This window comes from Salvelinus fontinalis, chromosome 11 (assembly GCF_029448725.1).
Source record: "Salvelinus fontinalis isolate EN_2023a chromosome 11, ASM2944872v1, whole genome shotgun sequence".
Taxonomy (NCBI): Eukaryota; Metazoa; Chordata; class Actinopteri; order Salmoniformes; family Salmonidae; genus Salvelinus; species Salvelinus fontinalis.
The window spans coordinates 13,753,740-13,896,546 of NC_074675.1; the positions used below are offsets into that span (position 1 = coordinate 13,753,740).

At 43.8% G+C, this 142,807-nt stretch overlaps 7 protein-coding genes and 1 pseudogene across 15 annotated transcripts; 5 read left to right on the forward strand and 3 right to left on the reverse strand.

The window, feature by feature from the left end:
* The first annotated feature begins 32,728 nt into the window (after positions 1-32,728).
* On the forward strand, positions 32,729-35,289 carry LOC129865081 (E3 ubiquitin-protein ligase TRIM39-like). The gene is made up of 6 exons (XM_055937552.1): positions 32,729-33,191; positions 33,342-33,437; positions 33,514-33,741; positions 34,015-34,037; positions 34,126-34,253; positions 34,444-35,289. Exons 1-6 carry the CDS (start codon positions 32,793-32,795, stop codon positions 35,004-35,006), a joined length of 1,437 nt encoding a protein of 478 aa, XP_055793527.1. The 5' UTR covers positions 32,729-32,792; the 3' UTR covers positions 35,007-35,289.
* A 502-nt stretch (positions 35,290-35,791) lies between these two features.
* Positions 35,792-38,430, forward strand: LOC129865082 (E3 ubiquitin-protein ligase TRIM35-like; annotated as a pseudogene).
* Positions 38,431-43,316: 4,886 nt separating this feature from the next.
* LOC129865084 (tubby-related protein 3-like) lies at positions 43,317-81,281 on the reverse strand. Of its 4 annotated transcripts, none has more exons than XM_055937554.1 (12): positions 81,145-81,281; positions 65,689-65,730; positions 61,021-61,072; positions 54,822-54,984; positions 53,613-53,819; positions 50,116-50,249; positions 49,649-49,840; positions 49,289-49,401; positions 48,985-49,102; positions 48,787-48,885; positions 47,179-47,350; positions 43,317-47,011 (listed from the first exon to the last, which is right to left on the reverse strand). In XM_055937554.1, exons 1-12 carry the CDS (start codon positions 81,162-81,164, stop codon positions 46,878-46,880), a joined length of 1,446 nt encoding a protein of 481 aa, XP_055793529.1. In that variant the 5' UTR covers positions 81,165-81,281; the 3' UTR covers positions 43,317-46,877. The 4 variants fall into 4 exon arrangements, with proteins under 4 accessions (XP_055793529.1, XP_055793528.1, XP_055793531.1 ...); XM_055937553.1 differs by lacking the exon at positions 81,145-81,281 and adding an exon at positions 80,221-81,022; XM_055937556.1 differs by lacking the exons at positions 65,689-65,730; positions 81,145-81,281 and adding an exon at positions 59,361-59,534.
* Positions 81,282-81,476: 195 nt separating this feature from the next.
* rhno1 (RAD9-HUS1-RAD1 interacting nuclear orphan 1) lies at positions 81,477-84,268 on the reverse strand. Of its 2 annotated transcripts, none has more exons than XM_055937561.1 (3): positions 84,168-84,268; positions 82,691-82,890; positions 81,477-82,531 (listed from the first exon to the last, which is right to left on the reverse strand). In XM_055937561.1, the coding sequence occupies exons 2-3, from the start codon at positions 82,868-82,870 to the stop codon at positions 81,764-81,766; spliced, it is 948 nt and encodes a 315-aa protein (XP_055793536.1). In that variant the 5' UTR covers positions 82,871-82,890; positions 84,168-84,268; the 3' UTR covers positions 81,477-81,763. The 2 variants fall into 2 exon arrangements, with proteins under 2 accessions (XP_055793536.1, XP_055793535.1); XM_055937560.1 differs by lacking the exon at positions 84,168-84,268 and adding an exon at positions 83,101-83,244.
* Positions 83,302-88,218, forward strand: LOC129865085 (forkhead box protein M1-like). Of its 2 annotated transcripts, none has more exons than XM_055937558.1 (9): positions 83,302-83,464; positions 84,183-84,685; positions 84,797-84,945; positions 85,179-85,373; positions 85,561-85,689; positions 85,867-85,923; positions 86,177-86,228; positions 86,342-86,511; positions 86,609-88,218. In XM_055937558.1, exons 2-9 carry the CDS (start codon positions 84,226-84,228, stop codon positions 87,413-87,415), a joined length of 2,019 nt encoding a protein of 672 aa, XP_055793533.1. In that variant the 5' UTR covers positions 83,302-83,464; positions 84,183-84,225; the 3' UTR covers positions 87,416-88,218. The 2 variants fall into 2 exon arrangements, with proteins under 2 accessions (XP_055793533.1, XP_055793534.1); XM_055937559.1 differs by having other exon boundaries at positions 85,867-85,908.
* A 20,623-nt stretch (positions 88,219-108,841) lies between these two features.
* On the reverse strand, positions 108,842-118,486 carry LOC129865087 (cystine/glutamate transporter-like). Of its 3 annotated transcripts, none has more exons than XM_055937563.1 (13): positions 117,882-117,973; positions 114,224-115,145; positions 112,689-112,815; positions 112,458-112,573; positions 112,237-112,362; positions 112,029-112,128; positions 111,884-111,928; positions 111,662-111,785; positions 111,456-111,559; positions 111,261-111,357; positions 110,973-111,122; positions 109,358-109,535; positions 108,842-109,212 (listed from the first exon to the last, which is right to left on the reverse strand). In XM_055937563.1, the coding sequence occupies exons 2-13, from the start codon at positions 114,249-114,251 to the stop codon at positions 109,148-109,150; spliced, it is 1,260 nt and encodes a 419-aa protein (XP_055793538.1). In that variant the 5' UTR covers positions 114,252-115,145; positions 117,882-117,973; the 3' UTR covers positions 108,842-109,147. The 3 variants fall into 3 exon arrangements, with proteins under 3 accessions (XP_055793538.1, XP_055793539.1, XP_055793537.1); XM_055937564.1 differs by having other exon boundaries at positions 114,224-115,142; positions 117,882-117,971; XM_055937562.1 differs by lacking the exon at positions 114,224-115,145 and having other exon boundaries at positions 117,882-118,486.
* A 1,619-nt stretch (positions 118,487-120,105) lies between these two features.
* pex26 (peroxisomal biogenesis factor 26) lies at positions 120,106-123,614 on the forward strand. The gene is made up of 5 exons (XM_055937565.1): positions 120,106-120,535; positions 120,630-120,770; positions 120,940-121,268; positions 121,357-121,497; positions 121,727-123,614. Exons 1-5 carry the CDS (start codon positions 120,324-120,326, stop codon positions 121,828-121,830), a joined length of 927 nt encoding a protein of 308 aa, XP_055793540.1. The 5' UTR covers positions 120,106-120,323; the 3' UTR covers positions 121,831-123,614.
* Positions 123,615-131,384: 7,770 nt separating this feature from the next.
* On the forward strand, positions 131,385-142,662 carry LOC129865090 (protein mono-ADP-ribosyltransferase PARP12-like). Of its 2 annotated transcripts, XR_008761314.1 has the most exons (4): positions 131,385-131,780; positions 133,029-133,164; positions 133,561-137,764; positions 137,816-142,662. XR_008761314.1 is itself a non-coding variant. In XM_055937566.1 (3 exons), the coding sequence occupies exons 1-3, from the start codon at positions 131,509-131,511 to the stop codon at positions 134,497-134,499; spliced, it is 1,347 nt and encodes a 448-aa protein (XP_055793541.1). In that variant the 5' UTR covers positions 131,385-131,508; the 3' UTR covers positions 134,500-142,662. The 2 variants fall into 2 exon arrangements, 1 of the variants encoding a protein (XP_055793541.1); XM_055937566.1 differs by having other exon boundaries at positions 133,561-142,662.
* Positions 142,663-142,807: the final 145 nt, after the last annotated feature.

A 142,807-nucleotide genomic window follows, 5' to 3' on the forward strand; every position in this document is an offset into this window, starting at 1 on the left:
TTAGGTTAGCCCCATCCCATCCCTGTTTCTACCATTAGGTTAGCCCCATCCCATCCCTGTTTCTAACATTAGGTTAGCCCCACCCCATCCCTGTTTCTACCATTAGGTTAGCCCCATCCCATCCCTGTTTCTACCATTAGGTTAGCCCCATCCCATCCCTGTTTCTACCATTAGGTTAGCCCCACCCCATCCCTGTTTCTACCATTAGGTTAGCCCCATCCCATCCCTGTTTCTACCATTAGGTTAGCCCCATCCCATCCCTGTTTCTACCATTAGGTTAGCCCCATCCCATCCCTGTTTCTACCATTAGGTTAGCCCCACCCCATCCCTGTTTCTACCATTAGGTTAGCCCCATCCCATCCCTGTTTCTACCATTAGGTTAGCCCCATCCCATCCCTGTTTCTACCATTAGGTTAGCCCCATCCCATCCCTGTTTCTACCGTTAGGTTAGCCCCATCCCACCCCGTCCCTGTTTCTACCATTAAGTTAGCCCCAACCCACCCCATCCCTGTTTCTACCATTAGGTTAGCCCCACCCCATCCCTGTTTCTACCATTAGGTTAGCCCCATCCCATCCCTGTTTCTACCATTAGGTTAGCCCCATCCCATCCCTGTTTCTACCATTAGGTTAGCCCCACCCCATCCCTGTTTCTACCATTAGGTTAGCACCATCCCATCCCTGTTTCTACCATTAGGTTAGCCCCATCCCATCCCTGTTTGTACCATTAGGTTAGCCCCATCCCATCCCTGTTTGTACCATTAGGTTAGCCCCATCCCATCCCTGTTTCTACCATTAGGTTAGCCCCATCCCATCCCTGTTTCTACCATTAGGTTAGCCCCACCCCATCCCTGTTTCTACCATTAGGTTAGCCCCATCCCATCCCTGTTTCTACCATTAGGTTAGCCCCATCCCATCCCTGTTTCTACCATTAGGTTAGCCCCATCCCATCCCTGTTTCTACCATTAGGTTAGCCCCACCCCATCCCTGTTTCTACCATTAGGTTAGCCCCATCCCATCCCTGTTTCTACCATTAGGTTAGCCCCATCCCATCCCTGTTTGTACCATTAGGTTAGCCCCATCCCATCCCTGTTTCTACCATTAGGTTAGCCCCACCCCATCCCTGTTTCTACCATTAGGTTAGCCCCATCCAATCCCTGTTTCTACCATTAGGTTAGCCCCATCCCATCCCTGTTTGTACCATTAGGTTAGCCTCATCCCATCCCTGTTTGTACCATTAGGTTAGCCCCATCCCATCCCTGTTTCTACCATTAGGTTAGCCCCACCCCATCCCTGTTTCTACCATTAGGTTAGCCCCATCCCATCCCTGTTTCTACCATTAGGTTAGCCCCATCCCATCCCTGTTTCTACCATTAGGTTAGCCCCATCCCATCCCTGTTTCTACCATTAGGTTAGCCCCACCCCATCCCTGTTTCTACCATTAGGTTAGCCCCATCCCATCCCTGTTTCTACCATTAGGTTAGCCCCATCCCATCCCTGTTTCTACCATTAGGTTAGCCCCATCCCACCCCATCCCTGTTTGTACCATTAGGTTAGCCCCATCCCATCCCTGTTTCTACCATTAGGTTAGCCCCATCCCATCCCTGTTTCTACCATTAGGTTAGCCCCATCCCATCCCTGTTTCTACCATTAGGTTAGCCCCATCCCATCCCTGTTTGTACCATTAGGTTAGCCCCACCCCATCCCTGTTTCTACCATTAGGTTAGCCCCACCCCATCCCTGTTTCTACCATTAGGTTAGCCCCATCCCATCCCTGTTTCTACCATTAGGTTAGCCCCATCCCATCCCTGTTTCTACCATTAGGTTAGCCCCATCCCATCCCTGTTTCTACCATTAGGTTAGCCCCATCCCATCCCTGTTTCTACCATTAGGTTAGCCCCATCCCATCCCTGTTTCTACCATTAGGTTAGCCCCATCCCATCCCTGTTTCTACCATTAGGTTAGCCCCATCCCATCCCTGTTTCTACCATTAGGTTAGCCCCATCCCATCCCTGTTTGTACCATTAGGTTAGCCCCATCCCATCCCTGTTTCTACCATTAGGTTAGCCCCACCCCATCCCTGTTTCTACCATTAGGTTAGCCCCACCCCATCCCTGTTTGTACCATTAGGTTAGCCCCATCCCATCCCTGTTTCTACAATTAGGTTAGCCCCATCCCATCCCTGTTTCTACCATTAGATTAGCCAAACCCCATCCCTGTTTCTACCATTAGGTTAGCCCCATCCCATCCCTGTTTCTACCATTAGGTTAGCCCCATCCCATCCCTGTTTCTACCATTAGGTTAGCCCTATCCCATCCCTGTTTCTACCATTAGGTTAGCCCCAACCCACCCCATCCCTGTTTGTACCATTAGGTTAGCCCCATCCCACCCCATCCCTGTTTCTACCTATAGGTTAGCCCCATCCCACCCCATCCCTGTTTCTACCATTAGGGTACTCCAATCCCATCCCTGTTTCTACCATTAGGTTAACCCCATCCCATTCCATCCCTGTTTCTACCATTAGGTTAGCCCCATCCCACCCCATCCCTGTTTGTAGCATTAGGTTAGCCCAATCCCACCCCATCCCTGTTTCTACCATTAGGTTAGCCCCACCCCATCCCTGTTTCTACCATTAGGTTAGCCCCACCCCATCCCTGTTTCTACCATTAGGTTAGCCCCACACCATCCCTGTTTCTACCATTAGGTTAGCCCCACCCCATCCCTGTTTGTACCATTAGGTTAGCCCCATCCCACCCCATCCCTGTTTGTACCATTTGGTTAGCCCCATCCCAATCCATCCATGTTTGTACCATTAGGTTAGCCCCATCCCACCCCATCCCTGTTTCTACCATTAGGTTAGCCCCATCCCATCCCTGTTTGTACCATTAGGTTAGCCCCACCCCATCCCTGTTTCTACCATTAGGTTAGCCCCACCCCATCCCTGTTTGTACCATTAGGTTAGCCCCATCCCATCCCGGTTTCTACCATTAGGTTAGCCCCATCCCATCCCTGTTTCTATCATTAGGTTAGCCCCATCCCATCCCTGTTTCTACCATTAGGTTAGCCCCACCCCATCCCTGTTTCTACCATTAGGTTAGCCCCACCCCATCCCTGTTTCTACCATTAGGTTAGCCCCATCCCATCCCTGTTTCTACCATTAGGTTAGCCCCATCCCATCCCTGTTTGTACCATTAGGTTAGCCCCATCCCATCCCTGTTTCTACCATTAGGTTAGCCCCACCCCATCCCTGTTTCTACCATTAGGTTAGCCCCATCCAATCCCTGTTTCTACCATTAGGTTAGCCCCATCCCATCCCTGTTTCTACCATTAGGTTAGCCCCATCCCATCCCTGTTTCTACCATTAGGTTAGCCCCATCCCACCCCATCCCTGTTTCTACCATTAGGTTAGCCCCAACCCACCCCATCCCTGTTTCTACCATTCGGTTAGCCCCACCCCATCCCTGCTTCTACCATTAGGTTAGCCCCATCCCATCCCTGTTTCTACCATTAGGTTAGCCCCATCCCATCCCTGTTTCTACCATTAGGTTAGCCCCATCCCATCCCTGTTTGTACCATTAGGTTAGCCCCATCCCATCCCTGTTTCAACAATTAGGTTAGCACCACCCCATCCCTGTTTCTACCATTAGGTTAGCCCTATCCCATCCCTGTTTCTACCATTAGGTTAGCCCTATCCCATCCCTGTTTCTACCATTAGGTTTGCCCCATCCCATCCCTGTTTGTACCATTAGGTTAGCCCCATCCCATCCCTGTTTCTACCATTAGGTTAGCCCCATCCCATCCCTGTTTCTACCATTAAGTTAGACCCACCCCATCCCTGTTTGTACCATTAGGTTAGCCCCATCCCATCCCTGTTTCTACCATTAGGTTAGTCCTATCCCATCCCTGTTTCTACCATTAGGTTAGCCCCATCCCATCCCTGTTTCTACCATTAGGTTAGCCCCATCCCATCCCTGTTTCTACCATTAGGTTAGCCCCATCCCATCCCTGTTTCTACCATTAGGTTAGCCCCATCCCATCCCTGTTTCTACCATTCGGTTAGCCCCATCCCATCCCTGTTTCTACCATTAGGTTAGCCCCATCCCATCCCTGTTTCTACCATTAGGTTAGCCCCATCCCATCCCTGTTTCTACCATTAGGTTAGCCCCATCCCATCCCTGTTTGTACCATTAGGTTAGCCCCACCCCATCCCTGTTTCTACCATTAGGTTAGCCCCACCCCATCCCATGTTTCTACCATTAGGTTAGCCCCATCCCATCCCTGTTTCTACCATTAGGTTAGCCCCATCCCATCCCTGTTTCTACCATTAGGTTAGCCCCATCCCATCCCTGTTTCTACCATTAGGTCAGCCCCATCCCATCCCTGTTTCTACCATTAGGTTAGCCCCATCCCATCCCTGTTTCTACCATTAGGTTAGCCCCATCCCATCCCTGTTTCTACCATTAGGTTAGCCCCATCCCACCCCATCCCTGTTTCTACCATTAGGTTAGCCCAATCCCATCCCTGTTTCTACCATTAGGTTAGCCCCAACCCACCCCATCCCTGTTTCTACCATTAGGTTAGCCCCATCCCACCCCATCCCTGTTTCTACCATTAGGTTAGCCCCATCCCATCCCTGTTTCTACCATTAGGTTAGCCCTATCCCATCCCTGTTTCTACCATTAGGTTAGCCCCATCCCACCCCATCCCTGTTTCTACCATTAGGTTAGCCCCATCCCACCCCATCCCTGTTTCTACCATTAGGTTAGCCCCATCCCATCCCTGTTTCTACCATTAGGTTAGCCCCACCCCATCCCTGTTTCTACCATTAGGTTAGCCCCACACCATCCCTGTTTCTACCATTAGGTTAGCCCCACCCCATCCCTGTTTGTACCATTAGGTTAGCCCCATCCCACCCCATCCCTGTTTGTACCATTAGGTTAGCCCCATCCCACCCCATCCCTGTTTCTACCATTAGGTTAGCCCCATCCCATCCCTGTTTCTACCATTAGGTTAGCCCCATCCCATCCCTGTTTCTACCATTAGGTTAGCCCCACCCCATCCCTGTTTCTACCATTAGGTTAGCCCCATCCCACCCCATCCCTGTTTCTACCATTAGGTTAGCCCCATCCCATCCCTGTTTCTACCATTAGGTTAGCCCCACCCCATCCCTGTTTCTACCATTAGGTTAGCCCCACACCATCCCTGTTTCTACCATTAGGTTAGCCCCACCCCATCCCTGTTTGTACCATTAGGTTAGCCCCATCCCACCCCATCCCTGTTTGTACCATTAGGTTAGCCCCATCCCACCCCATCCCTGTTTCTACCATTAGGTTAGCCCCATCCCATCCCTGTTTCTACCATTAGGTTAGCCCCATCCCATCCCTGTTTCTACCATTAGGTTAGCCCCACCCCATCCCTGTTTCTACCATTAGGTTAGCCCCATCCCATCCCTGTTTCTGCCATTAGGTTAGCCCCATCCCATCCCTGTTTCTAACATTAGGTTAGCCCCATCCCACCCCATCCCTGTTTCTACCATTAGGTTAGCCCCATCCCATCCCTGTTTGTACCATTAGGTTAGCCCCATCCCATCCCTGTTTCTACCATTAGGCTAGCCCCATCCCATCCCTGTTTCTACTATTAGGTTAGCCCCATCCCATCCCTGTTTCTACCATTAGGTTAGCCCCATCCCATCCCTGTTTGTACCATTAGGTTAGCCCCACCCCATCCCTGTTTGTACCATTAGGTTAGCCCCACCCCATCCCTGTTTCTACCATTAGGTTAGCCCCACCCCATCCCTGTTTCTACCATTAGGTTAGCCCCATCCCATCCCTGTTTCTACCATTAGGTTAGCCCCATCCCATCCCTGTTTCTACCATTAGGTTAGCCCCATCCCATCCCTGTTTCTACCATTAGGTTAGCCCCATCCCATCCCTGTTTCTACCATTAGGTTAGCCCCACCCCATCCCTGTTTCTACCATTAGGTTAGCCTCATCCCACCCCATCCCTGTTTCTACCATTAGGTTAGCCCTATCCCATCCCTGTTTCTACCATTAAGTTAGCCCCAACCCACCCCATCCCTGTTTCTACCATAAGGTTAGCCCCATCCCACCCCATCCCTGTTTCTACCATTAGGTTAGCCCCATCCCATCCCTGTTTCTACAATTAGGTTAGCCCTATCCCATCCCTGTTTCTACCATTAGGTTAGCCCCATCCCACCCCATCCCTGTTTCTACCATTAGGTTAGCCCCATCCCACCCCATCCCTGTTTCTACCATTAGGTTAGCCCCATCCCATCCCTGTTTGTACCATTAGGTTAGCCCCACCCCATCCCTGTTTCTACCATTAGGTTAGCCCCACACCATCCCTGTTTCTACCATTAGGTTAGCCCCACCCCATCCCTGTTTGTACCATTAGGTTAGCCCCATCCCACCCCATCCCTGTTTGTACCATTAGGTTAGCCCCATCCCACCCCATCCCTGTTTGTACCATTAGGTTAGCCCCATCCCACCCCATCCCTGTTTCTACCATTAGGTTAGCCCCATCCCATCCCTGTTTGTACCATTAGGTTAGCCCCACCCCATCCCTGTTTCTACCATTAGGTTAGCCCCACCCCATCCCTGTTTGTACCATTAGGTTAGCCCCATCCCATCCCTGTTTCTACCATTAGGTTAGCCCCATCCCATCCCTGTTTCTACCATTAGGTTAGCCCCACCCCATCCCTGTTTCTACCATTAGGTTAGCCCCACCCCATCCCTGTTTCTACCATTAGGTTAGCCCCACCCCATCCCTGTTTCTACCATTAGGTTAGCCCCATCCCATCCCTGTTTCTACCATTAGGTTAGCCCCATCCCATCCCTGTTTCTACCATTAGGTTAGCCCCATCCCACCCCATCCCTTTTTCTACCATTAGGTTAGCCCAATCCCATCCCTGTTTCTACCATTAGGTTAGCCCCATCCCATCCCTGTTTCTACCATTAGGTTAGCCCCATCCCACCCCATCCCTGTTTCTACCATTAAGTTAGCCCCAACCCACCCCATCCCTGTTTCTACCATTAGGTTAGCCCCACCCCATCCCTGTTTCTACCATTAGGTTAGCCCCACCCCATCCCTGTTTCTACCATTAGGTTAGCCCCATCCCATCCCTGTTTCTACCATTAGGTTAGCCCCATCCCATCCCTGTTTGTACCATTAGGTTAGCCCCATCCCATCCCTGTTTCAACAATTAGGTTAGCACCACCCCATCCCTGTTTGTACCATTAGGTTAGCCCTATCCCATCCCTGTTCTACCATTAGGTTAGCCCTATCCCATCCCTGTTTCTACCATTAGGTTAGCCCCATCCCATCCCTGTTTGTACCATTAGGTTAGCCCCATCCCATCCCTGTTTGTACCATTAGGTTAGCCCCATCCCATCCCTGTTTCTACCATTAGGTTAGCCCCACCCCATCTTTGTTTCTACCAGGTAGCCCCATCCAATCCCTGTTTCTACCATTAGGTTAGCCCCATCCCATCCCTGTTTCTACCATTAGGTTAGCCCCATCCCATCCCTGTTTCTACCATTAGGTTAGCCCCACCCCATCCCTGTTTCTACCATTAGGTTAGCCCCATCCCATCCCTGTTTCTACCATTAGGTTAGCCCCATCCCATCCCTGTTTGTACCATTAGGTTAGCCCCATCCCATCCCTGTTTCTACCATTAGGTTAGCCCCACCCCATCCCTGTTTCTACCATTAGGTTAGCCCCATCCCATCCCTGTTTCTACCATTAGGTTAGCCCCATCCCATCCCTGTTTCTACCATTAGGTTAGCCCCATCCCATCCCTGTTTCTAACATTAGGTTAGCCCCACCCCATCCCTGTTTCTACCATTAGGTTAGCCCCATCCCATCCCTGTTTCTACCATTAGGTTAGCCCCATCCCATCCCTGTTTCTACCATTAGGTTAGCCCCACCCCATCCCTGTTTCTACCATTAGGTTAGCCCCATCCCATCCCTGTTTCTACCATTAGGTTAGCCCCATCCCATCCCTGTTTCTACCATTAGGTTAGCCCCATCCCATCCCTGTTTCTAACATTAGGTTAGCCCCACCCCATCCCTGTTTCTACCATTAGGTTAGCCCCATCCCATCCCTGTTTCTACCATTAGGTTAGCCCCATCCCATCCCTGTTTCTACCATTAGGTTAGCCCCATCCCATCCCTGTTTCTACCGTTAGGTTAGCCCCATCCCACCCCGTCCCTGTTTCTACCATTAAGTTAGCCCCAACCCACCCCATCCCTGTTTCTACCATTAGGTTAGCCCCACCCCATCCCTGTTTCTACCATTAGGTTAGCCCCATCCCATCCCTGTTTCTACCATTAGGTTAGCCCTATCCCATCCCTGTTTCTACCATTAGGTTAGCCCCACCCCATCCCTGTTTCTACCATTAGGTTAGCACCATCCCATCCCTGTTTGTACCATTAGGTTAGCCCCATCCCACCCCTGTTTCTACCATTAGGTTAGGCCCATCCCATCCCTGTTTCTACCATTAGGTTAGCTCCATCCCATCCCTGTTTCTACCATTAGGTTAGCCCCATCCCATCCCTGTTTCTACCATTAGGTTAGCCCCATCCCACCCCATCCCTGTTTCTACCATTAGGTTAGCCCCATCCCATCCCTGTTTCTACCATTAGGTTAGCCCCATCCCATCCCTGTTTCTACCATTAGGTTAGCCCTATCCCATCCCTGTTTCTACCATTAGGTTAGCCCCATCCCATCCCTGTTTGTACCATTAGGTTAGCCCCATCCCATCCCTGTTTGTACCATTAGGTTAGCCCCATCCCATCCCTGTTTGTACCATTAGGTTAGCCCCATCCCATCCCTGTTTCTACCATTAGGTTAGCCCCATCCCATCCCTGTTTCTACCATTAGGTTAGCCCTATCGCATCCCTGTTTGTACCATTAGGTTAGCCCCATCCCATCCCTGTTTGTACCATTAGGTTAGCCCCATCCCATCCCTGTTTCTACCATTATTTTAGCCCCATCCCATTCCATCCCTGTTTCTACCATTAGGTTAGCCCCATCCCATCCCTGTTTGTACCATTAGGTTAGCCCCATCCCACCCCATCCCTGTTTCTACCATTAGGTTAGCCCCATCCCATCCCTGTTTCTACCATTAGGTTAGCCCCATCCCATCCCTGTTTCTACCATTAGGTTAGCCCCACCCCATCCCTGTTTCTACCATTAGGTTATCCCTATCCCATCCCTGTTTCTACCATTAGGTTAGCCCCATCCCACCCCATCCCTGTTTCTACCATTAGGTTAGCCCTACCCCATCCCTGTTTCTACCATTAGGTTAGCCCTATCCCATCCCTGTTTCTACCATTAGGTTAGCCCTATCCCATCCCATCCCTGTTTCTACCATTAGGTTAGCCCCACCCCATCCCTGTTTCTACCATTAGGTTAGCCCCATCCCATCCCTGTTTCTACCATTAGGTTAGCCCCATCCCATCCCTGTTTGTACCATTAGGTTAACCCTATCCCATCCCTGTTTCTACCATTAGGTTAGCCCCATCCCCTCCCTGTTTCTACCATTAGGTTAGCCCCATCCCATCCCTGTTTGTACCATTAGGTTAGCCCCATCCCATCCCTGTTTGTACCATTAGGTTAGCCCCATCCCATCCCTGTTTCTACCATTAGGTTAGCCCCATCCCATCCCTGTTTGTACCATTAGGTTAGCCCCATCCAATCCCTGTTTCTACCATTAGGTTAGCCCCATCCCATCCCTGTTTGTACCATTAGGTTAGCCCCATCCCATCCCTGTTTCTACCATTAGGTTAGCCCCATCCCATTCCATCCCTGTTTCTACCATTAGGTTAGCCCCATCCCATCCCTGTTTGTACCATTAGGTTAGCCCCATCCCACCCCATCCCTGTTTCTACCATTAGGTTAGCCCCATCCCATCCCTGTTTCTACCATTAGGTTAGCCCTATCCCATCCCTGTTTCTACCATTAGTTTAGCCCCATCCCACCCCATCCCTGTTTCTACCATTAGGTTAGCCCCATCCCATCCCTGTTTCTACCATTAGGTTAGCCCTATCCCATCCCTGTTTCTACCATTAGGTTAGCCCCATCCCACCCCATCCCTGTTTCTACCATTAGGTTAGCCCTACCCCATCCCTGTTTCTACCATTAGGTTAGCCCTATCCCATCCCTGTTTCTACCATTAGGTTAGCCCCATCCCACCCCATCCCTGTTTCTACCATTAGGTTAGCCCCACCCCATCCCTGTTTCTACCATTAGGTTAGCCCCATCCCATCCCTGTTTCTACCATTAGGTTAGCCCCACCCCATCCCTGTTTCTACCATTAGGTTAGCCCCATCCCATCCCTGTTTGTACCATTAGGTTAACCCTATCCCATCCCTGTTTCTACCATTAGGTTAGCCCCATCCCATCCCTGTTTCTACCATTAGGTTAGCCCCATCCCATCCCTGTTTCTACCATTAGGTTAGCCCCATCCCATCCCTGTTTGTACCATTAGGTTAGCCCCATCCCATCCCTGTTTCTACCATTAGGTTAGCCCCATCCCATCCCTGTTTGTACCATTAGGTTAGCCCCATCCAATCCCTGTTTCTACCATTAGGTTAGCCCCAACCCACCCCATCCCTGTTTCTACCATTAGGTTAGCCCCATCCCATCCCTGTTTCTACCATTAGGTTAGCCCCAACCCACCCCATCCCTGTTTCTACCATTAGGTTAGCCCCATCCCATCCCTGTTTCTACCATTAGGTTAGCCCCATCCCATCCCTGTTTCTACCATTAGGTTAGCCCCATCCCATCCCTGTTTGTACCATTAGGTTAGCCCCATCCGAGTCCCTAAGGACTGTGTGTGTGTGTGTGTGTGTGTGTGTGTGTGTGTGTGTGTGTGTGTGTGTGTGTGTGTGTGTGTGTGTGTGTGTGTGTGTGTGTGTGTGTGTGTGTGTGTGTGTGTGTGTGTGTGTGTGTGTGTGTGTCTATCTGATGAAACCAAATGAAATCCCCCGTTAACGCCGTCGTGCCGCTCCCTCTATGACATATGAAACACCTACCTACCCAAGGCCCAGAGACCCGGCTGTTGTTCGCTCTGTCATCTCCCAGACACAAATACGTTGGCTGGGAGAAAATTGCTGAGCAGAGAGCAATATTGTTGGGGAAACATCGCTAAAAGGGAGCATACGGCGGAAAGGGAGAATTACTTGTTTTTTTTTTCATTCTTGCAAATGTTCCATTTCTGCTATGTGTCTGAGTGGAAATTGAGATTGAACTTATTGCTGGGTCGAAAGGAGTCTAAACTCCTCTACCTTGATGGAAGCGAGAGTCCATTCCGAGTGGAAATTACATAAATCAGCCACGCAAACAGAGCCAGGCTGACAGCTAACACTCTGGCCATTGAGGACAGGTAACTCCATGCATCTCGATCAGAATAGCACAGAGCCAGGCTGACAGCTAACACTCTGGCCATTGAGGACAGGTAACTCCATGCATCTCGATCAGACTAGCACAGAGCCAGGCTGACAGCTAACACTGGCCATTGAGGACAGGTAACTCCATGCATCTCGATGAGAATAGCACAGAGCCAGGCTGGGCTGCCACTGTCTGGCAAGCTAGTCCTCTCCAGTGTCACACAGCACAGCAGAACAGCAACACACTGTGTTAAGATAGAACTATAACACATGCAAGACTCCATCTCTTCTGTCTGGATCCATACTACACAGTGGTCCTTTTCCAATTAACCTTATCAACTTTAGGTCCAACAGAGACAGTAAGAGAACAAAGGGAGACAATGTCTAGACCAGTCTCTGACCGTCTGTGTGATTGAAAGTTTTGACCTAAAATTTTATGGTCCAACTTCAGCATGTGGACTTCATGCCCCCCCCCCCCCCCCCCCATCTAATTTCTCTTACACACACACAAACAGGCTGACTTCATACAAACACATTTGGAGCACCTCTGGGGCGCTGGAAGAGACTGAGATCGAACAACACCAAGAGGGGGAGGGGCCTATGGAATGGAACCCATCAATACAGGTGAAAGTGATGGCAATCTGCTGACCCAATCATTGAGGAGTTCTCAGGGGGTAACTCTGTTCTTCACTGCATGTCACCGTGGAGCGTCTAAAATCTATCAGCCTGGTGATTACATGTCAGTGTCCTTCGGTACTCTTTGGATCCATTTATTTATTATCTGTTAAGACGCTCAGAATCCGATGACATCTGCTCTTCACTTCATAATTGCCTCCAGGACTCTCCAGGCTGAGATGACGGCCAAATGAGTATCTGGCTGACTACGCTAATCGCCAGCTACAGTGAGCTCCAAAAGTTTTGGGACAGTGACACATTTATGTTGTTTTGGCTCTGTACTCCAGCACTTTGGATTTGAAGTGATACAATGATTATGATGTTAAAGTGCAGACTGACAGCTTTAATTTGGGTGTATTTTCAATCATATTGAATACACCGTTTAGAAATTACAACACTTTTTGTACATAGTTCCCCCATTTTAGGGGACCAAAAGTATTGGGACAAATTCACTTATATGTAAATAGTTAAGTATTTGGTCCCATATTCACAAAATATAATGACTACATCAAGATTGTGACTCATTTGCATTTTGATTTGGTTGTGTTTCAGATTATTTTGTGCCCAATAAAAATGAATGGTGAATAATGTATTGTGTCACTTTAGAGTCACGTTTATTGTAAATAAGAATAAAATATGTTTGTAAACACTTCTACATTAATATGGATGGAACCATGATTACGAATAATCCTGAATGAAACGTAAATAATGATGAGTGAGAAAGTTAGAGGCATAAATATCATACCCCCCCAAAAAAATGCTAACCTCCCCTTTTATTGTAATGGTGAGAGGTTGTCTTGGGGTGTGCTATTTGTGGGTCTTTAACTTTAATTTGTGGGTCTCATCATTACTTTGGAGCACACTGTATGTGATTTTGAGGGTCTGTTGGCTAGCAACCAGGCTGGATGTGTCACAGGACCCACTCCAATCCTGAAAAACCTCACACAATCTGACAGGTTGGCAAACATGTCAAAGACGAGGCCACTCAGTCCCATGTTGTTGGATGTTTCACTGGCTGGAAAACAAATAGGTGCACAATACAGTCTTTTCTTATCGGGATCAAGTTCTCTCCAACGCTGTTTAAACTCCAACATTTTTTTATGGCCCTCATTTATTCAAAATGAAGTAATGAAAGAAATTCTATTATGCCGATTTAATTTCAAAAGATTCTCAGTTGCATAAAAAAATCATGAGCTCTCGGCTGAGTATTAATATTTATGTGTCTGTGCCACTGCTTATAAAAGTAAAGAGGGTTTTTTCTAACCCACCCAAGACAACCCTTACCAGCATGATGTTTCCCTATAATGAAAGCCTTCGAAATGCACTTTCTGAGGAACATTTCATTGTTCTATATTATGCAAAAGTCTTTCAGGTCGACGTGTACTCTTTCTTGAATATACTACAACTACTATCACAACTACTACTGCTGCTGCCTCATTGTATCATATGAATAGGGTGGCGCAGTGGTCTAGGGCACCCACCAGAGTCTCTGGGTTCGCGCCCAGGCTCTGTCGCAGCCGGCCGCAACCGGGATGTCCGTGGGGCGACGCACAATTGGCATAGCGTCGTCCGGGTTAGGGAGGGTTTGGCCGGTAGGGATATCCTTGTCTCAGTATGTAAAATGTGATAAAAATGTATGCACTCTACTCTAAGTCGCTCTGGATAAGAGCGTAAGAGTAGGGGTGTTAACCCCGGTGTCCTGGCTAAATTCCCAATCTGGCCCTCAAACCATCATGGTCACCTAATAATCCCCAGTTTACAATTGGCTCATTCATCCCCCTCCTCTCCCCTGTAACTATTCCCCAGGTCGTTGCTGCAAATGAGAACGTGTTCTCAGTCAACTTACCTGGTAAAATAACGGTAAAATAAATAAATAAATAAATAAAAGCCTTCTCTCTTGTACCCACTCAGACAGCAGACACCATAAATCCTAGTCTAGTGCTCCCAGTGAACTGATTCCTGATGCTTCTGTGGACTTGTGTGGGATCTGACAGCTCCTGATGTGCTGCCCTTCTCCCCTGTCTCGAGAACCCAGAGCCTCGAAAGCCAAGGCTGTTTTAGGTTGCAATTGGATGGAAGGAAAGTTAATTTAGCCCTGACAATTAATCTGCAGGAGCCAAACACCCTGTCTGGCTGTTGAAGCGTGACAGCGCTGGCGCAGCAGCAGCAACAGCCAGCCTGGACGAGTGCGATCTGTCTCTCAGCTCGACACTCTCACCCAGTCGCCATGCGCTTATCCACCTACAGACACTTCACCTCAGAAACTCATGCATTTTTAATGGCTTATTTCAATGTGCAAGGATGCCACGTGTTTGTTCTTATTCATGGCTTTTCAATCGTATGCGGCAGAACTATAATTCTAAATGTTTTATTTGAGGGTCCATTTTGTACACAAAAAGGAATTTTGCAGTCAAATAAAGCTAAACAATCGCTTCCTGCAAGAAAAGAGGTTGTATTAATTAAATCCTCCAGTTCTTCTTTGTTTTTTGGCATTTGAATACAAGTTCTACTTCAGTCTTCTGGGATCGGGAGGATGATGTACCTACACTAAAATAATGACTAGAGCTGCAAGCACCGCGGGACTGGGTGTGAGAGGGAGAGGGGAGAGAGGCAGAGAGAGAGAGAGTATGAGAGATAGACGAATAGAAAGAGGGGCAGAAAGTGAGAGAGAAAGGGGGGGCAGGTCTTGCAGTATTGTGTCACTGCTTATAATTGAAATCTATTCCCTGAGGTGACGAAAACCTCTGTTAGATATGTGATTTATATGTGTTCTATCTTCCAGACTTTTATTGATCAACCTCGAAGATTCCTCAAAAAATGTCTCAAAAGAATCTGGTGAAATATTGAACTCATGTTTTGTTTGTGTGCTCTGATTATGAATCCTGTTTAGAACAAACTTCAGACATGTTTGTGCATTATTCTCTACTGTCACAATATCACACCTTGCTCGTTCTCTCCTTTCAAAGTACATTGTAAACATGACAAATCTAGTGAAAAATAATAATTTTCCTTTTCACATGTATCTGCCTAATATGCAGTGTTGTGTTCTCGGTCTCAAACTAGGTTAAAATACATACAATTACTGTGGAAGTCTGAACTGGAGCCATGTGGTCGAAATCCATGAGAAATGCTTCTCTCTGTCATTCTAATAAGAAGATAATGGTTTCACCTCCTACAGTATGCATTGTAACTAATGTACAGTATGCACCCTACACATCCCTATGTCATCTAGGAATGCCCTTGATTGGCCCATGTGACTACACCAGCCCCTTCATAGCAACAGAGGAAGTGAGCCATTCATAAAGAATAGGGTTAAAAGTGCTCCCAGTTGTCTGCTGCACGTCACACGGACACAGACAGACAGTAGCATTAAACCATGGAGGAGGAAAACCTCTGTGTTTCTCTGAGCGAACTGTCAGTGATCTTGGCAGCAGACTGAACACTGAGATTAGTGCAAGTGGGAGTGAACACTGAACAGAGAGTTAAGGTGAATCAAGCCTGACTTGGGCTTCTACAGATGATGGAACCTTGGGCCCTCGGGAGCATTCCACAAGCTCTGTGTTTGGTTAGGTCAGTTTGCTCTTTCTTTGTCATTTTTGTCTGTTGCCACTGGGTTTGGCTGTTTGCTCTCAGGTCTAGCTTTTTATCTTTCCTGTGTAAAGCGCTGGAGAGCGAGACAGAGATGGGGCTGTGGCCAGGAAATGAACCCCTCTATTCAATACCACCTGAGGACATTGAGGAACTGTCTCTCTCCGAAACATTTATGTTGATAGCTGTTACGTGGCAGAAGATGCAGACTAGACATACGACTTACCCTCCTCACCCCACCCTTACCCTCCTCACCCCACCCTTACCCTCCTCACCCCACCCTTACCCTCCTCACCCCATCCTTTCCCCTCCATTCCTGCCACAGAGGCAGACAGAACAGTGACCTGTAAACGGTGTGATACATACCACTCCATCTGGTTGCCTCGCTGTGTTTTATAAAGAGTATCTTTCCATGCAGTTTATATAGATCGCAATACCCCCATAATAAAACACTTCTGTCTCACTCCAGCTGATCACTGGACAACAGTGATAGGAGAGAGGGGCCTGCAGTGGAAATCGATTGGAAAATAAATTACCACAGGCAGCACAGACCTCGCCAGAGGCCTGAGGAGAAACAGGTTGAATCTCCATTCCTGCTAAACTCCTTTGTGGGACAAATGTTTTTTTTTTAAACGATTGAGAAAGTACTACTAAAAAAGTTATAAGAAACCAAACCTAGTCAACCTCAATAATCAGATGGGGACGGCGTCAAGTGCTGGCGTTATTTATGGCTTTCGTTCACTACTAGGGCGTGCTGCTTCTTCAGCAGACACTGAATTGTTTTTGATTGGCACGGGGCAGCAGGCCCTCAGTTTAGTGGGCTACTGCCTCGCCGTTCACAGGTGCTCACTGACAATCCAGCCAGTACAAAAGTAAATAAAAATCCATAGCATTGACACACAGAAAGTGCCTCGTAATCTGTAATCAGTCTTCCTCAACCAGCAGTTTGGGTTAGAGTCAAGACTGGACTAGAGCAGATTCATGGTAATGGATACTGTAACATCAAACCATTACAATGCCTTCTAGGCAGATTTTCAAAGAAAAAGACATATCTCAGACTAGCCAATAAACAGAAAAGATTAAGATGGGCAAAAGAACACAGACACTGGACAGAGAAACTCTGCCTAGAAGGCCAGCATCCCGAAGTCGCCTCTTCACTGTTGAGACTGGTGTTTTGCGGGTACTATTTAATGAAGCTGCCAGTTGAGGACTTGTTTCTCAACTTGTTTCTCAAACAAGACACTCTAATGTACTTCTTCTCTTGCTCAGTTGTGCACCGGGGCCTCCCACTCCTCTTTCTATTCTAGATAGAGCCAGTTTGCGCTGTTCTATGAAGGGAGTAGAACACAGCGTTGTATGAGATCTTCAGTTTCTTGGCAATTTCAATCATGGAATAGCCTTCATTTCTCAGAACAAGAATAGACTGATGAGTTTCAGAAGAAAGTTCTTTGTTTCTGGCCATTTTGAGCCTGTAATCAAACCCACAAATGGCAATGCTCAAGATACTCAACTAGTCTAAAGGCCAGTTTTATTGCTTTTTAATCAGAACAACAGTTTTCCGCTGTGCTAACATAATTGCAAAAGGGATTTCTAATGATCAATTAGCCTTTTAAAATTATAAACTTGGTTAGCAACCTGCCATTGGAACACAGGAGTGATGGTTGCTGATAATGGGCCTCTGTACACCTATGTAGATATTCCATAAAAAATCTGCCGTTTCCGGCGACAATAGTCATTTACAACATTAACAATGTCTATACTGTATTTCTGATCAATTTGATGTTTTTTAATGGTGTCACGTTCCTGACCTGTTTTCTGTTGTTTGGTATGTGTTTAATTGGTCAGGGCGTGAGTTTGGGTGGGTAGTCTATGTTATGTGTTTTCTATGTTGGGTTAATGGGTTGCCTGGTATGGCTCTCAATTAGAGGCAGGTGTTTGGCGTTTCCTCTGATTGAGAGTCATATTAAGGTAGGTTGTTCTCACTGTTTGTTTGTGGGTGATTGTCGCTGTGTCTGTGTTTATTGCACCACACGGTACTGTCTCGTCTCGTTCGTTCTTTCCTGTTCATGCATGCTTCGTCTATATGTAAGTTCGTTTGTTTCAGGTCAGTCTACGTTGTTTGTTTGTTATTTTGTAAATATTCAAGTATAGTTCGTGTCAGTGTTCGTCATGTCTAATAAATTCATTATGTATTCAACACCCGCTGCGCCTTGGTCCGTTCATACACCACCAGACTAACGTTACAGAATCACCCACCAAACCCGGATCAAGCAGTGGGTTAACGGACAGCGCACGAAGCAGGATTTCTGGTCTTGGGAGGAAATCATGGAAGGAAAAGGACCATGGGCTAAAGTTGAAGTGAATCGCCGCCCATGGGAACAGCTGGAGGGAGAGCGGAGGAAACCGGAGAGAGGAACTGGTGTTATGAGGGGAGGTGTCTAGCACGGAAGCCCGAAAAGCCCGCAAGTACAACCCAAAGATTTCTTGGGGGGGGGGGGGGGGGGCTAAGAGGTAGTGGGTCTAGGGCAGGTGCGCCCACTTCCCAGGCTAACCGTGGAGAGCGGGAGTACGGGCAGACACCGTGTTACGCAGTAGAGCGCATGGTGTCTCCTGTACGTGTGCATAGCCCGGTGCGGGTTATTCCACCTCCCCGCACTGGTAGGGCTAGATTGAGCATTGAGCCAAGTGCCATGAAGCCGGCTCTACATATCTGGCCACCAGTACGTCTCCTTGGGCCGGCTTACATGGCACCAGCCTTACGCATGGTGTCCCCGGTTCGCCTACATAGCCCGGTGCGGGTTATTCCACCTCCCCGCACTGGTCAGGCGACGAGGAGCATACAACCAGGTAAGGTTGGGCAGGTTCAGTGCTCAAGGGAGCCAGTACGCCTACAAGGTCCGGTATATCCAGCGCCACCTTCCCGCCCCAGCTCAGTACCACCAGTGCCTACACCACGCACCAGGCTTCCAGTGCGTCTCCAGAGCCCTGTTCCTCCTCCACGCACTCTCCCTGTGGTGCGTGTCTCAACCTTCGTTCCCTGTAGATTCGGCACCACGCATCAAGCCTCCTGTGCGTCTCCAGAGCCCTGTACGCACTGTTCCTTCTCCCCGCACTCGCCCTGAGGTGCGTGCCCTCAGCCCGGTACCTCCAGTTCCGGTACCACGCACCAGGCCTATAGTGCGCATCGAGAGTCCAGTGTGCCCTGTTCCTGCTCCCCGCACTAGCCTTGAGGTACGTGTCTCCAGTCCGGTACCACCAGTTCCGGCACCACGCACCAGGCCTACTGTGGGCCTCAGCAGGTCAGAGTCGGCTGTCTGCCCAACGCCGCCTGCACTGCTCGTCTGCCCAGCACCGTCTGAGCCGTCCGTCTGTCCAGCGCCGTCTGAGCCATCCGTCTGTCCAGCGCCGTCTGAGCCATCCGTCTGTCCAGCGCCGTCTGAGCCATCAGTCTGTCCAGCGCCGTCTGAGCCATCCGTCTGTCCAGCGCCGTCTGAGCCATCCGTCTGTCCAGCGCCGTCTGAGCCATCCGTCTGCCCAGCGCCGTCTGAGCCATCCGTCTGCCACGAGCCATTAGAGCCGCCCATCTGTCCCGAGCCATTAGAGCCGTCCGTCAGTCAGGAGCCGCTAGAGCCGTCCGTCAGTCAGGAGCCGCCAGAGCCGCCAGCCAGTCAGGAGCCGCCAGAGCCGCCAGCCAGTCAGGAGCCGCCAGAGCCGCCAGCCAGTCAGGAGCCGCCAGAGCCGCCAGCCAGTCAGGAGCCGCCAGAGCCGCCAGCCAGTCAGGAGCCGCCAGAGCCGCCAGCCAGTCAGGAGCCGCCAGAGCCGCCAGCCAGTCAGGAGCCGCCAGAGCCGCCAACCAGTCAGGAGCAGCCAGAGCCGCCAGCCAGTCAGGAGCTGCCAGAGCCGCCAGCCAGTCAGGAGCTGCCAGAGCCGCCAGCCAGTCAGGAGCTGCCCTACAGTCATGAGCTGCCCTACAGTCATGAGCTGCCCTACAGTCATGAGCTGCCCTCCAGTCATGAGCTGCCCTCCAGTCATGAGCTGCCCTCCAGTCATGAGCTGCCCTCCAGTCATGAGCTGCCCTCCAGTCATGAGCTGCCACTCAGTCATGAGCTGCCACTCAGTCATGAGCTGCCACTCAGTCATGAGCTGCAACTCAGTCCGGAGCTGCCACTCAGTCCGGAGCTGCCACTAGTCCGGAGTTGTCCCTCTGTCCTAAGCTACCTCTCTGTCCTGAGCTACCTCTCTGTCCTGAGCTACCTCTTTGTCCTGAACTACCTCTTTGTCCTGAGTTGTCTCCTCTATTGCAGAGGGGCGTTGAAGGTTCCTGGACCATGGTCGGGGGCGAGGGTCGCCACTCAAGGGACGCTAAGGAGGTGGACAAAGACAGTGGTGGAGTGGTGTCCTCGTCCACCGCCGGAGCCGCCACCGCGGACAGATGCCCACCCAGACCCTCCCCTTGAGTTTTAGGGGTGCGCCCGGAGTTCGCACCTTGAGGGGGGGTTCTGTCACGTTCCTGACCTGTTTTCTGTTGTTTGGTATGTGTTTAATTGGTCAGGGCGTGAGTTTGGGTGGGTAGTCTATGTTATGGGTTTTCTATGTTGGGTTAATGGGTTGCCTGGTATGGCTCTCAATTAGAGGCAGGTGTTTGGCGTTTCCTCTGATTGAGAGTCATATTAAGGTAGGTTGTTCTCACTGTTTGTTTGAGGGTGATTGTCGCTGTGTCTGTGTTTATTGCACCACACGGTACTGTCTCGTCTCGTTCGTTCTTTCCTGTTCATGCGTGCTTCGTCTATGTAAGTTTGTTTGTTTCAGGTCAGTCTACGTTGTTTGTTTGTTGTTTTGTAAATATTCAAGTATAGTTCGTGTCAGTGTTCGTCGTGTCTAATAAATTCATTATGTATTCAACACCCGCTGCGCCTTGGTCCGCTCATACACCACCAGACGAATGTTACAAATGGACAAAAAATGTGGTTTTCTTTCAAAAACAAGGACATTTCTAAGTGACCCCAAACTTTTGGACAGTGGTGTAAATTGTCACAGCAAAATGTTGCTTCAGCAACAGGATTGTAAAGTTTAGTCAATATTGTTGCTTGATCGGTGGTTGTGCTATTAGCTGGACAAAAAAGTAGGATACACGAGAAGTACAATACTGTTAATATAACCATGTGTTAGTGTGAGTTTTCAGTGAGTTAATGGAAATCACAGAAGCTTATCTGCGTATCCAGCGGAGGAAAATTCTCAGCAACAAAAGAGTGATCAAATTAAGATCCTATGTCTGTAGTTGTGTTATCTATAGGTACATGTATGGGTGTGGATTTTAGCTATAGCATCTGGTGAGTGATGTCATCACTGAGAACACTTCTGGTAGGACGAAGAAAAACAAAGGTTATGAAACAACCTGGGACGTCAGAGCGAGTGACATAATCTCTAATCTAATGGCACTGCTTCCCAACTAATCCCACATAATCCACTGTAATTACGGACAATAAAAAGGGAACTCTTTAAACACAGATTTTAACTTTGATCACAATATTCAGAGCTCATTTCGATTATTAATGAATCTATTCACAACTTAAATGTGAATGCTTTGAAGTGCGCTGGGTGTGCATTAATTTCCATGGCAATAAGGAGCATGACATTCCAACTGATGAAGAGACATAACCTGTAAAGATCACACATTATTGTACAAGAGAACAAAATAAAGGCAGATTTAACTTTAATCCCCAGTTTGATGAGAATGAAGTACCACAGAGTTGCTTTATATAATTTCATTTGAAACTTCTCTCAGGGCTGAAATATACTGTAACTACTGTTAATAATATATCTAGTGTTATTACTAGAGTTAATATCCGTGCAGGATACTGGAACTTGACGTGTTCCCATCAAATTTCAGTGGGGTCACCCGTGGTCAAAGAGGGCGGCCATTTTGATTTCCTTAACGCCTTTCCTCATCTGGTTTTCAATCTGCAGGTGCTGTTAGAATGATACACTGTTTGTGTTCAAAAACAGCTTTATTAAGTGATTTTTGCATACTGGGGGTCAGACAGGGCAGCGTTCCAGACACATTGACATGTTTATTAGTCTGTTAGCAGACAGATGAGTTTGTCTGGTGCTGGCAGGTCTGTGCTCTTCTCTAATGAGGTTGAGAGGAGGTCTGCTCTGGGCAGGGGAGTTCCACACCGCGTTGACCTTTACACCCCACACAAAAATCCATCATAAGGGTCTGTGTCTGACTGCAAACAACCATCGCACCATCCACCCAGCAGACGCCATACATCAATCACCCTGTACTGGAAAGTGACGAGACTATCAGAGAAGGAGGTCACTATGAAGCTGTAGGGCTGAGAGTGTGTCAGAGACTAGCCTGGTGCCACATCTGTTTGTGCTGTGTAGTCTACTATGGTGGTTGTTATGCCTGCTATGCCTGGCATATCAACAACCATTGGAGTTGGCTATACAGCACAAACAGATCTGGGACCAGGGCTAGGCAGAGACAGAGAGAGCGGTTGCAGCAGTCCTCTCTCTACAGGCAATGATAACCCAAAGAGACTGCATCACTGTTGCCATGATGATCATGTCACCTCCCTCTCTGCTCCACTGTCTGAGCAGCAGTCAACTGCATCATTCAGAGCTGCCTCACAGCAATGAAACATCAGCCTCTGATGTCCATAACTACAAATGGAATGCCACTTACCTGACACCTATAGGGCCTACTACCGTTTCTGTAAACCATTGCATATGTATATTTTACTCCCCCTCAATGGCATTGCATTAGAAATATAACAGCCTCCAATTCCTCTTGGCTAATGGGCAGCTTTTTTTGTCACCTTGAATGGAGAAATTCATTTTGCATCTTTATGGGCCGCGTTGAAGGCTCGTAAAATATACGATTCCAGCGATCACTAGAATCAATAGTGCTATTATCCATAGTTTCAAGTATGGTTATGGATAAAAACACTGCCAAACACTCAATAAAGCATGACCTTCACTGGGCACCATGGACGAGGGAGCGAACACCAACAAAACAATTATCTCGCTTTGTTTCTCCCGTCTCTCTGCATCAGCTCATACATCATTGTTTATCAAAACGTAAACCCTAGCATTAATTTGAGCCGCTGCAGTGCCGGCTCCCTCTCCCCCCTTGTCCCCCAGATCAATGGTTGATTGCACTGCTACTATTTTAAACAACCCGCCTCTCCTATCTCTTCTCCTCTCAGGGCTAGTCCACTCCTCCAGTCCAGTCCTCCAGTCCACTCCTCCAGTCCAGTCCTCCAGTCCACTCCTCCAGTCCACTCTTCCAGTCCAGTCCTCCAGTCCTCTCCTCCAGTCCAGTCCTCCAGTCCACTCCTCCAGTCCAGTCCTCCAGTCCACTCCTCCAGTCCAGTCCTCCAGTCCACTCCTCCAGTCCTCCAGTCCACTCCTCCAGTCCAGTCCTCCAGTCCACTCCTCCAGTCCAGTCCTCCAGTCCACTCCTCCAGTCCACTCCTCCAGTCCCAGCCCCAGTCTCAGCCCCATTCCCAGCCCCAGACCCAGCCCCAGTCGATACAGATGGCAGTCAGATTATGGCCATCGTTAATCACGTTGCAGAGGGTAAAATAGGAGACTATCTTTAATAACCAGCTATTAGAATGATGAAAGGGGACTTTGTTGTTTTATGAACAATGCAGACACACTAATACACGCCTGATGTGTAGGTACTTCGGCATCGTCCATCTGTGACAGTCACGGACTGGAGCCGTCGCCTGCTGGATGGTCGATGGTCTGCTATGAGTAAGAGAACGAAGGACTATAAACCAGGATTTAAGACTATAGCCCCAATTCTATTTCCTTGTCATTTTCCCCAAATACAATTATTACGAAGCCTTCTAACTTCCTCAAAAAGTCACATTATTTCACTCTGAAAGGCACTGGGCGATACAAAATAGACCTTATCAGTTTCTCTCCACTCTCTGCCATCTTCTCTTTAATGGACTGGTTTCGCTCTACTTTAACGGACACATTAAAACATTTTAACGACTAAAAATCATTAGGCCTTAGAGTTGACATTTACTGTCAGCAGTTCTGCAAATCAGTCAGGGACACATCCCCGGTCCTCCTCGGTAGAAATGTCAGACGAATAAGGTACAAAACTAGTGACATCATCCACACGGTTGTTAAATGACACAATGAAGCGGAACATTCCTCTGCTGTAGCCTGGCAACGGCACTATGTCTGTCCAGCGTCCACCCACAGAGGAGGAGTAAGGGGACAGGCATCCCGTTTCATTCATCGGCTCCACTTTGGCTCCTTGCATGACAAAGAGGATGTAGGCTAATGTACACTGATGACTGAAACTCAGAATGGACTTGAGCTATGAGTAACTGTTGGTTAAACCAGGGCACCACAGTGATGTACCTGTTATGTCACCTGCATGCCTACTCCTCGTTATCTGTAGGTTAAAACTCCCTGATGACTCACTCAGACCTTCTACTTCCTCATTGTTTACTGAATGGTACTTTCTCTGCCCTCAGCAGTTCAAAGTATCCCAGGATTTCCTACACTAACACACTAGTATGACGGGTCAGTGCTTAAAGACTGGGCTGATGCACTTTGGGAAGATAATTTACTGAATGTTACTTTGTCTGCCATCTCCCCTCAGTAGGAGGCCAGCGCACCAAACCACTAAGAAATGACTAATAAAGAGCATTAGAACCCCACAATGGGTACGAGCCTGAAGCATTTGACATGGGACAACGGGTTGCTAGGACCAATGTGAGTTGTGTGAGTTGTAATGTGATGAGGGATGCAGGAGGGCGGCTGTGAGGCTGTGACCGACTGCTAAGATTAAAGGATTATTTGCATTCTCAGTCCCATGGAAACTGTCGAATTTGAGAAGGTAACAATCGCTTCCTGCAAGCAAAGAGGTTTTATTAATTAAATCCCCCCCCCCCATGATCAGGATGGGAAAACGACATTTGCAGAGGCTTCACGTCATCTCTTACTCTCAATGTAATCACACATAACAGTGATGTCTCAGACGAAGATACATGTGTTGTTACTGTACGGCACCATCTACTATCCACTGTCTCCAAGGACCCCATCATGTCATGAATCAACCCCACACAAGTCACGCTATTTCCAGCCAGCGGCAGCGGATGTGTCCCTGAACTCCACCTCCGCTCTGAGACGGATGCAGGTGGCTGGTAGAGGTCAATGGAGGATTATATAGTACCTTTTAACCATTCCCATATTTTATATGCCCCACTAGCACACAGTTAATGAGGGCAGAATCCTTTCTCCCAGGACAGCGCTTAATATCCCCTATCATGGGGACAGAGGCCCTGTTATGCCATGATGGAGCATCACAACCATCTATCTTGGCTCTAAAAAGACTCCCAGTTTCCTCTAGCTACTACCTCCTTATCTGCCTGTGGTGTGAAGCTAGTCCTCTTCTCTTCCCTGTGCGGCCCAGAGTTTAGAGCCTATCCCAGCATACCGCAGTGGATTAGGCCCCTCACCAGTGACAATGACCATTTCTGCACTGTAGGCCATGTGACCTACTTGGAGATGGTCAATCTGTCACATTGGTTTGGTACCAACCTTTTTGATCAGCCCTTATAAAATGATCGCTACCCTAAACACCGTAGTCTGGAGATGTCTACGTGATGTAGTGGCTGCGTCTGGGATCTGAATCACATTGTAACGTTTCTTATCTCTCCAGAGTGAGTGTTTCCATAATTGTCCCCAGTCACCGTTTCAGGACATTGAAGGGAAAAAAATCCATAACATGAAGCACAATTTCAGGAAGGTGATTGTGAAAACCTTCCTTACAGCAGGAGCACTTTCCTCGCTCGTACCATCATGAAGCCAGAGAAAAAACTAATAACGATTTGAGTCATCGCAGAGCACAAATTCATCTCCCAGAAACAACCTTGTAATCACTCTCTCCCTCAGCTAGAGTTTAAAGGAAAGCTTGGGAATAAAAAATAAAAGTAAGAATTAGATTGGGGAGTGGAGAGTGGGTGTGCTGTATTGACCTGTCCTGTCAGGTGTGGGTTATTGAACTGATGTTGCTCCTTTAAACTCTATTTTCAACGGTGGAGGTGGAGGTATGCAGGGCTGCACACCCAATAACAGCTGGGCTCCCAGTGAATCCTGGAGATCTGGAATGTGAGGCCCAAGGAGGATGGAGTCTGAGTCCCAGACTTCTCACCATTCTCTCCAAATAAGATTGACCTCACCTCTCATTTTGTCCCCATGCAAGCCGTGGGCAAGACGTGTGTGTGTGTGTGTGTGTGTGTGTGTGTGTGTGTGTGTGTGTGTGTGTGTGTGTGTGTGTGTGTGTGTGTGTGTGTGTGTGTGTGTGTGTGTGTGTGTGTGTGTGTGTGTGTGTTTATTCCAGTGATCAACACATATTTGGCCTCTGAGTAAGAATCCATAAATAAAATGGCTTCTGGGGAAAATTTCTGCCATTGGTTTCATGTCTGTCTGAGATTGTTGTCAAGAGTTCCTCCACCCATACAGAGAAGGGAGAAAAAAATCAATATGACCGAAAAGGTAACTGGTACTTGGTAAGCAGCCAGCCTGGCCAGTCTGGTGATATTGTGCATTTCATCCAATTTATATAGAGGCCTCAATTCATGTGTGCAAAGCAGAAATGAAATTCTCCTCTGATTAAATGGATGTGCTTGAGGTTTATTTCCTTTGACGCTGGTGGTCCTCTACTACTCAGAACGTGAAGGGAATGGAAATGATTCGTCAACACGTCACACAACTATTTTTTTCTGAATAGGAAATATTGATAAAGCATGACATACAGTCCAAGCACCATGGCCTTCTTCCATCTCTGGGCTGTAACAATTACAGTTGTGTTTCAGCTTGAGGATATTCATCTGCTAATGTCTTCCACTATTTACCCAAGGACTACTCTACAGACCTGTTCCATTGATAGTTATTCACCCTGGGATCATTTGAGGCTCTCTCTTTCTCTTTGTAATGGGTACGTGCTGGTGGCAGGGAAGACATGCGCAGGAGAGTGGACTTGGTAGAAACAGAGCAGTTTAATAAAAATTCAAAAACTCCGGAAACCAACATATACAAAATAAAATAAGCGGGTGCAAAACCCGTCGCACACCAGAACATAACTAGCACCAATGCATAGAACAAACAATCACCGATAAGAACATGAGGGGAAACAGAGGGTTAAATACACAACATGTAATTGATGGGATTGGAACCAGGTGTGATGGAAGACAAGACAAAACCAATGGAAAATGAAAAATGGATCAGTGATGGCTAGAAGGTCGGTGACGTCGACCACCGAACACCGCCCGAACAAGGAGAGGGACCGACTTCGGCGGAAGTCGTGACACTCTCTCTCTCTGTAGCACAGCAGATTAATAGCTTATTGAATCGGTTTATACGAGGCTGCAATAAATGTGACACCGTTATACTCAACTGATAATAACATTATCAATAGAGTGTGCACCAGCACCCTGTTCTCTCACAGGACACTTGGGGTCAGTGCCAGTGTTGTAGTACTCGAATCCAGGTTAGGAACTTGACTACAACGCTGGGCAGTCTCAGCACACTGTCATACTGTGCTGTCAGTTTTTTTTGGCAAGGAAAATATCAGATATCGGTATCAGCCAAAAATATCCTATCGGTGCATCACTAATAATTAATGTAGCAGGTTAGGAGACAAAAATGCTGTCCTAACTGTCATGATCCTTTTTATGTCTCTATTTTGTTTTGGTCAGGGTGTGATTTGGGTGGGCATTCTATGTTCTGTATTTCTAGGTTTTCTATTTCTTTGTTTCTGGCGGAGTGTGGTTCCCAATCAGAGGCAGCTGTCTATCATTGTCTCTGATTGGGGATCATACTTAGGCTGCCCTTTAACCCTCTTTCTGTGTGGGATCTTGTTCTTTGTTTGTGTGCAGGGAGTTTGCACATCGAAGCTGTTCGGTCGTTGTATTCGTTATTGGTTTGGCCTGTTTTAGTTTCACTTCGTAATTAAATTATGTGGAACTCTAAGAAGGCTGCGCCTTGGTCTCTTCCTTCCGACGACACCCGTTACACTAACCTGCTATAAAAATCACTTTGTGTTCGTCTGTCCCATGTACTATCAGCTCTGTAATGCCCTGATAGTGGTGTGAGACTGGTAGAGGGGTCCTGATACTCTCCAGAAGGCATCCGTCACTGAGACGAGTCCCAGGGAGGATAGTAAGAGGGAACACTGCATGTCAAACTGCCCAAGCTCATTAGAACCTAGGGGGATTGACAGCCATTCTCAGACCCAATGAGGCTCCTAGTTGCCTGGCTGCCTGGGAGAACATTGAACGGTATGAGAGAAATAATGAATCACTAAGCCTGCGTCCGTCGCACTGCCTCCCTGCCACTCTCCATCAGAGAGAGATAGAAAAAAAACTTAGTTGAGGCTGTTGGAATTGCTTGCTAATAAAAGGACAGTAACCCTTGGTCTCTGACATATTTGAAACAAATTGGATTTACTTTAGGATAATTTTTCATCTAGATTTAAAAGTATATAACATATAATAACAGCATGTCTCATTGGGTGACCATGTTTGTATACTTATACCCTATTAAGTAATACTACCATGTCTTCACCAGCAGTAAGTAACAGTCTACAATGTAGTTTTGCAATGTTTCACAGTAAAAACTGTTTCTCTTTGCATATTTACCGTATATACGGATACCAGTTGGTTTGACAAGACAATACTTATTATCTGACTGTTAGATTGTCATTATGTGGGTTGGTAGCACAGGAGGTTGGTGGCACCTTAATTGGGGAGGATGGGCTCGTGGTAATGGTTGGAGCGGAATAGGTGGAATGGTATCAAATACATCAAACACATGGTTTGATGCCATTACATCCGCTCCATTCCAGCCAATATTAAGAGCCGTCCTCCCCTCAGCAGCCTCCACTGGTTGGTAGTATTGTGCATACACCCCTGAGCCTGAGCCTTAGTTTCTGTCTGGAGCAGGCAGAGTGAAATGTGACTGTAAGTTTTGGTTTTGTTGCCTGGCAACTGTCCATAATGGGAACGACATATAGAAACTGCTGGTCATTGTGGGTGGAGTCCATTTCAACACTATCAACCTGTACTTTGATTCAGCAAGCCATCACAACTTACATCGCCTCGTTGATCAATTCTAACATCGAACCAAGAGGGCATTTAGGGACAGACACTGGGCCCCAGCACTCTGTTCTCTCACAGAACACTTGGGAGCAGTGCCAGTGTTGTAGTATTCGAGTCCAGGTTAGGAACTTGACTACAACGCTGGGCAGTGCTCAGCAAACTCTCATACAGTGCTGTCAGCTTAAGAAGAAGAGGACATTTTGGGACATGCACGGGGAACCAGCACCCTCTCCTCTCCCCAGAACCCTTGGGGAAGTGCACCGCACACTCACTTTGTACTGTGGAAAAACACTCTTTTCACCACTTCCATTAGGAAGTGACTTTTTTTGCTGCAGGTTAGGAGAACTTACTCAGCAGTTTAGGATAATAAATGTAGCAGGTTAGGAGACAAAAATGCTGCCCTAACCTGCTACGAAAATCACTTTGTTTCGAAGTTGTGTGAAAAGAGTCTGTCCCCTGTACTGTCAACTTGGAGCCCCAATGAGGCCCCAAGTTGCCTGGCTAACTGAGAGAATGTTGGACAGTATGGGAGAAATAATCACTAAGCTTGCGTCCATCGCACTGCCTACCTGCCACTCTCCATCTTAGAGAGAGAGAGAGAGAGAGACTGGAGACAATAACATTTAGTTGAGGCTGTTGGAATTGCTTGCTAATAAAATGACAGTAACCCTTCGTGTCTGACATATTTAGGACAATTTGTCATCTAGAATTAAAAGTAATAACATAATAATAATAACAGCATATCTCATTGGATGACCATGTCTGTATATTTATACCCTATTAAGTAATACTACCATGTCTTTACCAGCAGTAAGTAACAGTCTACAATATAGTTTTGCAATGTGTTTCACAGTAATAACAGTTGCTCGTTGCAATGTCTGGATACTTACTGATATCTAGTGGTAAAGTACTGTTCTCACAACACAGGTACTAGTAGGTACTTCACTAGATGGAATAGATTTTTTTGTTACTACTATTGTTGTCGTTTTATGTCACGCTAGTCTGTACCATATATTTCCTAAGAGATATTGGAAAGGTGACAGCTGCATACAGTGCATTTGGAAAGTATTCAGACCCCTTGACTTTTTCCAAATTTTGTTAACGTTACAGCCTTAAATTGTTTTCTTCCCTCATCAACCTACACACAAGACCCCACAATGACAAAGCAAAATCAGGTTTTAGAAGTGTTTGCAAATGTATTACAAATTAAAAACTGAAATATCACATTTACATAAGTATTCAGACCCTTTACTCAGTACTTTGTTGAAGCACCTTTGGCAGTGATTACAGCCTTGAGTCTTCTTGGATATGACGCTACAAGCTTGGCACACCTGCATTTTGGGGAGTTTCTCCCATTCTTCTCTGCAGATCCTCTCAAGCTCTGTCAGGGTGGATTGGAAGCGTCACTGCAAAGCTATTTTTAGGTCTCTCCAGAGATGTTCGATCAGGTTCAAGTCTGGGCTCTGGCTGGGCCACTCAAGGACATTCAGAGACTTGTCCCGAAGCCACTCCTGCATTGTCTTGACTGTGTGCTTAGGGTCGTTGTCCTGTTGGAAGGTGAACCTTCACCCCAGTCTGAGGTCCTGAGCGCTCTGGAGCAGATTTTCATCAAGGATCTCTCTATACTTTGCTCCGTTCATCTTTCCCTCAATCCTCAGTCTCCCAGTCCCTGCCGCTGAAAAACATCCCAACAGCATGATGCTGCCACCACCATGGTTCACCGTAGGGATGGTGCCAGGTTTCCTCCAGACGAGACGCTTGGCATTCAGGCCAAAGAGTTTAATCTTGGGTTCATCAGACCAGAGAATCTTGTTTCTCATAGTCTGAGAGTCATTTAGGTGCCCTTTGGGAAACTCCAAGCGGGCTGTCATGTGCCTTTTACTGAGGAGTGGCTTCCGTCTGGCCACTCTACCATAAAGGCCTGATTGGTGGAGTGCTGCAGAGATGGTTGTCATTCTGGAAGGTTCTCCCATGTCTACAGAGGAACTCTGGAGCTCTTTCCAAGTCACCATCGGGTTCTTGGTCACCTCCCTGACCAAGGCCCATTTCCCCCAATTGCTCAGTTTGGTTGGGTGGCCAGCTCTAGGAAGAGTCTTGGTGGTTCCAAACTTCTTTCATTTAAGAATGATGGAGGCCACTGTGTTCTTGGGGACCTTCAATGCTGCAGACATGTTTTGGTACCCTTCCCCAGATCTGTGCCTCAACACAATCCTGTCTCGGAGCCCTACAGACAATTCCTTCTAGCTCATGGCTTGGTTTTTGCTCTGACATGACCTGTCAACTGTGGGACCTTATACAGACAGATGTGTGCTTTTCTAAATCATGTCCAATCAATTGAATTTACCACAGGTGGACTCCAATCAAGTTGTAGAAACATCTCAAGGATGATCAATGGAAACAGGATGCACCTGAGCTCAATTTCGAGTCTCATTGGAAAGGGTCGTAATTTAATTCATTTTAGAATAAGGCTGTAACGTAACAAAATGTGGAAAAAGGTCAAGAGGTCTGAATACTTTCCGAATGCACTGTATGTGTGTGTGAGTGTATCGGGGGGGGTCTTGGAAAAAAGCAGAAGACACATTTTCATCTCACATGGACTAATAAAGTATATATTATCTTATTAAATCATTACTATAAATTATATTATAAATTGATACAGAATCATTGTTATGTCTGGTCAACAGATTCTGTATAATGCAGTTTATTATGTTAGTGTATTCAGTATGTGCATTCTTCATAATAAAAATGAATACATCCAATCCCATGTTGTGCTGTCCATATCAATTGAATATTGTTTTCCCAATGTCCTTCCAACTTGTTCAATTGAATTGAACTCTCTTAAACATGGTTGATTGACAGATGATACATTTTTTGCATTTACTGCCATTTCAAGTTCTCACAACTAGATGAGGATATCAATCTACACAGAGAATATAGTACACAGTAGTTTATACAGAAGATCTATACCGAGACAGACATTCAAACCCAAGTGGACTCTAAACTGAACACTTAAAATGCAAACTTGAAATGACATCATTTTGATCTGAAACAACAGGGTCCAGATGGAAGAATTCACTTCAACACATAATGCCTTATTGACATTTCAAAGAGGCAACACATTGTGAAATCCAACCATTACAATCATTTAAGGGATATACTGATGGATGGGGAAAATGGTCAAGATAAGAATGAAAAATACATGTGAACAACACTAAGCCTGCCTTCATCACTCTGCCTGCCTGCCACTCCATCTTAGAGAGAGAGAGACAGAGAGACAGAGAGACAGAGACAGAGAGAGACAGAGAGAGAGAGAGAGAGAGAGAGAGAGAGAGAGAGAGAGAGAGAGAGAGAGAGAGAGAGAGAGAGAGAGAGAGAGAGAGAGAGACTGCAATAGCATTTAGTCGAGGAATTGTTTGTTAGTAGGATGTGCCTTGGTGTGTTGAAGGACAGGTTCAAAGTAAATTGACTATTTTCCAACTAGATTTGAAAGTACATTACATGTAATAACAGCATAACTCATTGGGTGACCATGTCTGTATACTTATACACTATTAAGCAATACTGCCATGTCTTTACCGGCAGTCTACAATGTTGTTTTGCAATGCTTTTCACAGTAATAACTGTTACTCATTGCAATGGCTGGATACCTACTGACATCTAGTGGTAAAGTCATTACTTGTTTGATTTAACATATTTTTTATTGTTGTTTTATATCCCTCGAGTGTGTTAGATCATTCATTATTGTTGGTTGGTACACTACACACATCTGCATTCCTGCCAGGATGCAGAGGGAAATGTGATAGTTCTGGTTTTGGTTTTGGTTTCATTTCCTGGAATATGAAAACGTAACTGTGGGTGGAGTTTTAGTCTGTGTCATATCTTTATAACCAGTATAACCTGCCCCTTGAGCCACAACCCTGTTAACTTGCTTTATGTATTTTAACCTTGACCAAGACAGAATAGCACACTGAGTGATACATTATAATGGCAGCCAGCTTGTCTCTCCTGGAGAAACACCTCTCTTGTCCCGTGTGTAGTGACATATTCAGCAACCCTGTCGTCCTCAAATGCAGCCACAGCTTCTGTGAGGAGTGTCTTCAGAAATACTGGAAGGATATGGACAATCTGCTGTGTCCTGTATGCAGTAAAGAGTGTTCAATTGAGCAACCAAGCCAAAGTTTGGTCTTAAAGAGTCTCTGTGAATCGTTCCAGAGAGGGAGTGAAAACGAGAAAGGATCTCAGGATATCTGCCAGCAGCACAGAGAGAAACTCAAACTCTTCTGTTTTGATGACAAGCAGCCCATATGTGTTGTCTGTCACATATCAAAGAAACATAAAGGCCATGACTGCTGTCCCATTGAGGAGGCTCTGCCTGATTTGAAGGTCAGTTTGTGAAAGTATCTGTTCCCTTTGCTTTTATTTTAACTGGTCATTTCAATGTCATTATGCGACTGAGTAGAGAGTGACTGGCTGGATTAAAGGCTGGTTTGGTTTTTACCAGGTTTACAATAATCCCTTTTAATTTATCTTTAGAGTGAAATCCAGCGTGTGAGTTCCACTTTGAAGAAGGAATTAGAAAACATGAACACAGCTAGGATGTGCCATTCAACCTGGGAGGCGCATATACAGGTATCTGTCATTAAAAAAATGTGTTTTTAAATATGGAAACATTTGAGCGGTGTTCAAGTTTAATCTTGTCTATTAGGGTCAAGCCCAGTGTGGAGAGGAGCAGATAAGGGAGGAGTTTAAGAAACTCCACCAGTTCCTGGAAGATGAAGAGACAGCCAGGATAGCTGCCCTGAGAAAGGAGGAGCAACAGAAATGTCAAGTGATGCGAAAAAGAGCTGAGCCTTTGACCAAGCAGATTTCAACCCTAATAGAGACTATTCAGATGATCAAGGACATGGATGTTGACACTATCACATTCCTTCAGGTAAGGGTAAAGATTTTTTAAATTACAAAGATGTAAATTCCCAACATGAGCTCATGAACTCACTGCAAAAACTGATGTTCGTCCAAAAGACGCAAGCGTCACACTGCTAGGCTGCAGTCAAATGTCGTAAAACGCCTTGAAATTCTCAACCAGGTCGGAAATTGCTGGTGAATAATTTCACAACTGTAAATCATTTATTCCTCTGTGAGTTTTTTTTCAATTATCTCAGTGTCATCTGATATAACATAGTGACATATGTCCTTCTTTTTGTAGAATTACAAGGTCATACTTAATAGGTATGTTGTAAATTAAGTCCCATTTCATCCCTACTAAATACATGTTACGCTCCATTTACAACAGCACTGATGTTTATTATTCCCATAGAGCCGAATCCACAGCAACAGACACTGCAGATGCTGAGATAGTGTCAGGAGCATTCATTGACATAGCCAAGCATGTGGGATCTCTGAAATTCAAGGTCTGGAAGAAGATGCTTGGGATCGTTTACTATAGTAAGTCCAAGTTTTTCACAAATGTTGTTTTTTAATATCTTGACTATCTTACTGTAGCAAATAAGGCCACAATACTTTGGAAATACATGTATTTTTTCAATTGTTATTTGAAATGGTTTTATCTCCCAACACACCCACACACTTCAGTATTAAAGTACAATATTAAAGTACAAGGAACTTTCCCCTTAAGCTTCGGTGACCATGGATCCAAACACAGTGTCTGCAAGGCTCATACTGACTCATGACCTGACCACTGTGACATACATTGAGGAGAGGCAGAACCTTCCAGAAAATCCTGAGAGGCTAAAAATGGGAGTGTTGGGTTCTGAAGGTTACAGTAAAGGCAGACATTTTTGGGATGTAGAGGTAGGAGAAAGTGATAACTGGACCCTGGGAGTAGCCAAAGAGTCAATTGTGCGCAACAAGCCACTCAAAATGGAGCCTCAGAGCGGATTGTGGAGCATCAGATATATTAGTGGGAAATACAGAGTATGTGTAAAACCACGCATCCAGATCAAGCTGGATGAGAGCCCACGAGTGATCAGAGTACGTCTGGACTGTGACCAGGGGGAGCTGACATTCTCTGATCCCACTAAGAGCACTATTCTGTACACCTTCAATGATACATTCACTGAAAAAGTGTTCCCATACTTCTACAGTACCAATCAGTTTGTCCCACTGCGCCTTTTGTCAGTTAGCCCCAACTTTGGGCAGAATATAAACATGAGTGGAGACAGGTTGCCAGGTTTATAATATGTGGGGACAAATATCTACTAACATGTGTCAACTAGAGGGACCCCATTCTGTGAACTTTAGTTGAATCCAGCTCCATGTAAATAGATGTAAGACTTGCCTCAACACAAAGCATACTATGGTTATAAGTAGTGTCTAATTGATGCCAATGGAATGCATATATACCTTCTATATGGTAACAACTTTCTATCTCATAATGCTTGTACGAGTGTTTAAAGCAGTTGTTACATTATGTAAAATGTGTAAAGTACAGTCAATTATCTAAATAAATATTAAAAGTGTCTATTGCATTTCATGTTGTGCTTTTTTATTTAACTGAATGGACCTTCCTAATTATTTAAGTGGGTTTAGCTCATTTAATTCATTTACACATTATAAAATAAAGTTTCAATTTGCTACCATTACAAATATTCACCACTAAACGGGGATCTCCAACTACCGGTATACAGTAGAGATCACTGTTGCTCAATGCCACACTGCAAAATGGGCCTATAGACAAAGAGTGGGCATACAACTAAAATGTAAATATCAACGGAGTAAATACATCCCACGGCTATGACATTAGCATTCAAATAGTAGTTGATTTATATGATGTATTTGTAGTGCTCGTGGCATTACAACTCATTAGTGAAACATTACTTTTAATATGAATAAATAATTTGTTTAGAAAGTCAACAATGACAACAAACACATACAATGGAGTAACAGTCAAGTACCACCAAATAATGAAACCAATGTGAGCACGAAGTGGAACTGGTGGTAAAGTGTTAAAGAATGGCCTGCCTGGCTCCACCCCCATAATGATGTGTCACACCATAACAGGAAGAAGGAAGTCAAAACAGGTCTTGGCGTCGCAGATAAAACAAGGAGCTAGTTACGTGTCTTTGGTCGCTGTCCCCTGTAGACGAGTCTTGGATAGCAGGTGAGTGTCACTGTAACTTGTTCTATTAAAGCACTCCCAAACTAAACATCGACTTGACCTAGGCAGTAAGTATGGCTATTTTGAAGTTCAGACAGTATGTTGTTGAGCCCAAATAGTTAGCTAGGTAAAGTTAAAGTAAATACTGTACAGAGGCCATTAGCTAACTATAACACCAACAACGGCTGGCTCTGTGTTTGTCTAATACCTACAGCTCTGTGTGTCCCTTTGCCCTACATTCCCTTCCAGAGGAGGAGTCACTTTCGTGTGAAGAAGGCATGGCTGCCCGATTCTCTCTCCCAGAGGAGGACCTCTGTTGCTCTGTGTGCTGTGACATCTTCAGGGATCCCGTGGTCCTTAAGTGCAGCCACAGTTTCTGTGCAGCCTGCTTACAGCAGTACTGGTCTGGGAAGGGGTCGGCCCGGGACTGCCCTCTCTGTAGGAGGGAGTTTGTGGATGAGCCGGTGGCCAGCCTCACCCTAAAGAACCTGTGTGACTCCTACATCCAGGAGAGTGGAGCGCTTGGGCCTACAGGGGAGCTGTGTGAACCGGGTGAGCTGTGCTCCCTTCACGGGGAGAGGCTGAAGCTGTTCTGTCTGCAGGACAAGGAGCCCATCTGTGTGGTCTGTCACACCTCCAGGAAACATAAAAACCATGAGTGCTGCCCGGTGGGAGAGGCTATAGGCGACATGAAGGTAATCTGGTGTTGTGATAGGCAGCCCTATAAATATAAATGGAGTTCTCTAGATAGCATTTTATGAGTTCAGAGGTGAACATGAAGGTAATGGGGAAAATGCTGGGAGTTTGAGCTAATCTGTTTTATGCCTTCTGCAATTGTTTGCCTTTTGAAGAACTGATATGTTTTGTTTATTCTTAGTCCAATTGTCTTTTTAATGTTCTTTGTAGGAGGAGATGAAGTCTGTGCTTACTTGTTTGCAAGTGAAGAGGGAAGCTTTTGATAAAATGAAGCAAAACTATGAAAATACCGTGACACACATTCAGGTAATGTTGGTGGTTGGTCATAATATGAAATCAAAATCTCTCATATGTTAACACACAATCTTAACAAAGGTCTCATTTCAGATCCAGGCCCGGTTTGTGGCAAAGACGATTCATGAGGAGTTTGAGACGCTCCACCATTTCCTCCAAGCTGAAGAGGCTGCTAGGCTTGCAGCTCTGAAAGAGGAGGAGGAGAGTAAGAGTGAGATGTTGAGGCAGAGTATGAGGGAGATGGACAGAACCCTGGCCTCTCTCTCTGACACAATCAGAGCCGTGGAGGAGGAGATGGCTTTGGAGGATATGTTTTTTCTCCAGAAATGCAAGCAGACAGTGAGAAGGTGAGTACATTACAACCCCTGGTGGTTTCACTGTCTACAGACAATTACATGATGAGTACTAACTCCTACTTTTTCTGGCTGTATAGTGCTCAGTCTAGCATACTGCAGGACCCAGTTATGGTCCTGGGAGCACTCATCGATGTGGCCAAGTACCTGGGCTCACTTCAATACAAAGTGTGGGAGAAGATGCAAGGGATTGTTAAATACAGTGAGTACTAACTGCAGAGTGTGTTGAACATCACTCGGTGTCAAGACTAGTCTATTTCGTTACATGATAGACTAAAACGTTAACTTTTTAAGCAATTAAAGTGCTTCTTAATGTGTATTGACACAGCAATTAGTGGTGAGAACCACTACATCATGGTAACTGGCTGTACTTTCTCCTCAGCGCCAGTGACTCTGGACCCCAACACGGCTGCCCCCTGGCTCCTGCTGTCTGATGACCTCACCAGTGTGAGGGACAGCGATGACAAACAGAAGCTTCCAGACAACCCTGAGAGGTTTGACCCTGACACAGGCGTACTGGGCTCTGAGGGCTTCAGCTCAGGAAAGCATGTCTGGGACGTGGAGGTTGGAGAGAACAGTGCCTGGGTCCTCGGTGTAGCCAAAGAGTCCATCCAGAGGAAAGACAAGGTCTCCTCCGTACTGAAGAATGGATACCTGTCCGTGTACTTTTACCACAAGATGTACTTTGCAGGGACCTCACCCCTGACGCGACTCAATCTGAAGAAGAGCCCTCAGAGGATCAGAGTGCAGCTAGACTGGGAGAAGGGGAGAGTGTGCTTCTCTGACCCAGCTGACAACACGCAGATCTACACTTTCAAACACACCTTTTCTGAGAGGGTCTTCCCCTATTTCTGGGTTGGCTGTAAGCAGTATCCTCTGAGGATTGAGCCATTAGAGGTCTCAGTGAAAGCTGTAGATCACACCTGAGAATGTGTTATGGAATTGTCTGTCTCTAAAGTATCTTTCTTGATGTTGAGTTTATCTGTCATAAGAAAAAATCGAATAGATAAATAATATTTAAATATCTGCTACCTGTTGCCTTTAAATAAACACTGACATTTGATTTTCTAATGGACAAGTGTTGACATTTATTTGATTGTGTATGGAATAAAAGTTTAGTTTTCTGTGTGCAATAAAACTAAATAAAATGGAATATATCAGACTTGCTGTGGTGATCTTCCTTTTATTAGAAAATACAAAGATAACTTTGTGTCTGTGTGCAGTCGTTATCAATTTCAAATAGTTGGGCTAAACCATTCCTGTAATAACAGCTTCAAATGGTATCCCCTGAAATATACAAATGATCCTGTAAGAATATTGTTTGACGACTTCCAGATATGTTTTAGGCTTAACTATAAATGCCTTATTAAGTTACTCACCAATAAATACTTTTTTGAGTAAAACAAAATGTCGACAGATTCCTTAAGCCTGAAACACTGCACGTTGTCAGGTAAAAAGTAAGTTCATGTTCTGTTTTTGCATCATGCGATGCAAGTCATTTAGCTAGTAAGTTTGTGCAAATTCGAGACAAGGAGAAACACGACGAAAAGCATAGGCAAAGTCTCAAGCATTCGTATTAATTAGTACCTTTTCATTAAATGTCCACAGGATATCTCTAAGCGTTTTTAGGATTCCAGCAAATTGGATTTTGGTTGTGATGAGTGTTGCCTTAAAACTATTAGGCTTTTGTTTTGTCAGAGACTCGGGATAGGATTGGGACATTTATTTTGTCCTTCAGGTAACGTTACCATGCTATGGGCTATTTTTGTTTCATCAGACCAGAGGACATTTCTCCAAAAAGTATGATCCTTGGCCCCATGTGCAGTTGCAAACCGTAGTCTGGCATTTTTATGGCGGTTTTGGAGCAGTGGCATCTTTCTTGCTGAGCGGCCTTTCAGGTTATGTCGATATAGGACTCGTTTTACTGTGGATATAGATACTCTTGTACCTGTTTCCTCCAGCATCTTCACAAGGTCCTTTGCTGTTGTTCTGGGACTGATTTGCACTTTTCGCACCAAAGTACGTTCATCTCTAGGAGACAGAACGTGTCTCCTTCCTGAGCGGTATGACAGCTGCGTGGTCCCATGGTGTATATACTTGCGTACTATTGTTTGTACAGATGAACGTGGTACCGTTTGGAAATTGCTCCCAAGGATGAACCATACTTGTGGAGGTCTACAATTTGTCTGATTTCTTTTGATTTTCTCATGTCAAGCAAAGAGTTTGAAGGTAGGCCTTGAAATACATACACAGGTACACCTCCAATTGACTCAAATTATGTCAATATGTCTATCAGAAGGTTCTAAAGCCATGCCATAATTTTCTAGAATTTTCCAAGCTGTTTAAAGGCACAGTCAATTTAGTGTATGTAAACATATTAAAAAAATTCTTCAAGCTCTGTCAAGTTGGTTGTTGATCATTGCTTGACAGCCATTTTCAAGTCTTCCCATAGATTTCCAAGCCGATTTAAGTCAAAACTGTAACTATACCACTCAGGAACATTCAATGTCGCCTTGGTAAGCAACTCCAGTGTATATTTGTCCTTGTGTTTTAGGTTATTGTCCTGCTGAATGGTGAATTTGTTTCCCAGTGTCTGTTGGAAAGCAGACTGAAACATGTTTTCCTCTAGGATTTTGCCTGTGCATAGCTATATTCTGTTTCTTTTTATCCACAAAACTCCCTAGTCCTTGCTGATGAGAAGCATACCCATAACATGATGGAACCACCACCATGCTTGAAAATATGAAGAGTGATGTGTTGTGTTGGATTTGCCTGAAACATAACCCTTTGTATTCAGGACATAAAGTTAATTTCTTTGCCACATTTTTTGCAGTTTTACTTTAGTGCCTTATTGCAAACAGGATGCATGTTTTGGAATATTTTTATTCTGTATCAATCAATCAATCAAATGTATTTATAAAGCCCTTCTTACATCAGCTGATGTCACAAAGTGCTATACAGAAACCCAGCCTAAAACCCCAAACAGCAAGCAATGCAGGTGTAGAAGCACAGTGGCTAGGAAAAACTCCCTAGAAAGATCAGAACCTAGGAAGAAACCTAGAGAGGAACCAGACTATGAGGGGTGGCCAGTCCTCTTCTGGCTGTGCCGGGTGGAGAGTATAACAGAACATGGCCAAGATGTTCAAATGTTCATAGATGACCAGCAGGGTCAAATAATAATAATCACAGTGGTTGTCGAGGGTGCAACAGGTCTGCACCTCAGGAGTAAATGTCAGTTGGCTTTTCATAGCCGATCATTCAGAGTATCTCTACCGCTCCTACTGTCTCTAGAGATTTGAAAACAGCAGGTCTGGGACAGGTAGCACATCCGGTGAACAGGTCAGGGTTCCATAGACGCAGGCAGAACAGTTGAAACTGGAGCAGCAGCACGGCCAGGTGGACTGGGGACAGCAAGGAGTCATCAGGCCAGGTAATCCTGAGGCATGGTCCTAGGGTCCAGGTCCTCCGAGAGAGAGAGATAGAGAAAAGGAGAGAGAATTAGAGAGAGCATACTTAAATTCACACAGGACACTTGATAAAACAGGAGAAATACTCCAGATATAACAGACTAGCCCCCCAACACATAAACTACTGCAGCATAAATACTGGAGGCTGAGACAGGAGGTGTCGGGAGACACTGTTGCCCCATCTGACGATACCCCCGGACAGGGCCAAACAGGCAGGGTATAACCCCACCCACTTTGCCAAAGCACAGCCCCCACACCACTAGAGGAATATCTTCAACCACCAACTTACCATCCTGAGACATGGCCGAGGATAGCCCACAAAGATCTCCGCCACGGCACAACCCAAGGGAGGGTTGTGAAGGAAGCCTGTTGACGTTGCTTCCAGAAGCAGTTTGGAACTTGGTAGTAAGTGTTGCCACCGAGGACAGACGATTATTGCGTGCTTCAGCACCCGGTGGTCCCGTTCTGTGATCTTGTGTGGCCCACCACTTCCCTGAGCCGTTGCTGCACCTAGAAGTTTCCACTTCACAAAAGCTCTTCAGTACGGGCCATTCTACTGCTTATGTTTTTCAATGAAAACATTTTATAAACCTGTCAGCAATGGGTGTTGCTGAAATAGCAGAGTCCACTAATTTGAAAGGGTGTCCACATACTTTTGGTCATGTAGTGTTACTCATAATTGGGGCCAGGAGAACTTCTCCACTCTTTTTCAAACCAGTAGTTCTGTCCAACAGCACCAAAAGGTTGATAGTGTCATCTCAAGGCACCTGTTGGCATTTAGACCCTGAAGGGGACGCACCTGTGTTGGAGGGGCTCGAAAGATACTCCTGACCTGTAAAATGACTAACCACGACTATCCATGTGTTCATTATGTTGAAATGTGATTGAAAGAGACTGCAGTGTTACCAGTAAAATGATTGAACTGCAGGTTAATGTCATAGGTCAGGTGGTAGAGAATTATTCAGGGTCCTACTCATAATACTGGAATCACACCATATTACTACTAGTTCATCAATAATAACATCAACTAAATTCACTAAAACAACCATCTACTTGTCTTGCATAGGACAGGTATCCTGCTGGATGGTCTGGCCGGCACATCCACCGAGCCTTCCCCGGCCAACTTCAGTTTAGACCCCCTGGGGGAGTTCAGCACCTGGTACCCCCCCAGTGTGGACCCCTAGCTCCGTCCCAGACCAGGACTACAGCATGGTGGATGTGCCGGCCAGCACCCAGGCCTTCCAGAAGGTCCACAGCCTGTTCCACAAGACCCTGTCAGAGACCCGGGTGGAGATAGCCTCCGCCAGATCCAGAATGTCCTCCACTGGGACAAGTTCCAAAGGTGTGGATGGGGACACCCTCTTTGATATGTATTCTTGTGAGAATAGCCATTCATTTTCCTCATCTATTGTATATGGCCGTCATGTGGGAATGGGATAAAGGATAGGGAAAAGATGGATAACATGGTGCGATATTACATCACACAACAGATAATTGTATTGATAAGGGTTATCCAAAGGAGATGGCTTTTTATTTTCCTGCTCCATTTGACCATGAATAAATGTAATACTGATAGAAACCTATTGAATTTAAGATGAATACATACATTAGGTGGCATTGTTTCTGTTGTAGGTAGAAGGAGCACATGCGGAAGCGTGGTGACACCAAGGAAGACGGGGCTCTGGAGAGGCACCTGTTCCACGGGACCGTCGGGGACTTCATTGAGGACATCTGCCACAACAACTTTGACCCGCGCGTCTCGGGAGTCAACGGGTTCGTGTACGGCTACGGCTCTAGCTTCGCCCGCGACGCCTCCTACTCCAACACATTCGCTGCGGTGTCAACCTGACGCCGGGATGCGTCACATGTTCCTGGCCAAGGTGCTGGTAGGAAAGGTGAGCGTGGACAAGTGCAAATACCACCGGCCGCCACCCATCAGATCCACGAAGGAGGACTACAACCTATACGACACCTGTGTGGACCAGCTGGTCAACCCCACCATCTTTGTAGTTTTTGACCGGGGCCAGTGCTACCCCTACTACCTGATCAAATACAAAGAACTGCTAGTGGTGAACGTCAATGAGTAGGTTTGCCCTGGGAGAGCTAGTGTTGCTGCCTGTGATGGTAACTGTTGTTGTTCACTGGATGTTCATTCCACACCAGACCGTACTGCAACACCTTGCATTAAGGTGAAAGACAGCATTAAGAATAGATCAGTCAAAACTGTATCAAACAAAATGTTTGTGTATCCAGTCCAAAGGATAATGTTCAAAGCCTTCCAAAGACGTGGAATGTTTTTAGAATAGATATGCGTTTTATGAAGTTTTACAATTACCGTTTTTACAGTAAGTTTCTACAACGTCCCATTTTAAAATGGAATTATAAATGTAACACTAAAACAAGTTTGATATATTTTCTAAATGTTTTAATAATCAAAGCAATTGTAACACTTGGTAATGTAGAAAAAAATACATTAAAAGTTCTAGATGTTGCTTTCAAAAAGGTTCTTAATGAACTGTAAAGTCGTTATGTTATTGAAAATAAATGGGTTTACTGAATACATCAGGGGCAGTCGGTTCCGTTTATGGTTAGGGAGGATTTATTTTTAACATCGCATAGTCTTATTTCTATTACAGAATATTGGATGACTGTCATTCATATTCCATTCACCCAGTTTAATGTAACACCGATAGGTTTAGGCTACTACATGATACTAACATTTTCCCTATACCCATCATGAGGTTGCTACAACCTAGCCTATGAATGAAAGTTTATACAGTAGTGATGTGAAAAAGTTTTTGCTGCCTATCTATTTTTGATACTGAATGTTATCAGATCTTCAACCAAAACCCAATATTAGATCAAAAGCAAAAATAAATTGCTAAAAGGCAACAAATTAGAAGTTTTGGAATGGCCTAGTCAAAGTCCTGACCTAATCTCAATTGTCAGAGTTACAGCAGCTCTGCATGGAAGAGTGGGCCAAAATTCCTCCACAGTGATGTGAGAGGCTGATCAACAACTACAGGAAGCGTTTGGTTGGAGTCATTGCAGCTAACTGGCACAACCAGTAATTGAGCTTAAGGGGGCACTTACTTTTTCCCACAGGGGCATTGGGTGTTGCATAACTTTGTTTATTAAATAAATTATATAAGTATGTAATTGTGTTATTTGTTCACTCAGGTTCCATTTATCTAATATTAGGTTTTGGTTGAAGATCTGATAACATTTAGTATAAAAAAATATGCAAAAGTAGAGAATTAGAAAGGGTGCAAATAAATGTTTTTTACTGAATACTTAAACTTACAAGGGGTCTTGTTCACTTTACAATATCTTAATTTATTCTATTTACAGTCATATTTCTGAAATTCAATTCCCCAAAAAGTGTCAGAAAGTTAAGTTATGAATGGAATGCAATTCCCCTTAAGTATCTTGTAGTAAAACTGTATATTTCTCTTTTATATATTTTGTACAAACAAACCCTTTCCCTCTTTCTAACAGTACATCTTGTGAATTAACTTTGTTTCCCGACACTGTCACACATAATCAGTGTTTGTCTTGTTTGGACAGGAATCAAATGCATCCTGCAGGTTACCCAGGAATGTTCCTAATTCTCCAAGAACAAGAATCACACTACTGGACAGAATCATCTCTATAGCATATCCATCCAGCTGAAACTTTAATCAAGGGTGACTTTTTCATGGTGCAAAATAGTTCAAACCTATGCAAAAAATACTGTAAAAGTAATAATTTGGCATTGTGATGTAATTTTTAACTTTTCTTCAGCAACGAGCATTGTGAAAAAGGCCACTATTTATGCATTTTTCAGTGTACTAAAAAATCTACTTAAATAACTTTTTATGGTCACCTTTTTATATATTTTTGCACCGATTTGAACTATTTTGCACCTTAAATGTCGCCCCAAAAGTAATTTCCCACGGGGCACAGACGTCAGTTCAACATCTAGTTTTGATTTACATTTGGTTGAGTTGCGAATTCAACGTGAAATCAACCAAACATTTGACCCAGTCATTGGATTTAAAAGTTGGGTTAAAAAAAAGACGAAATTCCTTTTTGTAAATCCAATCAGTGTTCCACGTTGATTCAAAGTCATCACCTCAAATGTTGGGGTTGAAATGACGTGGAAACAACGTGGATCCAACCAGTTCTGGCCCAGTGGGTTCTCAATGACTTCATGGTACAGTACAAGTGTAGTCTGCTGAACAGAGTAGCACTTCCAGTTACAGTACATATACATTACCAGCAGCATACCACCCTGCATACCACTGCTGGCTTGCTTCTGAAGCTAAGCAGGGTTGGTCCTGGTCAGTCCCTGGATGGGAGACCAGATGCTGCTGGAAGTGGTGTTGGAGGGCCAGTAGGAGGCACTCTTTCCTCTGGTCTAAAAAATATCCCAATACCCCAGGGCAGTGATTGGGGACACTGCCCTGTGTAGGGTGCCGTCTTTCGGATGGGACGTTAAACGGGTGTCCTGACTCTCTGAGGTCATTAAAGATCCCATGGCACTTATCGTAAGAGTAGGGGTGTTAACCCCGGTGTCCTGGCTAAATTCCCAATCTGGCCCTCAAACCATCGTGGTCACCTAATAATCCCCAGTTTACAATTGGCTCATTCATCCCCCTCCTCTCCCCTGTAACTATTCCCCAGGTCGTTGCTGCAAATGAGAACGTGTTCTCAGTCAACTTACCTGGTAAAATAAATATATAATGTAGTGTTATTATCCAATCTGGTGTAATTTTAAATGGGTAGATAAGTTTGGCATATAATGTAGACTGAGTACAGGGTGACCGTTGTCACTTGGAATCCAAACGGAATATTCCTCTATTGTTTGGATTCCAGGCTAACTTTTGTATTCCACACATTGACATGACATTTAGGACTGACATTTCGTGATATTTGACAATGAGCCGTATGTCCAAACATTAAGACATATCTTATATAAAACTATAATAAAATCCTTTAATCGCGCTTGCTGGGCAACTCTATTGACTTTCCCGTGAGGTTTTAACTTGGGGCTAAGACATCACAAAATGACATGTACAAAGGAATTGCAGTAAGAAATGTTCCGTTCCAAACTCCTCCGAATGCTACTGAGATACGTTAGTAAAAGTGTGTTTTTAAAACAAGAAAACAGATGAGGACACATTGGATGGACATGCATGACTTCAAGACTTTCTGATATGCAGGCAAATAAATGTGATTACGAGAAATTCATCTTCAAGAGGAAGAAAATAAAAAAGTGTTGAAATAGTTTTAACGTTAGAATTATTGAACATCTTGAAGCTGCAAAATGGCTGGAAACCAAAGCCACGTGACCATTTGAAGACAGTGAGGTGAATTTTAGGATATAGGCCATAAAGTTTCCAGAGTTGGTCAAAAGAATCGCACAAGTGATTGTAGAAGGCAACAGAATGTAAAATGACACTTGGAATCAACATTAAAGGCAACTTTAAAAACATAAAAACAAACAAACTCATAAGTTCATCAGGCATGTTTTGAGGCCTATAAAACATTCAAATCTGATATAAAATCAAAGACACCATATCCTGTGACCTGGTCTAGTCTGTGTTAGTCCTGTCCCTAACAGGAAGTGCCCACGACAGTTTGTTCTATGATGCTTGGTGTCCTTTTTCCCTTTCAATCAATTTCAATATACATAAAATCACCAATATACAACAGCTAAAGCAACAAAAAGCAATACAAACTCAATGAAACAGAACTACAGATAAATACAAATGAAAACAAAGGCGCCTTGATGATTTGTGACCAGTTTCCCTTTGCGGACGGTAATTTCATTTTTCTGCCGATAAGGAAAATCTTATATCCTCCACCCAAATCTACTTTCTTTTGTCCTCTCTTTCACACACCCACTCTCTTCATCCGCTCTCCAAGTCAGCGTGATTCGTGTGCCATGATTGGATGTACCACGTAGGGGTGAGAGGTCATAGTTCATGATTATTTTCATAGTGGCAGACTGCTGGTGAGCTGTACAAGGAAGGCGCTGAATCCTGTGAGGGGGAGGTGGAGGGACGATGTTGTGGAGTTGGCGTTGTCCTGGAGGGGGAGGGAGTGGTTTGAAAAGGCCATGGAGGGAATGGCGAGTTAGGAGTCGTGATGGGGTTGGTCACTCGCAGGCCAGTTTGCTGTCGAAACTGGACAGGCCAATGGCGAAGGCTTGCAGGGCACACATGGGGTAGTTGTAGTCTAAGGTGAATACGTCCTCGGCCACTCTGCCAAACTGCATTACGATGTAGTCCGCTGAGGGAAGAGAGAAGAGATGACTCAATAATGTGAAATCATTATTCCATTCTACCCAAGGAGAGGGAGTGAGAGAGTGGGAAATAGAGAAAGTGAAAAAGAGCGAGAGAGAGAGAAAGAAAGAGAAGAGAGAAAGAGTCAAGAGAAGCACTGACGGATCGACTCACGATCGTTGTCGTGGACGATCTGAAAGTTCTTGACAGAGGCCTGTGTGACGCGGCCGTGGAAATTGAGCACGTAGGACTGGGTGTCGTCGTTCCACACGGGGGCCTTGTTGTGCAGCTCGATCAGGTTCTCCAGTGAATGGTTCTGCCACTTACTTAGAAGGCTGTCCTGCTCCTGGAAACACACAAACAGGGTTGTATTCATTAGGCACTAAACAGAAGAAATAGGACTGAAACGGAGTGACAACCTTGACTTATCCAATAAGAACGCTCAATTTAGTTTTCCATTGAGTGCCCTAATGAATACGAACCAGACATCCAAACCATCTGATCTGACGTCACTCCACAGTGACCACATCTCACAGCCCTTAGTGGGTTAGCCTCAGTTTCCATTACATGATGTTGACTTCAATACTCACTCCATTATTCAGATTGTGCTAAATGATTTTCTATTTCAAGATGTAAGAATGCCAGAGTCTTAAACCTATTAGGGCTATGCGTCCCGCTAGCGGGACAACTTCCGGTGAATCTGGACGGCGCGCAATTCAAATAAATAATCAGAAAAATTATGGAAATTAAACATTTAGGTACATATAAGTGTCTTATCAGTTGAAAGCTTAAATTCTTGTTAATCTAACTGCACTGTCCGATTTACAGTAGCTATTACAGCGAAAACATGCCATGCGATTGTTTGAGGATGGCGCCCCACATCAAAATATTTTTTCACCAGCACAGGTTTCATAAATTCACAAATAGCGATTAAATATTCACTTACTTTTTGAAAAATGTTCCTCTGATTTGTCATCCAAAGGGTCCCAGCTATAACATGGTGTCGTTTTGTTAGATAAAATCCTTCTTTATATCCCCAAAAAGTCTGTTTAGTTGGCGCCATTGATTTGAGTAATCCACTCGTTCAACATACAGAGAAAGGAACCCGAAAATCTACCCCTAAACTTTGTTTCAACAAATCAAAATATGTTTCTATTTACTCCTCGGATACCCTAAAATGTAATCAAACTATAATATTCTTACGGAAAGAAGTATGTTCAATAGGAAACCGATTTTAGAAGGTGCGTCCTGTCTTCATGGCGCGCGCAAACACGAATTTCAAGACTGTGCCCCTGTACTAAAACTGATATTTCTTTTTCGTTTTTGAAATTACAAGCCTTAAACCTTGAACAGACTGCTGACACCCTGTGGACGTCATAGGAATTGCATCCAGGAAGATCATTTTCAGTATGACCTTATACTTGCCATTCTAAGAGGATGGTCTCTACAAAAAAATAAAAATTACGGTTGGTTTTTCTTTGGATTTTCTCCTACCCTATCTATTGTGTTATATTCTCCTACATTATTTTAACATTTCTACAAACTTCAAAGTGTTTTATTTCCAATGGTACCAATTATATGCATATCCTGGCTTAAGGACCTGAGCAACAGGCGGTTTAGTTTGGGCACGTCATTCAGGTGGAGATTTAGAAAAAAGGTGCCTAGCCCCTCAATCATGCCCTCTGACACGCCCTTCTCCCTTACTGTGCATAACAAATACAGTGACTACAAATGTTAGGAGAAGTGATTGGAGTTGTACAGTCCCATGGGGCTGATACATACACTGTTTGGTCGGACGGGGACCCTCTCAAAGTTCATGTTCATGCCTGGGATGATGACGGTCATCTTGCGGGGACCTTTGAACCCCAGAACGTTAGTCTCCTGCAGAGAACACAGGAGATCAGAATATCACAGAATGTCACACAACCTTACAGGTTCAATAATATTAGTGTGTGTGTGTGTGTGTGTGTGTGCACTCACATAGCAGATGGCTGCGAGTTCCTGTCGTGTGTTGCTCTCCTCCAGCAGAGCTCCAGGGTTCTTACAGGGGTTGGTGCCTTGGTCATACACCGTGAACTTGGTCCCCATCAGGTTAGACCTGCAGGATGACCAGACCAATCACATTAGAGTCTACAATGACCCTCCAACACTCACAATCCCACCAAATAGAGTTATCAGATGCAGCCGAGGGCTCAAAATAATATGTCAATTGTTCATCAGCAAGGATTTAAAATTATATTTAGCAGAGTTGTGACAGAGTGAGACGAGTGAGATATGGTCCTACCTCAGTTTCCCCATGAAGCTCTCTCCCTCGCGTGACAGGTCCGTGGCGTCCACTGAGATCAGGTAGTTGGACGTCTTGCTCTTTTTCCTCTTCCTCCCAGCCAGAAGAAACAGCTGGGTGAAACAAAAAGAGTAAACTCAGGGTGAGAGGGAAACTCACAAACCATCATTTTAATCACTGCAATCAAAACAGGTGTTACTTTTACTTTATATTCTCATACCATTTCAAATGTAGCTATTGAGGAAAAGAAAATGAAACAGGCCCGTGAAATACAATTAAAAATAAATCTATCTTGACTGTAAATCTATCTCGGTCTTCTCCATGTTAATCCCCCATAACAGCATGTGAGGTCAAATGTACCTTCCTGCCGTCCTCTCTCTCCATGTGCATAAAGTAGGTGGGGTATAGGCCGCGGTCCATTCCCTTCTTGTCCCGGGATATGCGGCACTTGACGGTGACGCCGCGGAGGGCGGGGCGCACCACAAACTCCTCCAGGTTGTCCACTTCGATCAGGGCGCTCTCTGCCGTGGGCGACCCCGGTGTCATGCACTCCTGTAAGGGGGGGGGGGGGACACACAATGCTATGTCAAAAAACATACCGGCCAATCACTGTTATAAAGGAGATACGGTCCAGGAGTAGTGGGGACAACATTCATCTGCCATCTTGTTGTTTCAGTGTCTTCATGCATTTCTATACGTCTTCAAGTGACAAGTTAATTTGCCATGTGTAATGAATACATTAGAAATCTCACAAGCCATAGCCACATAGCTATGTATGTGCTCCTAATGATATGACAGGACAGAGACAACTATATGGTTGGACTCACTGTGTTGGACTTTGCGCTGGAAGCAGACGCAGGACGTGTTGACTCTGGGTTGGGGGACAGCGAGCGTGGCCGGTCTTTATCACCGTGTTCCTCATCCTCACTGGCCTCTTCGTAGTTCATACTGCCTGACAGACCTGGTCATGGGAGAAAGAATGCACTATGGGAGATGTGGCCTACAGCTTACACTCCATTGGTTGGGATCAGGAGGACCCAGGGTTCTATGCAGACAGGAGAGATCATCTCAGATGCCCAGCCAAGCTGAAAACTCCTCCATATCTCCTCAGTAATCCCATAGGTTCTTATTGCCATGACTCAAGAAGGAGAGATTTTTTTCTCCTGGGACCCATTGTGGTTAGCCTGCATGTAATGGATATGGGCAATGTATTTCTTCAAATGTATGCAGATTTTGTTTTAGATCACATAGCCTTTGATTTGTTCCAACTAAGTCATCATACTACCCCAGTTGAAAATATGAACTGATGCAATATTTCCTGTATCGGAAAAGGCCACATATTACAATATGCAGCTAAAACTGCTCCCTTAAACATTTAGTAGTCCCCCCAAAATTTGAGGAGACAACCTAACCTTAAAACAGCTGGCAGAGGATAGAAAGGAAAGAGGAGGCGAAATAGTGCTGAGTAACTGTTGAAACCCATTGAGGAAGAACTTTTCTGTATAGAACAGACGAGACTACCAAGTAACCAGGCTACGATAGAAGAGACCTGTTATGAACCTCTAGCCATCCCAGCAGCCTTCATTATCCCTAGACACCACTGTTAGTCCACTTCAGAGCCCTATACATTTCCACAATGGAAAGAATACTGTGAAATACAAGACAATAGATTCTCCATCTTCATTGTGTTTTATCCATCACTGAGAGCTGGTTTCCTGGACCCAGATTAAGCCTTGTACTAAATGCACATTAAGCATGCTTTTCAGTCCAGGATTAATCTGTGTCTGCGAAACCGGCCCTGATAGTCCAATGTAAAGGGGTTATTTAGGAACGAGGGAAAGCAGAAATCCTATTGAGAGATGCCAGCCAGAAAGACCCAGCACGGTGTGGTCAGACAGGCCTCTGTGGGAGCTGCTCTGGACAGGTGTCAGTAATGCTGCTAATTGGATTTACCAGCCATGACGCTGGCTGGTGCTGTGGAATATTTTAATGAGATTTTTTTTTTTAGATGCAATAGCAGAATTCAAAGTGAGCAGGGGAAAAATGTCCACTCTCAATGTGTTCCATTGTTGATGATACAAGAAATATTAACCTGTTTTCTTCGGTGTGTCTTGAAACCAGAGTATGATATCTAGCACTTTACGTCCAATGACTAGGTTATTACCAGTTACTATATAATTCACTTTTGTTGTAGCCTCCCTCAGTTTCACCTCTGCTCCATAGAGTTAGTGCTGCACAGAGAGGAAAGGAGGGAAGGAGAGAGAGACAGAAACCCAACAACCTTCACTCCAGCCCTGTCACCATGGGAACGGCAGGCTGCTCTCTACTACCTGACTGGAGTAGTTTCTCCCTGGCAGACAGTGGGCGCTCTGGCCCCTCCTCCGGCCCCTCCTCCACTGCACCAACCAACTGGACCACCCTGTCGTTGGCGGGGTCAATCAGAGAGGGGGAGGGGCTGAGAGAGATGTCCCACGCCTCTGCAGACAGACATATGTATTGGCCAACGTGGCTAGAAACAATATGTGCACAGTGGTGTTCACTCCATCTAGCCCCAGAGATGTGTCTAAATGTCAGAGTACTGCCAAACATGAAATACAGACCGCAAATGTCAGCTACATTCTAATAGTGACTCAAAGGCATCAATTAAAACAACAAAGTCTTGAATATTCACTTCTTTTACTAAATCAGCCAAATGGAAAAGTCAATACGTTCTGAAAATACAACTTTTCTTAAAAAGAAAGGGCTCGATGCTCAAGTTGTAAAACCAAAACTTCGGTCTAGCAGCACATGAAGAACTTTACCTTGGGAACTCGCTGACTAGTTTTGATTGAATAGCGTCCCCAAGTCAAATCCAAATGGAGGCAGTAGGCTATTACTAATCCTTTGCTGTTTCCATTTCAATTCGTTTACACTGGGAAATAAAACTGATTGGGCAGCCAGGCACTATCTAAGGCACCTGAGGACAGGCTGGATCTCAGTAGCACTAAGCATTCGTTCATTCATGATGAACATTTGCATTATTGAGAGGGGAGTGTCACCTGCCCTCTTGTTGCTGTCCAGGAGAAGATCCTTAAAAACTGAGGCTAATGCAGTAATATGCTGCCCTTAATCTGGGTCTCAGGTTTAACTAGGTAATACATCTCTCTCCCGGATATAGGGCGGCAGCGTAGCCTAGTGGTTAGAGCGTTGGACTAGTAAACGAAAGGTTGCGAGATCGAATCCCTGAGCTGACAAGGTACAAAATCTGTCGTTCTGCCCCTGAACAAGGCAGTTAACCCACTGTTCCTAGGCCGTCATTGAATATAAGAATTTGTTCTTAACTGACATGCCTAGTTAAATAAAGGTAACATAGACCTGGCTATCTTAATTTATCTTGTCATTTAGCACAGTAACAGTACAGAATGATATTGAATTAGTCTCAGGAAATGAAAGAGACTTCAACACTCTTCGTGAACCTGCCAGGAGGAGGGGAGGTGAGGTGGCATAAATAGGTACTGTTGTAGGTGGATGCTACTCTTGCCCCTTACAAAATGATCAATTTCTCACTGTCACCATCCACCTCGCCCTCCCTCTAACTGCACACTGCAGCACCACAGCCCTGGGAGAAGGTAGTATCCCAGAGCAGGGAAAAGGTTTTAGCACTGTGCAATGGCTTTTAATGAGACCAACTGAAAGGACAGCAGCAACAATAAACCACAACCTTCAAAGTTCTTGAGACTGTCCCTGAACAACGATGTTGACCAGATATGCTCCCCTTTCTCATCTGTCCTCCTTTGCTTTCTTTATCTTCTCACCCCCTACCTCTCACTCTACCCTGCATTTCTCTCTCTCTCTCCCTCTCTCTCTCAGTTCAGCCTGTCCTCTCACTAGACTACAAAGTGCCTCTACCAGCCCAGAGGTGTGAAAGAGACACTTATATTGAGTTCCCTGTCGGTGTAGCCGTGAGGCCCGCCAGAGCAGCAGACGGGATGTGATCTCTGAAGCTGCTTGGTATTCGACCCAGAGGATTTATCAGGGTAGATGATGATATAACTGACTGACTCGCATGTGTACACACTCTCCTAGGTCTTCTGTCTATAGCACTACTGCGTATGAGACATTGTCTGTGCTGTGTAGGCCATAGGGCTAGGACTATTTCCTGGTCACATGGTCTGACCATAACTAGGCCCCAGAGTATTTCCTGGTCAGGTAAGGTGTTCAAGAAACCCCGCAGCCTTACCTACTGACAGAACTCTTTATAACACTCTACTTTAACACTCCTATCTTCTGTCCAAACTGGCTGTCCTGACTCCCTAACCCCCTTCTCAAGCCCCCCCCGGCTCACCTCGTTTCTGCAGCAGCTCGTGGATGTCCGTCTTGGGCTCCAGCAGAGTCTCCGTGTCCCCGTCCCGGTCAGGCTCCTCAGCGAGGGGAGACTGGTGCAGCGGCTGGGACAGGGACAGGGGCTGGGACTTGCTCACCGACAGAATCTGGATCTTGGTACCCAGGTCTGGGGCCTCAGAGCCCATGAAGGCAGCAGGGCCGTCGATACCTGCAGGGTGGGGCGCATTCACAGACGTTTTTTGAATTATGTTAATGACTTTGCCCTGCATGTCTGTGTGTTTGAGCACCCAGCTGTTTACTTCTCCAAGAGCTGTTCTGTATTCCTGTGCTTCTATCTGTGCTTCCCTGAGGTGATTTGATTTGTACCTACTCCTTATTACTTAGCCGTCTGCTTGCAGCTGCGTTTCTCTGTAGTACCTCTCCTCTATGTTCATGTCAGAGCTTAGCCTTGTGCCATGGAGTGATATGCTGCACTGAGCAGGTGGCCCTTTTCTTGCCTGAGAGTCTGAACGCTGCTCTGCCTCTCTGAATGTGACTCTCTCCTCCCCATCTGAAGGCCCCTCTGGGCATCAGAGAGAACAGCTTCCTGGGTGTCTCCTCCACTACCTTGAACAGGCGCTTCTCCACACGTCCCAAGACTGAGGGAGGCGTTATTAGACACACGTACGCACCACACACACACACCTCAATATATTAGTTTCCTGATTGTTTGGAGGAACATTTTATAACATTGTATCACAGTATGTGAGAGACTAACATACGTTGCATGCCAATGTACAGGTGATTGGTATCAGAAGTGGGATGTACCAATGTTTATAATCCGATTCTATATAAACACTTTTCTCTAGTCTTGTATTTCCTGACTGGTTTCCTCTACCTCGATCTGGAAGGCCACTCTGCTCCTCCAGAGTGAACTCCATGACTGACCCTCTCCCTGCTTTCCTGGGCAACATGGGGCCTGGCCCCACCTTCTCCCACCACTCCCTCTCACTGTCCTCACCTGACATACTGCCCTCACTCTGGACTGGAAAGCAAATGGATCATTAAAGTATTCTTCTTCATAGCCAACAACTGTCTATATTTGACTGTGGACTGGGGTTCAATCACTTAGCACTGATCCTGCTTCCTCAGACCCATTTATTCCGATCGTGTGATCTGACCCCGGAAAAACTAGCTCGTACAGTAGCTAACCCCAAGAACCAAGGCTCACCGTCCATGATTACATCACTGGTGATGCTGAGGCGTGACTCCACCAACGGGGCCTGCTCCTCACTGCGCCGAGGCCTGGAGTGCCTGGGCCGGGCCTCTGGGTTGGGCTGCACCATCAGAGGCTCCTGCCGCTTCCGCCGCTGCTTCTGCTCCAACAGCGCCCTCTGTGGACGGGGGGGTTGCGACAGTGAGAGTATACCATGCAAATATTGTCTACCGTCCGGCCGTCCCTGCCCTAAACTGACAGCTGGACTGACAGCTGGTGATAAGGCTCTAGTGATCCTCTCTCTCTGGACCCTACCTGTATCTGTCCATGTATACCTGGCCTCTCTTCCCCACAGTCCATGAGGACACCATCCCTTTCCCTCATTAAAACACTCTTTAATCATAGAGGTCTGGCTGCTATGTAATGCATACCTGTAGACTGTGTACTTCCAGTCATTGCTCCGAACACTAGTTAGCATTGGCTCGCGAAACTACCGCTAACTTCCTTCCTACTGGATGAGGAGACATACAACTCATCTGAGTTCATCTGACTCTGGGGAAGAATTACTTTAAACCCCCCTGACTTCCTCATCCTCAAGCCAGACACTAATCTATATTCAACCTTATACAGACAGCCTTAGACCTTTTCCAGATCACTCAAAATGCTGAGAACCAGACAATCAGTAACAACTCTGTCCTTATCAGATACTTGGGACACTTTGATCGAAAAACCACCGGTGTTGGTGTTTTGAAAAACAGAGTTATCTTAAGCAATATGACAAAACAAATGAGCAAACAACGCAGTATCGTAGCTTGCCAGCTTCGTTTCAGGGATGTCAAACAAGATGCATGTTCCTATGGTAACAGTGTCAGTGTCCTTGATAGACTCCACATTCTTTGTGGTTGTCTTTTCACCACTCCCACTGTTGTTGGGGGAGAGGACAGAACATGATGGCCATTCAATGTGAATCTCAAAATGGAACCCCAGATGGCTTTGTAAACAACACACACAAGCGTCATGACCCGACCTGGCAAATCATTCAGCCACAGTAAAATGTCATGTTTTCTTCCTTCAGTGTCTTTGACACTAAATTGGAAGGCAGAATATGCAACTCGCATAGAAACAGAACAGGTGAGGTAAGGTTGGCTAGGCTATATTTATCTCATAGTAAAGGTCACAGAATAATGGACATTTGTATCCTAGCAATACCACTAGAGGAAATGGGACATAAGAGAGTTAGCTACTCAGTGAAGGAACCTTCAGCAACAAATCCATTAAAATCAATTTAGAAAAACCTGTTACATGGGTCCTGGACAAGTAAGCCTAGACTGTTGTTAAATATATTATGAGACAAAGTAACAGAGTGCTTAAAATACAGTGCAAACAATTCAAACTACTTTAGTACACCTAGAGTTGTAAATGCTGCTTCCTGTGGAACTCTATAACTCTGTGCTGTGCTGGCTGAGGCTCTGTTCAGTACGGGGACAGAGAAACTGGGGACAGGGGACAGTGACAAGGCAGTGGTATCATTAGAGCTGACATTGTCACAGCCATCACAAACGCTCTGGGAAACTAGGGACAACAGCGACGAGGGTTGGCCCCCTTTAGATTTCTGGCTAGACAATACACAGCACAATGTCTCTATGAATATAAAAAAAGCTTCACACTAGAGAAATGGTCAATTTCCATGAATTATGGTGACATTTATCAGCTGGCCCTGCAGTCCTGGTCTCTGGTCAAAGCAGGCGATGGGTTGCGTAACTGCCTCAATTAGTGGGGAGCATCAAAACAACAAGCGGTGTTTAGTGATGAACTGGGCTGGAAAGAGATGAGAGGTCCTTGTCTCTCTGAAGCCTCATTGGGCTGATTAACCACCACTACAGAAAGGTTTTATTACTCAGGGCTAACGCAACACACACATTCAGGGTCAATGCAACACAGGCGCACACACACAAAAGCACAGACACGCACGCTCGTACCTACACAAACGCACGCACGTGCACACACACACTACCATGGCCTGCTTCTATCTGACACCTGAAAAATAATATTCATTAAATACCCAGACTTTGTCTTTGATTAAAATGCAAATAAGACCAGATGAAAGGCCTCTGGGAGCTTAATGGTTTCACCTTGGAGTCTGATGGTTTACATTTCAAACAGGCTTTGTTTTAAAGGGACATTTCGGGCTTTTGGCAATTGATCCCTTTCTTTACTTCCCCAGAGTCAGATGAACTAATAAATAGCATTTTTATGTCTCTGCATCCAGTATGAAGGAAGTTAGAGGTAGTTTTGCGAGCCAATGCTAACTAGCGTTAGCCCAATGACTGGACGTCTATGGCATCTACTAGCATGCTAGCAATTACAAGAGACTTCCAGTCCTTGCGTTAACACTACTTATCAATTGCGATAACGCTAGTTAGAAACTTCCTTCAAACTGCACACAGAGACATACAAATTGTATCCACAAGTTCATCTGACTGGGGAAGTAGATACAATCCCGAAGTATCCCTTTAAGAGGGGAACAGGGCTCACCTCTTCGTTTTCTTCTAAGGCTAAAAATAGCAGACAAATGAATAAAACATCTGAATGGATTATCATAATGAAACAGACTGTTAATTTGGACACAGGATACAGATTCCATGTAAACAAGAAACAAAAGCCCCACAATGCTTCACGATGAGATCCTACTTAAAAATGAGCCAAACATCTGACACAGGATCTGATTAAACTTTGAAGCCGTTTTGTCTAGTTTTCTTTTCTTTGTCTTCCCTCTTTGCTCTGGGCAGCAGTAGTCATCCTGTGTAAACTGGCTAGCAGTAGTCTTCCTGTGTAAACTGGCTAGCAGTCGTCTTCCTGTGTAAACTGGCTAGCAGTAGTCTTCCTGTGTAAACTGGCTAGCAGTAGTCTTCCTGTGTAAACTGGCTAACAGTAGACTTCCTGTGTAAACTGGCTAGCAGTAGTCTTCCTGTGTAAACTGGCTAACAGTAGACTTCCTGTGTAAACTGGCTAGCAGTAGTCTTCCTGTGTAAACTGGCTAACAGTAGACTTCCTGTGTAAACTGGCTAACAGTAGTCTTCCTGTGTAAACTGGCTAGCAGTAGTCTTCCTGTGTAAACTGGCCAGCAGTAGTCTTCCTGTGTAAACTGGCCAGCAGTAGTCTTCCTGTGTAAACTGGCTAACAGTAGACTTCCTGTGTAAACTGGCTAGCAGTAGACTTTCTGTGTAAACTGGCTAGAGGTAGACTTCCTGTGTAAAATGGCTAGCAGTAGTCTTCCTGTGTAAACTGGCTAACAGTAGTCTTTCTGTGTAAACTGGCTAGCAGTAGTCTTCCTGTGTAAACTGTCTGGGAAATGCTAGCTATATTCGTGTAAGCTGTTTTTCTCTCACTGGTGTGATATTGATCTGTAACTAAGATGCTATTGCTGCTGGAATCTTAGCAATGGCCACTCCTGGATTTAACTCATAATAACGTTTTTACAGAACGGTTACCTCACTAGAACTGACAGCAGTAGAGCACACTGAACTGTCTCACTCGCTGACAGAACTCATCAGCGGCAACGAAACTTCACTTCACTGAATTAACCTTATCCAAACTGAACAGAACTCAAACCTAGTTCCTAGTTTGCTTGGACTACACTCTTAGCACATTTTTTTCTATCTAGAACGTTGAACAGTTATACGGCTGTCCCCATAGGAGAACCCTTTAAATAACCCTTTTAGGTTCCAGATAGAACTCCTTTGGTTCCATGTATAGAAGGAACCCTTTTGGGTTCCAGGTATAGAAGGAACCCTTCTGGGTTCCTTGTAGAACCCTTTCTACAGAGGATTCTACATGGAACCCAAAAAAGGGTTCTCCTATGGGTACAGTCGAAGAACCCTTTTGGAACCCTTTTTTCTAAGAGTGTATAACCAGAACATAGAGTATGGCTGGAAAATGAGGAATATTTAAGCTACTAATTGTTCAACTATGTGCATATTCAAACAGCAACATAAAGAGTTGATAGAATCTGTTGAATAGGCTATTAGATCCCAGTACACCACCATTACACAGATCATACCTCTAAATGATTAAATATCAGAATCTTTTTTGAAAAACTGGAGAAAAGAACGTAGGCTACTAGAAACAACACTGCCCTACAATTAAAACAATCCATTGTATTATTGTCCATTTAAACAAAAGACTTAAGAGGATAGGATATGAGAAAAGGATATGACTCAATATACTGTTTCATTCACCGTCCTAAGGCTTTGGGAGAAAGACATTGTAGAGACCTAAAACAAGACATAGGAGGCTAATGAAAATAGCATACTAGGAGATATCCCACATCCACGGAAGTGTCCCACCAGAGACAGGCTATAACAATGATATCACCAGGATGAGCTGAAATCAAATGCTCGTACACATGCACAGTACACACACGCAAGCACGTACATATGCAAACACACACACACACACTCACACACAGAAATATACACACCAAAATACACACAGATCAAAATAGTCAACCATAAATGACATAAACAGAACAGAGAATAAGAGGTGCTGACCCACCCTGTCCATTGGTGTCCGGAGTGGGACAGAGAGTAATAGTGAAGTGCAGAAGTTTCTCTGTGGAGCTCAGGGTTCCATGCTCTGTGAGACCCCGTCACGTCTAAACTCTCCCCCACCGAGCAGCACTCTTGCCGGGCATGTCTCTGTCTCCCTGCCCTCCACTACACCTGGATCCTGGATCAGGATTTCAGATCAGACAACTAACACAAGGATAACCACGCAACACCAGCTTCCCTCTCACTCTGAGTCCGTGTCTCCTCCTCAGCGTGTGTGTGAGAGAGAACTAGAGTGTATGTGCGTGTGTCTGGGTGGTCACTGTCACTAACTGAATCAGCGGTCGTAAGCACCCCGGGGCAGAGTGAGGAAGAGAGAGAGAATGAGTGAGATGGAGAAAGGGAGGGGGGAGGGGGATAGAGGTGCTGCGAGTGTCAGACAGCGATAGAGTAAGAGCTATTTGGGGGGGGGCTGTGTTAGTGTGTGTGGGTTGGTTGGTTTTTCTATCCTTGTGGGGACCTAAAATCCCCACAAGTCCCCACAAGGATAGTAAAACAAGGAAAGTTCTCCCTTGTGGGGACATTTCTCATGTCCTCATAAGGACAAAGGACATTTTAAGTTAGGGGTTAGGGTAAGAGTTAGAATTAAGGTTAGGGTAAGGGGTTAGTGGTTAGGAGTTAGGTTTAGGGTTATAAACTTTAGAAGCCTTTTTAAAACTCAAATGTACTACAAATTCTCAGCAACAAATGTGATCAAATTCAGATCCTACATCTGTAGGCATACAGCGTAGTACACATACTCTGTCTACTGAAACCTTTCTACGGTTATTCCCTACATAGTGCACTACTTTGTTAGGCTCTGGTCAGAAGTAGTGCACTATGTAGGGAACAGGGTGCCATTTGGGACGCATCCATCGAGTCAGTCTAAGTGCCTACCAATCATCTCATCCATCTTTTACTCCATTGTGTGACTGTTGCTTAAGGCTGGTTTCTTAAACCAAATCAGTCAGTTTCACTTTAAAGCAGTGTGGGTAGTGATAAGGTTACTGCAGGCAGGAGGGATTGTAAGGGACAATCATCAGACACGCAGACCGGGAAGAGCTGTTCGCTGAGAAAGGAGCAGATTGGTGCTTTATCTCTACAATGAGTGCTAAAACAATTAACTTCCGAACAAATACTTTTCTTTCTACTAATTGGACAAATTGTACTTCCTTCGAAAATAAAAGAGTTCAAAGACACCCTGTTTTCCCTCGGTTTCATGACAATCAGCCTTACTGTGCCGATGGTCGGAAATTCATAGCCTGAGTGACACCGGAGGCAGAAAACAAGGTCATTTATACACTCGCTGCCATTCAAATGTTCAAGCTTGACAGGCTCACAGCTATAAACATGGACTGAGACCTCAAAAACAATTCTGACAAAAACATGAAAAGACACCAAAAACAACCAAAACATCAAACACAAAATGCCTCTAGATATAAATAATATGGACTAGTCTGGTCATTTCTGCATCATAAATAGAATACTCATGACATATACCCTGAACAAGTCTATTGGAGCCGTAGTGTCTATATGGGAGCCGTAGTGTCTATAGGGTTGCTATGATGCTGGGCAGGTGCTGTATGTGGCGTAACTAGTTTAATGTGTTTAATAAGGGTAGTCATTACCTGCTTTTCCAGCTTCTGCTGCCTGAGGCTGGTGCTGTCATCATCAAGGGCACTGAGAAGAGACGAAAGACAAAATGGTTACTATCCACTCATAACTCATATCTGACTGAGACATAATAGAAGTGGTTCTGTGGTTAATATGAATCTGTTATCTGGGTCTCATCTGTTATCTGTTATTTTTCCAATAAGAAACTATTTGCTACAGTGGTCACTAATGAATGCACCCCCGATCGAGGTTGGTTGGTATGCAGATTTTCATACCGTTTCTGTGCCATACCAAGGTATTTGGTATTACCGGAAGTGCACACAAGGGGCCTTATTTCTTTTTAAAAAAGGTATTGAAAATCATACCATCGGTATATCTAAATACCCCGATATATGGTATATCGCCCAAGCCTACCCTGTTGTCACTTACAATGACACTAATGATTTTCAATGGAATTCCACCAGGGGGCATCGCTGCTGTGAATAATAACTGCGGACAATGCACTGAAATCTCCTGGCAGAGCTAGAATTGAACGTTACCAAGGTGTTCGCTTGAAAAAGCAGTGTCACTGCTGGACATAACTAAGACTGTCATACAGGATTAGTGTCATACCTTAGGCTAGAACTGTTTGAGCTTAGCCTGACTGCATGATCTGCACACTGTAAAGAAACATGTAGTGGTTAATAGATATCATTTTGTCCAGGAGTTCTTCATGACCACAGAGGCTAACTTGACCGAGAAAAGCTTAGGGCTCGAGCTACAAAACTCCTCACTTTCCTTGTGAGGTCAAAAATGATACTGTGTCAGGACTGTATAATGCAATAGAACAACGCATCAGGCAGCAGCACCACCGTGCTACAAAGCAACAGCAGTTACATCTAAAACACAGTTCTCCATAGAGTTCTGTCTCTGGCCGTCAGAGTGGTGCCTGTTGTTTGGGACGACTTTTCCTGGACTCCTGTGAAAAGGCCTGCTGGGTACATGTTGCTAAGCTACAGTGGAGAAGGAGAAGAAGGTGGGAGTAGCAGTGGGAGTCTATTCAGAGGCACAGAGCGAGTTAGAGGAACCCATTGCTACTCTACCCAGCCACAGACATAACCTACAAGACACTCTTACCTCATCCTCCATCTACTTGTGATGGAGGATGAGGGAGTGTGTGATGGAGGATGGGGGAGTGTGTGATGGAGGATGAGGGAGTGTGTGATGGAAGATTGAGGGAGTGTGTGATGGAGGATGGGGGAGTGTGTGATGGAGGATGGGGGAGTGTGTGATGGAGAATGAGGGAGTGTGTGATGGAGGATGGGGGAGTGTGTGATGGAGGATGAGGGAGTGTGTGATGGAGGATGAGGGAGTGTGTGATGGAGGATGGGGGAGTGTGTGATGGAGGATGGGGGAGTGTGTGACGGAGGATGAGGGAGTGTGTGATGGAGGATGGGGGAGTGTGTGATGGAGGATGGGGGAGTGTGTGACGGAGGATGAGGGAGTGTGTGATGGAGGATGGGGGAGTGTGTGATGGAGGATGAGGGAGTGTGTGATGGAGGATGGGGGGGAGTGTGTGATGGAGGGAGTGTGTGATAGAGGATGGGGGAGTGTGTGATGGGGGGAGTGTGTGATGGAGGATGGGGGGGAGTGTGTGATGGAGGGAGTGTGTGATAGAGGATGGGGGAGTGTGTGATGGAGGATGGGGGAGTGTGTGATAGAGGATGGGGGAGTGTGTGATGGGGGGAGTGTGCGATGGAGGATGGGGGGAGTGTGTGATGGAGGGAGTGTGTGATGGAGGATGGGGGAGTGTGTGATGGAGGATGGGGGAGTGTGATGGGGGGAGTGTGTGATGGAGGATGGGGGGGTGATGGAGGATGGGGGAGTGTGTGATAGAGGATGGGGGAGTGTGTGATAGAGGATGGGGGAGTGTGTGATGGAAGATGGGGGGGTGATGGAGGATGGGGGAGTGTGTGATAGAGGATGGGGGAGTGTGTGATGGAGGATGGGGGAGTGTGTGATGGAGGATGGGGGAGTGTGTGATGGAGGATGGGGGAGTGTGTGATGGAGGATGGGGGAGTGTGTGATGGAGGATGGGGGAGTGTGTGATGGAGGATGGGGGAGTGTGTGATGGAGGATGGGGGAGTGTGTGATGGAGGATGAGGGAGTGTGTGATGGAGGATGAGGGAGTGTGTGATGGAGGATGAGGGAGTGTGTGATGGAGGATGAGGGAGTGTGTGATGGAGGATGGGGGAGTGTGTGATGGAGGATGGGGGAGTGTGTGATGGAGGATGAGGGAGTGTGTGATGGAGGATGGGGGAGTGTGTGATGGAGGATGAGGGAGTGTGTGATGGAGGATGGGGGAGTGTGTGATGGAGGATGGGGGAGTGTGTGATGGAGAATGAGGGAGTGTGTGATGGAGAATGAGGGAGTGTGTGATGGAGGATGGGGGAGTGTGTGATGGAGGATGAGGGAGTGTGTGATGGAGGATGGGGGAGTGTGTGATGGAGGATGGGGGAGTGTGTGATGGAGGATGGGGGAGTGTGTGACGGAGGATGAGGGAGTGTGTGATGGAGGATGGGGGAGTGTGTGATGGAAGATGGGGGAGTGTGTGACGGAGGATGAGGGAGTGTGTGATGGAGGATGGGGGAGTGTGTGATGGAGGATGAGGGAGTGTGTGATGGAGGATGAGGGAGTGTGTGATGGAGGATGGGGGAGTGTGTGATGGAGGATGGGGGAGTGTGTGATGGAGGATGAGGGAGTGTGTGATGGAGGATGGGGGAGTGTGTGATGGAGGATGAGGGAGTGTGTGATGGAGGATGGGGGAGTGTGTGATGGAGGATGAGGGAGTGTGTGATGGAGGATGGGGGAGTGTGTGATGGAGGATGGGGGAGTGTGTGATGGAGGATGGGGGAGTGTGTGATGGAGGATGGGGGAGTGTGTGATGGAGGATGGGGGAGTGTGTGATGGAGGATGAGGGAGTGTGTGATGGAGGATGGGGGAGTGTGTGATGGAGGATGGGGGAGTGTGTGATGGAGGATGTTGAAGATTGTGAGAACAAAAAAAACAAGGTTCTGCAACAAGCTGCTGAAATCTCTCAAAACAATTTAACATCTCTGGGCTTCACTAATTTCTCTGTCAGTCTACATGCTCATAACATATGTTGCTGTCAAACAGCCTGGGCTGTACTATACCCTTTACATCTCCCATTCAGACAGAACGTGTTACAGGAGTAGGACAAGAACTTCATTAAGCACAACTATCTACAGTAAATAACAATCTCCATACCACTGATTTACTCTCGCTCTCCCTCTGAGCAGTAAATCTCATACTTCTGGTGTCTGGGATAAGGTCCGTGACACATCACTCTGCTGGAGGATATAAGGGCCTCATTACGTCATCAGCACCGCTTCTGACGGACACCAAATGCCAAGAGGAATAGAAAGCAGAACGATCATCTGCTGAGAGGCATACATCATCCGTCTATTACGTGAACTCAGATTATTACAGACAACAACACCGATGACTTGGCCACGTCCTCTGACATCCTCAGAATGATTCATTAAAATCATTAAGCTAAGTAAGTAAGTCAATTATTACAGATTGAGATTCCACATTCTGTGGCAATAAGAATTGTTGCCAATGTCATTGAACCAATGAGTTTTGGACCAGACTTTGCGAGTTGCTTGTCTATTTATTCAACAAGAACCCCTGTTTGGTTAGCTTAACATGAATGATCAGTCATCTCAGAGGCTGCAGAGCACTCCGTTTTAGTGTACTGATTTACAGCTCTCTTCAAGTCTAATGAGCCCAGTGCAGCACTATCCATACAGGCGTGCAGATCTGTCCACAGGGAATCCATTACATGGCCCTGAGGTGTTGGTGACAGTAGTGACGAGTGAAGGATGATGGGAGGTGTTAATTACACATGGTCATTACACTCGTAGAAAAAAAAGGTGCTATCTAGAACCTTAAAGGGTTCTTTGGCTGTCCCCATAGGAGAACCCTTTTTGGTTCCATGTAGAACCCTTACTACAGACGGTTCTACATGGAACCAAAAAGGGTGCTACCTAGAACCAAAACAGGTTCTACCTAGAACCACAACATTTGATCCTATGGGGACAACCGAAGAACCCTTTTAGAAGTGTTTTTCTAAGAGTGTAGGGTGGCCAGAGGAGGGCCAGGGGGAGGAGCGGAAGAGGAGCAGGGGACTCTTTCTTTTCAACAGCCGTCCAGCTTGGGACCTGGGTGGAGACGCAATGGGAATACTCTCCACTGGGGAAAGGCTGGAGACTTGGTGTGTATGGTTACTACCAAAGGGTGTTTGACCTCTTTTGGAACACTGACCTATTGGAGCTTACTATGAATACAACAATTATACTTTGACCATGAAATGACTAGTTGATGGAAGCTGTGGGTGCCTGGGTGGATGGTTAATTATAGGTATTCTAATGGATGGGTGCTAAATATGTAGGACCTTAATTTGAGCCAGTTTGCTACAGCAGGGTAATAATCTTGAAGCAACAGGAAATGTGAATTATTATGTAGATTATAATTAATGGACAAGTTTCAAAGTGGAAATTACAAACTTCAGAAGCCTTTATAAACCTCAAATACACTCCAAGTTTTACATTTCCTGCATTGCAGGAAAGTTCTCCTGCAACAGGGTGATCAAATTAAGATCCAACATCTGTGTTACTTACCTTGCTGTTAAGGTAGAGGAGAAATTGGCGGAGCCGGAGGGTCTTCAGGGCCATGGGGTTTTCGAACAGGAACACAGGACACAGAGAAGAATAGAGTTAGCAAGAGATCAGTGATACCAAAAAGAACGATGCTAAAACGGGATGCTTTGGTACTCCGTGTCAATGCTGGTGTAGTCCTTCAGTTTGATAAGCACATGATCTTTCTAGTTTACAGGGAAATGTAAAATGATCCTCAGTCCATAACACATATCAAGCAATCTATTTTTCATGTATCTAAAATAGGCCTATCTGAGCTAACAGACATAGGACAGTACAGTAGTACTACGAATGAACACCTATATGACCGTGGCGTGGTCACAGTCCCCCAGACAGTGAATGAACATTGATCAGGTGCTGTGTATTTGCTTGATCAGTCACAGGGTATCTTTCTATACTTTAATCTGGGAATATACTGAGTGTCCTCCACCTCTATCAAACTTGGAGGACACCGTTTTTCTGTTCACTTCACAGGCATCTACGCGGTAATCAATGTTTCATGCCTCTGTCCCGAAGAAAGCACCAGTTAGCCTTGAGCTAGCCTCGAGCTAGGCCCATATACCAGCTAATTCTAGGGCTACAATACCTCTTTTGCCAATTGGCCTGGAAACCTTTACTGTCGACACGGAGCCCCGCCGATCCATCACGCCTAGTCTGCCGACTTAATCGCTCCAATGTGGTCTCATCAGGCTATTCCGTTATAATGTCGCGAAGAACCATCTGCTTTCCCCGGCCCGCTAGCTTCCTGAACGCCGTGTCTCCCGCTCGCATAGCGTAGTAGTGTCTACCGAACGGCTCCCTGACTCACCTATTGCTGTTCTTTGGACCCTATGATCACTCGGCTACACAGTTGATGCCCCCTGGACTGTTTCAGTAACAAGGTACCTCCTTTTGTTTATCTGTCGGCCCCAGCCTCGAACTCCTGTCCTGTATGTACCGAACTGACCCGCTCTGCACATTCAGCGCCATTTACCCATTGGTGTCTTAGCTCTCCCAATCAACAACTGTGATTGCTTTATGCCTCTCTCTAATGTCAATATGCCTTGTCTGCTGCTGTCTTGGCTAGTTCTTATTGTTTTATTTCACAGTAGAGCTCTCAGTCCCGCTCATCATGACTTAGATAGCTCTTTTGTCCCACCCCCCACATATGCAGAGACCTCACCTGGCTTAACTGGTGCCACCAGAGACGAAACCTCTCTCATCGTCACTCAACGCCAAGGTTTACCTCCACTGTACTCACATCCTACCATACCCTTGTCTGTACATTATGCCCTGAATCTATTCTACCACGCCCAGAAATCTGCTCCTTTTATTCTCTGTTCCCAATGCACTAGACGACCAGTTCTTATAGCCTTTAGCCGTACCCTTATCCTACTCCTCCTCTGTTCCTCTGGTGATGTAGAGGTTAACCCAGGCCCTGTAGCCCCCAGTTCCACACCTATTCCCCAGGCGCTATCATTTGTTTACTTCTGTAACCGTAAAAGCTTTGGTTTCATGCATGTTAATATCAGAAGCCTCTTCCCTAAGTTTGTTTTATTCAATGCTTTAGCGCAGTCCTCCAACCCGGATGTCCTAGCCATGTCTGAATCCTGGCTTAGGAAGGCCACCAAAAATTCTGAAATTTCCATCCCCAACTACAACATTTTCCGCCAAGATAGAACTGCCAAAGTGGGCGGAGTTGCAATCTACTGCAGAGAGAGTCTGCAGAGTTCTGTCATGCTATCCAGTTCGAGCTTCTACTTTTAAAAATCCACCTTTCCAGAAATAAGTCTCTCACTGTTGCCGCCTGTTATAGAACCCCCTCAGCCCCCAGCTGTGCCCTGGACACCATATGTGAATTGACTGTTAGGTGACCTAAACTGGGATATGCTTAACACCCCGGCCGTCCTAGAATCTAAGCTAGATGCCCTCAATTTCAAACAAATTATCAAGGAACCTACCAGGTACAACCCTAAATCTGTAAATATGGCACCCTCATAGATATCATACTGACCAACCTGCCCTGTAAATACACCTCTGCTGTCTTCAACCAGGATCTCAGAGATCACTGCCTTATTGCCTGCGTCCGTAATGGATCCGCGCTCAAACGACCACTCCTCATCGCTGTCAAACGCTCCCTAAAACACTTCAGCGAGCAGGCCTTTCTAATCGACCTGGCCCAGGTATCCTGGAAGGATATTGACCGCATTCCGTCAGTAGAGGATGCCTGGTTATTCTTTAAAAGTGCATTCCTCACCATCTTAATTAAGCATGCACTATTCAAAAAACATAGAACTAAGAACAGATATAGATAGCTCTTGGTTCACTCCAGACTTGACTGCCCTTGACCAGCACAAAAACATAATGTGGCGTACTGCATTAGCATCGAATAGCCCCCGTGATATGCAACTTTTCAGGGAAATTAGGAACCAATATACACAGTCAGTTAGGAAAGCAAAGGCAGCTTTTTCAAACAGAAATTTGCATCTTATAGCACAAATTCCAAAAAGTTTTGGGACACTGTAAAGTCCATGGAGAATAAGAGCACCTCCTCCCAGCTGCCCACTGCACTGAGGCTAGGAAACACTCACCACCGATAAATCTACGATAATTTCAATAAGCATTTTTCTACGGCTGGCCATGCTTTCCACCTGGCTACCCTTAACCCGGCCAACAGCTCTGCACCCCCCACAGCAACAGCAACATGGACGCACCTCAGCCACCCTCATGTTCCTAAACGATATCATAACAGCCATCGATAAAAGACAGTACTGTGCAGACGTCTTCATCGACCTGGCCAAGGCTTTCGACTCTGTCAATCACCACATTCTTATCGGCAGACTCAACAGCATTGGTTTCTCAATTGACTGCCCCGCCTGGTTCACAAACTACTTCTCAGACAGAGTTCAGTGTGTCAAATCAGAGGGCCTGTTGTCCGGACCTCTGGCAGTCTCTATGGGGGTGCCACAGGGTTCAATTCTCGGGCCGACTCTTTTGTCTGTATATATCAATGATGTCGCTCTTGCTGCTGGTGATTCTCTGATCCACCTCTACGCAGACGACACCATTCTGTATACCTCTGGCCCTTCTTTGGACACTGTTAACAAACCTCCAGACGAGCTTCAATGCCATACAACACTCCATCCGTGGCCTCCAACTGCTCTTAAATGCTAGTAAAACTAAATGCATGCTCTTCAACAGATCGCTGCCCGCACCCGCACGCCCGACTAGCATCACTACTCTGGACGGTTCTGACTTAGAATATGTGGACAACTACAAATACCTGGGTGTCTGGTTAGACTGTAAACTCTCCTTCCAGACTCACATTAAGCATCTCCAATCCAAAATTAAATCTAGAATCGGCTTTCTATTTCGCAACAAAGCCTCCTTCACTCATGCTGCTAAACATACCCTCGTAAAACCGACTATCCTTGACTTCGGCGATGTCATTTACAAAATAGCCTCCAACACTCTACTCAGCAAATTGGATGTAGTCTATCACAGTGCCAACCGTTTTGTCACCAAAGCCCCATATACTACCCACCACTGCGACCTGTATGCTCGCGTTGGCTGGCCCTCGCTTCATATTCGTCGCCAAACCCACTGGCTCCACGTCATCTAGAAGTCTTTGCTAGGTAAAGCTCCGCCTTATCTCAGCTCACTGGTCACCATAGCAACACCAACCCGTAGCACGTGCTCCAGCAGGTATATTTCACTGGTCATCCCCAAAGCCAACACTTACTTCGGCCACCTTTCCTTCCAGTTCTCTGCTGCCAATGACTGGAACGAATTGCAAAAATCACTGACGCTGGAGTCTTATATCTCCCTCACTAACTTTAATCATCAGCTGTCAGAGCAGCTTACCGATCATTGCACCTGTACACAGCCCATCAGTAAATAGCCCACCCAACTACCTCATCTACATATTATATACTTTTTGCTCTTTTACACCCCAGTAGCTCTACTTGCACATCATCATCTGCACATCTATCACTCCAGTGTTAATGCTAAATTGTAATTATTTCGCCACTATGGCCTATTTATTGCCTTACCTCTCTAACCTTACTACATTTGCACACACTGTATATAGATTTTTCTATTGTGTTATTGACTGTACGTTTGTTTATCCCATGTGTAACTCTGTGTTGTTGATTTTGTCGCACTGCTTTGCTCTATCTTGGCCAGGACGCAGTTGTAAATGAGAACTTGTTCTCAACTGGCCTACCTGGTTAAATAAAGGTTAAATAAATAACACTGACACTGTGCTGTAAAAGACTTACTGAGACAAGCAAACAAAACGCAGCCCAATAATAGCCTGTTACGTTGTCACAAACAAGTTTTAGGATACCCTTCATGTCATCGCATTGTCCTAGGTCTGTTGGTGAAAAGGCTTGAGAATAGGATGAGACTACTGCATTCAGATGACAATATGATGCAGTTCCAAGCGTCTCTGGCATTTAGCATAAAATTAGAGACTTTATTATCAGACGAGAGACAACAGAGAAGCGTATTAACAAACTGCAATAAATGGATTCTCATTAATATACTTCACAGCTGTGTACTAATTTAAATTATGTTTTAAAGTTCATTGAATAAAGTAAACGTTTAAAAGTTCATTGAATAAAGTAAATGTAATTTCCCCCTTGGCAAATTACTTTCCGGGGTTAAAAAGAAAGACTGAACGAGACGAAGTCTAATTAAACTTCTATTTCCCCAGAGGTTGGACATAATGGCTTCAGTTCCAGTTCAGCGAGTGAAATCACAAGAGAGACGGATTATTCAAAACAGGGTGATGACATGGGTGAGATTCGGGTGATGACATGGGTGAGATTAGGCAGCTTTTGATTCCCTGGCAGTCAGATCAGCTCTGCGTCAAGTTAAAGCTAGAATATGGGATTCGGTTTTTTGTGTGAAACGGCAGCCCTGCTATATACCAAGAATTGAAATGACCATTAAAACAGATTTCCAGATCGCAGATTGTGCCTTTAACCTGTTGGGGATGGGGGCGCTGTTTAGACTATTTATGCTAATGTGGCTAATTTTTTAAACGGCTTCCCACAAAATCCTTGATCGTACAATATGCATATTATTATTATTATTGGATAGAAAACAGTCTATAGTTTCTATAGGAGTTTAAATTTTGTCTCTAAGTGGAACAGAGCCCATTCTACAGCAATTTCCCTGACATGGAGTCAGATTTGAGAAATGTTGGCCACTCTTCTGAAGTCATTTAAAAGGGCACTGTCGTTGCTATGACTATACGGACACTTCTTACGTCTTCCCCTGGATGCCTTTACGTGATGACGATTCCAACGGTGTCGATTGCGCGTTCACAGGCCCTACAAATCAAAAAACCCTGAAGCTAGTCATTCTTTGGGAGCTGCGTCATGAGCCTAGAGGACCCCGGCGCGCACCTGTTCCAAGCGTTAGTTTAGCCTGTTATATTTCTCCGGTCATCTTTTCACTCGTTATAGGAGTTAAAAACATCATAAGGTAGTTAATTTAAAGCGTTTTATAGCAATTTATATCCGTTTAGTGCGATTTTGGGACATTTATTTTTGCAACGATGTGAAAAGTTGGGCACGCTTTTCAGTTCATCCCGAACGCAGTTGACATTTCCACATGGCAAGAGGACAGCTTTCCACCAAAAGACGATTTCTCCCAAGAAAGGATCCTTTGCCCAAGATACTGATGGAAGAACAGCTCAAGGTAGGACATTTTTATTATGATAAATCGTGTTTCTGTCGAAACATTTTAGTGGCTTAGAACGCCATGTTTTATGACGTAGCTTCGCTAGGCGCAAACTGTATTGAAAAGTAAGGATAAATTAAAAAATGTAATAACGCAATTGTATTAAGAATTAAATTGTCTATCAATCCCTGTCCACCCTATATTTTTTAGTCACGTTTATGAGTATTTATGTATAAGAGTAGATCACTGTCTAAGTGGCGCAAGGACATTTTCTTTACCAGCTTGTCTACATTTCACATTGTCTAACCATGATTTTGGTGGCTAAATATAAACATTTGCGATCAAACTCTATATGGAATGTGTAATATGATGTTACAGGAGTGTCATCGGAAGAATTCTGAGAAGGTTAGTGAAAAAATTAATATCTTTTGGCGATGTTGACTTTTATCGCTCACTTTGGCTAGAATCAATGCTGGGCTGCTAATTGCTATGTGCTAAGCTAATATAACGATTTATTGTGTTTTCGCTGTAAGACACTTAGAAAATCTGAAATATTGTCTGTATTCACAGGATCTGTGTCTTTCGATTCGTGTATGCTGTGTATTTTTACGAAATGTTTGATGATTAGTAGTTAGGTAAACACGTTGCTCATTGTAATTATTCTAGTCCATTTGTGATGGTGGGTGCAATTGTAAACTATGCCATCTACCTGAAATATGCACTTTTTTCTAACAAAACCTATCCCATACCATAAATATGTTATCAGACTGTCATCTAATGAGTTTTTTTGTTGGTTAGGGGCTATAAATATCTTAGTTTAGCCGAATTGGTGATGGCTACTGGTGTTGGTGGACAAATAAAAGATGGTGGAATATGCTAATGTGTTTTTAGGTAATAGATGTACATCTTTACATATTGTGTCTTCCCTGTAAAACATTTTAAAAATCGGAAATGTTGACTGGATTCACAAGATCTGTGTCTTTCATTAGCTGTATTGGACTTTAATGTGTGAAAGTTAAATATTTTAAAAATATATATTTTTTGAATTTCGCGGCACTGGTTTTTCAGTGGGGGGGGGGGGGGGGGGTGCCGCTAGCGCCACGCTGATCCTAGACAGGTTAAGGAAGCCAGACGAAAAGACACCAGCTGTATAAATGATCAACGCATGGTGAGGTGTAGAGCATGAACAACTCTGTTTAACTAGGCCTAGGATATTATAGGACTCATACAAGCTAAACGACAGTCTTTTCAAAACAAGCAACTTCAATCAAATTCTTTCATGTCAGCTACTTGGTCAAATATTATTCTTAGCACGTCCTTAGAACAAACAGCTGTAAAACAAAACCTCACAATATAACATGTTAAAAAGAAACTAGTTACAGTACAAGTGGTGGAGCTCTGAATAAGTAACGACGATGCAGCAGACGAAACATGAGCGTGGGAGAGACACTTAGAGACCTTTTTTTTTATTAGCCCTGTTGACACTGTATTTGGCCGGTGACACTTTGCTTCTTGAAATTCCAATATCTTTCAAACTTGACTGCTGACATACAAAACATTTTGGGGCTGTATCAACAGTGGACTAATGAAAACAGTGGTTTCCCTTTAACAGCAGGTAAGCCATTCAGCCCAAGGAGAACAGAGGTGTGGGTAAGAGGTAGGAGCAGTGGGAACAAGAGGAGATGCTCAAAGCGTATCTGTCTGTCACAGGCACAACTAACACCTGACTCACAGGACTCTCAGTTCCTCTTTCATATTACAGTACACATTTATGAGAAATCAAGCACACAGTGTGTGTGTGTGTGTACACAATATGATAATGTCTACGTGCGAGCGTGTGCCTACGTAGGCCTGCTGAATACCTGTAGGACCAGCGGCTGTAGACAGGCTGGGAGACACCACTCTTTACACTGTCCATGATGCTGTATCAGCCAGTCTAGATGTGTGATAGTCAGTCCAGCAGCAGCTCCGGTAATGTATGGTACTCCCAACCTGGTCCAGAGTCAGTCTGAAGGTCTACCTGAAGCTCCAACTACAACCCTGCTACCCTGCAGCCTGGAGGGAGTCCCATCCCAGGGAGTGACAGCGCCAAGCAGCTGAGGGTGAGGTCTCTGGGTAGCAGCAGTTGCCATGACGCCACACTTGAGGCTAGCCTCTGAACACAACACAGTGAACGAACAGGGATTTGTTAGGGGAGTCTAAATGTGGCGTGAGTTCATGCCAAGACAAAATACCGGGCATAAAATCCCTAAACTTGGTCCTCTGACTTAGTTATATGTCTGTCTTTCCTCAGTTTATAAGATGTATCAGATATATAGACTGATAGGCCACGTGCTAAAGCTGGACATGACTGTATCGGAATAGATAAAAATGCTTTCTGCAGAACTCCACAGACGCCATTTCCTCTGACTCAGAGGGAGATATTTCACATACCAAAACCGCAGACCATTGACTAAAAAACTGAATTTAACACCAATTGGTTTACGCTTTGTGGGCTTTAGCCTAGGCCTAGTATCTTAAGTTAAAATATTCCAACACTTTTATTTTGACAGAAAATGCCAGAACATGGAATTTGTTTAGTCATAGCAAAATGAACCAAACTGTTTCTTGTCAATGTGAAACCACATTATTCTGGTTTTCTGCCTTTCTACATAGGCTTTCCTTATATGGTCCTTGAATCTGTGTAAGTAAAGCTGTTTCTGGATGATAATCACAGTTACTCCCAATTAACGTAAGTATAAACAAACAACCCTCTTATTCCTAAAACTTGCAAGAAGTGGGGGACCTTGATCCTGTTGCTAGGAGACCACAGGATCTTTAAGTCATATCGTCTTCTGTTTGTGTACGTGTGTTTGCGTGCGCGTGCCTGTGAAGGGAAAATGGCATTCTCCTCAGCTGAGGGCAATCTGGGGAATGATTCACCTGAGAGTAATTAAACACTGTCAAAACAAATGATGGAAACAAGAGTTAAGTGTCAACTGGTAAGCACTCGAAACACCGCCTTACGTCCATATAACAATAAAGAAAACCCAAAGACTGAAACTACAGAAGCTCGCTATCTCATGCATCCCATTGAGTCCCGGCAGGTTCTTCGGTCTACACACAGAATCTGCCCACGGAAGATTAGGTAGGCTAAAATGGAGTAGCCTACATGATTCAGTTGAGAACCAGCCTACCTATTGCAAATACCAGATGTTTTCCCTCTGTCTGTCAGTCCCTGACTCAACTGGATGGATTGTCCAAGCCACTGCGGAGGCATGTGTTCGGAATGTGCTGGAAAATAGGAAGTAAATTGCAAACCATTTTCTACCCTTCTGACCCATTTTCTCACCCACAGGTCTTGTACAGTTAGATACTTGAGGTCCAGCTGGTTTGTTATAGGTCTGCTGAGCCATTGTGAAATAGGGATACAACAACCACACCTTTATGGAAAGGGAATTCCTGCAAAAGCTGATTTAAGCTGAAGATACATTGAATTAAACCAGGACCAATTTTCCGACAGCAGACTGAATGGTAACTGATTCTGAGTGAGACTGTGAGTGCATGATTATCTTAGGTCACTGACCATGATAATCGTGTGCACTATACCTTACAGACACCCCGATTTTCATTTGTCCATCCATGCGCTTGATCAGTAGTTTCATCTGATGCATTTTCCCCTCTACTCTCAGGTTTATGGTATCAGCCTGAGATACTGCTGTGTTAAGGTCACTTTCTACCTCTCTGTTCAGCTCTTAAAACAGACACTCGCATCCTCTGCCAATTGAGTCACTCAAGCATGAAACGCACAGCAGAGAGAAGAGAGCCCTTACGGAGAAAGAGAGAAGGATAGGATACTGGAAAGGGCTTGAGAGATAGGTTAGATGTTTTACATGCCAGGATTTAAAACTCCCATGTTTCCTCTCTGAACAGACCTTGCAGCTGTGCCATCTGCATGCATGACAGCTGGACACAAACAAATAGTGTCTGGCTGGTTGGAGGGCTTGGACGTGGTGGCGAACCAGGCCTGGTGTGTTGTTTTTGCCTGCCAAACCCAGGCTCTAGGTTTCCGTTAGCCGGTAAATGACAGCGTTCGGGCCAAAATAAAATAAAAGACGCTAAATAAAATTGTGACCGAACAAATTGTCCTGAAAAAAAAAATCTAATAATCTATTGCAAAATAAAGCTTTTTATTTATTGATGAAGATACCAGTCGATGTGCTCCAACTTCATAGGCAAATACATTTCATTAGGTTAATAAATCCTCAAGCAGCTTGGAAATTAGTGTCGGTGGCGTTTCTATTTTTACTCACGCAAAAAGATGCGAGGTCCTCACAAGGGATTTCAGCTAAATGTACCCTGACTGGGCAAAATTGGCAAAGATTGTGTTGATGATCCCTGTTTCCAGTGTGCCCATCGAGAGGGGATTCTTTCTCCAAATCAGAGTAAATACGGCCTCAAGATCGCGCCTTCTTGAGGACAAAGTAACGAGGTTGATGTGCATTAAGCTGCTCCAAGGATTTGGACAGTTTTGACTTCCCAACAGCAGCAGCAGCTCACTTTGAGCAGGCCAATGTCCACCGCAAAACGCAAGTAAATTACAGGCAAATTATTATGTTTGACAGGCCCAGTCCTAGCAGTTCTGCTGCCGCCCTAGGCAAGATCACCATGTATAGTAGGCCAGGCCTATATAGATTTGGAATGGATTGATAGACCAGAGTAGAGTAATGATGTGTATCGTGCACTATTGGTGCATTTCAGTTGAGCTTATTCAGTGGCACTTAAAAACTAAACATTGAGCTTTGGAAACAAGAGCTTTTATAATAGCATGGTGCGGGCCTCGTTTCACAGGAGTATTGTAAAATAAGCTTTCTATTATTGAACCAGCTGTAACCATTTTTTCACATTTACATATGAAATTTGATTGTCCAACATCAGTTTGATAATTTCTTCATTTTGTGGACACCTGGAATGGCCTCTTTCCACTGCTGTGGTGCTGAATCGCAGCTGGAATTGGGAGCGAGGCGGGCTGGCCGTGGAGTTCATAGATAGCCATGTTTTGTTATTTATTAGGCCTAATTAAAATCTTTATGCCTAGACTAAATTAAATTAGAGAGGCCTAGATTGTATTTGAAACCAGCTGTGGTTTTTTATTTATTAATTAAAATGTTCATACAAATAGGCTATAGGACAGGTCATTTGCAAATTATATTATACAAATATTACATTTTGAAGTTGTGTTTTATTACTGTGTAGGCGACTTGTTCTTCTAGGCTAAATGTTTTTTTTTTTTTTTAAATGATATTCATTTACGATTTATTGCAGGGATGAAGACGCATTGGGCAATGTTTTGCTTTTCAACCTGTCATGTTGATATATGAACATCATTGTACTTTATTTTATTAAAACTTTACAGGATCATTTCTATTCTGTGCTTTTGAGCACCATGAGACGACACCTTATGTTACGCGTCCAATGCATATGGATGTCCGGTATATTTGTCAAACATCCGGGAAATTAAAATCTTGTCGGTCACTGTGGCTGGCGCCAAATTTTCCAAACGGAAACCCTGCCCAGGCTACATGTCTGTTCTTTACACTAATCCTCTACATATATCCTCTGAAAGACTACACAAGCAGATTACATCAAATAATCAGTCCACATTGCAGCATTAGAACAGGAACGGGTGGTAACTGCCTTCTGATTATTTTCTCCTCTCAGGGTAAAAATTGAGGAATGGATTTCACACTTTTTCTGCAGAGCTTACAGTAACCTCCTACGCATACAGCACCATGCTCTGCTCTCAGGGCACCTCTGGTCAGCACAGTCCTAATGCACTGACATCAAACAGACATCAATAGGAGTGCTGGGGGACCATAGGGGGAGTTGATTTCCCTTCTGAAACTGATTGAGAAGCTAGTGTAAGAGGAGGCAGGGAGAGGCATGCTCCAACACGTCATGTCAGTGTTTCCCCTGTAGTCATAAAACGTTTTCAGTGGAAACTTAAACCAGATATAAAAAAAAAATGCAGAAAAGATAATGAGGGCATATATTTTTAAATAAGATCATCTTTGAGAACTAGCTAACAACCACCAGAATAAAAACTGGCATGGTGTCACGTTCCTGACCTGTTTTCTGTTGTTTGGTTGTGTTTATTGGTCAGGGCGTGAGTTTTGAGTGGGCAGTCTATGTTTTCTGTTTCTATGTTGGTTTTGGGTTGCCTGGTATGGCTATTAATTAGAGGCAGGTGTTTTGCATTTTCCTCTAATTGAGAGTCATATTAAGGTAGGTTGTTCTCACTGTTTGTTTGTGGGTGATTGTCTCCTGTGTCAGTGTCTGTATGTTACGCCACACGGGACTGTTCCGGTTTTTGTTAGTTCGTTCGTTTTATGTAGTCTGTTTTCCTGGTTCATGTGTTCTTCACGTTGTATGTAAGTTCGTGTCCAGGTCTGTCTACATTCGTTTATTTGTTTTGTAATTATTCAAGTGTTTGTCGTGTTCTTCTGTTTTTGTTTATTAAATCATTATGTATTCACAACCCGCTGCATTTTGGTCAAATCCCTGCTACTCCTCTTCGGATGAGAAGAAGGAGGAAGCCCGTTACAGAATCACCCACCAAACTCGGATCAAGCAGCGGGTTAACGGACAGCGCACAAAGCAGGATTTCTGGTCTTGGGAGGAGATCATGGAAGGAAAGGGACCATGGGCTAAAGTTGAAGTTAATCACCGCCCATGGGAACAGCTGGAGGAAACCGGAGAGAGGAACAGGAGTTATGAGGGGACGCGTCTAGCACGGAAGCCCGAAAAGCCAGTGAGTACTACCCAAAAATTTCTTGGGGGGAGGCTAAGAGGTAGTTTATTAAATCATTATGTATTCACAACCCGCTGCATTTTGGTCAAATCCCTGCTACTCCTCTTCGGATGAGGAGAAGGAGGAAACCCGTTACACATGGGGCCCCTTTTGATTTTGTTATGTTCGAGTCACTCAGATAGCATAAGAACACAGCATAAGCCATGGCAAAATGTGTAGAATTGCATGACATTTGCTTAAAAGTAGCTGTCCAGTTTTTCCAGATTAATATGAAATATGACCTAGAACGAATTACAATATGAGTAAAATAGCTTTCCTTCCCAAAAAAAGCTTTTCTGTCTTGGAATGGTTTAGGCGTACCCCAACAACAGAATGGTGTGGGCGTATACCGATCATTAAAAATATTAATACGAGTAGACTGCTGATTGGCCAGCTCAACCTCTTTAGGAGTATTACGTCATACTCCATGAGGAAAAAGCAAGCATTTTTTATTAAACGGTCTGTTTGAGATGCAAGTTTGAAGTGTTTATTCTCCAATTTATGCTTTGGCCACAAATATGTGTATAGAACGAGTCTATAACATTATTTGGATAAGAGTTAACAGAATATTAACTTTTAATAGTGAGATTTTCACTGGACAGTTACTTTAAAACTGCACATTTTCTCTCAGTCCCATGGCAAAATGTGTAGAATTGTAGGAAAGGATTAGCAAGTTCCTAGAGTAACGTCAGGACAAATATGGAAAACATCAGATCATGATGTGATCCATATCCGATATAAATTTTATTTGGTGTTAACAGGTTACCCTAGCTAGCTAACGCTACTTTAATTTGCTCATCAAAAGAACCTTGGATACTTTTTTAACTGCTGTTGCATCGAAAGTCTTACTTGCTTAGTTGCAGCCCATCAACTCGGGTAGAAAGTTGCCAACACCTGATTCGTCATCAGCTCAACAGTATAGCAGTCATTTAGCCATTATAGCTAACCATCTTTTTCTGCCCCAGGTGGGAAAATGTCGATGTGGCTGTAATTTATGCGTTGGCCACAAATACAAGTATAGGACGAGTCAACAACATTATTTGGGAGTTAACAGCATATAAACTTTTTAAAGTGAGATTTTCTCTGGCCAGTTACTTTAAAACTGCTAATGCTTTCTCATCCCCATGGCAAAATGTTTAGAATAGCATGAAACTAGCTATAAAACTGTAAAATGTTCTCTCTGCCCCATGGCAAAATGTGTAGAATTGCAGGAAATTAGCTTTAAAACTGCAACATTTTGTCTCAGCGTCCAAGAGGGCCTCTAAAATGTTCGGTGGAAATCCTAGAGGAAATACTGCATTTCTTGTCAACATGTTTGCCTATTAATTTTCCGGAGCCATTTTCAACAGTGTGCATTGATGTCACAAAGGGAATAGCCAATAATATTGTTTGTTGTGGGTGCAATGGTATTGCAACATTCGTGGGTACGCTTTAAAAACCGAAGACTGTGGAATTCTTTATTGCCTCCAGATAGTCACATAACATTCAGCCATCCTACATTCCAATCCACAATCATATGGGGGTGGAGTGTCATTATTTTGACCTGGAATGCACAGCATATGGAAAACGTTTGCTAGTGAAATAAGCAGTAAGAATCCCTGAATGAAACTCAACTTCACAGGGTGAAATGAGATTGCAAAAGCAATGCAGTGGATTTCACTTGTGGGTGCTAGCTAGTATAACACCTTAAACTGCTCAAAAGAACAGTGTTTGTCATAATAGCATGGTCATAAACAGTATAAAGTCAGTTGTCATTTTAATGACAAACTGTCATGACTGTGTTTATGACAGGTGATTCTGTTATGCCGAAGGGTTCAGGAAGTGTTAAATAATAATCATACTCTTGACTGACATATCATTTGTCTATTGCCTCCATGTAGCCTATCACATCATTAACCACGAACTGAACCATCCAACACCCTAATCAACATCGGATTGTACCCATGTTGGCCACAATTCCATAATATCATCATGCCTATGACATTAGCTTGATTCACCTGCTTTTGTTGATGTTGTTCATCCTGTCACTTCTTCCGTTTCGGAGACTTCTTCGGTAGTGACCGTGCCAAGTGATGTTGCCAAGATTGCCCCCCTCATAGGCCCTAATACTGTATTTTTTAGCAAGCTACCCACATTTCTGCGGTGCCGTCTCCAATGACAATGGCGCAAGCTCCTATGACAAAGCCACAGTAACTCGAGAAATCGAGTGTAATATATTCCCTATCTGATGGCTTTTGTGACGCAATAATGTAACGTTAGCAACCCAACATATTCAAGGCTTGAGCCTTGCCAGATGTTTATAACGTCGTTATAGCTTCGTTGTCAACATACATGTTCATACAATTTTGACATTTTACGTTATAGCTAGCTAGCAAGTCAAAATAAAAAAGATTCTCTCATTTTCAAACCCATTCCTGTTACAAAAAAATATCAAAAAGTTTACGAGCAATCCATGAAGAATTGTGTGCTTTCTGCTTTACCGTTAACAAGCACGCTAGCTAACAATCGATGGAGTTTTCCAAGCTACAATTCACTGACCAACTCACGCTTCCTTTTCGTGATAAAACGATTCCCAAATGGTTAATGATAAGCGTTGAACTCTGCTTGATTCCTGTATACAATAGTTAGCTACATTTCAAGTTGTGGAAAATATGTATTTTAGTTTGTGCTTGATATCATCTTCCATGATTGATTTACCACAGCGTGCTCCGTTATCTTCAGGCAAGCAAGAAACATTAGCTAGCTAGCCTAACATTAGCCAAACTAGCATCAGTCTTCTCAAGCAACAGTGCCTTCTGAAAAAGTGACAGACTAGTCTCGCGCACCACCCACCAGACACGCTTCGCCCATGCAATTTGGACACTGCATTTCTACATAGTATCATGGGCAAAGAACTACGTATATATATTTTTTTTACTTACCTTGTGCTGTAGTAACTCATGTTTATCCACGGTTGCTATGGATCCCAGCTGGTGGTGGCCTCCCCGTGCAGCAGACAACTTTCCTTGACACGCTTGGAAAATTGTTCCCCACAGCCCTAGTTACCGCACATGACTACAACGGACTATCCTATTGGATGGCAGGTTATATAGACTTGAGTGATTGAACAGGTTTCTTTGCCTCTGCATTCCATGTTTCCACAAATGTAGCTAGTAAATAGAACCCTCTATTTTTACCAACGTTACTAGCCAGTGTTGTAACACTCAAACCACAAAAATGCATTATGCATTTATGTTAAATTGAAAAACAACCAATTTTTAAAAATATTTAATGTAGACCCAGGGTACAAAGAAAACAAGAACCTAGACAGAGCCACATCCATAATGGGCTGAACTACCAACTGCACATGGACAACATGCCAAGTTATCCCGAGCAGCAAAACAATTGAGTGGACTCAATAATATTATAGTTATCGCAACATATCACTTTCAATCAGTGGACAAATTTATTAATATGGTGTTAACTGCAATGTTAACTACAATTCATTGTTAATTGCAGAACATGATAGTAAAATGATGTCAACATTTACAGTTATGTTGATTAGATGCTAATTAGTGCCTCTGCACTTGAAAGATAACCTCGGTCCCTCAGCAACCTCATCAGCCCTTTCCTCCTCCTCCATGTAACCTTGACTCCATAGTCCCTCTCTGGGGTGTCTGTTGCTAAAATCTCTGAAGTCACAGTATGTGGCGGGGTCATCGGCTGTGACGCAGGCAACAGGAGGCGAAGAAAGGAGGAACTTCCATCATGGTGTAACGCTGGAGTCTCTACATCAAGTGGGGAGAAGACATTATCCGTGCCAGGGGTGTGGTGTGTTGCTGAGGCAGGAGTCCGAGCAGAGCATGACGCTGGGCTCTTGCCATGTCTGGCAACATTGGCAGCTGACGTTCTAAGGACCCCCACACATCTGCCGGAGGTTGATGCTGCATCTTCCGGTGTTACCTCTGACAACCGTCTCCTCTCAGCTGTCCCTTTCCTGAGAGAAGTTATCTGTGTTGGTGTCTCCGTTTCATCTTGGTTACTTAGGTACTCTGTACTTAGAGAACCAACCTTATGAACTTGCAAGCCCTGCTGCTCCTCATGGGCCCCAAGAGCAGATTCTACAGCCTTCTTTCTACATGCATGCTTTTGATGGAGAGGTTGGGCTGTTGACCTTCTCTGAAAGGATAAGGCTTGGAACTTGTAAACACTACCTTTTCTGGATAAGTGAGAACTCTTGTCAAGAATGCTTGTTGCAGAGAGGCACTTCTTCCTCCCTCGCCTTCCTCTGGGTGCAGGGGGCGGTAGCTGATCAAACTGTGGACTCACCTGAAATTGAGTGAGCGAGAGACAAGACATCTTTGAACATGTTTGTCATACATTATTTATAGTCTATGGTATGAAAGGACAACATTCAGAAGATAGTAAATAATTACATTAAAAACATGATTAGCATCATGCACATTAACAGTTATAAACTGTGATTACCCAAGAACTACAGGCTGTGCAGCTGTTCTGTCGCTGCTCATCTAGAAATGATTTGGGATTGAGTGCGCCGCTCACTTGAGGCACATTGTGGTATCTGGCGTCATCAAGTGGTGGCTCAAAAAACAACAACGACGGCTTCTGTGAGTTTGGCAAAGATTTCTTTCTTGTTTTACGGGGCATCAGAGATCATGGCTGAGGAGCTGATGGGATAAAGAGAAGGTTAAATATATGGTGACGTTTTAAAGGAATGCAGTATGAAACAGATGTGGCATATAATAAACGTTATAACGCTATAGCTTGCTTTGGGTTAAGTAGCTAGTTAGCTACAACAAAAAATAACAACAGAGTGAAGTACCCTTCCATGAACACATGGAAGAGTACATACGCCTTCGTATAATCACACGACGTACCTGGGTGTAAACTGCATGTCAGAAGTAGCTAGCTATCAATGTTTTGAAGAAATAATGTCTGAATCAGAAAATGCAAACGTTTTGCATTTGCTTCGCTGTCCTCCAAGTCTTGCCGTTAACATGATGGTTAACGCTGATTGGCTTTCACATCCACTGGGTTCAGTCCATTGGATATGCAAAGATCACATGACCGGAATCGCAAATACTGCGCCAAAATTCAAAATCCCATTCCCTTTCACACTGAATGAAAGGAGATTGAGATCTACAAACTACCTGTCAACTTTCATTTTCGATTATTGTCATTGTTTAATTAAGGAGTCAAATAACCCAGAACAAAAGCGCATTGCATCACCATAATATGAAGGTTTGTTATATGCAACTTGGTTAAAGTTGCTAGCTAGCTGGCTAATTAACTGGACTAACGTTAGCTGGCAAACTAAACGCGTTAACTATTACCGCTAGCGAACTAACTACTAGCTAGTTTGGAGAATATGTTTCTACCTTCTTTGTATGTTAGCTAGCTAGCTAACTAGAAACCCGTGGATTAGCAACTAGCTTACACCATCATATTCTAGAAGACTGCGTCATAACCATAGCTGATATTTGAAAGACTGGTATTTCTATTCTAAAATCGTTAGCTAGCTAGCTAGCTATTGTAACAATTACCTGGCTGCTTTATTTTTAATTGATACAATCAAATAGATTTTAGTATAGTTAGATTAGCAAGTTACTAGAGTAACGTCAGCGCAAATATGGAAAACATCACTTCATGATGTGATCCATAACCGATATACATTTAATTCGGCGTTGTTACCAACGCTACTTTAATTTGCCCATCAAAAGAACCTTGGATAATTTTCGAACTAACAGCTTTTGCATCGACAGCCTTGCTTACTTAGCTGCAGCATATCATCTCAGGTAGAAAGTTGTCAGCACCTGATTCGTCATCAGATCAGTTTACCTATCATTTAGCCATTATAGACAACTAGCTCAAACCTAACCAGCTTTTTCTGCCCCAGCGAAAATGTAGTTTTGGCTGTAACGTTACATTCTAACTTTAACGTTACCTGTTATCTCTTCAGACATCAAGTGAAGTCAAAGGGCCAGCTCTGTAATCTGAGCAGAATGAGACAGAGCCCAAGAAGGCCCCTGATCCTTAGGAGGAGGAAGCTTCCTTTTCAGCTAAATGAACCAGCAGTTGATGAGCCGGATGGACTACGACACAAGGAAGCATCCACATCCAAACCCTCAGGTGGCCAGTGTTTTCCTGATGGCATCCGTATCATGGACCATCCCACTATGCCTGGCACACAAGTGGTTGTCATCCCCAAAACTGCAGACCTTCAGAGTGTAATTGGGGCCCTCACTGCCAAGGGGAAGGAGTGTGGCTCTCAAGGACCAAACAAATTCATCCTTCTAAGTGGTGGTGGCTGTATCGAGGATGTTGCAGATTCTTTCTGTCAACCTAGCTATATGAGAGGTCGCAGCTCTGGTAGGAGTAGCATGGCTCTTGTCACACAGCCAGAGAAGGCAACAACAATGGACTGCCTAAAGGATACTAAGGCTTTGACTACAATTAAACCATGTATGTTTATATGCTTTCATGATTTTGGGTTAAATGACTCTACTTTTCCGGTGTTGTTTAACTGTTTGATGATGAACATTGTTGATGCGCACAGTTTTTATTATTTCACAGTGAATAGGGACCTTGATTGCAGTCCTCTAGATGACAGCCTTACTAACATCCAGTGGCTTGGGAGGATGAATACAGATGGTCTTGAACCAGATCCTGCTAAGAAAGCTGCCAATAAAGAGAATCATGATGCTTGCCAACAGATTCTCCAGGTTTGGCTCCTCTTTTAGCATCTCAGTGTGATTGTCAACGGACGTATGTAAACAGTGATGCTCAAGGAGGGTGTCACCGACACCGTGTTATATGTTTATCTAGAATGTTTCAAGTGTTGCACTCAAGTGTGATATTAGTTCTGCGTGCTTGCTGCATTTGTTGAGTCTTCAAAGAGTAGTATCTAAATAGGCCAAACGAAACCAACCTCTCTTTTGTTCTGTTTTGCACACAGTCACAAAGTGAGCGAATGGAAGCACACAGGGTTGTCAAAGACCCCTTGTCAGAGAGACCACCCTACTCGTACATGGCAATGATTCAGTTTGCCATCAACAGTAAGAAGAGCAGGAGGATGACATTGAAAGAGATCTATACTTGGATTGAGGATCACTTTCCATATTTCCGAAAGGTGGCTAAGCCAGGCTGGAAGGTAAACATCCACAATAACCCCTTGGTCACAGAAAGATTGTATTGGTGCCGCTCTAGTAGTTGAGGACAAGATCATGTTACAATAGAAGCAGAAAAATACCCCTTAAGCACCCAACAAAAACTTGTATAATTGCCAATGGCATAAGCCACATCCTCTTAGTTTGATATTGTCTATGCTCCTCTGCCAGAATTCCATCCGCCACAATCTCTCCCTGCATGACATGTTCATCCGTGAGACAACACAAGATGGCAAGATCTCCTACTGGACCATCCGCCCAGAGGCCAATCGCTGCCTTACTCTTGACCAGGTGTACAAGGTTGGCATGTTACCCACTTTTCTGTTCTTAGTCATATTTTGTCGCTGGCCAATTACAACTATGGGACTCCACAAAAGGACAAATGCCTGCAAATAACTGTCTTCACTTTGAAATCTACTTTTTGATTATTATCTCTATGATAACTCTGTCCCTTTTGACCAATTTTCCACCCCACAGACTGAGTCTGATCCGACTTCCATCTCGTCTCGGACCATGCAGGTCTGTGACCAACATGTAAGATTGTTTTACCCTTTTCATCTGTGGCAGTCAGTCAGGGAGGACAGGACCGTTGGAGAGAGGACAGGACATGCTTTCCATCTGCTCTTTTTTAGCTCATTAAGCTGACAATTCATTTCAGGGGAGATGCAAGGTGTAGGCAGAGAGAGGCAGACATCACAGGACCACTGTACATAGTCAGTAACTTCTCCTACACAGGTCTAACTCATGCCGTCTTCATATAAGTTAACATCTCAATTGTTTCCCGCAGCAACAAAAGAGAATTGCTCCTGAAATCAAGAAAACATCTGCCAGTGTTCCTGGTAAGTGCGGGGAAACAAGCAGCTGGACGATTACCAAACCTTTGAGAGTTGGAAATTATTGATGTGTAGCCGTTGCCTCAATTATTTTATTTTTTTGCCATCCATATCTTCAGAGAGGAAGATGAAGCCTCTTCTTCCTCGTGCAGACTCCTACTTGGTCCCCATCCAGCTGCCTTTCACCCAGTCACTCTTCCTGTCCTCGTCCACACGGCTCCCCCTCTCTGCCCCCCAGCAGAAATCTAGCTCCTCGGGAGGGGGCAAGAGGGTCCGTATAGCTCCCAAGGTAAAGTCTCACCATACCTTTTTTTGTTTTGTAAAGTGGCGGGGGATTACTTGATTCCCTATAATTATTAAATTAATACATGTTACTGCGTTTGCAGGTTACGTACAGTGATGCCTCCACAGTGATCCTGTATGCTCCTCCAATTGAGGAGATGAAGGAGGAGCAGGTCTGTGTGCCCCTGACCTCCGTTACCCCTAGGGCTGTTCTGACCAACACCAGGAAGGAAGTCAGCAGCTCCCGTCGCAAGCAGCGCCTCGTCCTGCCTTCCAACGAGGAGCCCGTGCTCCTCTTCCCTGACAGCACTTTCTTCGACTCGGGCCTGGCCTCCGACGGCTCCGCCTTACAGGACGCCGAGCTCGACCCCCGGCCGGAGCCTGACAGCCCCTGCAGGGAGTTCTCTTTCAAGACTCCCATCAAGAGCAGCCACCCAGCCTCCTCCACCCCCAGCAAGCCACCCACTGTGCTGTTAGAGCCCTGGAGGGTGACCCCGCTGGGCAAGGAGAGAGGCGGCATGCTGGACTTCAGCCCCATCCGCACCCCCGGCCCCAGCTTCACCCCACACCGCCATGACCACACCCCCTTCAGCTTCAGTAGCACTCCCTTTAAGGACCTGCCCTTGTTCAACTCCCCTCGCGAGCTGCTCACCTCTGCACGCTCCACATCTGCGGCTGGTCCCACCGGCACCTGCTCCCCGGGGCCAGAGCGTCTGCAGGGCTGTTCCAGAGAGCTCCAGATCGGGGGTCCCTCCACAGCCAACCGCTCCCTTACGGAGGGCTTGGTCCTGGACACCATGAACGACAGCCTGAGCAAGATCTTGGTGGATATCAGCTTCTCTGGTCTGGAGGATGATGATCTGGGTATGGGGAACATCAGCTGGTCTCAGCTCATCCCTGAACTCAAGTAGCCACTGCCTGAGCAGAGAGCGCAACCCTTTCAAAGTTCTTTGCTAGGTGAGGATGCCATAGTCTCATCATTACCCAAGCTGCTCACATCGTCTTCCAATCTGTAAATGTGGGAGTTTTCTTTCTAACTTAGATTTTTCCTTTGTCATTGGTTGCTTTTGTCACTACTAAGCAGTCTTTTTCCTCTCCTTTTTTTTCTCTCGCTTGGTTGTGTTTCATGCCACAGGCTTAAGTGACCATATTTTGATTACAATTCACTGTCTCCCACGATAGTCTTGAAGGAACTTCTAGGGAACCGAAAAGTATGCCTGAGTTGTATGTAGCCTACATGGAATATGTATGTTTAATTTGCACATTTTGTAATATGTTTTGCTTTTTAAAATGTACATTTATACATAGATAAATCATCAAACTATCCAGTGAGACCGACACTACCATGCTAGAATATAAGATGTGGTGCCTCCTCTGAAGTGAGCGAGTCTCCATTTGATTGGACCTCTGAAAGGATGTAACATGATGTACAGAGGATCAACCACCAATGAGAGAAAGTAATAAACAACCAGGGCTGTCTACACCCAAAGGAGATGCCATTTTTGATTGACCAAGTCAACACTTATTCTAGTGCACTTTTGTAACTTATTCTAGGTATGACACAATGTCCAATCTGCTTTGTGAACTTTTAAAGAGTGGTAGTAGTGAGTGAGAAACTATGTAAAAGCATAAAGTAGTATGGTGATGTCTTCTATTCCTGTCTTACTCCGTCTGTAGAAGGGAAATATATTTGAATAAAAAAATATATATATATTTAGCCTGTTGAGGATGGGGGCGCTGTTGAGACTATTTATGCTAATTGGGTAATTTTTGAAACGGCTTCCCACAAAATCCTTGATCGTACAATATGCATATTATTATTATTATTATTGGATAGAAAACAGTCTATAGTTTCTATAGGAGTTGAAATTTTGTCTCTAAGTGGAACAGAGCCCATTCTACAGCAATTTCCCTGACATGGAGTCAGATTTCAGAAATGTTGGCCACTGTTCTGAAGTCAGTTAAAAGGGCACTGTTATTGCTATGACTATACGGACACTTCTTACGTCTTCCCCTGGATGCCTTTACGTGATGACGATTCCAATGGGGTCGATTGCGCGTTCACAGGCCCTATAAATTAAAAAACCCTGTAGCTTGCAAGTCTTTTCTTGGTGCGTCACGCGCGTGGAGGACACCGACCCTCTCCTGTTCCAAGAGTTAGTTTAGCCTGTTATATTTCTCCGGTCATCTTTTCACTCGTTATAGGAGTTAAAAACATCATAAGGTAGTTAATTTAAAGCGTTTTATAGCAATTTATATCCGTTTAGTGCGATTTTGGGACATTTATTTTTGAAACGATGTGAATAGCTGGGCACGCTTTTCAGTTCATCCCGAACGAACGCAGTTGGCATTTCCACATGGCAAGAGGACAGCTTTCCACCAAAAGACGATTACTCCCAAGAAAGGATCCTTTGCCCAAGATACTGATGGAAGAACAGCTCAAAGTAGGACATTTTTATTATGATAAATCGTGTTTCTGTCGAAACATTTTAGTGGCTTAGGACGCCATGTTTTTTGACGTAGCTTCGCTTGGCGCAAACTATTGAAAAGTAAGGATAAATTAAAAAATGTAATTCCGCAATTGTATTAAGAATTAAATTGTCTATCAATCCCTGTCCACCCTATATTTTTTAGTCACGTTTATGAGTATTTATGTATAAGAGTAGATCACTGTCTAAGTGGCGCAAGGACATTTTCTGACCAGCTGAGCTACATTTCACATTGTCTAACCATGATTTTGGTGGCTAAATATAAACATTTTCGATCAAACTCTATATGGATTGTGTAATATGATGTTACAGGAGTGTCATCGGAAGAATTCTGAGAAGGTTAGTGAAAAAATTAATATCTTTTGGCGATGTTGACTTTTATCGCTCACTTTGGCTAGAATCAATGCTGGGCTGCTATGTGCTATGTGCTATGCTAATATAACGATTTATTGTGTTTTCGCTGTAAGACACTTAGAAAATCTGAAATATTGTCTGTATTCACAGGATCTGTGTCTTTCGATTCGTGTATGCTGTGTATTTTTACGAAATGTTTGATGATTAGTAAGTAGGTAAACACGTTGCTCTAAGTAGTTTTTCTATTCCATTTGTGACGGTGGGTGCAATTGTAACCTATGCCATCTACCTGAAATATGCACTTTTTTCTAACAAAACCTATCCCATACCATAAATATGTTATCAGACTGTCATCTAATGAGTTTTTTTGTTGGTTAGGGGCTATAAATATCTTAGTTTAGCCGAATTGGTGATGGCTACTGGTGTTGGTGGACAAATAAAAGATGGTGGATTATGCTAATGTGTTTTTAGGTAATAGATGTACATCTTTACATATTGTGTCTTCCCTGTAAAACATTTTAAAAATCGGACATGTTGACTGGATTCACAAGATCTGTGTCTTTCATTAGCTGTATTGGACTTTAATGTGTGAAAGTTAAATATTTTAAAAAAAGATTTTTTTTGAATTTCGCGGCACTGGTTTTTCAGTGGGGTAGGGGGGGGGGGTGCCGCTAGCGGCACGCTGATCCTAGACAGGATATATATATGTTTGAATTGTCATTGGAAGTTTTTTGGCTTGAAGATTAAACATAATGCATGAGTTTATTATGGTTTTATTTTGATCGAAGGGTCATAGTTGTTTCTTTGTTAATGGAAAGGAAGACTGCATCATTTGCTTATGACCAATTCTGAACGATGTATGGCTTTTTATAGTTATTCTTGGTTTGTTTGTTAGCTGTGCTTGTGGTGGACACATTCAGGTAAAAGTTTGAGGAGTATCCTGTCTGCTAGTGTTTAATATCATGGCATGGGATTGCTGGTGATTGACTTTTGTTAATAAAACGTTTACTGTTGACAGGAGAACAAGAGGAGACAATAGGACGAGGTGGATAATTTTATAATAAGGCCGTTTAATTACATGTAAAGATATCTTAGTAAAATCTTGCAGCAAGGCTCTTCCAGTCTGACTCCTAGTGAATCGTCCGGGAAAGAGCCAGTTTCCAGAAATGTTCAGTACTATATAGACAACAAGCAAAGTAGGTAGATCTGCGAGTCCGGCCTTCCGGTTGGTCGATCTGGGTCTTGGGTAGTCCTGATCAGGCCTGGTGTCCACGTTCCATTGGTTCCTGAGAGTTCTTTGTCCTGAGGTCCAACCATGGGTTGGGTGTGTCTGTGGTTATTATGGGGGAGGGGAATTATGTGTGTCTATAGTTGGTGTCTTAAGTCCAGCATATATCCAAGAGAAATGAGGAGTATGTGTGTTTTTGTATAATATATGGCTTATGTTGAAGTGTAGTTATTGCTAGTTTCCAGTCTCTATTTCAATTTCTTACAAATCCCTCTCTTCACGTCTCACAAGAGACGTGACATAAAAGTATAAAAAGACAAAGCTAAGGGATAAAATTTGTCAGAAGACAAATTTTTGATTCCCTCTCTTCACGTCTCACAAGAGACGTGACATAAAAGTATGGAAAGACAAAGCTAAGGGATAAAATTTGTCAGAAGACAAATTTTTGATTCCCTCTCTTCACGTCTCACAAGAGACGTGACATAAAAGTATGGAAAGACAAAGCTAAGGGATAAAATTTGTCAGAAGACAAATTTTTGATTCCCTCTCTTCACGTCTCACAAGAGACGTGACATAAAAGTATGGAAAGACAAAGCTAAGGGATAAAATTTGTCAGGAGACAAATTTTTGATTCCCTCTCTTCACGTCTCACAAGAGACGTGACATAAAAGTATGGAAAGACAAAGCTAAGGGATAAAATTTGTCAGAAGACAAATTTTTGATTCCCTCTCTTCACGTCTCACAAGAGACGTGACATAAAAGTATAAAAAGACAAAGCTAAGGGATAAAATTTGTCAGGAGACAAATTTTTAATTCCCTCTCTTCACGTCTCACAAGAGACGTGACATAGAAGTATCTTAGTCCTCAAATAGATAGACAGGTCCAGCTTCCCCATCCTCAAGCAATGGGAACATTTGGGCCCTTTCCTGATTAGGGTCTATGGCTGCAGTTATTACAAGAATGGCCGCAAAAACAGAAATTGATACTAGGATAGAGGAAACCAGCGTCTTATATTTACCAAAGGCATCCATCCATGAGTCCCACATAGTAGTGTCCACTCCAGAATGCTGTTTCATCTTACCATTAAGGGTACGAAGTCCCTCCAATGCTACAGTCAGACTCCTATCCGTAGCTGTGTTATTGGGAATGAAGGTACAACACTGTGCACCAAACATTGCACAGACCCCCCCCCCGTTCAGCCAATATCATATCAACCGCGATTCTATTTTGAAATGCCATCAGGGACGTAGCTGCCAATTGTCCATGGACCGCCTCGAAGCCTTGTTGAGTCCAATTGCCCAGTTTCTGGACATTAAAATGAATGTAGTTAATTCTGTCCACATTTTTTATTAACTGTACACCACCAACCAAATGATGATTCAAACCCAGCTGTCACTTGGTCCGCCAGTTTATATTCATCTGGCACCCCCTAGGGACACCAATAGCATCAATGTAAGTTGAGTCGTAAATGAGCAAGGACCAAAAAGGAGACCACTCCAATAACTACCCCTGGAGTGGCCAACCACACATTAGTAAACCAAAAAACGAGAATATGTTAAACCCTCAGGTCCATCCCTCTATGCAACCTGTACCAGGTGGGCTCGTCGCCACCCGGGAACTTCAAACCTTCACAACAGGTAGGACAAACATCACTTTTTATTCATTCAACATCAACTACACCAAACCAAGGGTCCTCCTCTGTCAGCCCACTCTCCTGCGGAAGCTCGTTTTCGTATCAGCCTCTCCAACTGGAGCATCAAGCAACGGCATCATACTAGAGGCTCCTTACACATCTGTAACAAACTTCTTCAAACAAGGTATGATACAGGCAACACAGAAATGAAAAACCACAACTAGTGTCAGAAATCCAGTAATCATCATTGCAGTGTACTTACCAAAACAACCACCCAGCCAGGGGAACAGTCCACTCTCCTCCACACCTGCAAGACCCTTCATCTCCACTGATAACCTTGCCAACCCACTCAGAGCCTTTGAAATGCTCCCATCCGGACTAGTATTGTTAGGAACAAACGTGCAACACTGTTACACCTCCCTTGTTGGCCAGACTTATGTCCAGTGTTAGTCTATTGTGTCTACTGGTTTGTGAGGCAGCATCCAATTGTTCAGCCATCCCTGTAAGTCCTGTGTGGGTGTGTTTATAATTGATCCAGACCTTTTGTTTTAACATCAACAATAGCTGGGCCAAGGATGGGCATCAGATGCCACAGGCCATCATTCCTGGTTAATGTCTGGAATTCGTGGGGGACCCCTATTGGGACCCCCAACAGGTTGGTGTGCATGTTATCTGTACCCTCGGACCAAGGAGCGTCACGTTTCTGCCGTCTCCTGGGTTGGTCCCAAGCCTCTGTGTCCTGTGTATCTTCCCAGAAGTTGATTAGCTATCATAATAGGCAACGGTGGTATCAGACTGGCCAAAACACATGAGCAACGACAATTTCCTTTCAAAAATGGGGTCAACCGCCTGGCAGGTCCACACATCCACCATACATCAGCAACACCTCTAGTTCCTAGTGGTATTAGTGATGCAGGTAGTAGCAGGGAGCCTTCCATAGTCCATACCGCTACCTGTGCCAGGGATACAGCTGTTACATCCCCCATATGCCTTAACTCCCCACGGTACCTTCTGGGGAGGGACCACTGGGAACACAAGACTCAGAGTTTTACACAGGGTTGAATTTGGCTCGAACTTTTCCAATATGCACATCCAACCTTCCCCATTACTTAGGACAAATGGGTGAGCAGCCAGAATAGGTCTGGCATGTCCACATACGACACAGTCCTTTCTATTAAGTGTTTTGTAGGCCAAACACATATTCTCCCTTTCCTCAAACAGTTTCAGTCCCCAAATGTTCACTATCTGAGATGTCTTTTATATTTATTATCTGTACCAGATTGGAGAGCTTAGGTGATGGCGTGGGACTTGGTCTTGAAGTGGTGGAGGAGGCCGGCTGAACCCTGGTCCGTTGGAACTGGTGGTGGTTCCGGCAGCACTGCGATGGTAACCTCCCCATCATATCCTTATCAGACAGCTCAGGACTACAAGCAGTCCTGTAAAACCCCACCCTCTCTCAGAGAACACATCATCAGCCAGAGATCAAGCAACACTTTCACTTCTATGAACGAACACAGTGAGGAAAGGTCGGGGTCAGGGAATTCTTCATTAAGGAGTTGACCCCTGAGCTTTATTAGCAACAGTTCTTCTCCTTAACTCTGTGATCATTCGGCAGTGTCGGTGTGTCTCACCCTCCAAGTGCGATATGCCCCCAGGTCGAGTGATTCACCTTCTCCCTTAATTCACCTGCAATGTATAAACTCTTGGACATACAGGTTTGGTTAGCAAACAGTTCCTCATTTGTTCTTTCTGATTATATATTTAACTTCTATGCCTAATTATTTATTTATTTTTTTAGCTATAAATGTTTAATTTTAAATAAGTTTATTATCCAATAGGCCCCATCCTTTCCTAGTCCACAATGTACCCTCCTTCGTTTGATACCTGGCTCTGGCCAGGTATCAACCTTACCTACTCTAAATAATAACTTAGTACATCATATTCTAGGAACGTCCCTTTTATTCCCCGCATTTCCAATTCTCCCTTGGGCGTACATTCATATCTATTCTTTTCCAATTCTCTGTCAAGTGACTTATCTACTTTGAAATGTATCTGTGCTGCTTATATATGTTAACCCCTTTCTCTCCTATCTTATTTCACAGCCTACCTTGCTCATTTCCTGGTCCACCCTCCCCACTCTGCTCTCAAACCTTCAAGGTCTCAACAGTGCGGGGTAGACCCATCTGTCTGCCTTTTTCTATGTGTTCCTTTACAATATTAACTAAGTGTCTCACTGTTTTGACTTTATCTGCATGGATTTAAAAATAACAACAGGTCTTATAGTGTCAATCTTTAAAGTCCTAACATAACCTTAATTAACCTATCTCTATCTTCTAATGGCCAAAACAAATGCTTACCTTATGGTCAAGAGTTATAAACTCTATTATAATCAATTTACCTCAAAACTAGTATCCCAAATGACACAATCTCATTATTCTCACTACATTTCCCCGTGAGTGATCAAGTCGCCGGAAAATGCAATGGAAACAGAAAACAGGTCAAAATGTTACACCTACATTCGTGTTCCATATCTAGACATACCAAAAGAACCCTTTATCTTCTCAAAGTCCCTTGCCTAAATAAAACTCAGAAAGTAAAACTCCTATTCCCATATGAGTGTATTCTTTTAAGATATCTTATCTCTGGGTACACGGAAACCCTTAACCTTAATGTTTACTCCAAAAAACAAAATTATGTCACCAGCATTCAACCAGTCGGCTGGGAGACCATTGGGTGCTGCAATACTGCCATCTTCTGTCCATTCTCTGCATAGCTCTCCACCCACTCTTATTCAACCTTCTCAATTTGAGCCATATTAGTTTCTTATTTTAACTATTGTTATCTAAATTTTTAATTTTTTAAATTTTTTAATCTATTATTACCTAGTTAGACTAGAGTGTCCGTGACATATATCCATGGGGATCCGGTTATAGTTATTCTATTAACCATGTGAAAGTGCCCAGGGACACCCCAAATGTCAGTAGGAATATCACAAATAAGGGGCCAGATATCCCTAGCCTTGCCCAGGGAGGGAGAAATATCCCTCTCTCTGGGCGAGGTTCCTTTATCAGGGGAGGCGGAGTTTGATTCCGCATCACCTGAGTCAGAAATGTCTTCATTTGGAATCGAATTTAAGCTGTTTAAATCAGCTCTGACTTCTGTCAGTGTTCTAGAAGGGATTGGGGCTGGAGTGCAATGTGTGAGGTGGTGCCAAGGTGCGCCTGATTTACCTTTGACCTGGACTGAGTGTGAAGTAACCTCCCTCACTTCGTACTGTCCAGTCCACCTGGGTTCTAGCCACTTTCTCTTGTGGACATTAACCCCACCCAGTCACCAATTTTTACCTTCCGTGTGCCAGATCTCCCTTCTGCTTCCCCGTTGGACCTTATGAATCTGTGTGAAGAGAGCTGCAGAAAGTTCCGTCAATTATCAAACATTACAATTTGTTGTACATCAAGGGCGGGCATATGACCTCCCTTCCTTGGTGAACCCAGAATGACTCCTCCAGCCATTGTCTCATGAGGAGAGAGATGGGTGCCTGCACCTGGAGAGGCTATCATGGCCAGCAACGCCAGGGGCAGGACTTCAACCCAAATCAACTTCAAACCTGCACATACATTTGATTGGCGCGTTCCACGAGACTTATGAGATTGTGACCTGTACACTAACCCCATCATTAAACAACATCCATTAATCAGTTGACATTTACACATCCGACCCTATTGGTACATGGAGCGTTTGTCATTACACAATACACATTAATCAGTTGACATTTACACATCCGACCCTATTGGTACATGGAGCGTTTGTCATTAAACAACACACGAGTTCGGTTTGCAGCCACTTAATGACCTATTTTGCATCCTCCCCTGCTGTTGGTATTGCCTCAACCCATTTAGAGAACCTGTCTACCATAACTAACAGGTACCTTTTTCCATTAGTCACATTGTCTTTCCCCATATCTGTGTGTGTTGGTGAGTGGTTCATTCCCCAGGTCAGGTCTCCGTTTCAGTTCCTGTGCAGCTCTTTCTGCACAGGAGTGGGGTAGACCTTCAGCATTGAGTGCGTCTGCCATGTTTTTGTCAGTGTTGACAAATGTGATGTGTGATTGTGTGCATTTATTCTGGATTTTCGTTTTCCTTTCAGCGCTGAACGTGAATTCTTTGCTCATCAGATATGCTGCAACCCCATGGTGGGTGTGGATTTCCAATGGATGGCACATTATCATGTGGGCTGTTTTTCCAATAGCTTTTGCCACTGCAGCCACATACCTGGAGCATGTGGTTTGTCCTTCTTCAATGTAGTCCAGTTTGGAGGAGTGATACCTCAACACTCTTCTCTCCCCCTCTAGGTTCTGGAAAAGGATGGATGATGTAAATCCTTCCTTTTCAGAAACATCCAGATGGAACTTGTTTTTTTTTTAGTCAGGTGCTGTTAAGGCTACTGCCACTTAGAGATCTGTTTTCAAGAGTGCAAAAGCCTTTGATGCTTCAGTAGTCCAGGTCAATGATGAGTGTAGGTTAGTGGTGAGCAGCTTCAGGGCCATGGAGCATATTCGTCAGACATGCCCTGGAAGGGGGGAGGTGATTGCTGAGTGAATGGATTTTGAAAATAGGGAGGTGGTGCTTTTTTCTCTCCCTGTGGCAGTTCTGGGTATAGATGGGTGGGGGCCGATGGGGTTGCTGTGGTGGTAGGTGGGCCATCATTAATATTGGGCCTGCCCTCTTTGGTGTCAGTTGGTGCTCCAGTGACCACTCCCATCGTATCAGGTTTCCGGTAAGGGAGAGCTTTCCTAATTTCCTCAATTGCCCATAAACCTATTCTCATCTCAGCCTGTGCCTTTTCCCTTTGCTTTGTCCCTTCTTTTTTTTAAATAAGTGACTCTTATTCTTATCCACTTCACATTCTATCCCTTGCTTCACTGCTTCCTCCAATTCTTTCTCCATAATGAGGAGTTGCCCTTTTGATGGGGCGACTCCACTAAGAAAACCTGTTTGAGTCCATCTCAGTCTCACTTCCTCCCAAATCTTTTTAACGGGTTTGTAGTGTAATTTCCCGCCTGCTCTGTCTTTCATTCTCTGATCTAAATATTCGTTGAATTTGTGTTTGGGGACGATAGTCGTGGTCATTTTGTCGTTAAGCTATGTCTGGGTCTATTATTATCTTTGTATACTTTAGCCCGTTACTGATCAAATCCAGCGATGTATTTTTCTTCCCCTCTCTTCCCCCAGTCTCGTGTCCGACTCGCGTGGACAAAGGATTTTATTGTCGTGTATTCGATGAATTATTTTCGTTTTCCAACAATATATCAGCTATATCTCTTTGAAACAATATACGAATATATTCACGCGCTCCTGTTATAATTGGAATGACAGTTTTAGGTACTTTTAATAAAAAACATTGTTGCTTTTCGCTAATTTAATTAATTAAATACTTTGGCAAAATATTTCAGAAGTTTCCTTTGGGGACAATATACTAGTAATTCAGGCGCTCCTGATATAATTGGAATGGCAATTATATGATATATAATTCGAAAGATATTATTTCTATTAACTTTTCCGATTTAATTTGAACTTTTTCCGATTAATTAAATACTTTGCCAAAACATTTCAGAAATTTCCTTTGGGGACAGTATACTAGTAATTCACGCGCTTCTATAATAATTTTCAAATTGATTCTCACCCTTAGGGATTTGCCAACAGCACAAGAGGGGAAAAGCAGGTCAACTCATCAGCCGCAAATGGCTGCTTCAACGCGGCCCACAGATTCTGACTCGGCGGTCACTATGAACTGCAGCCTGAACTTAGCATATAGCTAATTAGTAGCATTCGGTCTCGTGGAACGTTCAATCACCCAGATTGATTTGGCGTTATCGACTAGTCTCGGTTCTGCTCATGCAACTTATTTCATATTTCATCATTTAATTTCATCAATTCCTCACTGGTATATCAGACTACTTGGAATACATTTTAGACAAAATTCATTTAATTCCTCACTGTTATCAGACTACTTGGAATACATTCAGAATAACACGCATAGCCTTCTGTCTACTGGAATGCCAACTCCAGTAGACTCAGGTTCGCTATTCAATTCCTCACTGGTATATCAGACTACTTGGAATACATTTCAGACAAAATTCATTTAATTCCTCACTGTTATCAGACTACTTGGAATACATACAGAATACCACGCATAGCCTTCTGTCTACTGGAATGCCAACTCCAGTAGACTCAGGTTCGCTATTCAATTCCTCACTGGTATATCAGACTACTTGGAATACATTTCAGACAAAATTCATTTAATTCCTCACTGTTATCAGACTACTTGGAATACATACAGCATAGCCTTCTGTCTACTGGAATGCCAACTCCAGTAGACTCAGGTTCGCTATTCAATTCCTCACTGGTATATCAGACTACTTGGAATACATTTCAGACAAAATTCATTTAATTCCTCACTGTTATCAGACTACTTGGAATACATTTTTAACGCAGATATCCTTACACTATGCCTTAGATTCTAAACAATTCCACATAAATTTAGCAACAATTCACACTCACCACAGTACTCCTGATCATTAAATTTAGATATTGGCTATAATACAATATACAGATTTCGGTTAAACGGGTCTCTGCTCACCTCTTTAGTTTCGAGCTCTCTGATCAGTTTCCTGTGTGGGTTGAATCGCGATTCTCCCTCAAAGGTCACCTCTCCTCTGGAATCTTTCTCCCTCTCGTCTCCTGTCTTATGAATTTTCTATTGGGCCGAATTAAAATATGTTTTGACCATCCTCTGCTTACCAAGTCTGTTAATAAAACGTTTCCTGTTGACAGGAGAACAAGAGGAGACAATAGGACGAGGTGGATAATTTTATAATAAGGCCGTTTAATTACATGTAAAGATATCTTAGTAAAATCTTGCAGCAAGGCTCTTCCAGTCTGACTCCTAGTGAATCGTCCGGGAAAGAGCCAGTTTCCAGAAATGTTCAGTACTATATAGACAACAAGCAAAGTAGGTAGATCTGCGAGTCCGGCCTTCCGGTTGGTCGATCTGGGTCTTGGGTAGTCCTGATCAGGCCTGGTGTCCACGTTCCATTGGTTCCTGAGAGTTCTTTGTCCTGAGGTCCAACCATGGGTTGGGTGTGTCTGTGGTTATTATGGGGGAGGGGAATTATGTGTGTCTATAGTTGGTGTCTTAAGTCCAGCATATATCCAAGAGAAATGAGGAGTATGTGTGTTTTTGTATAATATATGGCTTATGTTGAAGTGTAGTTATTGCTAGTTTCCAGTCTCTATTTCAATTTCTTACAAATCCCTCTCTTCACGTCTCACAAGAGACGTGACATAAAAGTATAAAAAGACAAAGCTAAGGGATAAAATTTGTCAGAAGACAAATTTTTGATTCCCTCTCTTCACGTCTCACAAGAGACGTGACATAAAAGTATGGAAAGACAAAGCTAAGGGATAAAATTTGTCAGAAGACAAATTTTTGATTCCCTCTCTTCACGTCTCACAAGAGATGTGACATAAAAGTATGGAAAGACAAAGCTAAGGGATAAAATTTGTCAGACAAATTTTTGATTCCCTCTCTTCACGTCTCACAAGAGACGTGACATAAAAGTATGGAAAGACAAAGCTAAGGGATAAAATTTGTCAGAAGACAAATTTTTGATTCCCTCTCTTCACGTCTCACAAGAGACGTGACATAAAAGTATGGAAAGACAAAGCTAAGGGATAAAATTTGTCAGAAGACAAATTTTTGATTCCCTCTCTTCACGTCTCACAAGAGACGTGACATAAAAGTATGGAAAGACAAAGCTAAGGGATAAAATTTGTCAGAAGACAAATTTTTAATTCCCTCTCTTCACGTCTCACAAGAGACGTGACATAGAAGTATCTTAGTCCTCAAATAGATAGACAGGTCCAGCTTCCCCATCCTCAAGCAATGGGAACATTTGGGCCCTTTCCTGATTAGGGTCTATGGCTGCAGTTATTACAAGAATGGCCGCAAAAACAGAAATTGATACTAGGATAGAGGAAACCAGCGTCTTATATTTACCAAAGGCATCCATCCATGAGTCCCACATAGTAGTGTCCACTCCAGAATGCTGTTTCATCTTACCATTAAGGGTACGAAGTCCCTCCAATGCTACAGTCAGACTCCTATCCGTAGCTGTGTTATTGGGAATGAAGGTACAACACTGTGCACCAAACATTGCACAGACCCCCCCCCCGTTCAGCCAATATCATATCAACCGCGATTCTATTTTGAAATGCCATCAGGGACGTAGCTGCCAATTGTCCATGGACCGCCTCGAAGCCTTGTTGAGTCCAATTGCCCAGTTTCTGGACATTAAAATGAATGTAGTTAATTCTGTCCACATTTTTTATTAACTGTACACCACCAACCAAATGATGATTCAAACCCAGCTGTCACTTGGTCCGCCAGTTTATATTCATCTGGCACCCCCTAGGGACACCAATAGCATCAATGTAAGTTGAGTCGTAAATGAGCAAGGACCAAAAAGGAGACCACTCCAATAACTACCCCTGGAGTGGCCAACCACACATTAGTAAACCAAAAAACGAGAATATGTTAAACCCTCAGGTCCATCCCTCTATGCAACCTGTACCAGGTGGGCTCGTCGCCACCCGGGAACTTCAAACCTTCACAACAGGTAGGACAAACATCACTTTTTATTCATTCAACATCAACTACACCAAACCAAGGGTCCTCCTCTGTCAGCCCACTCTCCTGCGGAAGCTCGTTTTCGTATCAGCCTCTCCAACTGGAGCATCAAGCAACGGCATCATACTAGAGGCTCCTTACACATCTGTAACAAACTTCTTCAAACAAGGTATGATACAGGCAACACAGAAATGAAAAACCACAACTAGTGTCAGAAATCCAGTAATCATCATTGCAGTGTACTTACCAAAACAACCACCCAGCCAGGGGAACAGTCCACTCTCCTCCACACCTGCAAGACCCTTCATCTCCACTGATAACCTTGCCAACCCACTCAGAGCCTTTGAAATGCTCCCATCCGGACTAGTATTGTTAGGAACAAACGTGCAACACTGTTACACCTCCCTTGTTGGCCAGACTTATGTCCAGTGTTAGTCTATTGTGTCTACTGGTTTGTGAGGCAGCATCCAATTGTTCAGCCATCCCTGTAAGTCCTGTGTGGGTGTGTTTATAATTGATCCAGACCTTTTGTTTTAACATCAACAATAGCTGGGCCAAGGATGGGCATCAGATGCCACAGGCCATCATTCCTGGTTAATGTCTGGAATTCGTGGGGGACCCCTATTGGGACCCCCAACAGGTTGGTGTGCATGTTATCTGTACCCTCGGACCAAGGAGCGTCACGTTTCTGCCGTCTCCTGGGTTGGTCCCAAGCCTCTGTGTCCTGTGTATCTTCCCAGAAGTTGATTAGCTATCATAATAGGCAACGGTGGTATCAGACTGGCCAAAACACATGAGCAACGACAATTTCCTTTCAAAAATGGGGTCAACCGCCTGGCAGGTCCACACATCCACCATACATCAGCAACACCTCTAGTTCCTAGTGGTATTAGTGATGCAGGTAGTAGCAGGGAGCCTTCCATAGTCCATACCGCTACCTGTGCCAGGGATACAGCTGTTACATCCCCCATATGCCTTAACTCCCCACGGTACCTTCTGGGGAGGGACCACTGGGAACACAAGACTCAGAGTTTTACACAGGGTTGAATTTGGCTCGAACTTTTCCAATATGCACATCCAACCTTCCCCATTACTTAGGACAAATGGGTGAGCAGCCAGAATAGGTCTGGCATGTCCACATACGACACAGTCCTTTCTATTAAGTGTTTTGTAGGCCAAACACATATTCTCCCTTTCCTCAAACAGTTTCAGTCCCCAAATGTTCACTATCTGAGATGTCTTTTATATTTATTATCTGTACCAGATTGGAGAGCTTAGGTGATGGCGTGGGACTTGGTCTTGAAGTGGTGGAGGAGGCCGGCTGAACCCTGGTCCGTTGGAACTGGTGGTGGTTCCGGCAGCACTGCGATGGTAACCTCCCCATCATATCCTTATCAGACAGCTCAGGACTACAAGCAGTCCTGTAAAACCCCACCCTCTCTCAGAGAACACATCATCAGCCAGAGATCAAGCAACACTTTCACTTCTATGAACGAACACAGTGAGGAAAGGTCGGGGTCAGGGAATTCTTCATTAAGGAGTTGACCCCTGAGCTTTATTAGCAACAGTTCTTCTCCTTAACTCTGTGATCATTCGGCAGTGTCGGTGTGTCTCACCCTCCAAGTGCGATATGCCCCCAGGTCGAGTGATTCACCTTCTCCCTTAATTCACCTGCAATGTATAAACTCTTGGACATACAGGTTTGGTTAGCAAACAGTTCCTCATTTGTTCTTTCTGATTATATATTTAACTTCTATGCCTAATTATTTATTTATTTTTTTAGCTATAAATGTTTAATTTTAAATAAGTTTATTATCCAATAGGCCCCATCCTTTCCTAGTCCACAATGTACCCTCCTTCGTTTGATACCTGGCTCTGGCCAGGTATCAACCTTACCTACTCTAAATAATAACTTAGTACATCATATTCTAGGAACGTCCCTTTTATTCCCCGCATTTCCAATTCTCCCTTGGGCGTACATTCATATCTATTCTTTTCCAATTCTCTGTCAAGTGACTTATCTACTTTGAAATGTATCTGTGCTGCTTATATATGTTAACCCCTTTCTCTCCTATCTTATTTCACAGCCTACCTTGCTCATTTCCTGGTCCACCCTCCCCACTCTGCTCTCAAACCTTCAAGGTCTCAACAGTGCGGGGTAGACCCATCTGTCTGCCTTTTTCTATGTGTTCCTTTACAATATTAACTAAGTGTCTCACTGTTTTGACTTTATCTGCATGGATTTAAAAATAACAACAGGTCTTATAGTGTCAATCTTTAAAGTCCTAACATAACCTTAATTAACCTATCTCTATCTTCTAATGGCCAAAACAAATGCTTACCTTATGGTCAAGAGTTATAAACTCTATTATAATCAATTTACCTCAAAACTAGTATCCCAAATGACACAATCTCATTATTCTCACTACATTTCCCCGTGAGTGATCAAGTCGCCGGAAAATGCAATGGAAACAGAAAACAGGTCAAAATGTTACACCTACATTCGTGTTCCATATCTAGACATACCAAAAGAACCCTTTATCTTCTCAAAGTCCCTTGCCTAAATAAAACTCAGAAAGTAAAACTCCTATTCCCATATGAGTGTATTCTTTTAAGATATCTTATCTCTGGGTACACGGAAACCCTTAACCTTAATGTTTACTCCAAAAAACAAAATTATGTCACCAGCATTCAACCAGTCGGCTGGGAGACCATTGGGTGCTGCAATACTGCCATCTTCTGTCCATTCTCTGCATAGCTCTCCACCCACTCTTATTCAACCTTCTCAATTTGAGCCATATTAGTTTCTTATTTTAACTATTGTTATCTAAATTTTTAATTTTTTTAATCTATTATTACCTAGTTAGACTAGAGTGTCCGTGACATATATCCATGGGGATCCGGTTATAGTTATTCTATTAACCATGTGAAAGTGCCCAGGGACACCCCAAATGTCAGTAGGAATATCACAAATAAGGGGCCAGATATCCCTAGCCTTGCCCAGGGAGGGAGAAATATCCCTCTCTCTGGGCGAGGTTCCTTTATCAGGGGAGGCGGAGTTTGATTCCGCATCACCTGAGTCAGAAATGTCTTCATTTGGAATCGAATTTAAGCTGTTTAAATCAGCTCTGACTTCTGTCAGTGTTCTAGAAGGGATTGGGGCTGGAGTGCAATGTGTGAGGTGGTGCCAAGGTGCGCCTGATTTACCTTTGACCTGGACTGAGTGTGAAGTAACCTCCCTCACTTCGTACTGTCCAGTCCACCTGGGTTCTAGCCACTTTCTCTTGTGGACATTAACCCCACCCAGTCACCAATTTTTACCTTCCGTGTGCCAGATCTCCCTTCTGCTTCCCCGTTGGACCTTATGAATCTGTGTGAAGAGAGCTGCAGAAAGTTCCGTCAATTATCAAACATTACAATTTGTTGTACATCAAGGGCGGGCATATGACCTCCCTTCCTTGGTGAACCCAGAATGACTCCTCCAGCCATTGTCTCATGAGGAGAGAGATGGGTGCCTGCACCTGGAGAGGCTATCATGGCCAGCAACGCCAGGGGCAGGACTTCAACCCAAATCAACTTCAAACCTGCACATACATTTGATTGGCGCGTTCCACGAGACTTATGAGATTGTGACCTGTACACTAACCCCATCATTAAACAACATCCATTAATCAGTTGACATTTACACATCCGACCCTATTGGTACATGGAGCGTTTGTCATTACACAATACACATTAATCAGTTGACATTTACACATCCGACCCTATTGGTACATGGAGCGTTTGTCATTAAACAACACACGAGTTCGGTTTGCAGCCACTTAATGACCTATTTTGCATCCTCCCCTGCTGTTGGTATTGCCTCAACCCATTTAGAGAACCTGTCTACCATAACTAACAGGTACCTTTTTCCATTAGTCACATTGTCTTTCCCCATATCTGTGTGTGTTGGTGAGTGGTTCATTCCCCAGGTCAGGTCTCCGTTTCAGTTCCTGTGCAGCTCTTTCTGCACAGGAGTGGGGTAGACCTTCAGCATTGAGTGCGTCTGCCATGTTTTTGTCAGTGTTGACAAATGTGATGTGTGATTGTGTGCATTTATTCTGGATTTTCGTTTTCCTTTCAGCGCTGAACGTGAATTCTTTGCTCATCAGATATGCTGCAACCCCATGGTGGGTGTGGATTTCCAATGGATGGCACATTATCATGTGGGCTGTTTTTCCAATAGCTTTTGCCACTGCAGCCACATACCTGGAGCATGTGGTTTGTCCTTCTTCAATGTAGTCCAGTTTGGAGGAGTGATACCTCAACACTCTTCTCTCCCCCTCTAGGTTCTGGAAAAGGATGGATGATGTAAATCCTTCCTTTTCAGAAACATCCAGATGGAACTTGTTTTTTTTTTAGTCAGGTGCTGTTAAGGCTACTGCCACTTAGAGATCTGTTTTCAAGAGTGCAAAAGCCTTTGATGCTTCAGTAGTCCAGGTCAATGATGAGTGTAGGTTAGTGGTGAGCAGCTTCAGGGCCATGGAGCATATTCGTCAGACATGCCCTGGAAGGGGGGAGGTGATTGCTGAGTGAATGGATTTTGAAAATAGGGAGGTGGTGCTTTTTTCTCTCCCTGTGGCAGTTCTGGGTATAGATGGGTGGGGGCCGATGGGGTTGCTGTGGTGGTAGGTGGGCCATCATTAATATTGGGCCTGCCCTCTTTGGTGTCAGTTGGTGCTCCAGTGACCACTCCCATCGTATCAGGTTTCCGGTAAGGGAGAGCTTTCCTAATTTCCTCAATTGCCCATAAACCTATTCTCATCTCAGCCTGTGCCTTTTCCCTTTGCTTTGTCCCTTCTTTTTTTTAAATAAGTGACTCTTATTCTTATCCACTTCACATTCTATCCCTTGCTTCACTGCTTCCTCCAATTCTTTCTCCATAATGAGGAGTTGCCCTTTTGATGGGGCGACTCCACTAAGAAAACCTGTTTGAGTCCATCTCAGTCTCACTTCCTCCCAAATCTTTTTAACGGGTTTGTAGTGTAATTTCCCGCCTGCTCTGTCTTTCATTCTCTGATCTAAATATTCGTTGAATTTGTGTTTGGGGACGATAGTCGTGGTCATTTTGTCGTTAAGCTATGTCTGGGTCTATTATTATCTTTGTATACTTTAGCCCGTTACTGATCAAATCCAGCGATGTATTTTTCTTCCCCTCTCGTCCCCCAGTCTCGTGTCCGACTCGCGTGGACAAAGGATTTTATTGTCGTGTATTCGATGAATTATTTTCGTTTTCCAACAATATATCAGCTATATCTCTTTGAAACAATATACGAATATATTCACGCGCTCCTGTTATAATTGGAATGACAGTTTTAGGTACTTTTAATAAAAAACATTGTTGCTTTTCGCTAATTTAATTAATTAAATACTTTGGCAAAATATTTCAGAAGTTTCCTTTGGGGACAATATACTAGTAATTCAGGCGCTCCTGATATAATTGGAATGGCAATTATATGATATATAATTCGAAAGATATTATTTCTATTAACTTTTCCGATTTAATTTGAACTTTTTCCGATTAATTAAATACTTTGCCAAAACATTTCAGAAATTTCCTTTGGGGACAGTATACTAGTAATTCACGCGCTTCTATAATAATTTTCAAATTGATTCTCACCCTTAGGGATTTGCCAACAGCACAAGAGGGGAAAAGCAGGTCAACTCATCAGCCGCAAATGGCTGCTTCAACGCGGCCCACAGATTCTGACTCGGCGGTCACTATGAACTGCAGCCTGAACTTAGCATATAGCTAATTAGTAGCATTCGGTCTCGTGGAACGTTCAATCACCCAGATTGATTTGGCGTTATCGACTAGTCTCGGTTCTGCTCATGCAACTTATTTCATATTTCATCATTTAATTTCATCAATTCCTCACTGGTATATCAGACTACTTGGAATACATTTTAGACAAAATTCATTTAATTCCTCACTGTTATCAGACTACTTGGAATACATTCAGAATAACACGCATAGCCTTCTGTCTACTGGAATGCCAACTCCAGTAGACTCAGGTTCGCTATTCAATTCCTCACTGGTATATCAGACTACTTGGAATACATTTCAGACAAAATTCATTTAATTCCTCACTGTTATCAGACTACTTGGAATACATACAGAATACCACGCATAGCCTTCTGTCTACTGGAATGCCAACTCCAGTAGACTCAGGTTCGCTATTCAATTCCTCACTGGTATATCAGACTACTTGGAATACATTTCAGACAAAATTCATTTAATTCCTCACTGTTATCAGACTACTTGGAATACATACAGCATAGCCTTCTGTCTACTGGAATGCCAACTCCAGTAGACTCAGGTTCGCTATTCAATTCCTCACTGGTATATCAGACTACTTGGAATACATTTCAGACAAAATTCATTTAATTCCTCACTGTTATCAGACTACTTGGAATACATTTTTAACGCAGATATCCTTACACTATGCCTTAGATTCTAAACAATTCCACATAAATTTAGCAACAATTCACACTCACCACAGTACTCCTGATCATTAAATTTAGATATTGGCTATAATACAATATACAGATTTCGGTTAAACGGGTCTCTGCTCACCTCTTTAGTTTCGAGCTCTCTGATCAGTTTCCTGTGTGGGTTGAATCGCGATTCTCCCTCAAAGGTCACCTCTCCTCTGGAATCTTTCTCCCTCTCGTCTCCTGTCTTATGAATTTTCTATTGGGCCGAATTAAAATATGTTTTGACCATCCTCTGCTTACCAAGTCTGTTAATAAAACGTTTACTGTTGACAGGAGAACAAGAGGAGACAATAGGACGAGGTGGATAATTTTATAATAAGGCCGTTTAATTACATGTAAAGATATCTTAGTAAAATCTTGCAGCAAGGCTCTTCCAGTCTGACTCCTAGTGAATCGTCCGGGAAAGAGCCAGTTTCCAGAAATGTTCAGTACTATATAGACAACAAGCAAAGTAGGTAGATCTGCGAGTCCGGCCTTCCGGTTGGTCGATCTGGGTCTTGGGTAGTCCTGATCAGGCCTGGTGTCCACGTTCCATTGGTTCCTGAGAGTTCTTTGTCCTGAGGTCCAACCATGGGTTGGGTGTGTCTGTGGTTATTATGGGGGAGGGGAATTATGTGTGTCTATAGTTGGTGTCTTAAGTCCAGCATATATCCAAGAGAAATGAGGAGTATGTGTGTTTTTGTATAATATATGGCTTATGTTGAAGTGTAGTTATTGCTAGTTTCCAGTCTCTATTTCAATTTCTTACACTTTGCCTCGTGTTTTTAGAGTATTGGTGTCTTGGAAAGTAGTTAATGTAAATGTTTAAAATGACTTTTTTCTTTTTGGGTGGGTGTGCTGACTACAGTGAAACCCGGTGACTTTGCTGCTTCTTTTCACATTGGGTGGGTGGGTGTGCTGACTACAGTGAAACCCGGTGACTTTGCTGCTTCTTTTCACATTGGGTGGGTGGGTGTGCTGACTACAGTGAAACCCGGTGACTTTGCTGCTTCTTTTCACATTGGGTGGGTGGGTGTGCTGACTACAGTGAAACCCGGTGACTTTGCTGCTTCTTTTCACATTGGGTGGGTGGGTGTGCTGACTACAGTGAAACCCAGTGACTTTTCTTTTCACATTGGGTGGGCTTAGATGTCTTAACTTTAACTAGATTCACACAGTCCTGGGTTTCTTGTCCCATATTATAATTGAAGGTATGATAAACTGGAAGGGGCATGAACACCACATAATATGCAAGAACTTTTACATTCTGGTTCAGTATTTATTACATGTCTGGTACAACAGACCCCAGAGCAGGGTTTGTGGAAAAACTGACATGGGTAACTTTTGGGATGTTTAAGAAAAGCATGTCTGTTTTATGAATCCTATGTAAATGGAATGAATGAATACGTCGTTGCAGTTTCTCTTTTTGTTTTGAATACCAGTATGTCAACATTTTCTCATGATTGTCATTTTAAATGTAAATAATCAACACAAAACATATATTGTATTCAAAGCGTAAAAAGTACACCTCATTAATTCAAGTAAACAAAAACAATAGTCATTGGGGTTTTTTCAGCAGAACTAACTTTCCGAGCAGTGAATGCGGTAGAGTTAACGGCTCATTCTTTTCCAAATCTAAGTAACATGCCTAGGTATTCACATCCATATACAATATGGAGGGCACAGCCATGGGTGTCCGTTCGTCTGGTCAGTGTGTGTGAGTAAAGAGGCGTCTTTAGTAGGTCTGGACTTCCTGCTGAGCCACCTCCAGCAGTATCTGGAGCTGCTTACTGCAGTAGTCTGGAGAATAGAGAGACAGTCCTGTCGGTGACTCACAACAGCCATAACTATCCCACACAACACCACCCTCACCTGACATTTCTGCTATCAGTAATTCAGTATGATGACAACAACATTATAGTGGCATGATAAGGATGTGACTCACTGAAGCTCTTTCTCCATCGGGCGGGCAGGCGTGAGCGGTGCACGGTCAGGTAGTAGACAGGGACTCCAGACAGGGTGAGAGCACAGCTGCCCCCTGTGTTCCAGGGGTCTGAGTACAGAGACAGCCCAACGATGAAGAAGCACACCACTGTGAAAGTGACTGCAATGGCCAGCGGCACCTAGTAGACAGAATAGAATTATGAGCTGATCATAGGAATAAAACTAGGTAAACAGTCAAGAAACAGCCAACTAGTAAGTACCACACAAGTGACATGGCTCTGGAGCAACGAACCGCCCTTGCTGTCTCTGCCTGGCCGGTTCCCCTCTCCACTGGGATTCTCTGCCTCTAACCCTGTTACAGGGGCTGAGTCACTGGCTTACTGGTGCTCTTTCATGCCGTCCCTGGGAGTGGTGCGTCACTTGAGTGGGTTGAGTTACTGACGTGATCTTCCTGTCTGGGTTGACGCCCCCCCTTGGTTTGTGCTGTGGTGGAGATCTTTGTTGGCTATACTCGGCCTTGTCTCAGGATTATAAGCTGGTGATTGAAGATATCACTCCAGTGGTGCGGGGGCTGTGCTTTGGCAAAGTGGGTGGGGTTATATCCTTCCTATTTGGCCCTGTCCGGGGGTATCTTCGGATGGGGCCACAGTGTCTCCTGACCGCTCCTGTCTCAGCCTCCAGTATTTATGCTGCAGTAGTTTGTGTCGGGGGGCTAGGGTCAGTTGGTTATACCTGGAGTACTTCTCCTGTCTTATCCAGTGTCCTGTGTGAATTTATGTATGCTTTCTCTAATTCTCTCGTTCTCTCTTTCTTTCTCTCTCTGAGAACCTGAGCCCTAGGACCATACGTCAGGACTACCGGCCATGACGACTCCCTGCTGCCCCCAGTCCGCCTGGCCTTGCTGCTATTCCAGTTTCAACGGTTCTGCCTGCGGTTACGGAACCCCTACCTGTCCCAGACCTGCTGTTTTCAACTCTTAATGATCGGCTATGAAAAGCCAACAGATTTATTCCTGATTATTATTTGACCATGCTTGTCATTTATGAACATTTTGAAAATCTTGGCTCTCTCTAATTTTCTCCTTCTCTCTTTCTTTCTCTCGGAGGACCTGAGCCCTGGGACCATATGTCGGGACTGCCGGGCGTGGTGGCTCCTTGCTGTCCCCAGTCCGCCTGGCCTTGCTGCTGTTCCGGTTTCAGCTGTTCTGCCTGCGGTTATGGAACCGCCACCTGTCCCAGACCTGTTGTTTTTCAACTCTTAATGATCGGCTATGAAAAGCCAACTGAATATTATTCATGATTATTATTTGACCATGCTTGTCACTTATGAACACTTTTGAACATCTTGGCATAGTTCTGTTATAATCTCCACCCGGCACAGCCAGAAGAGGACTGGCCACCCCTCATAACCTGGTTCCTCTCTAGGTTTCTTCCTAGGTTTTGGCCTTTCTAGGGAGTTTTTCCTAGCCACCGTGCTTCTACACCTGCATTCTAGCTGTTTGGGGTTTTAGGCTGGGTCTCTGTACAGCACTTCGAGATATTAGCTGATGTACGAAGGGCTATATAAAATAAACTTGATTGATTGATTGATGAGTTAATTATAGTAGTCATAGCAACCTTGAAGGGTCTTGGGTGGAGGGGGAAGCGGTAGCGATGGATGAGCATCCCCATGGTCGCCATGGCAATGAAGAGCCACCGGGAGAAGGAGGCAAAGTTGATCAGCTGGAATATCTCTCCTCTGGCCACCATCCCTACCACCAACGGATACTGCAGGAAGGACAACAAACATCTCAACTGGACCATGAAAGCAAAGCATAGACCTACCCCATCAACCCAATACAAATGTCTGTAAAGAGACTAATTGGGTTGGCAAGGTAGACTATGGGCAGTAGTAGTAGACTATACCAGCAGCAGAACAGCAGGCAGAGGCGTGTTTTGATGGATGTGGATCATTGAGAAGAGGACTGGCCAGTGTCCCTCCCTGGCCCCCACAAACAGCATCCTGCACCACGGACAGACAGACAGACGTCTCGTGAATAGAACCAGCCAAGCTTACATCAAGGTGTACGTTTCTGAATTACGAGAGTGCAGCATTATTACCTGGGTGCTCCAAAGAAGCCACCGTTCAGCGCCCCAAGACAGGACACAGCTACCAGTACAGGAATCACAGAGGCCAAGCCGTGAAGCGCACGATTGGCAAACGTCTGCGATAAACAGACAGCATATATAAGGCTGACATGCAGTTCATTTCACATGCAGTTATTTTCCTTCTCTTGGATTTGACCATCTGATGCCATATTACTGACCACAGCCACAGCGTCAGACACAAGAAGCTCCTCTGCTGTCATCATGGTGTAATAGGCCACGTTGACAAGAACGTAGCACACAGTCACCGTCACCATGGAGAAGATGATTGCCAGTGGGATGTTTCTGACAAAATAGAGCAGACAAACAAAGACGTGAGGTTACTTGATTTTTTTGTGTGGAAATAATTGGTCAATCACATTGTTGTTTTTTATGTAAAATACCTATTTGGGTTAATGACCTCCTCTGTGACAAAATTCAGATAAAACCTGCAAAGAAAGTAAAAGATGTCAATTTATCAGTTAACAGTTCTTTATGGATAACACAACAATTGGTATATGATATGGGATTTTCTTGTGCACTGCTTACCATCCACCATAGGCATATAGACCAGAATAAAAGGCCAATGGTAGCTTATCCAGTGTTAATGTATCAATCTCAAAGCCATTCTGAAAGTTCTCTGTCTGTCCTGGGGAGGGGAGAGAGGAAAACGAGTTAGCAGGGTTTGATTGAATAGGGTCCTGGGTATATTGTGTACATTGTGTATCATGTTACTCTACCAAAACCACTACCCCACCTCTGGCTAATGCCATGATGCCAGGAACGATGATTAGGACCAGGGCAAACATCTTGATGAATGTCAGCGTGATCTGGGTGCGAGAGGCCAGGGTCACACTCCAGCAGTTTATCGCCACCACAAATGCTACAGGGAGAGGGGGAAGATAAACCTCGTTGAAATAGTATTCCATAGTAATCAAACAATTCACAAAGTCTTATCGATTGTATTTTATCACTCACTCACTCCAAGGATGCTGACCAGTTTAATCAGTGCTGTGGGAGGAGCACAAGGGCTGAAAAAGGGATCCACCACATAGCGTCCGAACGCCAGGGACACATAGGATGCTACAGCTGGCCTTTACAGTCCACATGGAGTACAGTAAAAGTATTAGAAAGTATAGTTTACTACAAGTTTGTCTCCTAAACTATTCTAATAGTGTATGCAAAGAGACAGAGATACAGGCTGCTGACCTGATGAATAAAAACTCTGCCCAGAGACGCAGGAACGCAGGCAAGGGTCCTAATGTCTCCAGCAGATAGGTGTAGTGGGCCCCTGACTTTGTAAATGTGGTTCCCAGCTCAGCATAACACAAGGCCCCTGGACAAAGGACAGAAACAGATGACACATCTCCCACAGGGCATAGACGTCAGTTCAACAACGTTTTGATTTACATTTGGTTGAGTGGTCAACTAACGTGAATTCAACGTAAAATCACAAAAAAAATTCACCATGTCATTGGATTCAGGTGAAAAGTTGAGTGAAAAAAATACTAAATTCCCTTACGTTGATGACTTTTTCAAATACAGTCAGTTTTCCACATTGGCTCAACGCCATCACATTGAATTTGTTGGTTGAAATTATGTGGACTCAAGTTTTTGCTCAGTGGGCTGGGATATTTTCTTTTGTATAACTATCTCTATACATTCAGGAAACATTTTTTTAAATATTCATTATTCAGTGCATATCACTAGTTATAGCTGTGCTTGTAACTGTGGTATAATAAAGTTAAAAACTGGGGGTATACATGGGAAAGGTCAGCCATACATCCACCCCATGCTTTCAGCCCATACTACCCTTTTGATCTGTTTATTTGGTCAGCCGTAGGCTATTACCCTATAAACAGCCTTAATGAATAGTACAGCTCTTAATTTGATCACTTGTTGCTTAGAATTTTGTTGCTTAGAATCTGTGCAGGAAATTCAAACTTGTAGTGTATTTCAGGTTTATAAATGCTTCTAAAGTTTGTAATTTCCATTTCAGACTTGGTTTGCTCTAATGAAAAATGGATCAACCCTTACAAAAATGGCCATTAATTATAATGCACATAATAATTCACATTTCCTGTTGCAGGCTCATTTTCCTGCTGTAGCAAACTGGCTCAAATTAAGATCCTACATCTGTATATTAAACCATCAGTTTAATAGTAAACATTTGGACATCTGTGCAAGGACTCATATACTTGAATGATAATAAATGTTTTAAATTAAGTTAATGGTACAAATAATAGTGGAGGCATATATGACAATAACCTGTACAGGGAACTGTTGTCACGCTAGTTTAAATGAGTAGACGAGGTCGCAGCGTGAATAGAGTTCCACATATTTTTATAAACTGAAACTCACCAAAACAAAACAATAAAGCATAAACGAAACGCTACTGGTGTGCCCTCAGGCAACTCAATGTAGACAAGCTCCCACGAAAACCAATGGGGAAATGGCTACCGAAGTATGATCCCCAATCAGAGACAACGATAAACAGCTGCCTCTGATTGGGAACCATATCAGGCCACCATAGAAATACAAAAAACACCTAGATGACCACCCAAGTCACTATCACGCCCCAACCAACACAGAGAAAAAACTGCTTACTATGGTCAGGGCGTGACAGTACCCCCCCAAAAGTTGCGGACTCCCACCGCTAACCTGACTCAATAGGGGAGGGTCCGGGTGGGCATCTATGATGGGTGACGCAGGGCGTCGGCTCCGGTGCGGGACGAAGTACCCACTCCGCTCGCAGATTACGTCTTCCTCCATGGCGGTTCTGGTGCGGGGATCATCACAGGAAGCTCCGGACCGTGGACCGTCTCAGGAGGTTCCCGGACCGTGGACCGTCTCAGGAGGTTCCCAGACCGTCTCAAGAGGTTCCCGGACCGTCTCAGGAGGTTCCCGCATTGTGGACCGTCTCAGGAGGTTCCCGGACCGTGGAACTGTTGCCGGAAGCTCTAGACTGTGGATGCGCACTGAAGGCCTGATGCGTGGGACCGGTACAGGTGGCACAGGGCTGATGACACGCACCTCAGGGCGAGTGCGGGGAAGAGGCACAGGACGTACTGGACTGTGGAGGCGCACTGGAGACCTGATGCGTGGGACCGGTACAGGTGGCACAGGGCTGATGACATGCACCTCAGGGCGAGTGCGGAGAGGAGGCACAGGACTGTGGAGGCGCACTGGAGGTCTAAAGCGCAGAGCTGGCACAACCCTTCCCGACTGGATGCTCACTCCAGCCCGGCAAGTGCGGGACGCTAGCACAGGACGCACTGGGCTGTGAAGGCGCACTGGAGACCTGATGCGTGGGACCGGTACAGGTGGCACCAGGGCTGATGACACGCACCTCAGCACGCCCACTCTGCAGCGCTCTCAACGCCAGCTCCTCTCTCCAGAATCTTGCGTTGAGCTCCTCACTCGACTCCCTGACTGGCTCTGGTTCACTCCTCGGCTCCGCCGACTGCTTCATGTGCCCCCCCAAAAGAAATTCTTGGGGTTTCTGTGGCCTTCCTCCCCGAAGTCGTTGCTGTCCTCTCGTGCGCCTAGGCGACTCCCGCCAAGGAAGGCGATCCTGTCCTGCCAGGATTTCCTCCCAAGTCCGGATCCCTTCCCATCTAGGAGCTCTTCCCAAGTCCAGGATACTTCCTCCTCCTGGGCACGCTGCTTGAAATGAGTAGACCAAGGTGCAGCGTGAATAGAGTTCCACATATTTTTTATAAACTGAAACTCACCAAAACAAAACAATAAAGCATAAACGAAACGCTACTGGTGTGCACTCAGGCAACTCAATGTAGACAAGCTCCCACGAAAACCAATGGGGAAATGGCTACCGAAGTATGATCCCCAATCAGAGACAACGATAAACAGCTGCCTCTGATTGGGAACCATATCAGGCCACCATAGAAATACAAAAAACACCTAGATGACCACCCAAGTCACTATCACGCCCCAACCAACACAGAGAAAAAACTGCTTACTATGGTCAGGGCGTGACAACTGTTATTATCTTAATTAAATAAGATAAGTCAGAGTTACTTTATACAGTTGAAGTCGGAAGTTTACATACACTTAGGTTGAAGTCATTAAAACTCGTTTTTCAACCCCTCCACAAATTTCATGTTAACAAACTATAGTTTTGGCAAGTCGGTTAGGACATCTACTTTGTGTATGACACAAGTAATTCTTCCAACAATTGTTTACAGACAGATTATTTCACTGTATCACAATTCCAGTGGGTCAGAAGTTTACATACACTAAGTTGACTGTGCCTTTAAACAGCTTGGAAAATTCCTGAAAATGATGTCATGGCTTTAGAAGCTTCTGATAGGCTAATTGACATCATTTGAGTCAATTGGAGGTGAACCTGTGGATATATTTCAAGGCCTACCTTCAAACTCAGTGCCTCTTTGCTTGACATCATTAGAAAATCAAAAGAAATCAGCCAAGACGTCAGAAAAATTATTGTAGACCTCCACAAGTCTGGTTCATCCTTGGGAGCTATTTCCAAACATCTGAAGGTACCACGTTCATCTGTACAAATAATAGTACGCGAGTATAAACACCATGGGATCACGCAGCCGTCATACCGCTCAGGAAGGAAACGCGTTCTGTCTCCTAGAGGTGAGCATACTTTGGTGCGAAAAGTGCAAATCAATCCCAGAACAACAGCAAAGGACCTTGTGAAGATGCTGGAGGAAACAGGTACAAAAGTATCTATATCCACAGTAAAACGAGTCCTATGTCGACATAACCTGAAAGGCCGCTCAGAAAGGAAGAAGCCACTGCTGCAAAACTGCCATAAAAAAGCCAGACTACGGTTTGCAACTGCACATGGGGACAAAGATCGTACTTTTTGGAGAAATGTCCTGTGGTCTGATGAAACAAAAATAGAACTGTTTAGCCATAATGACCATCGTTATGTTTGGAGGAAAAAGGGGGAGGCTTGCAAGTCAAAGAACACCATCCCAACTGTGAAGCACAGTGGTGGCAGCATCATGTTGTGGGGGTGGTTTGCTGCAGGAGGGACTGGTGCATTTCACAAAATAGATTGCATCATTTTGTTGATATATTGAAGCAACATCTCAAGACATCAGTCAGGAAGTTAAAGCTTGGTCACAAATGGGTCTTCCAAATGGACAATGACACCAATCATACTTCCAAAGTTGTGGCAAAATGGCTTAAGGAGAACAAAGTCAAGGTACTGGAGTGGCCATCACAAAGCCCTGACCTCAATCCTATAGAAAATTTGTGAGCAGAACTAAAAAAGCGTGTGCGAGCAAGGAGGCCTACAAACCTGACTCAGTTACACCAACTCTGTCAGGCCAAAATTCACCCAACTTATTGTGGGAATCTTGTGAAAGGCTACCCGAAACGTTTGACCCAAGTTAAACAATTTAAAGGCAATTCTACCAAATACTAATTGAGTGTATGTAAACTTCTGACCCACTGGGAATGTGATGAAAGAAATAAAAGCTGAAATAAATCCTCTCTACTATTATTCTGACATTTCACATTCTTAAAATAAAGTGGTGATCCTAACTGATCTAAGACAGCAAATGTTTTACGAGGATTCAATGTCAGGAATTGTGAAACATGGAGTTTAAATGTATTTGGCTAAGGTGTATGTAAACTTCTGACTTCAACTGTAGGTGCAAAGGTTGATCGCATGTGCAAATACCAGAGGATTGTGGACCTTGGCCAGATCATTCAGCTAAGTGAATGCTTCCAGCACAGTTTACCTCTGAGCTAGCCTAAATTTCCATTAAGGGAGTGAATGTTGTAAGCTGTCTGTGAATTAAAGGGACAGTGCTGTCAAATGCATGATTTACCTGTATTTTATATATATTTCCACACTATGAGGTTGGAATAATACTGTGAAAATTATGATAATACACTTTTAATGTAAGAGCTGTTTGAAAAGACTGCCTGATATTTCAGGTTGTTTTGCCCTGCCTTGCTACATCACCAGGCAATGTAAGTTAATAGACCAATAATAATAATATACCTCTCTGGCCATAACAGCTAGTTTTCAGGTTACATATCCCTCCCATTAGGCTCCTCCAATTAGGCTCCTCATTCAGACCTTTACCATACAATCCTAGCAAAATTCTTGCGAGATAAATTGCTTTTTGCTAAGAAGCTATTTTTGTATCTTTTTAACCATTTTAATTGAAAGAAATCACAGTAAGGTGCTTAATTGTTACCCAGAAATGTTTTAATATTGAGATAAAAATGGCTGCATTGGACCTTAACAATACTGAATCCGCCTGATGTGAATATCTAATAAAAATGTTTCAAAACGGATATTGTGTTAGCAACTACCACTCGCAAACATCACAATTATGCTCCTCTTGCTCTCATAGGTACACTACCTCTTTTAAAATGACAGTTGGTGCTTACCGAAGGTCGAGAGAACCCCACACAGTGCCCAAACCACCAGTGACAGGCCCACACTACCACTGTTCATCAGAACCCCTTTTGGTGCAATGAAGATGCCGCTGCCCACCACGGTACCGATGATGGAGATAGCCGGAAGCAGACCTATTGTCCTCCTCAGGTGGATCACTTCATCTTCTTTCTTCTCCTTCACCTCATCCCCCTCTTCCTTCGACTGAATTCCATCTATGCCCATGCCTCTGCAGCCTTGAAGGTGTGAACACACACCTTGTTTAGATATCCAGCCTTACATCAACAAGTTCCAGTGAATAAATCAAATACCAAAAATTATTTTTAAACAGCAAAAATCCTTTCACATTCCAGTTTAAAGAAAACACAGAAGTAGTCGATTTAAGTGAACAATAAAGTATTCTCTCTTTATGAACAAAAGTATGGTCAATCCCTTTATGGATAAACAATAACATTCATATATCTCTCTTCTTATACTGAAACTGATTGTATTTATCCAATGAAGATTGCTGTATGTAGAGGACTAGCATAGAAGACGAGATAAGCTAAGAGACGAGACAAGCCGAGTGGAGCTGTATGAGCTGAACGGGTAGACGAGTATAACCCTCACACTTGCACAAGACCATCTCCCCTGAACTTGTTTTTTACCCCCTCATTGGCTCTTGCAAATCAGCACAATCAGTAACCATTGAAACTCACCAATCCTGCACTAGCAGGAAACAAAGCAAGTAGTCTTCCCAAGCTTCAACAACATGAGTAATTAAGGCAGTTTAGACGGGTCAAAGCCATGGTGCATTCATTGTACTGAGTATGAGTGTGTATGTGTTTGTGTGTGTGTGTATGTGTGCGTGCATGCGTGCATGCATGTGTGTGCGCAGGCACTAAAGTTGTTGTTGGTCTTTGCGTGTGTGTGCCGGTGTGTGTAAGTTTTGCTTGTGTGCACAGCTTTAAACACGGAATACCATGGGGAGAGAACCCAAACACCCCTTGTAGAGGCAGCTGTACAGATAACAGGAGGGTCACTTTCAACAACAACTTCACAACAGAGAAAGTATACGTGCTATAGGAGCAGATGGCCTTATTGATGTTCTCACTAATATCCACAAAATATCAGTAGAATTCATTCATAACCAAATCATAACCAAATAACATCCAATATGACACAAATGTCAACACTAAAATGGGGTTGAATGCAACATCAAATAATTGGCATGTCAATTATGTCTCTCTGCACACACGCCTGATGAATAAAACCAAGGTAATGTAGTTTGTCCATGTGTGTGAACTGTGAAGTATTTTTGTCATTAGCAAGGAAACTTCAGCGTGAGATCACATGTGAGGGATCCAAAAGTAAACTGTGAAAAAATGTATCTGGTCTCTCTTTTCTTAACGCTTGGGAGACTGTGGCTGTCCATTTCAGTTAATCCGTCGCTTGTTAACAGCAGTTAACAGCGTTATAGCTGCTTTATTTTCATTTGACATGTTTAGTTGTAATTGCATGTCTTGACAATGGGTGTCAGCATTTCCGGGAAACTAAGGATCATATTCACAATAACTTATCTGACATTTCACCACTCTACACAATCACATTATGCGGCTTGAATAATACAGAAAGGGAAAGTATGGCATTTATTTGTCTTATTTTCATGTTTATTCAGCTGAAAATTGTGAGGATGTTTTGGAGAGATCCCTACTGCTATGAAAAATAAGTATTTCAAATTGCTGCAGGTCCAACATCAAACATCACGTCTAATATTTAGAACCATCTAAATCGGTCTCTCAACAGAATATGGAGTTAATGAAAGTCCCTTAACACCCAAACCTTATTTTGCACAGTATAGTCAGCTCATGGCATAGAGTTATTTTGAGTTCTACAACTTCATCACTTTCTGTCCTTGTCTTACAAAAACAGTGATGCAAATGTATTTGCAAATGCTCTGTTGTTCCAGATATCCCACAAATCAATTATCATATTCTGTGGTTATATTTCTTAATTAATTAATACTTTAATGTCGCATAGAGAAATCTGCTTGGCCACATTCATTTTTCTTTGAATTGCAAGCATATTTTGGGGGGATGTCAAAGAGGTCCCAAACGATCAACTGGAACCCCATCCGGCACGCCGGGAGAGCTAAAGCTAAATCGAGCGCACCTGGAGGGTTACGTAGAAATAAGAACGCAAGTGATTGGCTGCCTTGTGTTCATGAGTAATCTCCGAATATGATTGGTGGTGGGTGCGGAAGCCAAATAATAGCGTGCATATTGCCTCAGAATGTAAACAAATTTGTACAAGGCAGGTACCACCAGCACATAATTTACGGCACGTTTAACATATTGCTAAAAACATTACTAATGTTTGGTTGACTGTTGGTGATTCGTCTTACAATTTATCGGCACAAACAACTAAAATAGACAACGTTAGCTACCTACAGTACAATGATGAGCAACTCGTCCACCTCAATGGCTCACACTCTCAGCTTCGGATCTGTCCGTCAAAGCCCCCCGTTGAGTTCAAATTTTGCACTGACACATGGACTGTTGGGCTCAGCTGCCGAGCAGTTAATGGTTCAGAAGGATTTCCAAGCTGCTTTTGACACATGTGAGAGAGGTCTGGTGAGCCTTTTAAAAGCGGAGCAAGAGGACAGCAGGTGGGTATTAGTATTTAGAATTTGCTCTGCTTTCATGACAGGGTCCTTGTTGCATTGCATTATTGGACTAAACCGTTGTCCATCTGACTTTCAGGTATGGGGAGTTGAAGGCTGCACTCTGCATTGTGGGGATTCAAGCATTGGCTGAACTCAATCAGTGGCCTGGTGTACTGGCATGGATTCTGCAGCATTATGAGTGCCCTGAGAAAATATCTGCAAAATTAATGCAGATGTGGTGAGGAAAATGTAACATGGTTAATTTTCAGGCTCATTTCTTCCATTATAACATTTTTATACACTGCAGACACTGCACATTGATTTATGTTTTCAATTGGCATGTAAATATATAACCCCAATTCACCCTGCAGTCATGTTTTTCTCCATGTCCCTCTTCTTTTTTGTAGCATACTCCTCTACACCAAAGTGGGTGAGCAAGCTATGATGCAGGAGGCAGGCAATGTTTGGCTGTGCTGCCCATCCAATGGGAGATTGGTAGGATTTGGGACTGTAGCAGAGCTTTATTTACTGCATATTCTAGTGCCTTTAGGTCATATGACAGAGGCACGGGAGTTGGTTTTTGGTGAGGTGGGAGGTATTGCATTCACAGAGGACCAGAAACAAACAGCACTGGATATCGTGGAGAATAAAGAGAACCTCAGCCAAGAACAACCTCCAAGCCCTAATCCCAACCCCAGTCCTGTGGTGGTGGTTGCTGGACTTAACACACCTCAAGGTGCATCTCACTTACAATTGCATTAACCATTTGTATTGAATTTAATGCTGCCAGACAGTGTGACTGACTGTGTGTTTGTGCTTTGTAGGTGCTGGGATTCAGAAACTTGAGGCCTTGCTTAGGCTTTTGAACAGAGGACTATCAGTAGCCAGTGGTGGGTTATTCCGTCTTCGGAGAGTCTTTCTGGCTGCGGTCCTTCTCTACATGCTTTTTGTCCGAATGGATCCAGGTACAAAATAAATAACGTTGTAAGCCTATTATTCAATCATTGAAAGAAACTGTCAACATCCAAATAATGTGGTTGCTTTAGTTAATACTAGTCTAGCACTTAGCATACAGCTTTTGTCTAACTTTTGATTGCACCCAACCTACCTACTGTATTTAAACACATAAGAGACTAGATATCAGCACAAAGAGCAGAAATGTTATGATGATTCTTTGATATGGTCTCTCCACAGCTCATCCCTCATCTTTCCCCTGGATCTCACAGATGCTGCAGATGCTGAAGCAGATGTGGGATGCAATGTTTGCCCCTTACTATCAAGCCAGAGCTCAGAGCTAAGAACTGTAAAACCATACAGCCTGGTGCTGGGACATTATGGTTTAAATTTGACTGAGAAACAAGAGCTCACCATTGACCCTCACCATGTAAATATGAATTAGTGACTGAGATAAAGAGAGAAATTAGGGGGGCTTTTGTTGGCAACAACAACATTTATACATGTGAAGGCTAAATGTGAACAGCATGGATACCTGTGAAGGCAGAATGTGATAGTAATAGTCAGAATTAATTTCCCTGGTGTTGCAGATTCAGTTGCTCCCATATAGGTGTGTGTGCGAGCGAGTCAGATAGTGTGTGTGGTGACACATTTTGTGTTGATATGAATTTCCCAATCCAAATCAACTGCTGTAAGCAAGCTAATTGTAATCAGATGCATGTCAGACATATTATAACTTTTTAATTGGTAATTGGTAAAATGAGAATTCTCTCATTATGAATTACTCCAGTATCTTTGGTCTGGCTCCAGCAGATACCTTCTCAGGACACAGATGCTGTGAGGTATACGGGCTCAGACTGGTTGAATGCTGCCAGAGAGGATGGCGCATGTATTAGCGCGCTAGTGTGTATTAGATAGCTAGTGTGTACTAGGTTTACTAGCTAGCTAGTGTGTACTAGGTATACTAGCTAGTAGTGTGTGCTAACTAGTGTACACTAGATAGTAGTGGGAGCTATACGTAGGTATACCAACTTTTTTTCAGTGGGCATTGCGTATTAATTCTTAATCCCCACTGATGCATATCCAAGTTATATGCCATATCAATTATGTAGTACAATAGCGACATCATGCACAAAGTAGCCTACATAATCGCAAAGCATGTGAAATATATTCACATGCGCAGCACACACATAGCTCATTTCTGCAGAATATCAGGCAGCAACCACGCTCAATTGGTTTTCGCATTGGAGCAGCTCACAGAATTGAACGACATCAGTAGCTGGTATTGTAGGAAAGAGGTTTCAACTTTTATCTACCAGGAACTAAGGAAACAATGGAACCAGGTATTGAAAAAGTTTGGTCTGAAGTCTGGGTTGAATATTTGTAATGCACAGTTCAGTCATCAAGCGCTGTTTGAATGAACAATTGTATAGTTTTCACCAAAAAAAACTTGGTAAAGGGTTACCTGGCAGAATGAAATCATGATGATTTGTATCAATCGGGAGGGCATTTGTTTTGCAAACTCTGCCATTTAGGTCTACATTGTACAGTACAAACACACGGCTAGACAAATGGTCACTTGATAGGTGAGCAATTCAATTAAAAGGCAACTACACCCTCCAAATATTTATATTTTTCCCAGACCAGAAAAATGGTCTCCTGATGTGTTTCAAGCATTGTTGTGGACTTAGTTGTTTTTCTATTAAAAAGTGTGATTTTGAGTGAAAACCTGAAAAAAATATAGTAAAACAGAACAAAAAAAACTGTAGGAAAACAGCATTTTTCACACAGGGTGCCTTTTCCTTCACCGGCAAGCCTTTTTGGAATTTTGGGGGGCAAAATTAGAGTATACCCACTTCTCCAAGCACCACTGCTAGACAGGGTTTCCAGTTAGCCTGTAATAGCTGTTTTTTAATATATATATATATATATATTTTTGCAGATTAAGTCAAATTGCCACCTGACAATTGTCCGGGAGAAGGAAAAAATCCCATTGGAAATAATGCTTTTTAGCCTATTCATTGATGGAAATACCATTTGATGGAAATACATTTGACCGGTCATGCTTATTGGTCTATGTCTTAATTTGCATAATTTTGTGGAATTAAATTGGTATGTGTGTATTATATTCCTTATGTATCTTATTTATCACATGCACAGCATACAGATACAGGGCCTTTTAGCAGAAAATGTGTCAGGCAGCTCTTTTTATAAGCCCAATCAATGAGCAACAATTCTAAATGCAATCCTGTGTTAATAGTTTTTTTGGCCTCCCTAGTGGCGCAGCGGTTTAATGCACTGCATCGCAGTGCTTGAGGCGTCACTACAGACCCGCGTTTGATCCCAGACTGTGTCACAGCCGGCCGTGACCGGGAGACCCATGAGACAGCGCACAATTGGCCCAGCGTCGTCTGGGTTAGGGGACGGTTTGGCCGGCCGGGATTACCTTGTCCCATCGTGCTCTGGCGACTCTTTGTGGCGGGACCGGGCGCCTGCAAGCTGACTTCAGTTGCTAGCTGGACTGTGCTTCCTCAGACGTATTGGTGCGGCTGGCTTCTGGGTTAAGCAAGCAGTGGGTCAAGAAGCAGTGTGGCTTGGCAGGGTCGTGTTTCGGGGGACGCATGGCTCTCGACCTTCACCTCTCCGAGTCTGTAGGGGTGCTGCAGAAATGGGAGAAGACTGTAACTACCAATTGGATGTTTTTTATTTTTATTTTTATTTTACCGTTATTTTACCAGGTAAGTTGACTGAGAACACGTTCTCATATGCAGCAACGACCTGGGGAATAGTTACAGGGGAAAGGAGGGGGATGAATGAGCCAATTGTAAACTGGGGATTATTAGGTGACCATGATGGTTTGAGGGCCAGATTGGGAATTTAGCCAGGACACCGGGGTTAACACCCCTACTCTTACGATAAGTGCCATGGGATCTTTAATGACCTCAGAGAGTCAGGACACCCGTTTAACGTCCCATCCAAAAGACGGCACGCTACACAGGGCAGTGTCCCCAATCACTGCCCTGGGGCATTGGGATATTTTTTAGACCAGAGGAAAGAGTGCCTCCTACTGGCCCTCCAACACCACTTCCAGCAGCATCTGGTCTCCCATCCAGGGACTGACCAGGACCAACCCTGCTTAGCTTCAGAAGCAAGCCAGCAGTGGTAATTGGCCATGATAAAAATAGCAAATATTAGAATTTCTCAACTGGTAATTGAAGCATGCTTCCCATTTGCACAGAAGGCAGGCTTCATCACTTTGCAGTGAGCTGGAGGAAGTATGCATTTTGAAAACATATTGCTACTTCATTGTTTGAAACCTGAAGGTTTTACTACATACAGTATTATCAGTACATGTCTTGGGCCGGAGCTGTCCGGAACCCACCCACTTGTGAGCCAGGCCCAGCCAATCAGAATGAGTTTTTCCCCACAAAAGGGTTTTATTACAGACAGAAATACACCTCAGTTTCATCATCTGTCCAGGTGGCTGATCTCAGGCAATCCCGCAGGTGAAGAAGCCGGATGTGGAGGTCCTGGGATGGTTTGGTTACTTGTGGTCTGTGGTTGTGAGGCCGGTTGGACGTAATGCCAAATTCTCTAAAATGACTTTGGTCGAGAAATTAGCATTACATTCTCTGGCAACAGCTCTGTTGGACATTCCTGCATTCCCGCACCCTCAAAACTTGAGACATCTGTTACATTGTGTTGTGGGACAAAACTGCACATTTTAGAATAGCCTTTTATTGTCCCCAGCACAAGGTGCACCTGTGTAATGATCATGCTGTTTAATCAGGTGGATGGATAATATTGGTAAAGGAGAAATGCTCACTAACAGGGATGTAAGCAAATTTGTGCACAAAATCTGAGAGAAATAAGCTTTTGTGTGTATGGAAAATTTCAGTGAACTTTTATTTCAGCTCATGAAACATGGGACCAACACTTTACATGTTGTGTTTCTATTTGTGTTTAGTATACATATCAGTCATTATCAGAGTGATGTTCAGTGCATGTCTGTGGTGCTGTGTGTGTGCCAGTGCGAGTGGGCCATTGCTCAAGTAGAGAGAGCGCAACATTTCAGCAGCAGGTGTATAAAATAATAAGACAGACGAACTAGATCAACAATTCAAAACATAACTTGTAGCAGTTCTCGCGAGTTAACTATAGCTAACTATGCATACGTTTTGTTGTTCCTTTCCACCAGCACTGTAGAGCCTAAACAAATCTGCACTATTGGAAAGATGGGATTCTCAAATTAAAATGAATTTCCCTCTATTAAACAGTAGCCATGTAATTGCAACAACGTAAAAAATATTCTAAGAATAGCCTGATTGGCAAATAATTTGCAGTGTGTAGATCTCCCGCAAAACATGAATATTTTAGCCTTATATATAAATATGTTTAGTTAGATACCTTGCTTTTGAAGTAGCCAACCTTATCCATTTGATCTCTGATTCATTGAATGAGTGAATCATTTTATAAAGACAAAAGTATAAAAAAATGTGTGGGGGGGGGGGGGGCGCGCCACCCCTGCCGACCCCTCACCCAACAGTTTGGGAACCACTGGTCTAATGGAAAGACTTGGAAAAAGACAGCTCCTGCACTTAAGGCATAAGGCTATGGGAAGCAGCTTTCCCTAAGTAAATTGAATAAAATTGTCAAAATTATATAGCATACTCCTGTCTATACAGAATTTAAAAATCATTCAAAATAGGATACTAAAGCATGTTTTGGCCACAGAGGATCATTAGCTGCCCCTAGCCTTAAAAATAAATGGTGGATTGTTTTAAATCGCTCCAAATAACAAATAGGCCCATTCCTCAGCTTTTTACCAAAACAGAGGCAGGGCAACCGTTTTGTTATTGTTTCATCTGTGGAATTCCCCTTTAAACAGCTGCATATTATCAAGATATCAAAGGGTCACCAACAAAAAGTTAAACAATAGGCCTCTAGCAAATGCAGCATATGGTATTCATTTTTCACATGTAAATAGCACTTTTCAGTAGTGCTCAAAGCATGCCATTCCATGAGCGCAGCATTTTTCCCCCCCAACTCAAATCATGGAGCCGAATCATATATATTCTTATCGGCAGACTCAATAGCCTCGGTTTTTCTAATGACTGCCTTGCCTGGTTCACCAACTACTTTGCAGACAGAGTTCAGTGTGTCAAATCGGAGGGCATGTTGTCCGGTCCTCTGGCAGTCTCTATGGGGGTACCACAGGGTTCAATTCTCGGGCCGACTCTTTTCTCTGTATACATCAATGATGTTGCTCTTGCTGCGGGCGATTCCCTGATCCACCTCTACGCAGACGACACCATTCTGTATACTTCCGGCCCTTCCCTGGACACTGTGCTATCTAACCTCCAAACGAGCTTCAATGCCATACAACACTCCTTCCGTGGCCTCCAACTGCTCTTAAACGCTAGTAAAACCAAATGCATGCTTTTCAACCGTTCGCTGCCTGCACCCGCACGCCCGACTAGCATCACCACCCTGGACGGTTCCGACCTAGAATATGTGGACATCTATAAGTACCTAGGTGTCTGGCTAGACTGCAAACTCTCCTTCCAGACTCATATCAAACATCTCCAATCCAAAATCAAATCTAGAGTCGGCTTCCTATTCCGGAACAAAGCCTCCTTCACTCACGCCGCCAAACTTACCCTAGTAAAACTGACTATCCTACCGATCCTCGACTTCGGCGATGTCATCTACAAAATAGCTTCCAATACTCTACTCAGCAAACTGGATGCAGTTTATCACAGTGCCATCCGTTTTGTTACTAAAGCACCTTATACGACCCACCACTGCGACCTGTATGCCCTAGTCGGCTGGCCCTCGCTACATGTTCGTCGTCAGACCCACTGGCTCCAGGTCATCTACAAGGCTATGCTAGGTAAAGTGCCGCCTTATCTCAGTTCACTGGTCACGATGGCTACACCCACCCGTAGCACGCGCTCCAGCAGGTGTATCTCACTGATCATCCCTAAAGCCAAAACCTCATTTGGACGCCTTTCCTTCCAGTTCTCTGCTGCCTGCGACTGGAACGAATTGCAAAAATCTCTGAAGTTGGAAACTTTTATCTCCCTCAACAACTTTAAAAATCTGCTATCCGAGCAGCTAACCGATCGCTGCAGCTGTACATAGTCCATCTGTAAACTACCCACCCAATTTACCTACCTCACCCCCATACTGCTTTTATTTATTTACTTTTCTGCTCTTTTGCACACCAGTATCTCTTCTTGCACATGATCATCTGATGATTTATCACTCCAGTGTTAATCTGCTAAATTGTAATTATTCGATTTATTGCCTACCTCATGCCTTTTGCACACATTGTATATAGATTCTCTTTTTTCTACCATGTTATTGACTTGTTTATTGTTTACTCCATGTGTAACTCTGTGTTGTTGTCTGTTCACACTGCTATGCTTTATCTTGGCCAGGTCGCAGTTGCAAATGAGAACTTGTTCTCAACTAGCCTACCTGGTTAAATAAAGGTGAAATAAAAAATAAAAAATAAAAAAATAGAAAATAGTAAAAAAATAGTAAATAAAGAAAAACCCTTGAATTAGTAGGTCTGTCCAAACTTTTGACTGGTACTGTATGTCATAACACACAATAGGCTGACTGCGGAGGTCATTCCCCACAATAACAGTTACAACACTAATATTTATGGAAATTCTTTACATTTGTGTTCTGTGGGTGACACTGAGTGGACTGATACCCCATTTCATTGAACCACAATCCATCGGTAAGGCTGTACAGTGAAATATAAGTATGCCACAAATTATTTGGGAGTTTAATACATCCACAGTGGTGTTTCAACTTATTTTTTGCCAGGTAGCTAATTATTGTGTTTTGTTGAATTTATATAACAACATTCCAAATATGGCATGATTCCACAATTTGCAACCATTTGCATCACTTTCAATGAGGAACTTTTATTTTGAAGGCGCCCCGCAAATTCCACTAATGTGGCTAATCCTTATTGTGGCTAGCTTCACATAGGTAGAAGTGGTTTATTGCAGGGACCTGTTTTGAATACAAAGGAAAGTTCTACTTCAGCTTTGTCAATGTTTGCGGTCAATATGTACAGTCATGCATTTGAACCAGTGATGCCAACTTAGCAATTTTGTTGCTAGATTTAGCAACTTTTCAGAGTACCCTAGCAACTTTTTTTTCAAACAGCACCTAGCAACAAATTTAGCTACTTTTAAAAATGTATTTGGAACTTTTAGCAACTTTTGAAAAGTGACTCAAACGTTAAAATGTATTTTCCCTCTAAATGACACACAACCGGTTTTCTCTGTCACACACAGTCACAACACACGTGCCTGGCTGCAAAAGTGAATTGTGAGTGACGTCAGCAGCAGGCGCTCAGCAGCAGAAGGCCAGCAGCAATTTCAGCAAATTGCAAATCATTGTTGGCTGACTGCAGCAGCAGTAGTATGCGTTCAACGAAACAAACCCAGTGAATATAGTTGGTCACAAATGTTTGATCTTGAACAGAACTTACAACATCAATCAACATGCCTCAATCAAAATTGTACCGCCAGAAGTACAGAACTGTACTGTACCTGAATTTAAAGGGTGGCTGAAGCCAGTAATGGGGATGATTGACGTACTGCAAATCAGATATGCTTGCAAAAATGTATGACATCAAAAAACATTGTGCTACAGCAGAGCATATAAATAAATCAAAACCGACAACCCCACAACGCAGTCGACATTACCACAGTTGGTTAAGAAAGTGGATAACTGCAAAACTGCAGAAGCTACTATGGAAATGGCCATTGCGGAGCATTGTTCGCTGCTAGCATGCAACCATTTAGGTATGGCTTGCAAAGCTGCCTTTTCAGATTCTGTGGCAGCAACAAACTTCCAAATGCACCGCACCAAGTGCACAGAAATGATTAGGGGAGTACTGGCTCCTTTTTTTCTCAAAAGGGTAACATCAGATGTGGGGGATGAGAAGTTCAGTCTCCTTTTGGATGAGCCCACTGATGTGGACTGTAATGGTATTGACATTACAGTTGATCTGGAAGTATTACGTTTTTGGGGCGCTAAAATAAGGGCAATTGTACGGACCAAGGCGATGTACGAGTTTACGTGAGTTTACGTTAGTATTATTCATCAAACCTGAAATAGTTATACGTCAAAACATATTCAGCCAGCTCTAGAATAAAGTTTGTTGGTGGGTATTTGTTAGTATCTCGGTCTCTCAAATAGTGAGCTAGGCCTACCAGCCCACCTGTGTGGGGAATGCTGGTATATAGAATGTCGAGTCTTCTGTTAATCCCGTTATTGGTGAGATCTTATTTATGAAGTCTATATGTAACGGATGTGAAATGGCTAGCTAGTTAGCGGGTACGCGCTAGTAGCATTTCAATCAGTTACGTCACTTGCTCTGAGACTTAAGTAGTGTTGCCCCTTGCTCTGCAAGGGCCGTGGCCTTTGTGGAGCGATGGGTAACGATGCTTCGTGGGCGACCGTCGTTGATGTGTGCAGAGGGTCCCTGGTTTGCGCCTGTGTCGGGGCGAGGGGACGGTGTAAAGTTATACTGTTACATTGATGCTGTTGACCCGGATCACTGGTTGCTGCGGAAAAGGAGGAGGTTGAAAGGGGGGTGAGTGTAACGGATGTGAAATGGCTAGCTAGTTAGCGGGTACGCGCTAGTAGCATTTCAATCAGTTACGTCACTTGCTCTGAGACATTAAGTAGGGTTGCCCCTTGCTTTGCAAGGGCCGTGGCCTTTGTGGAGCGATGGGTAACGATGCTTCGTGGGCGACCGTCGTTGATGTGTGCAGAGGGTCCCTGGTTCGCGCCCGGGTCGGGGCGAGGGGACGGTTTAAAGTTAAACTGTTACATTGATGCTGTTGACCCGGATCACTGGTTGCTGTGGAAAAGGAGGAGGTTGAAAGGGGGGTGAGTGTAACGGATGTGAAATGGCTAGCTAGTTAGCGGGTACGCGCTAGTAGCATTTCAATCAGTTACGTTACTTGCTCTGAGACTTAAGTAGTGTTGCCCCTTGCTCTGCAAGGGCTGCGGCTTTTGTGGAGCGATGGGTAACGACGCTTCGTGGTTGACTGTTGTTGATGTGTGCAGAGGGTCCCTGGTTCGCGCCCGTGTCGGGGCGAGGGGACGACGTAAAGTTACAACTGTTACATATAGTCTTTCACATATGATGGCAATGCTTACACATGAAATTTAATAAAATAGTCTACAAAGTTTGATACTGGCTCTAGCATTGAGCTTATTCCTGCAACCACTGGTCTGCCTGAATAATTGCCTTGTGTTTTAGGTTTGTGTAATTTAGGCAAAATGCAGATCACAACGTACAAGTTGCAGTGAAGTCATTTGAGGGAGAGCAAACAGATCTTGTCAAGTTTTTGAAGAATCTGGTACACCTCTTAACATCAATTTGCAGCAGAGTAGTCAACCCTATGGCAAAAATGTATTTCCTGAAGGATACCATTGATGGACATCTCAGTCCATCACCATACCTTTTAGAGAGCACGGTGTACCAACTCAGTCTTGCGCCAGAAGACAAAAGGTCATTCGGAGACAGTGCATCAACTACATTGTTGCTTTAAGCAAGGAGCTGCAAGCAAGGCTCCCAGACAACCTTGAAGCCTTGCGACACATGGCCTTGTTCAGTGTTAAGGAAATGCTAAAGAATGTGTAGGTTTACTAGTTAAAAAGAAAATAAATAAAATGTAATTATTCAATAATGTGTAATTGTTCAATAATTCAATGTGTTGTGTTTAAAAATAAAAAATCTAAACTAACAAATGTCAAATCATATTTTTCGCCGAGATGGCCAGTCAATTTGAGGAACGTTATTGTGTATCCTACGTAATGACGCAGGTGAGTTATTACGTAATGACGTCATCAGGCAATGACATCACAACGTCATTGAACAACTTTTCGCAAGAAATCGACTTGCCTCTAGCAACTTCCCCTGAAAATTTGTTGGCAACACTGATTTGAACCGTCAAGGCAGAAGATCTACGGTGACGGAAATGGATACAACAGCTCTGGTCTATAAGATACTCTGTGCCCATAATGGGTATTTTGAGCTGGAAGAAATGCGTGCCAACTTTAGCACGCCAGAAGATGACCTGGAGAGTGTTTTAGGGAATCAGGATATGTTTACCAGTGCTGTCTTTGAGGGAAACGAACTGATATTTGCCAAGACGAAGATGCGGTTATGCAGAGACAAGGAATGTAATGGCTGCAGCAATTTACATCTGTGTATATTCTACCTTTATGGAACGTGTCGATTCAATGAGGGGTAAACCTTGTTATTACTTTGGTCAATAGGCCTTGTCAGACTCCCTAATATGCAGTTTTTTAATCATATTGCTGGGATGTCACGTATTAATTGCCTTGTTTTGAAATGTTCTATATAAAAAATGGTATTGTATTATGCAACATGTAGGCTAACTTAAATGGCAAGTTGTGAACAGTTGGTAGTAGTGGCAGTAGTCCGGTTAATATTGTTTGTAGATTTTTTTTCTATATAATGTGGTTCTAAATATTAAGATTTAGAGGTTTCAGTATGTATTTTAGAAACTGTAAAACGTTACTGAAATGTAATTAAGACAAACAAAATTGTGGCATTTTACTCTAGCTAAAACACGGCCATAAAAGCTGGGGCGTGTTATAAAGCAATACAGCTGCTCAATAGCCATTTCCCTTTTTCATTTGATATTATATGCTTTCGCCAACATTTTCCCGTTTAGTATTATCAATCTCAAAATGCTGTTTTAAAAAAAAAAGAAGGGCAGTAGGCCTATTAGGAAACTATTGCTTTCTTTTGATAAGGACTCAATGAAATTGCTAGCCACTGCCCTCGTTCAATGCCATTTTGACTACGCTAATACTTCCTGGTTTCGGAGCTTATCTACATTTATGAAGGGGATTCTCCAGATAGCCCAGAATAAACTGATCAGGGTAGTATTGAAGGTGAGTCCACGTACTCACATAGGCAGGGGCTGCTTTCAGGAACTAAACTGGCTGCCTGTTGAGGATAGGGTGTCCCAGATTAGACAAGGTTTGGTTTACAGTATTTAAGTGATTACTTTCCTCGTGTTAGGGATGCACACAATCACAGCACCAGGTCAGGTGTTGCTGATGTGTGTTTATACAGGTTCAGGAGTAATGCAGGGAAAGGTATTTTCTTGTATACTGGAGCCTCAGAATGGAATGAGTTGCCTCTGCCCATAAAAACAATGTCCTCTCTGGGCAGCTTTAAACATTTAAATAAAAATATGTTTGATGTCTTCTGTGCCCATATGATGTAACTGCAATGAAGAGATAGATGTTCTTCTCTGTTTTTGTTTTATTATTTCACTGCCATACTGTGTTTAACTGTGTTCGATCTTGTCTAGCCATCTTGTCTCAAGGACCACAGTGGAAATAAGTCCCAGACTTTGTGTTATCCTCTGATTTTGCTCATGTGCATGTATGACTTTTTCAAGTTTTATGTGTGCTTGTTATTTTAAATGGTCCAATTAATAAACTAAACTTTGATTTTCAGACAACGATGCCGCTTCTGTCATGAGCTGACGTCAGAATACAACATCAGAGTCCTGAGAGAGCATCACCTGGAGAAATTGGACAGGAGGGAGCTGTGTGTGTTACTGCAGCAGAATGACAACACTCTCTTACCCCCAGTAAGCTCGTATTTTCAGCCTCCTTGCAACTTATTGGAAGCAATTTAAAAGCACAAACAGAAACATACTTTCAGAAGATAAATTATGTTTTATTCTTACTTGGAATAAAAAAATTAACATTCGTAAGTAAAATGGGTTCATATGAGAATGTATTAATGCATCTTAAATACATGACAAAACATATTTTTTAGCTAGACATGGGATGGGTTGGTAACCAACTGGCAGCAAACAGTAGTGTTTTCTTTACTTCATTCTCTTGAGTCTTGTTCATATTTACATCATAATATAATGACCTAATACTATATATCCTCTAAATTGAGCATGTAGATATCCAGAGTAAAGAAGTTTAATACATTTGATGTGCACCTACTTAGAGTGGTCTGTGTTTGTCTCCAGGTTTGCTTCACATACAACAAAGGTAGTGGAGAGTACGGATACTGTCCTGACAAGGAGAGCTGCAGAAGACTCCACGTCTGTGAGCGCTACATCAGAGGAACCTGTGCTGCAGACGTGGACTGTGGCAGGTCTCACGACTTCAACGAGCCCCACCCGCTCAACACCCTGCAGCAGAGGGGAGTACCTAATGAACTGGTGGCATCCATGTTGTACACCTACCGCAACATCCAGGCCATTCAGTATGAGGAAGGCTCTAGACCTGTATGTCATCCTCCTCCACCACCCCCTCCCCCACAAACATATTTCCCGGCCCCCAATGTTGTCCAAAGAGAGACCCACTACATCCATTTGCAGCCAATCATAGTACACTCACAAGTGACCCCTTCAATGCTCTGCAACTTCAAGTTAAAATCACGTCCCTTTGTCCAGACCAAACCCAAGAGCCATACTAAGCCATCCTCATCAGCTTCACACCAATCAAAACCCTCTAAACCACCTACACCAGCTCCACACCAATCAAAATCCTCTAAACCACCTACACCAGCTCCACACCAATCAAAATCCTCTAAAGCGCCTCCACCAACTCCACAGCAATCAAAATCCTCTAAAGCGCCTCCACCAACTCCACAGCAATCAAAATCCTCTAAAGCGCCTCCACCAACTCCACAGCAATCAAAATCCTCTAAAGCGCCTCCACCAACTCCACAGCAATCAAAATCCTCTAAAGCGCCTCCACCAACTCCACAGCAATCAAAATCCTCTAAAGCGCCTCCACCAACTCCAGCGCAATCAAAATCCTCTAAAGCGCCTCCACCAACTCCACAGCAATCAAAATCTTCTAAACCGCATCCACCAGCTACACACCAATCAAAATCCTCTCAACCAGCTCCACATCAACCAAAAACAACCAAAGCTCCTCCATCAGCCAGGCGAAGATGAATTTTTGCAGAAATCATACAGTACCAGTCAAAAGTTTGGGGACACCTACTAATTTCAGGGTTTTTCTTTATTTTTTTACTGATTCCTACATTGTAGAATAATAGTGAAGACATCAACTATGAAATAACACGTATGGAATCATGTACTAACCAAAAAAGTATTAAGCAAATCAAAATATATTTATCATTTGAGATCTTCAAAGTAGCCACCCTTTGCCTTGATGACAGCTTTGCACACTCTTGGCATCCATCTTCATCCAGTCCATGCTTCTACAGAGTCACTCAGTCCCCGCAATTTACAGTAGTTTTTGTTTTTTTACCTTGACCTTCTGAAATTATTTATTGATTAATCTATCAATAATATGTAGAAGATGCATATAAAACTAGCCTCATTGTTTAAGTGCAACTTGCTATATAGGATCTTAATTTGATCACAGCAGCAAATGCAAACTTGTAGTTGAGGTTTAAAAGGGCTTCTAAAGTTTGTAATTTCCACTTTAAAATGTCAGACTTGCCCAATCAAAAAAAGTTGTCAACCCCGACAAAAGGTAATAATAATCCACATTTCCTGTTGCTTCAGGATTGTTTTCCTGCTGTGAAGAAACTGGTCAAATTAAGATCCTACATCTGTATCATACTGACAAGATATACAGTACGTACATGTGTCAGGATTTGAACCCTTGGAGGTAGGAGAAAACTGAGACTGTTTGACAGGAACATTATCTCTCTGCACCACACCAAAGCTTTGGTTGTTAGAATTTCATGATATCTTGATAGTTACATGTGTTTCCTAGACTATATCAGAAGAGCGCAGCCTTGGCTGGATTTTAACTCACAACATTTGCGCTTCTAATATGTTTTTATCAACTTTCTAATATAGAAATGAATAAAGTGTTTATTGTGCAAAGTCCTTATGTTTTGTGACTGACATACTGGATATCTCAAGGCTATACCCTGACAGAATTTCAAAAGAAACAAAGCGAAAGTATCATTTCTCTACAGTGCAGTGACCATTCCTCTCTGCCACCATAGCAGTTGAAATGGAGGTCATACATTTGGACACCACAGAAACACTTTTTATATACAGTACAAATAGTATATGAAGTCAAACGCATATCACCTGATCAGGGGTTGCTGGGCACAAAGGATCACCTAACGAAGAGGATTAACGTGTGAGTCCTACTGTACAGATGTAGAATCTTAATTTGAGCCAGTTTTCTACAGCAGGAAAATAATCCTGCAGCAATAGGAAATGTGAATTATTACATGGATTATAATTATGGACATTTTTGTAGGGCTTGATACATTTTTTGTTAGTGCAAATCAAGTTTGAATTTTCAAATTGGAAATTAAAAAGTTTAGAAGCATTTTATTAACTCAAATACTCTACAAATGTCAATTTCTTGCCAACGTGGTCTCAGAGCATTTCATATTATTCTGTACGTAAATCCGAGACACTCCATTTAGTATATGTTACGTTTCGTATGGTATGTATTAATTTGTGGATGTCGATCATCCATTTCGTGTGATCTGTTACAAATGACAATTCACATGATATGTTATGAACTGCAATTCGTACAATATGTTACAAATTGTAATACATATAATATGTTATGAAATGCAATTCATACAATATGTTACACATTTTCCAAATATAATGTATGTTACAAATTTGCAAACATATATGTTACGAATTCCAATTTGTTGTGGCTAAGGTTAGCTAGGTTGCTAGCACTAACGTTAGCTAGCTGGCTAAAGGGTTAGGGGAAAGGTTAGCTAACATGCTATGTAGTTACAAAGTAGCTAAAACTTTGTATGTAGTTGCTAAAATTCTAAAGTTGTCCGTGATGAGATTCAAACACACAACTTTTGGGTTGCTAAACATTTGCGTTATACACCCATCCATCCATTCACCCAGACCAACCACCCTCCTTTCGATTTTGCCTTAATGTAACTTCTATCTTATGTTACATTTGGTATGGTTACATATCATACTATGTTACGACTAGTCTATTAGACCCATTCTCAGCAACAAAAGAGTGATCAAATGAAGACGTCCTAAACTGGTAAATGTGAAGTAGTACAGTAGGGCTCATACACGTGCTCTAACACATGCCTTTATTGGTAAACAAACAGTCAACTTCATCAATAGTGCCACTGTATTCAACCTTAACAGCAATGATTCCAAATGTGTAATGGCCAACGAACAATCCAAGGCAAACAACGGCAGAATAAAAAAATTGGGTTTGGCTGGCAGGGCCAGGCTTTTGCCGAGGTATACATCCAGGCTTTGGAGTATGATTTGTCTGAGCTTTAATAGTGGAGTTACCATCACTGTTCTGTATGAGGCACTGGGGGTAAACCTGATACTTTTCAAAAACTACAAACACATTGGGGTCTTGGATGTTGTCCACACAGCTGTCATAGAAGATTGATCCTTCTGTTTCTTTAGGAGGTGGTTTCACATAGCTGAAGTTTCCCTCGGTGTAGTCTCCCACCAGCACATGACAAACAAACATGGACCTTGCTCCTGACTGGCTGGTGTAGCTGTGGGAGAACTTAGCATCCCTTACAGTAACTTGTTTTTAGCCCCATTATGATCTATGATCTTCACAGACATAAGCAAGCACATTTTCTGTGCCAATTCAATAGTTATTCATTTGAATTAATGGAAATATTGCATATACACTGTAGTGGCATCCCACTTTTTCTGTAGGCAGTTCTATTTGCTCCACATAGTCTCCAGTCAATGGTGTCTCTGCAAATACTGTCAACATGTTGAGTCAATCCCCCAAAAACTGTTTCTCATTGATGCTTCTTCCTGAGGATTTGATCATCTGAGCATGAATTAACCTATTTCAGTGTGGAATCATTTACAATTAGTAAGACTAACAAAGGTGCAATTCAAATGGTAAATTCCATAAGTGAATATTGATATAACTATCTCTTTAAGAAACCTACAGTGTATACATTCTATTGGCCAGAGTTTAGCACTCTCCCAACAGTGGGTTTGTGAACCCCCACTGTCATTTTCTCAAATGTTCTTGTGTACAGCTTTGTATTGCTTTGACCTTGACCACATTACTCTCTGATGAAAACATATTTACAGTAAGACAAAGTCATCATATGCTAATTTATAATATTACAAGCTTATGTAAGATACTGTACAGTATGCTATATGCTTTTTAGTTCCGTTTTTTGTGTGCTTGTTGAAGGCAAGACCACTCAAAAAAAAAACGTACATACTCTTATTAGGTTTCAGCAAGGTATCTTGCTGAAAGCAAGGCCATTCTTGCACTCTTACATACTCTTATTAGGTGTGCTTGCTGAAAGCAAGGCCATTCTTGCACTCTTACATACTCTTATTAGGTGTGCTTGCTGAAAAAAAAAATCCTATTTGCCTTCCTCTGCCATCTGTAGTGCCAAAACCGTAAAAGCTACCAACATCAAAACAACTTTAAAATGTGCATGCTGACTGTTTTAATTTTGCTTGAAAACAACTTTTGGAAACTACTTATACTTTCCACACTACAACCATATTTGCATGAATTCCAATGTTTCAATGGCCATTGGATTGAATGGGGAAAATTCTGGTCGCTACTAGTTTTCAACCGTTAAACATAGAAATACCATTCAAACTTTAAAACGTGCAGACCGGTCTGGAATAGTGTGCTTGTGTACAGCTTTTTGATACCGTTTTTACTTTTTTAACTATAACCATTTAAAATTTGCATAAACGCTCCAAAGGCTTAAATGTGAGGTATTTGGATTAGCCACTGCTCTTGAATCCTTAAAGATGCAAACACCAAACCAACATTGACATATACAGACTGACTCAACTTAGATTGTTGATGCCTTTTGTACTTTTTGAAATATAACCATATAAATTAGCATAAAACCTCCATAGACTTCAAAGGTCAAATTTGGATTTGCCAATGTTCTTGAACCATTTAAAAAAGAACCAGTGTTAAAATGTGCAGCTTGTCAATAGATCAGGTTGATTATATTTAGACTTTATAAACTATAAAACTTTTTGCATCACCAATCATTTTCTTTTCTTTTGGTAAGATTTTATTTTTATTTTTATTTTGGTCTTGACATAGGCTGCAGTCCAAACACGTAATTTTTACCCCCTCAGCTCTCGCGCTAGCCACTTTCCCTCAGGAGAATCCCCATCAAAACCGGATGCAGTTTGATTGCCATTTTAAGTGGAGGTCTAATTCACAAACGTTGCCCCCTCTACCCTCGATTTAGCTAGAGGGAGCAAGTGAAGAACTTTGATCACTTGTGGGGTTAATATGACCCACAATTCAGTAAAAACTGTAGTCACGTGTCAAAGTCCGGTGGCCGTGCAGTGTCCAACTTAATCAACATGGCTGCATTTTCGCCATTTGTGAGCTTGACAATAGCTTGCTAAAAATATATATATATAGATTGAATTGATTTTAGCGTTGGCAAATAGGAATGATGCTCAAATTGTCTTAGTCTAATTGTGAGGAGCCTATAAAAAGTAGCTAGCTTCATATACAGTGGGGAGAACAAGTATTTGATACACTGCCGATTTTGCAGGTTTTCCTACTTACAAAGCATGTAGAGGTCTGTAATTTTTTATCATAGGTACACTTCAACTGTGAGAGACGGAATCTAAAACAAAAATCCAGAAAATCACATTGTATGATTTTTAAGTAATTAATTTGCATTTTATTGCATGACATAAGTATTTGATCACCTACCAACCAGTAAGAATTCCGGCTCTCACAGACCTGTTAGTTTTTCTTTAAGAAGCCCTCCTGTTCTCCACTCATTACCTGTATTAACTGCACCTGTTTGAACTCGTTACCTGTATAAAAGACACCTGTCCACAGACTCAATCAAACTTCTCCAACCTCTCCACAATGGCCAAGACCAGAGAGCTGTGTAAGGACATCAGGGATAAAATTGTAGACCTGCACAAGGCTGGGATGGGCTACAGGACAATAGGCAAGCAGCTTGGTGAGAAGGCAACAACTGTTGGCGCAATTATTAGAAAATGGAAGAAGTTCAAGATGACGGTCAATCACCCTCGGCCTGGGGCTCCATGCAAGATCTCATCTCGTGGGGCATCAATGATCACGAGGAAGGTGAGGGATCATCCCAGAACTACACGGCAGGACCTGGTCAATGACCTGAAGAGAGCTGGGACCACAGTCTCAAAGAAAACCATTAGTAACACACTACGCCGTCATGGATTAAAATCCTGCAGCGCACGCAAGGTCCCCCTGCTCAAGCCAGCGCATGTCCAGGCCCGTCTGAAGTTTGCCAATGACCATCTGGATGATCCAGAGGAGGAATGGGAGAAGGTCATGTGGTCTGATGAGACAAAAATAGAGCTTTTTGGTCTAAACTCCACTCGCCGTGTTTGGAGGAAGAAGAAGGATGAGTACAACCCCAAAAACACCATTCCAGCCGTGAAGCATGGAGGTGGAACCATCATTCTTTAGGGATGCTTTTCTGCAAAGGGGACAGGACGACTGCACCATATTGAGGGGAGGATAGATGGGGCCATGTATCGCGAGATCTTGGCCAACAACCTCCTTTTCTCAGTAAGAGCATTGAAGATGGGTCGTAGCTGGGTCGAAACGAAACACACAGCCAGGGCAACTAAGGAGTGGCTCCGTAAGAAGCATCTCAAGGTCCTGGAGTGGCCTAGCCAGTCTCCAGACTTGAACCCAATAGAAAATCTTTGGAGGGAGCTGAAAGTCCGTATTGCCCAGCAACAGCCCCGAAACCTGAAGGATCTGGAGAAGGTCTGTATGGAGGAGTGGGCCAAAATCCCTGCTGCAGTGTGTGCAAACCTGGTCAAGAACTACAGGAAACGTATGATCTCTGTAATTGCAACAAAGGTTTCTGTACCAAATATTAAGTTCTGCTTTTCTGATGTATCAAATACTTATGTCATGCAATAAAATGCAAATTAATTACTTAATCATACAAGGTGATTTTCTGGATTTTTGTTTTAGATTCCGTCTCTGACAGTTTACGTGTACCTATGATAAATATTACAGACCTCTACATGCTTTGTAAGTAGGAAAACCTGCAAAATCGGCAGTGTATCAAATACTTGTTCTCCCCACTGTACATATTTTTGGGAATTCTGAAATGTATTGGAATAAATTACATAACTATAAAACTAGCTAGCCAGCTATGGGTAACGGTATACCCTGATGAAGACAGCATGTCTGTCGATACGTTGGATATTAGGTTATTAAATTATTGCATTTGAGCTCCTAGTGTGCGGCTCTCCTTTTAATGTTTTAACTGTAGCTAGCTACCTGACAGGAGTGCTACGTTAGCTTGCTAGGTGCATTAATAGCTTTAGGTTGGTTGTTTTTATGCTCAAAATTACCCACATAAAGGTTAGCATAGCTAGGAGCGAATGTGGACCCCATCGATGTTCCATTCGTTTGGAGGTAACGTAAACTCACCTCATTCCGTACAAATGTGCGAGGCTACAAAGAAAACGAATGGGACTGTAGTGACTGTGTTGACTTCAAAATCGGGGGTGTGAACTATGTTTCTATTCAAGCGTTGATCAACATGGTAATGGCTCTATAGTATTGGAGAAAAGTTGAAAAAACGGACCCTTCGTTACATCGTGACGTGTCATGTCGTAACGTACAGCACGCATAAAGCAACTATTTCCGTCTTACAATCTCTCTCCACCAGGTGTAGCACTTCTCTCATCGTTTAAAGACAAGACATGGACAGTGACGGGAGTAAGGGGGGATACCTAGTCATTTTATAATTCTCAAAGCCGCTGTTTACTTCTAAGATCACTTTAGCACCGCCCTAAAAACCCGATTCAAATTCGACACAAACCTTCAAATAGGTATGTAATGACACATTATATAAACTCTTTATAGTGTTTTATTTACATTTTAGAGGCGATAAGGTGATAAGTTGGACAGATCGAGTGAAAAAAAGCAATTTCCCCACACAACATCTCTCCTTCTCACCATCACGCATTAGTAGTATTAGCGTTTGTTGCTGGCATGTCATGCATAGATTTGCTAATCTTGCCTATGACAAAATCATTAAAGTAAATGGCAATATCAGTGGGTTTTTTGATGAATGATTCGCTGAATGATGGAGCTGTTTGCCTTTTTCCCCAACATGTCATTTAAGGTGCTCCAAAGCTTCTTACTATCATTCTTTATATCATTTATCTTTGTTTCATAGTATAGTTTATTTTTATGTGTAAAATATAAAGTAGGGAAACTACACAAATGTAGTTTGATCATTTTCTTGGGTTCACAGTGCATACAGTACGCTAATAAACGCTTGCTTGTCTTTCTTTTTTTTTTTACTATTTCTTACCTTGACACCATCACCAACAGTGCTGAAAGAAGATTTAGTAATACAACTACCATGCACTAAATTCTGGTAATAGGACTCTGGGTTGTACCAAATAAGTTTGGATAGAGGACAGATAATGTCATAAAATGGTCAATGTGAAGTTCTGAAAAATGTTCCAGGATAATTTTAACAAACTTTGGATCTAAACAGACCTTTGTCAGGTGTGTCCATTAGTCTCCTCCCATGCCACCAACATTTACTTCTCCTCCTTTAGTACCTTTAGGGCCTACGGTAATTTCATGTTGTATGTTTTATGGGGAAGATGAAAAAACGAATTTCTATCCATCAATAAAGTTGAATATGAAGCTGATGTTTTTATTTTGAATGTTTGTAAATGTAATTTACAAGGAATTACTTTCATATTTAACTTCTGAAAACTACATTTCAACTCTGAATCTGAATATTTAAAAAAAATCTGTATGTGAATGCAATTGCCTAGTTATCAAGTTTAATTGTTACTAGGAGTTGAACTATGACCTTTGGCCTTGACAAAGAAAGAGAGGCCAGGAATACTGGTAGAAATGGGATTCATACTTGGAAGACTATAAAATAATTCAACAAAATAATGTTGCAGGAATGCTTATTTTATTTGTGTTTAATCTGAGATGGTTGTTGTCATGGCTTGCTGAAATAAAATGGAAAGACCATACATCCCAAATGATATTGTGTTTACATAGGGGTGCAAATTTATAAAGCTCACAAAAGCTCTGAAGAAGGCCTTGAATGCCGATATGTAAAGCTTAATAAAGGGCGGTGATACTGGCAAGAACAGTGTGTGGGTTTCTTCTTTTTTTCTCGTCTTGTTCAACTGTTGCCATGCGCCTGCAGCAAAGATGGCTCAGATGTATGCATGCCTTTTGAATTTTGAACTTTGCATACATTAACATGGTTTGAATGAGAACAATAGGAATACA

Bases quoted from the DNA above. Each gene is read 5' to 3' on its own strand.
- LOC129865081 (XM_055937552.1), top strand. From the start codon at position 32,793: ATGGCAGCCAGCTTGTCTCTCCTGGAGAAACACCTCTCTTGTCCCGTG. The intron at 33,742-34,014 runs GTAAGGGTAAAG...TTCTTTTTGTAG, and splicing joins ACACTATCACATTCCTTCAG to AATTACAAGGTCATACTTAA. The intron at 34,254-34,443 runs GTAAGTCCAAGT...TTTCCCCTTAAG, and splicing joins GCTTGGGATCGTTTACTATA to CTTCGGTGACCATGGATCCA.
- LOC129865084 (XM_055937553.1), bottom strand. From the start codon at position 80,243: ATGAACAACATCAACAAAAGCAG. The intron at 61,073-65,688 runs GTAAGTAACACA...GTCTCTTCTCAG, and splicing joins TCCTCTACCTTAACAGCAAG to TGCCCTTGATGATGACAGCA. The intron at 49,402-49,648 runs GTACATTTGACC...TGTTTCACCCAG, and splicing joins AGAGAGAGGACGGCAGGAAG to CTGTTTCTTCTGGCTGGGAG.
- rhno1 (XM_055937561.1), bottom strand. From the start codon at position 82,870: ATGCCCCGTAAAACAAGAAAGAAATCTTTGCCAAACTCACAGAAGCCG. The intron at 82,532-82,690 runs GTAATCACAGTT...ACTCAATTTCAG, and splicing joins GCACAGCCTGTAGTTCTTGG to GTGAGTCCACAGTTTGATCA.
- LOC129865085 (XM_055937558.1), top strand. From the start codon at position 84,226: ATGAGACAGAGCCCAAGAAGGCCCCTGATCCTTAGGAGGAGGAAGCTT. The intron at 84,946-85,178 runs GTTTGGCTCCTC...TTTTGCACACAG, and splicing joins CTTGCCAACAGATTCTCCAG to TCACAAAGTGAGCGAATGGA. The intron at 85,374-85,560 runs GTAAACATCCAC...CTCCTCTGCCAG, and splicing joins TGGCTAAGCCAGGCTGGAAG to AATTCCATCCGCCACAATCT.
- LOC129865087 (XM_055937562.1), bottom strand. From the start codon at position 118,113: ATGGGCATAGATGGAATTCAGTCGAAGGAAGAGGGGGATGAGGTGAAG. The intron at 111,929-112,028 runs GTAAGCAGTGCA...CTTTCTTTGCAG, and splicing joins CTATATGCCTATGGTGGATG to GTTTTATCTGAATTTTGTCA. The intron at 111,560-111,661 runs GTCAGTAATATG...TGTTTATCGCAG, and splicing joins TGTCTGACGCTGTGGCTGTG to ACGTTTGCCAATCGTGCGCT.
- pex26 (XM_055937565.1), top strand. From the start codon at position 120,324: ATGATGAGCAACTCGTCCACCTCAATGGCTCACACTCTCAGCTTCGGA. The intron at 120,536-120,629 runs GTGGGTATTAGT...TCTGACTTTCAG, and splicing joins GCGGAGCAAGAGGACAGCAG to GTATGGGGAGTTGAAGGCTG. The intron at 120,771-120,939 runs GTGAGGAAAATG...TCTTTTTTGTAG, and splicing joins GCAAAATTAATGCAGATGTG to CATACTCCTCTACACCAAAG.
- LOC129865090 (XM_055937566.1), top strand. From the start codon at position 131,509: ATGGATACAACAGCTCTGGTCTATAAGATACTCTGTGCCCATAATGGG. The intron at 131,781-133,028 runs GTAAACCTTGTT...TTTGATTTTCAG, and splicing joins ACGTGTCGATTCAATGAGGG to ACAACGATGCCGCTTCTGTC. The intron at 133,165-133,560 runs GTAAGCTCGTAT...GTTTGTCTCCAG, and splicing joins ACAACACTCTCTTACCCCCA to GTTTGCTTCACATACAACAA.